This window comes from Mytilus galloprovincialis, chromosome 9 (assembly GCF_965363235.1).
Source record: "Mytilus galloprovincialis chromosome 9, xbMytGall1.hap1.1, whole genome shotgun sequence".
Taxonomy (NCBI): Eukaryota; Metazoa; Mollusca; class Bivalvia; order Mytilida; family Mytilidae; genus Mytilus; species Mytilus galloprovincialis.
The window spans coordinates 81,134,796-81,264,645 of NC_134846.1; the positions used below are offsets into that span (position 1 = coordinate 81,134,796).

General features: G+C 32.6%; 4 protein-coding genes and 1 long non-coding RNA gene across 8 annotated transcripts; 2 read left to right on the forward strand and 3 right to left on the reverse strand.

Moving 5' to 3' along the window:
* Nucleotides 1-6,809: 6,809 nt before the first annotated feature.
* Nucleotides 6,810-24,325, forward strand: LOC143046112 (uncharacterized). The gene is made up of 7 exons (XM_076219113.1): nucleotides 6,810-6,947; nucleotides 10,633-10,749; nucleotides 13,044-14,603; nucleotides 16,999-17,120; nucleotides 20,120-20,189; nucleotides 21,032-21,261; nucleotides 23,433-24,325. Exons 1-7 carry the CDS (start codon nucleotides 6,884-6,886, stop codon nucleotides 23,577-23,579), a joined length of 2,310 nt encoding a protein of 769 aa, XP_076075228.1. The 5' UTR covers nucleotides 6,810-6,883; the 3' UTR covers nucleotides 23,580-24,325.
* Nucleotides 24,326-30,318: 5,993 nt separating this feature from the next.
* On the reverse strand, nucleotides 30,319-54,176 carry LOC143046116 (protein Njmu-R1-like). The gene is made up of 11 exons (XM_076219114.1): nucleotides 54,068-54,176; nucleotides 51,903-51,947; nucleotides 51,183-51,308; nucleotides 44,392-44,522; nucleotides 40,894-40,946; nucleotides 37,934-38,053; nucleotides 34,292-34,356; nucleotides 33,800-33,948; nucleotides 32,908-33,008; nucleotides 31,018-31,088; nucleotides 30,319-30,502 (listed from the first exon to the last, which is right to left on the reverse strand). The coding sequence occupies exons 1-11, from the start codon at nucleotides 54,145-54,147 to the stop codon at nucleotides 30,376-30,378; spliced, it is 1,068 nt and encodes a 355-aa protein (XP_076075229.1). The 5' UTR covers nucleotides 54,148-54,176; the 3' UTR covers nucleotides 30,319-30,375.
* A 177-nt stretch (nucleotides 54,177-54,353) lies between these two features.
* On the forward strand, nucleotides 54,354-91,168 carry LOC143046117 (meiosis-specific with OB domain-containing protein-like). 2 transcript variants are annotated; one of them, XM_076219115.1, is made up of 13 exons: nucleotides 54,354-54,578; nucleotides 56,717-56,774; nucleotides 67,487-67,618; nucleotides 77,852-77,927; nucleotides 79,264-79,456; nucleotides 79,894-79,994; nucleotides 81,165-81,217; nucleotides 82,932-83,027; nucleotides 83,362-83,454; nucleotides 83,855-84,011; nucleotides 84,831-85,044; nucleotides 85,768-85,854; nucleotides 90,990-91,168. In XM_076219115.1, the coding sequence occupies exons 1-13, from the start codon at nucleotides 54,417-54,419 to the stop codon at nucleotides 91,098-91,100; spliced, it is 1,533 nt and encodes a 510-aa protein (XP_076075230.1). In that variant the 5' UTR covers nucleotides 54,354-54,416; the 3' UTR covers nucleotides 91,101-91,168. The 2 variants fall into 2 exon arrangements, with proteins under 2 accessions (XP_076075230.1, XP_076075231.1); XM_076219116.1 differs by lacking the exon at nucleotides 54,354-54,578 and adding an exon at nucleotides 55,596-55,691.
* Nucleotides 91,169-95,635: 4,467 nt separating this feature from the next.
* On the reverse strand, nucleotides 95,636-119,224 carry LOC143046118 (nucleolin-like). Of its 3 annotated transcripts, none has more exons than XM_076219119.1 (15): nucleotides 119,098-119,224; nucleotides 116,568-116,670; nucleotides 116,097-116,201; nucleotides 115,367-115,447; nucleotides 114,586-114,687; nucleotides 114,087-114,125; nucleotides 113,403-113,519; nucleotides 112,644-112,739; nucleotides 109,605-109,716; nucleotides 100,227-100,517; nucleotides 99,257-99,417; nucleotides 97,807-97,939; nucleotides 97,434-97,549; nucleotides 96,665-96,808; nucleotides 95,636-96,306 (listed from the first exon to the last, which is right to left on the reverse strand). In XM_076219119.1, exons 1-15 carry the CDS (start codon nucleotides 119,125-119,127, stop codon nucleotides 96,242-96,244), a joined length of 1,695 nt encoding a protein of 564 aa, XP_076075234.1. In that variant the 5' UTR covers nucleotides 119,128-119,224; the 3' UTR covers nucleotides 95,636-96,241. The 3 variants fall into 3 exon arrangements, with proteins under 3 accessions (XP_076075234.1, XP_076075233.1, XP_076075235.1); XM_076219118.1 differs by having other exon boundaries at nucleotides 115,367-115,444; nucleotides 116,088-116,201; XM_076219120.1 differs by lacking the exon at nucleotides 115,367-115,447 and having other exon boundaries at nucleotides 116,088-116,201.
* LOC143046119 (uncharacterized) lies at nucleotides 105,033-105,296 on the reverse strand. Its single transcript, XR_012969069.1, has 2 exons — nucleotides 105,206-105,296; nucleotides 105,033-105,173 (listed from the first exon to the last, which is right to left on the reverse strand). It is a non-coding gene; the product is annotated as an uncharacterized LOC143046119 (long non-coding RNA).
* Nucleotides 119,225-129,850: the final 10,626 nt, after the last annotated feature.

Genomic DNA, 129,850 nt, shown 5'->3' on the forward strand with positions numbered 1-129,850 from the left:
AGATGAATGTATTATCTTGTTAATATATACAGTCCGCCAAAAGTTAAGCACCACCTATTTTTATTGCATAGATTTTTTTTCAAATTTAAAAAATCAATTATTCCACGAAAAAAAGAAAACAATCATACAGCAATTTTGCTAATGTTTACCATAAACAAACCAGAAATGTAATTTTAGTCACTTATGAAGGTTCTGTGCATGTAGGTTTTCCGTTCATAAAAATAGTGTAAATTACACAATTCAGAAACAGAATTTAAGTTTCACTGTGATTTTATTTTTTTACAACAAATGATCATCCAATATTAATAAAATTTTCTACACATAAGCTTTGGTATGTTCGGCAAATTTAATGTCAATATTTGAGTCAATAGCATGTGTAACAACCTCACTTCCGGTACATTTTCATAACACGACGTATCATTCTCGGTGCAAGCATTCAAGCTTTAGTTTAGGAAAATCTGTTGCATTAAACAACAAATACCACTTTTAAATCGACAAAATATTGTGAAGGTGGATCTCAGTGATTGAGATTTCCGCCAATGGCATCTCATGTTTGATAGGGTTTATGTATGGGGACATGGAAGGCTAAAAAATAGTGTAAATAGCTTGTTGCTCTTTGGACTCGGTTAAAATCCTTGCTCTATGTGTTCTAGCGTTGTCTTCCATGTACAAGAGTCTTGGCAATGTAGACGCAAGTGGGAGATTATTAAAATGAGGGACTACAATGTTTTAAGGCACCAAATCTCTGTATGTCATCCGAAAACGGACTTTGATCGATCATTCACACAGTTTTTCAACTTATGAATTCGACGTTTTGTCAGAGACCTGATTGTTTTGACACATTCTGACAAAGTGTCTCGTTCAACTTCTTCTCGTTTAGCCCATGCTCTGGCGTAATCCTCAATGGAATCCATAATTATTTTGAAGTTGTAAGATTGTAAGAGTTGTAATTGATGTGTTGGGGTTCTCTGAACTTAGGACCATGAGCTATCACCTTTCGAAGATGTTCATGTTGAATTATGTTTAGATCCCCAGTAATAACATGGCCAGAGGGGCTGTAAATATAAGGCGAGTGGGAACAGTCACATGTCAGAGTTTTTTTTTTTTAGGTATTCTTGTAAATCAAGGTCCTGCAATGCTTGCTTATAGTTAAATACTTAAGGTGCAATAGTTTTAGTGTAACTGTAGGATACAATAGGGACAGACTGTTTTTGAAAATAAAGTGGAATTTTAGATGTTACCTTCTTGTGACGAAGAACGTTGCTGATGTTGATTGCATCAATTCCTTTAATTTAAAAACTAAACTGGAAGGAATTTCATCTTTTCATCATGTAAATGTTCCGATCTTACTGGTTTAAAAAGACGGACAGAGCTACATCACAAATTATACTGACTAGTCTGTATATTGGAGAAAATATATCTATGCATCCCTTATCAAGTGCATAATATCTCAAACATTTTAGAAAATTAACCGGCAGTGAAAAAAAGAATAGTTCTAATGTAATGTAACCCTAGCGGATGATGAAGGTGTGAAAGAAGGTCATCAAAGCTCTCAGAGGGCGATTTAAATTTTGTAGACGTTTTTTACATTGGCCCGATGGTAACATTTTTGCCCATGACTACGCTGGTGTCTTAAAGTAGTATTGAATAAGCTCATTACATTAATATCACCGCAGACTACTCCTTTGATGTTATCATTGCAACCATATGGCATTGCAGTACCTAGTTCCCTCATCCAGAATTTTTCACTATATTTTCGGAAAGGAGTTCTTAGTATAGAGCTATTGGTGTGGTGATAAATTTTCTCGATGATGCGTACTTTCATAAATAAAGAAGGATCATGGTCCGGTTGATTTAAATGGTTATAAAGAACCCTTAATAGCGGATCTTTATTATCAGAACGGTGTTGATTCATCCTTTTACGCAAAGCTTGTCGAGTTTCACCAACATAAAGTAGTCCACACAAAGTACATTCCATTCCGGAAACGACATTGTGCGTGGAACATTCCAGAGGCTGAAAAGATTAAGTACAATAAGTTTTTCCTTTTAAATTACTAGTGAAATCTGGAGTCGTGATCAACCTTTTACATATGCTCCTCTTTCCTTTTTTGTGTTCACAAGTAGAAATAATAGGAGTTGATTCACATGTAACAGATGCCTTTAGACAATCATAAATATGTGTAGCAGAAGAGGACCTTGGTAACCCGGGCGACGTCCTTGCCGGTTTGGTCTTTGTAATCTTTGTATTCATCATACATAAAGCTACCAAGTTAATGAAGCCCTCGTGGAATAATCCATCAGCAGTTAAATTTCCTCTAGGAAGAAGCTTGTCATTGACGTGATTGTAGTAAAAAGTAAAACAACAAAAATACCGAACATCAAGGAAAATTCAAAACGGAAAGTTTCTTAACAATTGACAAAATCAAAAGCTCAAACACATCAAACAAATGGAAAACAAATGTCATATTCCTGACTTGGTACAGACATTTCCTTATGTAGAAAATGGTGGATTAAACCTGGTTTTAGAGCTAGATAAACCTCTCACTTGTATGAGAGTCGTATAAAATTCAATTATATTGACAACAATGTGTGACCAAAACAAACAGATATGATAAGTAAAAATATCAAAAATAGGGGTACAGCAGTCAACATTGTATTATAATCTCAATCACTATAAAAACAAATATGTCAACAAAGAAAAACAAAATGGCATATAGACAAAACACATACGCAAAAATGGAAAACAAGAATACAAAAAATGACCACAACACAATAACACAATGGCGGGATATACAAGTACCGAGCCACGCTTAAAGGATATTACAAAAAATGGACCAAACAGTAAACGTAAATAATTTACAAAGACAAATAAAAGAACACTATAACACGTAATTAAGATGACAAACAACGTCAGTTCCTAGAATCTATACATCAAGACCATCATGTATTATTTGTGAAGTTGATACGGAATGTTTATCAACAAGATCTTGGTATCTTCCTATGGACTAAGGACGAGACGTTCTTTGACAATTGTTTCATTCAATATTTGGTATGCGGATTTGCAAGTAGTTTTTCACTCAGTGAAATCTCACTTGACAATAAATAGATTTGGATTATTTTGCTGGTGCAGAGATTCAAAGCAAGTCTGAAAAAGTTTTCATTGAATTGAAAAAATTACTAGATTCATGTGGTTCTGATGAATGAAGTCACAATCTCGCTTCCATGAGCACGAGAACAGAGCTCCTAGGTATAATATGTGGTATAGTAGCTTTAACTTTAGAAACATCACCAAACAAACTTGATGATATAAAATATTCAGAAAGAGTTGGTCTCTAAACATAAGTTAAAATGAGAGATATCCAGTTTCTTGTAGGGAAATAGAATATTGCAGTTTCTTGCGTGAGACCCGATAGATTGTTCATGTCAAGATTATTAAATTAGTAAACAATTAAGAGTGGATAGAAATACCCAAAAATTGTTTAAAAAAATAAATTTCTCGGTAACTTTTGTACCCTTGTATAATGAAGTACATGTATCTACTTTGGTTATTGAAGAATTGATTAAGTCAGATTTTGAAATTTTTTCTTATGCTTGTCTTTCTGGTTGTTGATCGTGGAATAAAAAACACAAGGAGTTTCAAAGATTTATTATTGATTTAAACTTGAATATTAATGTGCTAGAGCTTTTGCCTGTTGTAGTTAAGTCGAAACACTGGGTATGTAACGTTTAAAAATAAAATAATACAATTTTTCTACAACAAAATATCTAAAGTCGAGAAAAACTAGTGATTTAGATATGCAGCTGTGAATCAATTCAAATAAAGACAATACATGTAAGTGTTTGGGATAATAGCATATATCAGACTTTTTTATTTATTTATCTAGATGATATTTACATTTAAATTATATTATTAAGTGTTTTGTTTGTTCAAAGATCATCAAGCAACATTGAGTGAAATTACAGTTTTAAACAAAGCTTTATTGTATTGCAAATTTGCACATGAATGTATACCAGTATACGGGGAGGTGCCACGTTTAGTGTCAAGTCAAAAATGCCTACAAAACTTATCAAAACGACTTTGCACTCCTTGACTTAACTTATTGTTCTTTCTTGTAAAGAAGTATGTTATCCTTTAATGATGTTTTCTATGCAAGGGAGTAAATTATTTGTTGGAAACTACGGATTAGATCGTGCAAAGGAGTAGTACATCCCTTGGAGTTTTCTTGTCGAATCAAAGAAAGCAGTACCTCTTTAGTATAGTATAATCAAATGGAATTCAATTCAAAAATTAGAAAACCAAAGGCCTGATGTACAAAACAATAATCGTAAAACAAATATGACGATAACCACTGAATTTTTTAAAACAAATACATATTTACGTAATCTAGAATATCATATCTTTGGTGAGGTCAACACAACATGTATGTAAAGCTTAAAACAATTCAGAGCCTCAAAAAGAAAATTAGCCTTATTGGAAATACATAACTACCTTAGGGCAATTTTCCTGAGGGAGTTGTAGCATTAATCAGTCAAAGAATCATTACATAATTCATAAGCCATATTAGTATGTGCATGTCCCACGTTAGGAGCATATAATTCATTGGTTATCGTTAATTGCTGCCTGTCATTTCTGTTTTTTTCATTGTTTTGTCATAAATCAGGCCAGGCCGTTGGCTTTTTCATGTGATTTTTTTTCTCACTTTTTGTCATAAAGGGGCCTTTTAATACTGACTATACGATATTGGTTTTACTCATTGTTGAAGGCCGTAATTTTCAATTCTCAGTGTGCGTTTTTCATTTTTGTAATCTCAGTGCGTCTTTATGAAATCTCAGTGTGTAATTTTTAATTCTCAGTGTGTAATTTTCAATTCTCAGTGTGTAATTTTCAATTCTCAGTGTGCGTTTTGAAGTTTTTAAATCTCAGTGTGCTTTGTTGTAATTCTCAGTGTGTAAATTTCTCGAAAAATGGTTTAAACACAGTTTTGACGAGAACGGCTTGCCATAATTAATCCCTTTTTCAGTACAATGTATATCGTAATGATTCTTTGAAGGTATAAATAGCAGTCGATTGACGCTTTATACGTTTAATTTGCATTGTAAAGTCATTTTTAAAGTATAATGTATATTGTTAAGTCGCTTGTGTGTTTTTCTCTTCTAGTATGTTGTATAAAAAATTACATAACAAATATATCAATATTGTGGTTAAAGAACATTTGTTTCATAAAGTAAAGTTTGAAAATAATTCAAACAAGTTACAATACGTGAGGATGTCATTTCAATTTTTGTTTATTCCAGATACATATTTGGTATACTGTGAATTCAATGATCAAGGCAATACTTTACTGGTCTCAACATTCTTTTATTATAATGATGTTGACTTATTCTTTGTCTTTTATGGCTCTGATAAACTAGAAACTAAAATTAAAAAAGTATATAGTTTTCCTGGGGATATGATAAAGAGTGTAATGAAGAAGGACAACCACCAGTGTTCACAAAATGTCAAACTAAGATGCTATTACCACGACGCTATATCTGATAACTCTGAAAAGTATAATGAATCTGTTGTCATAGTTGTTGAGGCATGCAATAATAGGCAAGTAAACGAACTATACCTAATTTTGACGAACAAAGTACCATCATTCTCATAGTCATAGGAGTCGTTTCATTTATACAAAACCCACTTAGTCAAAGTGAATTTTTGACGATTGTATCTATTAATATCAGAAAGCCTTTGCACTGTTTATCGCTATCTACTGCTGGTGCTTGTTCTTCGAACTGTAAGCCCTGATGAAAGTTTATGTAGAAATGGTATCGACAGATGTCGAATCACTTTGATTGGTATAAATATCAGCTATTTGTGGTAAACGGTGTCAGATTTTTGTTTGTTTGAGCTCTTGAAGTTTGGTATATAAGTTGTTTCCGATTCTTATGATCACAGTGTATGCTTTACATTTATAACCTTTTTTTGATATAGGTTCCTTATCATAACACATAAAAAAATTAACATGGTAAATTCAACTTAATTTTACTATATATTTGAAAGTCAATAGAAATGCAAGTATTTGATAGTCAGACATAAAGCTAATTCAATATTGCACAATATAACACCTTACAATTCATACCGTATAGATGCCGTATGAAACTGTTTCAAACAAAGTGCATTCCATTATCATCATCACATTAGTTTCCTTGTTCTGTAGTTGCCATTGTATTGGAGGCATGGACTGGAGTCGATCAGATGTCAATAGAGTGTTTACTGATAATATAGTCATTTCAAATCCCGATAGACTTCCGTTTCATCGTTACGGTGTTCCAGATAAATCTTACAGTGACGAGGGATTTTATGATGTGACAGTTGGACCTGTTGTATGTAAATCAGGTAACATTTTAAGTACAGACAGCATTAATGTATTTATAAATGTTTTAGCTGAAAAAAATTTGAAGAAATGTTATAGACCTGTATTATCGTTTCTAATGTTTCCGAAAAAACACCATACTTTGGATATTCAATTAAAAAAAATTATATGTTAAAGTGTGTCACGAAATTTAATTGATAATCTCCTGTATATGAATTCTTGTAATGTTTCTTTTTGTGTCAGTAAGATACGTGATTCGTACATCATTAGTTAATGTGTGCTTCATTCTCTTAGATGAATGCGTTTGATTAGATTTTTCACTAAACGTATAGAATATATTTTCTTTGTTTACTTGGAGTCCCTCACTTTTTCTTGTTCCCTTCGTTTATCTTTTTTAATCGATTTATACGATTTGAACATCGGTAAACTACTCTTATATTTATTTCTCAGAAATTTCGAAAAATGTTTCCAGTAGCCAGTCCTTGTGTTATGATGGAAAGTTGTATAACTATACAGATCACTGTATAATGCGTGTGAATGAAAGAAATGATATAAATGGTTGTAGAGATATGACTCATCTTCAGCACTGCGGTAAGACAAAAAAAAAATTGTACTATAAAAAACATTACATGTGGAACAGAATCTGCCTACCCTTCGGAGCACCTGATATCCCCCTCGGAATTTGGTGGGGTTCCTGTTGCTCAGTCATTAGTTTTATTTATTGTACACACTGTTATTTGACTTTTCGTCGTTTTTCGTTTTTTGCCATGGCGTTGACTGGTTTTCTTCAACTAATGAGTTTGTATATCCCTAAAGCTAGGTTCACACTGCCGATCAGATCAACTCGATGATCCCGATTGTCTAAATTTCCACGACCAAGCTCAACCAAATTCTTAATCGGGCCTGTTAACGACTTCTACCCGACCACCATCCGACTGTACACGACCTTTACTCGACCATTGACGACTCCTTAATGACTCCATCACGATTCCATCCCGACAACAAAGCTAATACTCATTCGATAATTCCGATCAATTCACGATCTTTACACGATCTTTACTCGACTAGCTAGACAAAATCAACTATTCACGATCTCAGCCTGATCTCGACCAGACTTAATCGATCTGATCGTATATGGGTCGTAGGGATAATCGGGAATTGGTCGTGTATGCACTTTTTTAGTATAAAAACGTCCGAATTTGTCATTCCCCGCCGCTTCGGAATGGGCATTAAGTGTTACCCTTGTCCGTCCGTACGCACGTACGTCACAACATGACCCTTTATAATATTATATATAATAGCTGGGGCATTATCAGTGTCCCATGGACACATTCTCCGTTTATTTGGTTATATTCAGTAGAAGGTCCAAGTAAAATCATACATTTAAAATATCTACATAGAAATAAAGCAATTGAATTTGTGGGCAAGGTGCATCTTCGCTAGCCAAGAGTTACGATCCACTTCTCAGAGGCGGGAAGTGGATCGTAACCCTTGGCTAGCGAAGATGGGGCAAGGTGGTAAGAGCTCAGAGAGACAGGTTAATAGCTGTGACGGAGCTTGTAGAGTGCATAGAAAACGAACAAGAAGGTGTAGACAGCAACAGGCACCGAGAAATATAGGTGAGGCAGTGGCTGACACGACGACCACTGTGTGGTCAGTATGAGAGACTTGCACTAGCTCAACAAAGAGGAACCTAATGCTTATAAAACTTCCTCATAGTGGACGCTGATATATAATGGTAGTTTTGTTGCTCTTTTTTGGAAATGACACCACAAGATGAGATTTGTCACTGGATAAGTGCTTATGTTAGATAGCAATATACATAAACTTTACTATACTGATTTCCTTGCTTTCTTACAAATAAAGCGTACTGTTTGTCAAATATATGTGCATAAGTATGTAATCAGTATTATTCATAGATTTGTTATCCAGTAGTTGAATGGTTAAAGATATGTATTTTCTTTTTGCTGTATGGCAACAAACTGAATGCATTTGCCGAAAAAGAGGGTAAAAAAGAGGCCAAAGATGTCACGTATTTCCCCAAAATTTGACCCAAAGTAGAATTTCAATCCCCTGGAGTGATTCCTTTTCTGAAACAGTTTACAATTTTACATATATCTATCAAGAGATCAATAGTGCATTTCTTTCTAACCAAAGTTTGGTAAACGTTGTTTGCCGTTTGTTATAGTTTGTTAAACGTTACAGAAGTAGAAACAAATGCATCGTTTGGTTAGAGGGGATTGAAATTACGAGTAATTTTAGACAATGTTTTGAGTTATGACAAGCAAGAACACGTTTAGATAATTGATTTAATGTTAAAGTTAGAAAGAAATGCATCGTTTGAACTAACAAACGACGAACGACAAACTGTAGACGCATTTGTAGCGAGTGTATAGTTCGTCAACGTTTATGAAAACTTGCAAAAGTATGTTAGAAACAAATGATCAAATCGTGTGATCGCTAAACAGTTTGTATCGTTACTGTTAGAAAGAAATACGCACCAAATAAAAAATAAATTTCCTTCAAAAAGTTCGAATGAAAAAAAATTGACTGTATTTATAAAGGTGACATAAAGTTGTTATTGATAATTTCTGTGTCATTTGGTGTTCTGTGAAGAGCTGTCTCATTGGCAGTTGTACAACATCTTCAAACCAAACGGAAAATACGGACTGACAAAACAGAAAATAGCCCATAAAACCGGTAAAATATAATCTTGATGTTCTTATAAACCAACTTTGAAAGATCATAACTTAGTCATCAGCAGTCTAACAATGAATATTTGAAAAGTCCACCGGTTCCAAAATTGCAGGATTTTCTTCCCTTCCGGAACATCTGAGATCATCCCGGATTTTGTTGGGTTACGTGTTGCTCAGTTTTTAGTTTTCTATGTTATGTGTACTGTTGTTTGTCTTCTCGTCGGTTACCGTTTTTCGCTGTGGCTGTGTCGATTTTTTTTACCTTTGAGTTTGATTGTTTTTAAGTGTCTTTTGCCTCTCTTTTAAAATGTTACCTCTTCTTGCAAAAGTAAAGACACGTACTCTACATGGAGGAATTTTTTGTACAGTTAAAAATAATGTTGCCAATATATTTTTGCGGAAGCAGAATTATGAGAGTTAATCAGATCTGCACACACTTTTAGAGAATCGTGTAGCAGTCATGTGTTCTCGTGTATGGCCGAGTAGAGATCGAAGAGTAGTCGAATGTGGTCGCGAAGAGATCGGGTATTGGTGGAGTTGGTCTGGGACAAAATAAATATACAAGTCGCAGTGATCTGGAAGCGATCGAACATTGGTCGAGTTAATCTGCAAATGATCGGACATTAGTCGAGCAAAGGTCGAAATGATCGAGTACTGATCGGTAAAATTTGTGTATTCCGACCAAACTCGATCTCTACACGATCCTTTCCCGATCAATTCGACCGCTACTCGACGAATTCTCCATATCTTCTCGAGTGACTTGCTTCTCGATCCTTACTCGAATGTTTTTGACATGTCAAAAACTCTAGGGTAGTAAGTCAGATCGTTGACGAGCATGGTAGACTATCCCGAACATTCTTGTCGATTGAGTCAGACTAGTCTCCCGATCACGTAATTTGGCTTGATCGGGCTTGATCGAGTTGATCTGATCGGCAGTGTGAACCTAGCTTTAAGTATCTTTCACCTCTCTCGTTCAAATGATTAAGAATAGTCCCCCAGTCAACACGTAAACTGTTCGGTACTTACGACTAGAGTCGAGTTACAAAGCCACCATCTTTTTATTGTGATATTGTTCCGAGTTTGACCATATGTGAAGGTTATTTTATCTATGGTCTTATGATAGTAATTAAACTACTAGTATTGATAGCAAATGTTTTTTGAGACTTTTTCTCAGTTTGCATTCTTTTCATATCAATCCGTGGAATAAAAGTGTTAAATTTTTTTACTAAATTTGGCTTTTTGTTTAGGTCCTTTTTGGTTATAAGCTCTTCAACTATTTCGGTTCTTACACATCCTTGGCTTTCAAGTATTCGGCTTTGGGCGTTCCTGATGAAAGTAAATCTAGAAAAGCGCTTCGGACGCATGACATTTATAACGTGTTGTTTTCATGTTTTACTCAAACTTTGGACGATTTATAGTTCTACGTATTGAATGGACAACTGTCTATAATGGAACAATCTTGTGTTTAATTGTAGAAAACATTTCATTCTTGTTTCCAACTATAAATCTGCGAATCTTTGTTCAATCACCCCTAAAAATACACTTTTATAAAAAAAAAAAAAAAACAATATATTTTGTAGAAAAAGAGATTTGCCAGCCAGGCTTCTTCAAATGCAAAGAGGGTCACTGCATTTCATCAAGCTTACTTTGTGACGGCAGAAAACATTGCACCCATGGCGATGATGAATTATTTTGTGGTAACCAATTATAAGTCTTCTTGACATTATAATGTTGTTTTCATCCTAATGCACACGCTTTTTCTTAAATACGTATCATCAGACTGTAGCTATATTGTCTTAAACGATGCTAACATTGTTTTTTTTTTAATCTATTAAAACATAACTAAAAATATTTAACTGTTTGATTATGAACATAGCCATTTCAATTGATATTTCATATTGTGTCTTTTTATGTTGTAATGTTACACTACTGTCTCAGGTTAGGATGAAGTATGGCGCCTGTTAAAACGTTTAAACCCGCTTCATTTTTATACACCTGTCCTAAGTCAGAAGCCTGCTGTTCAGTTGTTGGTTGGTTCATAGATGTTTCTCGTTTCTCGTTTTTTATATGAATTAGACCGTTGGTTTTCCTGTTTGAATGTTGAAGGTCTTACTTTGACCTATAATTGTTAACTTTTTAGACATTGTGACTTGGATGGAGAGTTGTCTCATTGGCACTCATACCACATCTTCTTATTCATAAAGGTATGATATCTATTTCAGTAGGGAAGCATGAAAAATCGTCTAAAAGAAATAATCCACAATGCTTTTCAACATAAAAATGGTAGCATACGCTATAAATTTATTGCTTTGGGATACCATAAAGCATATTTTGTTAATAGTGAACAAAGGGGTAAAACATGCTACACAGAGGAACAAGTGATCAGTATGCTTGAGTTTCTTATTGACAACGTATTTGTTGAATTTGGAGGTAGACTTTTTCAACAAATTGTTGGCATTCCTATGAGAACGAACTGTGCGCCTCTTCTTGCCGACCTCTTTTTATTTTCATATGAATCGGAGTTCCTTCAGACACTTGTCAAAACAAGAAGATCAAAGAAGCCAGGTTATTTAATTTCACTTTCAGTTGTATTGATGATGTTCTTTCCATTAAAAATCCGAAATTTTCTGATTGGGTTCCATTAATATATCCCCCAGAACTAGAAATTAAAGAAACAACAGACACGGCTTCCTCTGCCTCATTTTTAGACTTATACATCGAATTTGACATACACAGTCATCTCAGTACCAGAATCTATGACAAACGAGACGATTTTAATTTTGAAATTATCAATTTCCTCCACCTTAGTAGCAATATACCAACTTCACCTGCAAATGGGATATACATTTCCCAACTTATTTGGTATTCAAGAGCTTGCAGCTCCTACTCAGACTTTGTAAAACGTCACCAGTGTCTGAGCAGAAAGTTGATGAACCAGGGGTATGTCAAAGAACGTCTCGTCCTTTTTCTAAAAGTTCATCGGAAGAAACCAAGACCTTTTTGATAAATATTCCGTATCATCTTCACAAATAATACACGATGGTCTTGAAGTATAGATTCTGCGTACTGACGTTGTTTATCATCTTAATAACGTGTTATAGTATTTTTTTTATTTGTCTTTATTAATATTACCTTTACTGTTAAGTCTGCTTTTTGTGATATCCATTTCGTCATACTTTGAACGACAAAATTATTTTTCTCATTAATATTGCTTTTACTGTTAAGTCTGTTTTTTGTGATATCCATTTGACGTGACTCTGTACTTATGTATCCCGTCATACTTTGAACGACAAAATTATTTGATATCTACCTGTGTGACGTAAAGCGCGATTCTACGCCAGTACTTAAAACATTTCAATCCTTTATGGGTGGATTTTACATAGATAAATAAAATCGTATTGTAAAAAAGCAAAATGAGGATGTTTAATTTGATGTATGCCTTTTTGTGCTTCTTTGTTACATTTGTTAGTTTTTATAGTGATTAAGATGATAACACAATGTTGTTCGCTGTACCCCTATTTTTGACATTTTTATCTATTGTGTCTGTTTGTTTTGTTCACGCATCGTTGTCAGTATAAAAGAATTTGATGCGACTGTCATACAAGTGAGAGGTTTAGCTAGCTATAAAACCAGGTTCAATCCACCATTTTCTACATAAGAAAATGCCTGTACCAAGTCAGGAATATGACAGTTGTTATCCATTCGTTTGATGTGTTTCAGTTTTTGATTTTGCCATTTGATTAGTGACTTTCCTTTTTGAATTTTCCTCAGAGATCAGTATTTTTGTAATTTTACTTTTCGCTACGAGGATATAAACAGAGCCAAAACCTTCAAATGTCAACTTTTCTTAAAGACAATGGAAACTTAAGATTTAGACATTTGTTTTGTTTTTTTTCAACTGAAAATTTTCAATCACAACTTATCATTATTATCTTTTAATTTGGGATAGTTTATACAAATTTAATGAGTTTTTATATATGGTTGCTTTCAGGAAATTTGACCTGTCCTGGATTATATAGATGTCAACAGTCAACCACTTGTTTGTTATTTGATGAGGTTTGTAACAACATAAGACAATGTCCTCATGGGGATGATGAAGTTGGATGTGATTTCACATGTCCTATTGGATGTTCATGTGAAGGTTTTGTATTTATATGTCATCAAAAAGAAGTAGAAAAAATTTTCAAGGATTTGTCTGTTGAAGCTAGAAAATTAGATTTGAGCAGCTCGTTGTTTCCGAATAATAATTTGATTGTTCCTGCATATACATACCTGGCTGATTTCAAACTATTCAACTGCAGCATTGACAAGATTATGCCATACTCATTTGAAAAATTAATGAACCTCCTTCATTTAGATTTGAGTAGCAACAAATTAAAGGTTCTGCAAAGTTACACGTTCTATGGTCGCACTAAACTAGTAACCTTAAACTTAAAAGGCAATCTGATGCTGGGATTTATCAAACCAAATGCGTTCATGGCATTACCTAATGTTAAAGATTTGGAACTTTCTGGAACTAGAATAAAAACACTTTTTAATGGGACATTTATTGGTTTAGAAAACCTTGAAACGTTTAACATAACAGGGAATGGACTAACAACTGTAGAGGAAAATGTATTTGATGGACTTGTATCTCTTCTGACAATTGATTTGACACAAAACGATGTGACAAAGGTTTCTCCTGATATATTTTCCCGTCTTTCTCATTTAACAAAAATGAAAACTGATTCCTATGTATTTTGTTGTTTAAAACCAGAATCTGTTTCTGCAGAGAACTGTTTCCCAAAAATGGACGAATTTTCCTCGTGTAGCAATTTGATGAGAAATGATGTATTACGTGTGTGCCTTTGGACTATTGCTATAAATGCTTTGATTGGAAATATTGGAGTTATAATTTATCGTATCATCAACGAACAAACGCTACTATTTAAGGCAAATTGGTTATTCATTATGAATCTTGGTGTTTCAGACATGCTGATGGGTGTGTACCTCGGGATTATTGCTGTAGCTGATATGTACTACTCTGGAAACTATATTTTACATGACCGTGAATGGCGAGATAGTTTTGTTTGTAAATTTGCAGGTATTATTGCAGCAATTTCATGTGAGGCATCTGTTTGTTTTGTCATGTTAACGACTTTTGATTGCTATCTAATGGTAAAGTTTCCATTTGGCGGATGGCGGATAACATACAAAATAGCAAAGGTCTCGACTTTGGTTTGCTGGTTATTTGTAGTCATCATAGCTGTGGTACCGATTTTAGAAACGACATATTTTTCTAATATGTTTTATTCAAGAACAGCAGTTTGTTTGGCTTTACCATTTTCCCGACAGAAAGTCAGCGGATGGGAATATTCAACAGCTATTTTCGTGTTCTTCAACAGCATTGCATTTATTGTTATAGCTGGGTGTCAATTGTCAATTTACAATGTAGCTAAAAGTAGTAATAGAATAACGACGAAGAGGACAAAACAAGACATAACACTGGCTAGAAGATTATTTTTGATTGTTTTAACAGACTTTCTTTGTTGGTTTCCTGTTGGAATTATGGGTAAGTCTTCCATAAATCAATGTAAAAAATGACATAAAAAATAGCGTGTGTGATTAATACGTTAAGAGGTTCAGAACACCTAAGGGACTTACCTTTTTACAAATCAGCTGAACCTTTTAATCACGAACTATGAGTAAATAAATTCAAGCTTCTTGACACGTAAAAAAGAAAGCCTTGTTAATACCTTGAGAGGGTTCAGAATAGCAAATCAGCTGAACTCTTAAATCACATACTATTTGTTAGCTTCTTAGAGATCAAAATAAGTGTTTGTCACACTGCTATATATCTAATTCCTAATTTAACTATTCCGGTTAAATTGTGTTGCTCAATTTTTTTATTTAATTTTGTCATCAGGTCAAAGTAAATATCATTTGAAAATTTTACGAAAATTAAAGTAGCCAAATATATTTAATCGAAGTGTTTGGTACCCCGAAAATGAATCTGCAAAGCTCAGTAGTCAGTGATTGGGAACTTGTATGATGTAAAAGCAATTTTTTTTACGAATTGAATTAAAAAACAATGAGCTTCCACTTCTCCAGGCAAAGCTGATTACATTTGTCCCTTTTGGTCATGAAGCTGTCCAATTGATTCGGCCCATAACCATTTGGTTTTCAAATAGTTGGTTTTAAGCGTTCCTGATGAAGTAAAATCCAGATGAGCCCTTTAAACGCATAACACTTATGAGGTGTTATATTCATTTTTTATGTAGCAAAAAGTATCAAAGAGTAAAAGAACAAAAGTACCGAACTCCGAGGAAAATTCGAAACGGAAAGTTCGTAATCGAAAGGCAAAATCAAAAGCTCAAACACATCAAACGAATGGATAACAATTGTCATATTTTTGTCTTGGTACAGGCATTTTCTTAATGTAGAAAATGGTGGCTTATACATGGTTTTAAAGCTAGCTAAACCTCTCATTTGTATGAAAGTTCACACCATTTGGGGGTGAAAAGAATCTCAGTTAGTAAAATATACTGAAATTGCAATTAGTATGGCATAATTTGGTATTAATATCAATTCACTCTTAGAGTCTTTTCATTGTAAATAAACACATTTATTGTAAAACCAGTTGTTGGGATGATAAGGGTTATGTTCTTCACATATACTTTATGATGTTATGATATTAAACCCCTAACTAAAGGGGTTGTGCTCGATTTCCCTAGAATGAAGACATAATCTTTCAATCAGTTTAATTCAGCTGGTTTGTCAGTAACTGCTTGTAGTCTTTTGTTGATTTATGTATCATTGTCAGTTTGCTTAGTTTCTTTTGTAACCTATTCTGACATCGGACTCGAACTTCTTTTAAAAATATTTTTATTGTACGTATCGGTGTGTGTTTCTTTATTCAACATTGTTTAGAGGTATAGGAGGAGGATTGATATATCTCAAAACATGTTTAGCCCCGCCGCATGTTTGCGCCTGTCCCAAGTCAGGAGCCTCTGTACTTTGTTAGTCTTGTATGTTTTTTTTTTTTTTTTTTTCATTTTAGTTCATTTATGTTTTAGAGTTAAGTATAGCGTCTATTTTCACTAAACTAGTACACATTTCTATTAAAGGGCGAGGTAAGGTCTGCCTGCTGGTGCTAGATTTTGTCGTTGCGTTGAAGACCCCTTGGTGGTCTAAGATCGTTTTCTGACCTATGGTCGGGTAGTTGTTTCTTTGGCATATTCCCAATTTGCATTCACAATTTTATCGATAATGTTATTATACATAATTAAATGCATTTGCATAAATTTCGGTGTAAATAAAGACTATCTAGCGGTATGCAAACGTATAGTTATATATTTATTAAAGTCATATGAGACCTCAAATTAAAAAAAAAATATGCATATATTTTTTTTTTATAACTAAATTGATAGTTTTCATTATACAACTTATGTACATATACTTTTTCTGAGGAAAATTCTTTAATTTGTCCACATTTAGAAGAAGTTTACTTATTTTTAATTGCTTGCTTCCAGGAAACATTTCGCCGACATATTTACCGTATGCAAAGTGACATTAGCGTGACCCTCCCCGTAAAAAGCAGGTGATCGCAATACGCATGGATCTGTCATTTAAATAAACAATAATCTGATTGTACATGTTAAACACGTGCTCAATACCCATGCTTTTTGTTGATTGTTTACTATAGGGTGTCATCGGTAAACTTCGGCTTTAAAACACGGCATTTAATGAGAAGCCATATTTGTTAAATCATGATAGACAGAGAGAGAAAAAAATGACGATTATACGATATATTTGCGTAAAAAATGATAAAATCGTGCACAGAAGACTAACTTTATGATATATACATGCATTGGTTCAAGAATTGGATAAATATTATTTTTCACAAGTCACTCGTTTCATATGACTTTAATAACGAAGATCATATTATTTTCATTTTCATTTCTTAGGTATACTAGCAATGGCTGGTCAAGTATTTCCGTCCGAAGTTTATTCTTGGGTAGCTGTATTTGTGATGCCACTAAATGCAGCATTGAACCCTTTTCTTTATACGTTTTCAACAATAAAGCAGGTATGTATGCTTAACAATAATCACATTTGCGTAAAGTAAATCGTTTTTAACCGTGATTGATTGAGTATATTTGGAAAAACGATTACTAGTATATTAACATTATCAAGTCACAAATCACACAAAACAGATAGTTTAAACTGAAAGAAGGTTTTATATAATGTTTTAATCATTTATTTTCATTATCTGTATTCTATCCGGAGTATTTGAGTTTCTTGTAGACTGCCCATGATTGTTGGTTGCGTGATATAATGTCCTGTTTGAAATTTCTTCCTATAGTTTTGTCTATTATTTTTTAAAAGACAAGTTGTTGCATATATTATAGTAAATCTTATTTTCAGTTATGATTAATATTTTTTTTAAATTATACTCCCTCTTGTCGTTAAGTCCATATCATTTGATAACTGGAACTGGAAACATTGTGTAGTGAACGAAAGTATTGAGGTTCGACTTCATAAAAAGTATTGAAAGTAAAGTACCGACAGTCAGAAAGTAGACGTGGGAAATCCGAACTGATTTCACACGTGACAACTCACCACTGTCCACCTGCAACCAAAGCATAACGGAGAAAAGCGGTATGACCAGTAATTAATAAGCTACATTGACTCACATATCTTTTTAAAACTGGAAATCCATTATGTAAAAGCCTCTTTCATCACTTAATGTTAAATGGGCAACATATTTTAAATCATACATGGTTTAGAGATTATTGTGTTATAGCTTCTAATTGTATATCAAAGAATTTAATTCAAAAACCTTATTTTTGCACGGAAGGTTTAGTGCTGAGATCGTTTTTTTTTTTTTTTTTTTTTTTTTTGATGAATCGGTCCACTTTTTAGCTCACCTGGCCCGAAGGGCCGAGTGAGCTTTTCTCATCACTAAGCGTCCGGCGTCCGTCGTCGTTAACTTTTACAAAAATCTTCTCCTCTGAAACTACTAGGCCAAATTTAACCAAACTTGGCCACAATCATCATTGGGGTATCTAATTTAAAAAATATGTGGCGTGACCCAGCCAACCAACCAAGGCTAAAAATAGAACATAGGGGTAAAATGTAGTTTTTGGCTTATAACTCTGAAACCAAAGCATTTAGAGCAAATCTCACAGGGTTAAATTGTTTATCAGTTCAAGATCTATCTGCCCTAAGATTTTCAGACGAATCGGACATCCGGTTGTTGGGTTGCTGTCCCTGAATTGGCAATTTTAAGGAAATTTTGCTATTTTTTTGCTATTATCTTGAATATTATTATAGATAGAGATAAACTGTAAACAGCAATAATGTTCAGCAAAGTAAGATCTACAAATAAATCAACATGACCAAAATGGTCAGTTGACCCCTTAAGGAGTTATTGCCCTTTATAGTCATTTTTTACCATTTTTTCGTAAATTTATCTTCTTCTCTAAAACTACTTTGCCAAATTTAACCATACTTGGCCACAATCATCATTGAGTTATCTAGTTTTGAAAATGTGTGCGGTGACCCAGCCAACCAACGAAGATGGCCGCCATGGCTAAATATAGGACATAAGGGTAAAATGTATATTTTGGCTTATAATTCTGAAGCCAAAGCATTAAGAGCATTCAGACATGGGGTTAAATTGTTTTGCAAGTCAAGATCTATCTGCCCTGAAGTTTTTAGATGAATCGGAAAACCGGTTGTTGGGTTGCTGCCCCTGAATTGGTAATTTTTAAGGAAATATTGCTGTTTTTGGTTATTATCTTGAAAATTATTATAGATAGAGATAAACTGTAATCAGCAAAGTAAGATCCACAAATAAGTCAACAGGACCAAAATGGTCAGTTAACCCCTTAAGGAGTCATTGCCCTTTATAGTCAATTTTTAATAATTTTCATAAATTTTGTTAATTTTTGTAAATTTTAACAAACTATTTTCCTCTGTAACTAATGGGTCAAGTTCATTATAAATAGAGATAATTGTAAGAAGCAAGAATGTTTAGTAAAGTAAGATCTACAAACATATCAACATCACCAAAACACAATTATGTCATTAATCCATCTGTGTCCTTTGTTAATATGCACATAGACCAAGGTGAGCGACACAGGCTCTTAAGAGCCTCTAGTTTCGATTGAAGATCAGGCTTTTTCGGATGAAGTCCAATGCGATCACATTGAGCTTGCTATTATTTTTTTCGACCGTTCATCTTATTCTGAATGCTTTTGAACACAGACGACAGAATTTCCCTGTAGTATAGTATAAATGACTTGTACCAAGTCAGATTCTATTGATGTTGCCGTAAATTTTGTAGAAGTTTGGTGCTTCTGTTGTTCCGGTTTGTTTCCACATATAGGTGATGTATTTCCTTCAGTTTTGGTTTGTAACCAAGATTTGTTTCAGTTCAAAATCGAGCAATTAATATTCGACAGCGGTATACTACTATTGCCTTTATTTATATTGTCCTGGTTTTTTTCGAGAACAACATTTAAAAACGTACGGATTTTTCAACACATTTTCTTATAAATAACTGACATTTTCTAGTTTTTGACTGTAATTTTGCGAAGGACAATAAAATATATTCTTCATAAGACACAAAACTTGATTACTTTGTTGATAAAGTTTAACCAATTTCAATAATTGATAACTTTCTGTTCTGAAAACATTTTACAATAACCTTGCTGTATTACGATATATAAATAAGTCAAAGGAACTTACAAAAAGGTCTTTACAGGGACTCATTATCCTTTTAATTGCATCGCATGCTACCTTTGTGTTTACAGTCAATAATATTCAATCATTGATACATATTTAAGTGACCAAAAAACATAGAAGCAATAAGATTAATGAAAAGGAATAAACAATCAAAACAAATCAATACAAACCCCTCGTCCCCCAATAAATAACATTGAATTGAAAGGAATATCTAATAAAAATGAAAACAGCACATTATAATTTTATTTTCAAATTACTCGAAAAACAACGACCCGAGCCGGACATTACACCTACCTTGGTTTTCTTAATTATTTAAGTTTGATTGTGTATTTGTAGAAACCCAATATTATGGAAAAGATGTCTAGCAAAATATTCAAGATGTCTAAAGTTAAAGACCGACGTAAAGGTAAGATACAAGCTTTATCAAAAAGGATTCTACAGTCGATTTCACAAAACAATTTACGACTTAGATTAATCGTAAGTCATGAACAATTCAGTATACTTAAGATCAATCTTAGTCGTAAGTTTTTTTTGTGAAATCGACTCCAGATACGCGTTTCGTCTAAACAAGAATCATCAGTGGCATTTGAATCAAAACAATGGGCAGCGAAATTAAAAACGAAGTTAAAGAACATTTTTAACCAGGTAGCAGAAATGTATTATTTTTTTCGGGACTTTATAATTATAATTGATATATCATATCGGCACTTATAAACTTATCATGGATACCAGGATGAAAACGTTTACTCCAGACACATGTTTTGTCTACATCGGTGATGCTCGAATGAAAAAGTTTTGAGAAGGTTCAATAAAGTGAACTAACGCACTGGACAGCGAATAAAAAGGTTGTAGATAACTTCAGATGGAAAACGTCATAATCATTAACGAAAATTAACTGATATTGGTATTGGTAAACATTTATTGGTGATTTGACTGTGCATTTCATTTTTCTGTTTTATTTCAAGCATGCTCCTACAATATGTGGTTTGTCCTTAAAGTTTGAAAAGGAGGCTTTACCGTCTTTTTCTAGTGAACTAGTACATACTTTTGTTTTGGGCCAGCTGAAGCAAGCCTGTGGGTGCAGGATTTTCTTGCTGTATTGAAGACCCATTGGTGGCCTTCTGCTGTTTTCTGCTCTTTGGTCGGGTTGTTTTCTCTTTGACACATTCCCAATTCCATTCTCAATTTTAATGCTTATTGATTGTGTCCGAATTGTTTCTATCTACTAAAAATGATATACTATTGCAGATTCAACGGATGAAATAAGCATGGCTTCTGTATTTATCAAAAATGCACAGATGCTTCAGACAAGGCACATAACGCTAAGAGAACTGTTTGCTACGCGGAAACTTACCATTAGAGAGAGTATTCGTCTGGTCTCACAACTTACCGCTGCATTAGCATACTTGCATCATCGTTTTTTTACACTTTGCCAACCACTTTCTTTGGATACTTTAATTGTCTTTATGGATAAAAAGGTAATTTTGAGTGTTATCAGTGATAATTTTGGATGTCACGCGTCTTTTGATTGGCTGACGTTATTTTGTTATCAGGCAATAGACATAATTTAGTCATGTGACCGTGACGTCATCAACGTTATTTCATGGTTTCCTACGGTTTAAAATTAAATTATAAGAAATGACTATAATACTTTTTCTGTCTATTCGAAATAACATTAAAAATGTGGTGCACACTGTTAAATAACCCGCTACGCGTGTTATTCAGTGTGCACTAAATTTTTTGTCGAAGAGTAAGATTAAGAAAAGGAATTCAAGGATAAATGACCGGGTTTTCTTTAGGAGTAAGGGGAAGGGAATAGGGGAAAGGAATAAGCAAAAACAAATAAGAACTTTATTTTACCATATTTCGGTGAACATAATTTATAAAAATACACAAGAATGACAAACATACTATATATTTTCATGTAAATTTAGGATATAACCTTATCAGAGTGCAATGCTTTCTGAGTGGAAAATTAGTATAACAAAAATACCGAACACCAAGGTAAATACCGAACACCAAGGGAAATACCGAACACCGAGGTAAATACCGAACACCAAGGTAAATACCGAACACCAAGGTAAATACCGAACACCAAGGTAAATACTGAACACCGAGGTAAATACCGAACACCAAGGTAAATACCAAACACCAAGGTAAATACTGAACACCGAGGTAAATACCGAACACCAAGGTAAATACCGAACACCAAGGTAAATACCGAACACCGAGGTAAATACCGAACACCAAGGTAAATTCAAAAAGTTTAAGTCCATAAAAACTGACAAAATCAAACTTTAACAACCAACGAAACAAGTTGAAAACATATTGCAGGCATTTTAAGACGAGAAAATGGTGAGATATACATGGTTTTGTAGCTAGCTAAGCATCCCACTTGTATAACAGTTGTGTATAGTTCCGTTATATTGACAACTTTACGTGAGCTACCCAAACAAACATTAAAGGTTAATGTTACAATAATTTGACGTTTCGTCCGTCCCCGAGATTATCACCAGCCCAGTAGTCAGCACTTCGGTGTTGACATGAAATATCAATTATTTGGTCATTTTTTTTTTTAATTAACTGTTTGCAAAAGTAAGAATTACATGAAATACTAAGATTTGTTGTTATCCCAGGCATAGATTACCTTAGCTGTATTTGGGACAACTTTTAGGAATTTTGGGTCCTCAATGCTCTTCAACTTTATACTTGTTTTGCTTTTAATTATTTTAATCTCAGCGTCACTGATATGAGTCTTATGTAGACGAAACGCGCGTTTGGCGTATCAAAATTATAAGCCTGGTTCCTTTGTTTAATAGTTGATCAAGCTGTTAAAACTGTGTAAACGAACATCACAAACATACAAAACAACTGACTTAAAAAGTTAAACAAATATACAAATAAATCTGTTATAGATTTCAATGTTTCCCTATGGTTTTACTAGGATTACAGTGAAATATATCTTACATCTATTATAGATTTCAATGTTTCCCTATGGTTTTACTAGGATTACAGTGAAATACAAATAAATCTATTATAGATTTCAATGTTTCCCTATGGTTTTACTTGGATTACAGTGAAATACAAATAAATCTGTTATAGATTTTAATGTTTCCCTATGGTTTTACTAGGATTACAGTGAAATACAAATAAATCTGTTATAGATTTCAATGTTTCCCTATGGTTTTACTAGTATTACAGTGAAATACAAATAAATCTGTTATAGATTTCAATGTTTCCTTGTGGTTTTACTAGTATTACAGTGAAATACAAATAAATCTGTTATAGATTTCAATGTTTCCCTATGGTTTTACTAGGATTACAGTGAAATACAAATAAATCTGTTATAGATTTCAATGTTTCCCTATGGTTTTACTAGGATTACAGTGAAATACAAATAAATCTGTTATAGATTTCAATGTTTTCTATGGTTTTACTAGGATTACAGTGAAATACAAATAAATCTGTTATAGATTTCAATGTTTCCCTATGGTTTTACTAGGATTACAGTGAAATACAAATAAATCTGTTATAGATTTCAATGTTTCCCTATGGTTTTACTAGGATTACAGTGAAATATATCTTACATCTTATGCAATTTAAATAATATGAATGATGTTATTTTCTAACACAAGTATTTATAATTCAGACCATCGAACGAATAAAGGTTATTTCTGAAATAAAAGATATACGAAATGAACTGGATACTGCTGAGGATGTAGACAACATCGGACAGATAACTAAACTGGTACTGAGGAATACCAGAAAACTGCCAGAAGATGGCCATATGTATTAGCAGAGACATCATATCTAGCAATGATTTGACAAGATTTTAAAATTTATACTTTAAGCTAATGTTCATATTTATGTGTGTAACACGCTTTACATTTTTGTAAATATACTAGTAGTATAAAACCCATTAAAATTATCATTGTTATCAGTGTTAAAATGTGTACTCGCCTCTGGGTTACGTATGATATTTTGTTTTCAGTCTCTTAGCTTCTTACATCACTTACGTCTGACAAATAACTCATTGTTGATCACTCATGCCTTCAAATTTGGTCAAAATATAAATACTATAATATCTAGAATGTGTTTTACTCAATATGAAAAGTATTGTCTGGTCACATTATGAAGTTACATAGATCTTTATACCAATTTTTGACATTTTTACTTATTATGTCTGTTAGTTTTGTGAGAGATTTGGCTAGCTATCAGACCATATTTTGGTCCACTATTTACTACATAAGGAAATGCATATACAAAGTCAAGAAAATGACATTTGTTTTCCATTCGCTTGACATGCTTGATGTGTTTAAGCTTTTGCTTTTATTGTAATAAACTAAGAACGTATCGCAAAATTCAAAACTAATTTTAAATTAGAAAAACATCTTCTATTAGACCTTAGACCTTAACAAAAGTTTCATTTCTGAAATTCTGAAATGGCAGATTAGAATAAGTAAAAGCAAATAACCAATAGAAGTTGACATATATACTAAGACGCCTTTACAACATACAAAATATAGTCCACTAGGGATTAAATTGAAGATCCATTAAATGTAAAGCTTTAATTAGAATTTGATACTAGCAGAAATATATAATCTTTTCTGCAATTTAAGTGATATAGTTCCATCTTTGTTAATTTGTCTGAAAAGGAAACATTTAGTTTCATTTGGAAAAAATGACATTTTTACTTTACTGTATGTGTAGCTGGAATAAACTATAAACATGATACAAACATTCACTTAAATCAAACATAAAGTTATCATGAATTGTTGTATTGTTAAAGATGAATGTATTATCTTGTTAATATAGTATGAATAACACCTTCCAGTAATACATATATGTATATAAAATGTGAGTCTCTTATCATTTAGAAAAATAAGTGAAAGTGTGAGTATTTATTGTTGTATTTGTATAGTTTTGTATGTTGTAAATGACAGCTAGTATCATTCCTGTATTTGAATTCACACCAATAAAATTACTTCATTTTATTTGTTTTATTATTCTGCGAATTAAAAAACAACAATTTGATAAACAACAACTAGAGGGATGTTAAACGACCTTGGCTATCCACAAGGCTCTAGAACGGTTAGTAAGATAAATTTAAGGTGTAGCACGAAACAACTACACTAACCTTGTGAATCCTAATAATTAAGAAAGGACACTATATTCAGGTGTAGTCTATACCATAAGTGATCATAAGTTCCTTCTTTGTTTCCTCGTTGTATTCAGGAAGATTACATCCCAAGGGGAAATATGGCACTGGCCAGTTGTTGATAACTTTAACTTAACTGAGCAATACTTGTTTTCTCGTTAATTTTTTTTAAATCCAGTGTCCTAACCGTATTCTACAGATGGTAGTCTCTAGGTAGTCTTGGTAGTTTTAAGTGAATATGGGTGTATTCTTTCGAAAGTTGTACGCAAAGTGTATATCTATTTCTTCATATTGATAGGTTGGATAGGTAGCATTAAGATGTATATTTTGTGCTTCCAATAAATGTTCCAGTACATAGAATTGCTTTATTGTAGCTATCTTGATCTCACCAAGATGAGCTAGTAATCTATTCAAAATGGTATGAGATATGCACGTCTAGATTGTGGATACAAAGAAATTTCAGTGTTGGTTTGTGACTGCTGTTCGTTTGCAGATAAATTTTCCAAAAGTAAATGTCTCTCTTACCCATTCTTCTTCTTTATTCTTTCCTCCACTATCTGGAGTACCACTATATTTGTTGTGTAGCACGGATAAGCAACTGATTATTGTAAGCAACTGTGTACATGTGCAGGAATAATTTACAGTGAATATGATCAGTGAACAAGCCAGTATTATTTCGCCTATAATAAATTGTTGAAGATACTGGTGTAAAGGATATCAACACAGCCTGGCGTACCCACCACCAATTTACAACGCAACGGCAGTTGGTCTTATAAAAAATTAGCTAAGGCTGCGATCCCAGCTGGGTGCTCAATTAAAACAAAAAACTTGAGGCACTAGTAACTTTAAAATAACTTAATGTCAATTCACTTTTGTACACGTGCAGGAAACTGTTCCATCACCATACCATATACATTTGTACTCCATTTCAGGCACACATGTTATTATGTCAATAATACACTAATCTATGTATAGTGCTTTAAAACGTTCATGCACTGTGGCATATACTAAAATCTAAAACACATCATGTACCACCAAGTTATCAATGTTACTGTGACAGTTTGAAACTTTTAAATTTTAAATTCGGGTAAACCTATCTAACTTAATAGAACAACTTAACCATTTATATCAACCCTTAAGTTTTATCCTTACAGACTGAAATATAAGTATTGCAAAGAATATAAGAACTCAAGGCTTATACTTAACATTAAATTGTCATGTTAAACCTTAAACTTTTAATTAATAGTAACTTAATAAATTGCTTTACTTCATTTTAATCTATTAAATGATTTTAAATGATATTGCCATCCTAGCTGCCAACTAAATCCAGGATATGGAACATCTTTTATGGTGTAAGGCAGCAACCATTTGATTTTCTGGGGGGGGGGGGGGGGGAGGGTATGGTTTTTTTTAGAAAAAAAAGTTTGTTTCCAGTTTTTGGAGAAAAAAATAATTTGTTTTTGATTCTGAGAAAAAAAATTGTTTGTTTCGCCCTCAGCTGCCACTATATGTTATGCTAAAATTGAAAGAAAAAAATTGCTTTCGACTTGTCGCGAAACCCCCCCCCCCCCCCCCCCCCCCCCGAATATCAAATGGTTGCTGCCTAAGGCATATACCATTTCTCTTGTTATGGCCTCAATTTTCTCCATAAACAAGAAAGTCTGTATTAATATAGGAACTTGTGGACTAGAGACATCCAAGATAACTCTCAATAGCATTGATTTTTTTTAGAAGACTAGCTTTCCTATTTCATGATTAAAGTCATAAAGCAGAGTTCTTAGCTTTGAAATAAACGGACTCCTCACAGTATCTGTACTAGTACATTGTAGCAAGAAATGTTCAGTATCTTCGATATCATCCATATACAACGGACATATCGCACTTACTTCATACTTGTTAAATCTACTACGATTTGATTGCAGTGTATACACTCCTGTAAGTAATCTAGCTTTTACATTAGCTTTCATAATAGAAATAGAATCAAGTCATGTGTTGGCCCAAACGTTATGAACAGTTCCACAATTTATTGACATGGGATGCAAAAAGCGAAGAGTATACTTTCCTTCTGCCGTATTCGTTATCTTCTGTCTCCAAAATGTTTCTATTCTCTTTTTCACATAATTTTTCCATCTCTATTTTGAATCGAATTTGAAATGTCAAAAATAGATTCAAATTCATACAATGAGAGTATATCGTTCACATATATAAACCAGCTATATGAGAGGTGTTATCCTTCAGCACAAGTTGTCTAATACAAATCTCCTTCTCTATATCATTGTTTCGCACAATGTTGCCAAAGTTTCCTAAAATTTGTCTATGTAAAAACGCTTCTATTGGCATCTGGCCAGACAGAATATATATTGCTGCACCAGCGGTTCGTTCAGGTAAGTTTTGCAGAATTTTAAGTTGTGATTTGTGAAAAAAGTTCAATTCATCCAATTCCTTTCTGCTAAGTGTTACACATCCTAATCCAACCAAATGCTCCGCGGGGCACAGCTTTATACGACTGCAGAGGTTGAACCCTGAACGGTTGGGGCAAGTATGGACAAAACATTCAAGCTGGATTCAGCTCTAAATTTGGATTGTTATTAAATAGTTGACACAGCATAGGTTTCTGACACAGAATGAATGTGGTCTCATGAACTTAAAATATTTTTTTTGCCTTTGAGCAATTCGCTATGCTGTCGAATATTAATCCTCTCAAAAAAATGTTTGAAGAAATTTTCTTTTTATTTATGAAATCTGAAATGAGAAAAATTTAACCCCCCCCCCTTTTTTTTCACATCCCCCTTTCCCTTTTTCCAAAACTGATCTCAATTCAAATTTCTAATGGGGTTTGCAACAATAACTACTCATTTAAATACATCATAAAATATTAAAATGTAAAATAAAGTGCTTGTTATCACTGAATGGTAAAGATTGTTTTAATTTATCAGTTGGTAGTAAAAGTGAATATACATTGTATATTGTATAAAACAATGATTTAAGTTGATTCAACTACTATTCTGGACAAAGAAAGATCACTCCAATTGAAAATTTCTTGCTATTGCACAATATTGTGCAATTAGATATTTCTTGCTATTGCACAATACTGTGCAATTGAAAATATTTGCTATTGCACAATACTGTGCAATTGAAGATTTCTTGCTATTGTGCAATACTGTGCAATTTCTTGCTATTGCACAATACTTATTATAATAATTTTGGATCCTGATTTGAACCAACTTGAAAACTGGGCCCATAATCAAAAATCTAAGTACATGTTAAGATTCAGCATATCAAAAAAGCCCAAGAATTCAATTTTTGTTAAAATCAAACTTAGTTTAATTGTGGACCCTTTGGACTTTAATGTAGACCAATTTGAAAACGGGACCAAAAATTAAGAATCTACATACAGTCAGATTTGGCATATCAAAGAACCCCAATTATTCAATTTTTGATGAAATCAAACAAGGTTTAATTTTGGACCCCAATTTGGACCAACTTGAAAACTGGGCCCATAATCAAAAATCTAAGTACATTTTTAGATTCAGCATATCAAAGAACCTCAAGGATTCATTTTTTGTTAAAATCAAACTAAGTTTAATTTTGGACCCTTTGGACCTTAATGTAGACCAATTTGAAAACGGGACCAAAAATTAAGAATCTACATACACAGTTAGATTCGGCATATCAAAGAACCTCAATTATTCAATTTTTGATGAAATCAAACAAAGTTTAATTTTGGACCCTTTGGGCTCCTTATTCCTAAACTGTTGGGACTAAAACTCCCAAAATCAAACCCAACCTTCCTTTTATGGTCATAAACCTTGTGTTTAAATTTCATAGATTTCTATTTACTTATACTAAAGTTATGGTGCGAAAACCAAGAATAATGCTTATTTGGGCCCCTTTTTGGCCACCAATTCCTAAACTGTTGGGACCTCAACTCCCAAAATCAATCCCAACCTTCCTTTTGTGGTCATAAACCTTGTGTTTAAATTTCATTGATTTCTATTTACTTATACTAAAGTTATTGTGCGAAAACCAAGAATAATGCTTATTTGGACCCTTTTTTGGCCCCTAATTCCTAAACTGTTGGAACCAAAACTCCCAAAATCAATCCCAACCTTCCTTTTGTGGTCATAAACCTTGTGTCAAAATTTCATAGATTTCTATTTACTTAAACTAGAATTATAGTGCGAAAACCAAGAAAATGCTTATTTGGGCCCTTTTTGGCCCCTTATTCCTAAAATGTTGGGACCAAAACTTCCAAAATCCATCCCAACCTTCCTTTTGTGGTCATAAACCTTGTGTTAAAATTTCATAGATTTCTATTCACTTTTACTTAAGTTAGAGTGCGAAAGCTAACAGTATTTGGACGACGAAGTGATACCAATATACGACCAAATAATTTTCAATTTTTGCGGTGTATAAAAATTAATTGTGGGCGACCATATGTATTCCTATTATTTTTATGATTATTTGTTGGTAATTATCTTTCAGATGTCTATGTTGGAAGATTATACATGTATAGTAGATTTGCTACTTGTTCAAGGAGATTTGGTTCAGTGGTTTTTAGAACATATTGCCTTTTAGAACCTTTTCAAGATTTTCAATTTTTTGGTAAGATGGAGTTAAAAAAACTTTTACAAGACTTCCTTTGAGAATTTCTGTTTCTATTGGAAGAGCACTCAATAGAAAATATGATGTTCATAAAAATAGTGGCAGTGCTTGCATTTGCTTTAAAAAATATACATAGAAGATTCCCAGTATTTGATGTAAACATCAGTTAACAACATAACGTCTTAATTGTATAAGAAACTGAGTAGAACATATAATCTGATATATTTATATCGTATGTGATGTTTTTATTTTATGGTTTAATCCATTTGTACCTCAAGTGGTTCTATACCTTGAGGGCTCTTTGAATTATTATATCTATTTATTGAAACTCGTTTAGTTGGGTGTATTTTATATCTATATTTGTCAGAATTACATTTTGATGTGTCATGCATGGCTTGTTGGATGGACAGAAATAGGGATGGTCAAGGGTAACACTAAATTTCTCTTATGCCTTTGGCGGGGGGCATAAAAAAGAACCTATTCTTTTCCCAAAAGGTATTATTGAATCATCATTCTTTAAAGTCACTTGCAAATGCTGTCTTTAGTGGTGAATTTTCCAGGTAAAAGTTTTTGTAAAGTATTTACACAACTTTGAGAACAAGTACTATTTGAAATTCAATAAATGTGTCAAGACAAAATCAAAGAGATATAGAAAAGATATGGGGTATTCATCCATGACACAAAATCAGTTAGAACACAGTACAAATACAAAAACAACTATGGCATTTACCATAGAAAAAAAGGTGGATTGCTAGGCAAGGTAAGTCACAACAAGTTTTATAATAATTTATTGCAATGTTTACTATAAATAAATAAAATTTAACAACAGTTATGAGATGTGTAAAAGATAGTTTTTCAAATCTGTAAACACATCTTTCACTTCTGCAATCTCATCCAAATGTGCATAGCTCAACAGTATCTCTGAATTTCCTGAGTTCATGATAAATTTGTATGCTCTGAAAAAGAAATGAATAAGTCTAGACTTATGTTTCATCATTATGTCTATTGATATACTATTAGAAAGACTTTCTATTTCTTCTTGAATGGTTAATTTCTTAATTTCTATTAAAATGAAGGACTTTCAAAGGCAAAATAAAAACATATGTTCTCTTTCATATGTTAAAATTCAAATTAAAAAAAAAAACACCAACACAAAACTTATATACAAGAAATTATTTCCTAAAGTAAAATCTGGAAAAGAAAAAAATCTTTGACAACACAATATTCTTAAAAAAAACATTTAGATATTTAAACAACTATCAAAGAATTGAAATTTCCTGAAGACAGTCAGTAACAGAAATTTTGACATGTTGTATGAAGTTTGAATAGGCAAACAGCAATTTCTGATAAAATATAATTTCAAAAGAAAATACTTTTTTGCAAATAAAAGTTGGATAGTGCCTTCTCACAGATAGTGAACGCAATTGCAACTTCAACCAGGAGAGTATAAAAGAGGAGAATTTTGACATACCTGTAATATGCATAGTAATCTGTTTGTGCTTCCATTAATAGTCTCTTCATTGTATTTATACTGTGGATATACTGAAAATTATAAGAATTTTTATGATTATGATGTACTTATAGATTATCAATGTTTTTTTCGAAGGACAACAAATGGAAGTTTTTAACGACCTTGACTGGCTATACAGCCCTTGCACGGTCGGCTTAAAAGGAGAGGGTGTTTCTCAGCTACAGTCTTATACATCCTTGAGTTTGATTTATTGATTGATTGAATAATTGATTGGTGTTAAATACCACTTTCAACACTATTGTGCTATTTGTGAAATCATTGCATGATATAGTCTGCGGACATACAGGAAATAGATAGGTGACAGATATTAAATGTATCACTTGATATAGTCTGCTGACATACAGGAAGTAGATAGTGACAGAAATGAAATGTATCACATGATATAGTCTGCTGACAAACAAGATGTAGATAGGTGACAGATATGAAATGTATCACATGATATAGTCTGCTGACAAACAAGTAGCAGATAGGCGACAGATATTAAATGCATCACATGATATAGTCTGCTGACATACAGGAAGTAGATAGGTGACAGATATTAAATGTATCACATGAAATAGTCTGCTGACAAACAGGAAGTAGATAGGTGACAGATATTAAATGTATCACATGATATAGTCTGCTGACATACAGGAAGTAGATAGTGACAGATATGAAATGTATCACATGATATAGTCTGCTGACATACAGGAAATAGATAGGTGACAGATATTAAATGTACCACATGATATAGTCTGCTGTCAAACAGGATGTAGATAGGTGACAGATATTAAATGTATCACATGATATAGTCTGCTGACAAATATGAAGCTTTGTATAAGATATCAAGAAGCTCTAATTTGTAGTTTTTAAGAAAAGAGGTATGCAAATTCCTTTCATATGCCTCCATGTCAAAAACAAACAAGTATTTAGTTAACAGGCAATAGATAAGTGATGGATCTAAAAATGAGTAACATGAAAAAGCTAACCAATAGAAGGCTTAGTACCAAATATCAAGAAGATCTCATTTGTAGTTGATAAAAAACAAGAATGTGTCCCCAGTACACGAATGCCCCACTCGCACTATCATTTTCTATGTTCAGTGGACCGTGAAATTGGGGTAAACCCTCTAATTTGGCATTAAAATTAGAAAGATCATATCATAGGGAACATGTATACTAAGTTTGAAGTCGATTGGACTTCAACTTCATCAAAAACTACCTTGACCAAAAACTTTAACCTGAAGCGGGACAGACGGACGAACGGACGAACGGACGAACGAACAGACGGACGGACGAACGGAGGCACAGACCAGAAAACATAATGCCCCTCTACTATCGTAGGTGGGGCATAAAAATAGAAATGTTTTACAGACCAAAGGATAGAATGTAAGACAGCAGGAAAGATTGATGGAGGTTAACCAGTATATCCCACTCTGAGTCTCTGGAACAGATATAAATAGGTCAACTGAAAAGATATCTATGGTACTAGACAAATGGAAGTTTTTAACCACCTTGACTGGCTATACAGCCCTTGCACGGTCGGTCATATGGTACTAGCTATATATAGTGATACCTTTATATTGGTCTGTTGTAGCATGTGACACAGCCTAAGGATTTCCATTGGTCATGCATAATTTCCTATGACCTACTGGTTATACTGGAAACCGTTTTTGATAGAACAAACTAATCTAAAAAGGTCAACTTTAATCTGCATTTTTTAAATCTTCTTCAAGTTATTTCTCATTTAAATTTTTTGAAAATGATACAATGGAATCCCTTATGTGTTTTTTAAACAAAATATTTAGTTCAACACAAACAAAAACAAGACTGAATATTGCATTGTAATTACCTTGACTTTAAAGGCTTCTACAGCTTGTCTTATTTCTCCAGGGCTGTTATTATCTACAGAGTTTATTGCTTTACTCCAGTGCTCACAAAATTTGGAACATTCTGAAGAATAAATGTAAACAAGTTGCTACTTAAGTCAAAAGTCCATGAACAAAATCGAGACTGAAAAACAAATTAAATACTCTGAAGAAGGCATTTTTATACCAGCTGACAAAACGACAATCAATTACACTCAGTTAATGTTCCAACAGCTATTTTCTCTGTGTTTCAAATAAGTGCACTTACTATTCACTTATTAATATGAGGATATCAGAAAGTGCATTCTATTTACATTTGAATTTGAATTTGATACTAATTCTGGAATGTTGAAGAAATGTTTTAAAGCTTCATTTTTTTTTAAAGGTAATTTGGTCTTTGTTCAGAGAAATTATTTCATAACTCTTGACAATAATGTCAACAAAGCTATACTTGAACATTTAAATGCTTGTTTTATGTTTACCCACCAAAAAATTGTATCCCACGAATAATAATGTATTTATCTCTAGTTAGCATTACTATATTTCAAATTAACCATTCCTAAACACAATAAACATATAGGAATAAAAAAGGAGTGTAAAGGACTTGAGATGCAATCAGACACGTTCCAAGGACTCACAGGTTTTAAAAAAAGTGCGTCCAGCTTGATTTTCATGCTTCCAGGACGTGTATACGCATCTTAAAGAGAACCCTGATACAGTATGTTTTTTTCTCATTGTTAAAAGCCATATGATTGCCTATAATTGCTAACACCCAATTCTTTGAACTTGGGTGGATAGGTGTCTCATTGGCAATCATCATAACCACATCTCCTTATTTTTATAAAGTATTTTTTTCATGATCAAAAACGTACTTACTAATGTTATCAAACATGGGTTGATCATTACTGAATGTAACATTTACAGACTTCTGTGGTATGGATGCTGATGAGATATCAATTAACATATCCATACTTCCTGTAGATTCGTCTCCAAACATATTGGACATATTGCACAATTTTATGAACCTAAAATAAAAATCAGCTTTATCAGTAAAACTTGATTATTAATATAACATAATGTCAACCTACAGAAGTCCAACAATTAAAACCCATGTTGAGAGACAGTTTGTAAGGAGGGTTTTTTGGAGGGTGGTTAATTGTAAAGCATAATGAAAGAGAACAGCTAAGGTCAAACAGGGTTCACTGATAGATATTCTAATTCATAGGATATTTATAGCATAAAAAATATCATGTAAAACATTTACCACACAAAGGTTCATACGTTAAATAAACCTCAACATTTTTACAGGAATATACCCATAACATTAAATAGAGTGTGATGAAACTAAACTAATTAAAAACGACTTGCCTTTTGAGATCAGAACAAACTGATTCTTTTCCTCCATCAGCTTTTAAACAACCATCAATTAATGCCTAAAATACAAAGTATAATTAAGTGTATGACAGAAGAATATTGATAAGTGATGAGAAAAGCTCACGTTGGCCTTAGGCAGAGTGAGCTAAAAATGAAAAGGGATACAAGTTTGGCTGACATCTTGCAGTGGATTATGAGCTAGAAATCTTAAATATCCTAAGGACAGACATTAATTGGAACATGTTAAATATAATTGTCGGTGATTTCGAGACAGTTTAACTTACGTGTCAAACGTTAACACTACTTTTAACGCCGTTTCCATTCACATTGTTAACGTCATCATATCTTCTGTTAACGTTGTGCTATTGTTATGTATCATGTTACTATATAGAGTTGAGATTATACGATCAAACGAACCAGACGTTGTTTTACTGCCTGTCCAGACTTTAAGTTAACCCATCCGTCACATTGGTGTCGTGACCAGAGGATAATGACGAAAAAGAAAGCTATTAGAGTGGGTCATGGAGGAGCCGCACGGAGATTAATTTCAAAGATTGAAGAGGAATTAGAGAAAGAAACAACACAACGCGACGAAATAGAAAGCCTATGTGAAACTTTGAAGAAGAAGAGGGATATTCTTTCGGAACTTGATAATGAAATATTAGAGGAGATTGCAGAGGAAAACATGGAAGCAGAGATAGAAGACTCAGATCTGTATGTTTTAGATATAGAACGAATTTTGACAAAAGTACGCAATTCATCAAGTTCAAAACAGAAAAACAAATCAAATGAAACTAGCTCTAATCAGAACTTAAATCCAAATGCAGCAGATTTTGTTTTTATCAACTCCACATCTACATGTAATACTCCACATCCCATGCAGAATAATGATATGCAATACAGATCGTCAATGAGCGCAACAAATTCTAGCATCTACCACAAGCTACCAAAACTGAATCTACCATATTTTAATGGCAATTTGTTAAACTGGCAACCTTTCTGGGATGCGTATCAATCAACAATACACGATAACCAAACATTGACAGACGTGCAGAAATTTACGTATTTGCAAAATCAAATTCAGGGAATAGCAGCGCAATGTATCGCCGGTTTACCACTCACAAGTGCAAATTACTATCAAGCCGTATCAATACTGAGAGAGAGGTTTGGTCAGAACCACAAAATCACGAACGCATATATTCAAAACTTAATTGATTTACCCGCACCGAAGTCAAACGCAGACAGTTTGAGAAACTTTTCCGACAGAATTGAGTGTAGCATACGCGGATTAGAATCGTTAGGAACAAACGAGAGAACATTTGGAGCCATTCTTACGCCTATAATATACAATAAGTTGCCGTCCGATGTACGGAAAAACATAACCCGAGACCGCGGAAACGACGACTGGGACATCGAATCATTGAGAACAGCCATAAAGAGGGAAGTATGCGTACAGGTCGCAGGACAATCTACAGGTACAAGTAATGAAGAGTTAGAAATTTTACCGACCGCTTCGTTTATTGCCGAAACATTTCCCGGAAAGAACAGAAAACAGTCACGTAAGAAATGTTTATTTTGTGAAGAATCCCACCATCCAAATACATGCAAAAACGTGAAAGATGTTGAAAAACGAATAGAAATTGTGAAGCGAAAAAAGGTATGTTTTAACTGTTTCGGAAGTCATAGAGTAGCTGAATGTAAGTCTGAATTTAAATGCCGCCAGTGCGGAAAGAGACATCACACGAGTATACATGTCCAAGTACATAACACAGAACCAAAGAGCTTGACCGAAAACCAGTATAGTACACAAAAGACCATAGCACATACCGCCGTAGAGGAAACGCCACTGGAGCTAACCACATCCTTACATTCTACTGTTACTGCACATACAGATGTTTTACTGAAAACTGCCGTAACTCCTGTTTGGTCCGAAAATAGATCGATAATGTCAAATATTTTACTTGACGAGGGAGCACAGAACTCATTCATAACTGAAGATTTAGCTAGAAAATTAGAAATTGAGTCCACCGAAAAGATTGCACTGAAAATATCTGGATTTGGAGGAAACGAAGGACAAGTTCGTCATCTTGACAAAGCAAACATAGCTATTGAAACAGTTGATAATCAAAGAATAGAAATAGAAGTAATAATTGTACCGAAAATTGCCGCTCCTATTCAGACAAAATCCCAAAGGGAAATCAGAGCACTGCCATACTTACATGGTTTACGACTCGCACATCCGATATGCGCAGAAGACAAGTTTAACATATCTTTATTGATTGGCGCAGACTATTACTGGTCAATAGTTGAAGATGAAATAATAAGAGGAAATGGACCGACCGCAGTTAAGTCGAAAATTGGTTATCTCTTGTCAGGACCCGTACTAACTAAGAACGGAAGTACTTCAAAACAATCGGCAATGATGAATATTTTGACTGATCACAGAGCCGTTGTTTGCGACTTGGAAAAGTTTTGGAACTTAGAATCGTTGGGGGTTTCAGCAAGCGATAATATTAAAAGTCAGTCTGAAGTTGTAAAAGAATACGGAGACAAGTCTATTATACTAGAAAATGGAAAGTACACAGCTAAGTTACCATGGAAACCAGATTTCCTTCCGCTGCCGCATAACATGGAATTGGTTAAACAGAGGACAGGTAGCGTTATTAGGCGTTTAGCAAACAAACCTGATTTACTTAAAATGTATGGAGATATCATAATGGAGCAGGAGAGAAGACATTTTATTGAAAAGGTTCAGGAAACAAATCTTCCTACCGATCGACCCGTACATTATATCCCACATCACCCTGTTGCCAAGGAATCATCTACTACGCCAATACGCATTGTTTATGATTGTAGCTGCAAAGATGGAAGAGGTAATCCAAGTCTAAATGAATGCTTAGAATCACACCCACCTGTTATGAATGACATTACGGGAATACTTATGAGATTTCGCGCTAAGAAATATGCTACAACTTCAGATTTAGAAAAGGCATTTCTACAAATACAGCTCGACGAGAAAGACCGAGATGCAACGAGATTCTTATGGCTTAGCGATCCTTCAAACACATCAAGTCCGCTAATAACATATCGCTTCAAGTCCGTACTTTTCGGAGCTACATGTTCGCCATTCATTTTGAGCGCCACACTTCTCAAGCACTTTAAAGAAAATCCGGGGAAACTTTCAGATACACTTGAAAATGGTTTATATGTGGATAACATTTTAACTAGCTTTGATAACGAAAATAGCGTAATAGATTATTACAGGAGATCGAGAGAATTACTTACGAAAGGCGGATTCAACCTACGCTATCTTTCGAGACAGTTTAACTTACGTGTCAAACGTTAACACTACTTTTAACGCCGTTTCCATTCACATTGTTAACGTCATCATATCTTCTGTTAACGTTGTGCTATTGTTATGTATCATGTTACTATATAGAGTTGAGATTATACGATCAAACGAACCAGACGTTGTTTTACTGCCTGTCCAGACTTTAAGTTAACCCATCCGTCACAATAATACACATATGAGTCGGATAATGACATATATCTGTATTGTCTGAGAGTGCATAATTAAAGTATAAAATTTATGTTATTTTAAACAACTCATCTGCGAACAAACATTTTAGTACTTACACAATATAAAAGAAATTTAAGATCTTGCTGTAAAAGCTGAACACATCGACACAGAAAATCCAATATTGTCTCATGCCATTTTTCCAGGAATTTTATGGCAGCAGTTGGTACATCTGTTTTCTGAAATATATCAGGATATGCATATAAATTGTATTTGTTTTAATGAATCAAACATATTTGGGCAGCTAAGGCTGTATAAAGAAAACTTTGTAATTATCTTCATGTCAATAGTCAATGTCTAAGTAGAAAACATATCTACTGATACAAACTGATGCCAAATGTCATGATAGAAATTATTATAAATTAAGGAATGTCATGAATGTATCTCCCTCATGCAAAGCTCTGATTCCTTTCACGGATTTGGCTATACTTTTAGGACCTTTTGGATTATAGCTCTTCATCTTTTATATAAGCTTTGGATTACAAATATTTTGGCCACGAGCATCACTGAAGAGACATTTATTGTCGAAATGCGCATCTGGTGCAAGAAAATTGGTACCGTTAATTTTATTATCATAAATGTAGGTGGCTTGAATAAGCTTACCTCAAAATAAATTGCTTCCCTCAGCGCAGCTAGATACGCCTGCAGAGGTCAATGGACACAATATTCACGCTTGATACAGGTCTGAATATGAATTGTAATTTTATATTTGACACATAATAGGTTTCTGAGACAGAATAACTGTAACTAGTCAAAAAACTTAGAATTGGTTATATGATTTGAATTTTATATATTTTTTGCTTTTGTGCAATTCACTAGCTGTTGAGAATTGACCACCACCCCCAACTCAAACCCTAAACAAATAAATGATTACCCCTTATTTTTTTCTTTTGGGCAATACACTATGCTGTTTTACTATTGATCCCCCCCCTTTTTTTTGGAAATAGTTCAAACCTGACATTTTTTTATACATAATTTACAAGTAGTGAAAGGGAGGTTAATCCAAACATACACAGCATTGTACTTTAAATGTATTATGATCACCTCCCTTACAATGCTATGAAATTGTCTAATTTGTCCATTAACAAGAAAAACCTTGTTTTCCACCTTTTTTGCCCCTCATTCCTAAATGATTTGAGCCATAACCCCTAAAGTCAATCGAAACCATCCATTTGTGGTATGGAAACTTGTGGTATAATTTTAGAGAGATTCATACACTTAACCACAAGTTATTGTCTGGAAAATACAAAAATGCTAATTTTGGCCCCCTTTTGGCCCCTAATTCCTAAACTGTTGGGACCATAACCCATAAACGCAATCCCAACCTTCCTGTAGGGGTATGGAACCCTCTGGTAAAAATTTATAGAGATCCATTTGCTTTAACTAAAGTTATTGTCCGCAAACTAAATGTGTCTTCGGACAACGATGCAAATGATGACAACTTGGTAGCATTATATGAGGCAAATTTTTGGCGGTCATATAAAAAATTAATAACTGAATCATGACCTTAAAGGTCTAATGTCATTCACATGTTACAATTGAATGTATTTCATCAGATGATTATACATGCATGTGCCAGGCCACATTTAAAAGAATGTCTGTTTCCCCTCCTCCGGGTCTACCCTTTGTAAACAGACCAGGAAGGCAGGTTTTTTTTTTTTTTTTTTTAAATGGATGTGATTGTCATAGCATGGTCACATGAATGGTTTGACTTGTCCAGTCCAGGCCACTTATCAGTTGTTTGTGCTCAATTTGAGTGTATTTATTTAGATAATCAATCCTTCTGCTTTCAAGCACTTTCCAAAAATGGAAACAAATTATTTTCAGGAAAAAAATATTTTCGATTTTTTTTGTGGAATATAATTTTTTGACCCGGGGGCTTATTTTTGACCCGGTTGGGGGGGAGGGGAAACAAACATATTTTTAATTTTGGCCCCAGATATTTTTATTATGAAGATAACAATTGCTACCATGCCTAACAATTAAATAATTTGACACAACTATTTAAAAAAAATTAATAACTTGAAGAATTTTATATGTACATGTACAGTGTACATTGTTTTCCTGTCTGTTTTTATACAATAATTTTATGAAAATAAGTTTTCAGGGAATAGGCCACTTTCGAGTTCATCCGTCAACCGAAAAAACTCGTCAATTATGCGCGCCTTTATGACATCATTTATCAGATAGAGGGGATCGCCTGTACCCCAGCACTATTAACATTCATCAAGCGTCTTTAGTGATCGTCATTGTGCAGGATAAACTAGAAATAGTGTTTGTTTTGTAAGTACTTAATCACAATTCCTTGATGACAGCAGAACTGATTGTCAATTATGAGAATTTAATTTACTGAATAATTTGTGCAATATAGTATTATAGTTTTCCAACCACTTACTCGACAATTGAACAGAAGTGATGATGCCCCTAAACGCATGATTGATGTTCACTAAAACCAGACTTTTTGACGGAAATGTATCGAACTGGAAAGTTGTCTATTGATCCACATTGATAGCTAAAATGAACCTTAGTCATAGAAGGATTCTTCCTTTAATGATATGCTAGATTATGTAAAACAAACTGTGGATTCAAATATTTTCGTGGGTACAAATATTCATTGATTGAGAAAAACTAGCATTTTCGTGAATATTTGATTATGTTGTTTTGCCAATGTCTATGAACAAGGAAATAGAACATACGTATTCCTTGAACAATTAAATTTGTGGTTCACCTGTTTCCACAAAACAGAGGAAAATCAGTATACAATAAATAATAATGAATCCGCACTACATGTGGATACTGTAATTCAGAAATTATTGCATGCTTTTATTATTGCGATTTGTCAGTTTAGACTTAAATGCGATTTTAATGTTGACCATATTGAGAAAAACCCTGTTAAATTCATAAGAAATATTTCAAAATGCAAGCTTAAATTATTGTGTTTACAACTTTGTCGAATTTTTCGCAATAATTTCTTAATTTACAGTATATCAACATGATTAAATAATATATTTTTACTTACATTTCTAATTTCCTCTGATAGTTTTTCACAGTAAACATCCAAATCTTGGGTGAATGTAATCTTTGTTAAGGAAATCATCTACACTTTAGTTTAAATCATAATCAGAAGAGAAGTTTGGGCCTTTATGTTATTTTAGGGGTCACCCCTATATTAAGCTTAAACAAACTATCCTTTGTTCTAAACCTTGCCCATAACCATACCTAACCATAGCCCTTGCCCAAAACCCTAATCCCAACCTAGAACAACCTTTAACTTAATCATTCCCATAAATGAACCCTAACCCTAAAATTTAGGAACCACTAAAGTAAAAGGCCAAATTTTGCCATTGTGTTAGCTGGTATCATCTTTGTGGCTTTAATTATTTCTGCATCATCCATTTTTTTTGGCATTAAAATTATTGATCAATGGGCAGGGGCGGATCCAGCCATTTTAAAAAGGGGGTTCCAAACTCAAGGTAAAGGGGGGGTTCCAACTACATGTCCCCGTTCAAATGCAATGATAGTGTAAATCAAAGAGCTGAAAGCTCTGAGGAAAAATGACGCCACTGTCTCTAATATTGGGATAGTTTTTATGCAAGTCTTGATTTTCACATACCTTAATTAGTTTAACAGTGCAACATGTCTCGTAAGCATATAATTGATATTTGTATATGTGTGTGTGTGAAGTGAAGGTGACAACTGGCTGTGTTTTTTTTAAGACAAATGAATAGGTCAAGACTACCTGAATTGTACAAATAAATACCGTAGAAAGGCTTGTATATTTCTCACTGGTACATAGTCTGAATCCGTGTCCGTTCGCGCCCATTCACGTTTGCGCCCACTCATGTTCGCCCCCACTCATGTTCGCCCCTTTCACTTTCACACCCTACATGTTCGCACCCAATCTTAATTGGTTTTGTGTTTAATAACTCTGTAAGCAAGTGTTTTCTTATAAGTATAATTGTTGTCATTGTCTCAAAAATAAAGTGTTGAATAAATCTTAATCATGTTTTGGATAGGGTATTGTTAAAAATAATAATAATCCTTTCTAAATAAAGTGGTATTTTGTCAACGTTTTATTTTGTGTTGAATAACTCTTAATCATGTTTTGGTTAGTGTATTGCTATAACTTTGTTTCATTGACTTCTTTCAAAATGAAGTGAGATTCTGACTATGTTTTTTTCTGTGTGTTGAATAAATTTTATCATGTTTTGGTTATAATAGTGGATTGCTATATTTTGGTTCCTATATTTTATTGCTTCGTTGTTTCAGATCAAAGGGACCAAGCTGTTAAAAACAATTATCTTTTGTGTTTTTCCTTTAAAATCTTCAATGTTTTACTCATACCAAGCTATAAATACATTCAGTATTTACACCAAAGCAATTTAAAACAACAATCATGATTTTCCAATTATTCAACTTGAATTTGAATTAAAATTGGGCGCGAATAAGTAGAGTGCGAACGGACCTTGGGTGCTAACGTGCGAGCTGCGAACATGTAGGGTGCGAAAGTGTATTGGGCGCGAACAGACCTGATACCACAGTCTGAACCCCCTTCTCCCACAAAATATTGAGTAAATAATCTTTTGGTTACTGTTATCAAAGGTCTAATGAAACTCAGGTAATTTCAAACATTTGTCAAAGAATTCTAGTCAAACCGGTACCTGGTTAAATTGGCACCTGGACAAATCAGCACCTGGTTAAATCGACACCTGATATAGTCAATTCGTCACCCATGTTAAATATATATTTTTAACAGTATTTTAAGCAAAAAGAGTAAAAATAAGAAAGGGGTTGCCAGAATTTTTTTCAGTATTTAAGCAAAAAGAGTTAAATACTAACTTTCACATTTTTGGGTGTTCATGTACATTTTGTATATATTTATTTTATTCAACTAAATGACTTTTTTGGTGTATTTTTAATGATATATATATATGAGTAGTCCAAATAATTATTACGTCTGGCAAGGCTTTTTTTATTTCATTCTGGGACACCTTCCTATGACCGCAAGGCTATGTTAATTTTTTTCTGGGACGCCCAGAAAAAAAAAATATCCTAGCCAGACGTCATAATTATTTGGACTAATACATGAGATATTGGATATTTTTATGCATTATTTTAACCAGATGAGCATTTTACAGGATTGTTGGTTTAATGCTGTTTAAATTTTACTGAAAAAACACCTTAAATTTGCTAATTATTTGGCATGAAAGTTTGATTTATTGAAAGGGACTCATAGTTTTCCATTTTATTTTAATAATTGTCTAATTGTTAAAACAACAGTTGGGTAAGGGATTCGTTGCTTACCTTTATACACAACAACATATTCACTTTGGTTTCTTTATTTACCTAAATACACAACAACATATTCACTATGTACTTGGTAACAGTTATTAATTAATTGAATAGACAATATTATAACAAATATTATTGGATGCCGAATTGACGTCAAATAGGTGCCGATTTGACTAGATGCCAATTTAACCAGGTGCCGACTTAACTTGTACGTTTCAATTCCTCTGCGATCGTTTGCGGTATTTTCTTGAGAAAACCTATTTTCCATCATCAAAGAGAAGAAGAAACTGCTTGAAAATGATTCTGGAACGCTTCATGATTGTTAGAATAAGTTTAATTCACTCAAATAACAATTTTGAAACTTGCGATGTTTAAACAGGAAGTTTCAAAAGCACGTGTAAAAGAAGAAATTAACCGGTGAGAGTGGAAATCCGTACATGACAGATATCACTATAGTACGACTTTGAAAGTAAAACAGTTCCATCCTTTTGTAAAACAGTCTTTAATATACCTATCACATTAATGTTTGAAGGGTCTTAAGCTTATTCAAACCATATAAGTCGGTATGAAACACCAAAACGGAATGAACAATAACCGATTACGTTTTGTAGTTTACAAATTCTAAACTGGTTCCCGTCAAACTACAACACTTTGTTCGAGTGTAGTGGAATACAAGCAGGAACCAGTTTGTATAGTAAATTATGAAACCGAGTGTAAACTGGTTCCTGGCTGATAACTACACAATGATAATGCATAATGATAACACAAGCAGATTCCAGTTTGTATGGAAAATAGTAAATACGAAACCAAGCGCGGTAGGCAGAGAAATGTTATGAAGTTCAGGTCGGCAGTAATGGAACAATGACTGCGTCATTTTCCAAAAACCGGAAACCACCCTGGATACGCCACTGATGGGATTGAACTTTTATATTCCAAGAAAGATGTGTAATAAGGCTCTACATAGACCTCTGCTAAACTGTTGCAATTGAGTTCCAAGAAATGATTACATTTCAAGAGAGTGGTGCTTGAATAATGGTTTTGTCAACAGAAAAAACTAAAGAAGGCTTTGCAATAAAGAGACTAAAAAATATATGAGAAAACTGTGTTTCCTGTTATGTTTAAAAAATGTGTTTATCTGACACTGCATGACTTTAGATGAATGCATACCCATCATAAAAAATATCTTTTCAAAGACACCATGAACCTATTCAGTTTATGTAAGGATATATCTCCAGCATTTCTGCTTCAGGTGCAAGAAAACAAACTATATATTTCACATTTCCTCCATCTTCTCTAATTTCTTTATCTTTCAGCATACAATAATAACAAGACCATGTCTCTGTTTTCTCCTCCTCACTGAAACAGGTCATATTGCTTTATAATATAAGCAAATCAATACTGTAAATTCACATATTTTTACAATTTATTTATTTTGTGCATTTTATAGGGTGCGAATGTCAGATACCAGTCCTTTAACGCATGTTTCTATATCTATTTGTTTTGTCAGATCATTAATATTAATATATCTTAACCGAAATTGGTCTTATTTTTGGGTAATCATTCTTCTTGTCTCTAATAGGTGAGACCTCACAGTAGGGGCATTAAAAACTTAAAATGACTCCACCAAACACAAAGAGACAAAATCTTTTAATACCTGGTATAGTTATTAAGAATACATAAGGCGTCCACATATTAATTCATGAATAAAAGTAATAACCAGCAATTTCACCTTTTAGTAAAATTTTACTCCACAGAAGGTGTCTTGAAGTGCATTTTATTACCAAGATCTCTTGAAGAGTTACTGTTGTTTGGGTGTAGTTTTGTTTGTTGATATTTCAGCATTGATTTTATCCTTGAAATTTTCTTTGAAGTTGTTACTTTTTATAATGTGCATCTTGAAATATCTTTTTATCGCAATATATTAAAAGTTAAATCTTGTGAAATAGAAAACAAATTGCTGTTGCTATGGGCAAAGATTTGCTGTTAGGGATAAAATAAATTGATTTTGCCAAGAAATGTGCAGGACATTGTGTTACATTTAAACTAGTGTTGTCTGAAGGACCGAATATCGAATACCAAAAACGCTGTCTGGTTAACCGGACTCTTTCAATTTTAATAGATTTGATATAGATATGTATTGAAATCATTGCATAATTTTGTTCTTTTTTTTTTAATTATCCTCGTTGTAATTAATTTGACGGAAAAATTGTCCAAAATATTAATTGCAATTATTATTCCAAAAACCATAAAGTTTATAAGAACTTAGACAACTTGTCTATCACCTCAGGGCGAGATCTTAATTAAACATAATTAGTATACATGTTCTTTTTTAAAACAGTATCTTTAAGAAATTCGATTTAATTTTACGACTCACTTCATTATGTTTTTGATCTAATATTGCGTAGACCTTCATCTGAATGTGCGACCTCCATCGTACAAGGCTTTGTCATACTTTAAACAATATAACAACTTTAAATTTATGAAATGCATATCAACGTGAACATAATTACTGTAGAGTAACACGCTTAATCTTTTCAAGTTAAAACACATTATTTTTGTAACATCAAGAGAAAATAAAACAATCATCGGTTTCAGACATTTTTAAGAAGTTTGGTTATCTTTTCAATCTGAAGTTATTACAAACGCCATGGCAGATACGGAAGTATTATATTATTAATAACAAAACTTAGCCAAGAAATCCTCACAAACATTGCCAAAGGATAAACTTCAATTTATCGTATTATTATAACGTACATGTGTAGGGTACTGAGACTTCTGATAAGGTCTTCAAATTTCAACTTAAACTATCAGTTAACCGGTTAATCAGTCGAACGATTATCCGAGTAACCGGTTAGTGAAAATTGTTCGATTTGACAACACTAATTTAAACAGTGTAAAATTTACTGCATCTGAAACCGTTTTGATTTCAATTATAGATTTAAGCTGTATATTTAGCATATTTAATGAGTTTTTATACTAAATGCTTGGCAACAAAATACAAGATAGACCTAAAAAGTCACCATTTTCAAAAAGGTCTACGTATAGAGTTACAACATACAAACAAAAGTTAAATTAAATTTGAGTGTGAGGCCAAATAGGGCCTTTATTGCCCCTTGTCATTTTAGTGACAATATTGATTCAATTTTATTTGTTATTTTGAAAATCTTTTTGTTAATGAGGAAAATTAAGAGCGCTGGCAAATTCAGAGCTAAATAATTCAAAGTCACTGGACCATGACCTAGGAGGATAGGGCCTCAAAGAGCTTAGAAACTGATATGTACCGACAGTTATGCAACTTTATAGAAAATATTATTGATCTATTACTTGTAGTTCTGAGTAAACTTAACAATTGTTGACTCTGATGGAAAAGCAACACCTTTATCTCACCTTCTTCCACTCGCTGATGGAAAAGCAACACTTTTATTTCACCTTCTTCTATTCGCTGATGGATAAGAAACACCTTTATCTCACATTCTTCCACTCGCTGATGGAAAAGCAACTCCTTTATCTTGTGACAAAGTCAGTGGATTAAATACATATTTTATTATGTAATTACAAAGTCAAGAAAGATTCTAAAGTTCAAATGTTCGAATGTTCACAACTGTCTTTAAAGTAGAATTGTTCGAATGTTCAGTATCTCACACGGGCACGTGATCGTATAGTGGTATAACTGTTCGTTCCTGTTAGAGTATTTCGGATATTAAGCGCATGAGTTCCAGCCTACCCATGAGGGGGGAGACCTTGGCGGAATCTCCGTTACCAATCTGTCCTCATCTAATTCTCGTCTAATCAAATTCTACCAATCTGTCCTAATCGAGTCCAAAGCTGGATCTTATATAGTTCAGAGGGGCCATCCATCAAGTTCAAAAATAGCCATAAATGTCAATAGTTGTATAGAGTAGCCTAGCTAGTAAGTAATACATGTACTAGGTTGGTCAGTTGACAATGTTATTAACATCTGCGCAATGCAATTATATAACGTCAGCAAAATACATTAACGATAAATGTCTGCAAGGGTCAAATACATGTACTTGAAATTGTATTAATTATGTAACTAGTAGATTGGAACACAAATTGTGTTACATAATGCCTTCCCTCGCAATGAGAACGAATGTTCGGTAAAATACAATAGTCCTTCTTCATTTATGCTATTATAAATCCAGTAGTTCCTTGTTAAGTTTTCGGTAACCATCACCACATATATATAGTTCATAAAATTCGGCAATTCCAACATCTGGATACAAAGAGTTCATAAAACCCGCCACCATCATAGTATAAAGTTCATCAACTGCTGGAAAGGGCGCAAATCTTGGTACAAGTGTCGGTCATCATCATCTCCATTACGAAGTACTTGACGCATCTAGCTGGTTAGTTCGTTCTTCTTAAAAGAGGCTGTTAACATCGGCATTCAGTTAAGTTTGGTCCATAACCAATGGCGCGGAGGAAGACATCTCTCTGTTATCAGTAACATCTATTCCAACCAATTGCGAAGACACCATTTGTTTTTACCCAATTGTTCGTGGCATTAGAACCAGAACTCCCAACATTCTTTTTGGCTAACCAAGATATATTCTTAATTAATTAACAGTACAAAAATATGGCTATTCCAATGAAGATCGCACCTAAACCCCACTGATAAATTTATCTCAATTTGGACAAACTAAAACTTTTTTACTTCCCCTTATTTCTTTTTTTTTCCTATTATTTATCATCTATCAGATTATTGATAGTTTGTTCACTCGCCTTGAGTTCGCATGATTGTCCAAGCCTAGCAATATTTTGTAAAACAATTTCTACATATAAATCAATACAATACGTTCTATTTTTATATCGAATTATCCATTAAAACAAAATTAAAATAAAAGGGGGAATCTGTTGTATACAACTTCTACAAGTTTTAAAAATCTACCTAATAAAAACAAGATATGTTTATTTATTCATTACTTAAGATATACATTTATATATAAATTTACAATCAAATAAGTTAATCAATCATTTAATGTAACCCCTACACCTACATGATACACATGAAATTTTTTTAATAAAAAAATATATTTTACCTTGTTAGCAATTGTAATACTTTTATTTCTTTAACCTTAGTGCCTCATTATTTAATCTGAACTCTAAATAAAGACCAAAGATTTATTCTCATCACTCTTTAAAAAAAAACCATTTAAGATTCCTTTGATAAAATTTCAACTACGTCTTGTTACTGACTATTTTTCATATTTGACAACAACAACACCAACAACACCTTGTTGCAAAAAAAAAATGTCGTTCTCCTTAATCTTTTACATTTTTTAAAAAATAGTATAAAGTGTCCTTATCATAATGATCCCTTCCTTTTTTATATATCTAATAAAAAAAAAATTCATTTGTTTTAAAATTTCAAACCTACTGCCTATCCTATTTAAACATTTCAATACGACTCAGCGTTAGGGTATAAATTGAAATCTGATTTTAAAACTTAACTAACATCTTAAAAACTAAAACAATTAAAAAAAATCTATGCCTACTTATGAACAAACTGACACATCGCTAAGATTCTTTCTTCAACTCCTTAATTAATTATTTCCTTATTCTTATCTTTATTTCTAATAATAATCCTCAAATTAAAGTGTTCATGAAAAATTTCAATTTTACTGTAAAGCTAGTTTTCCTTTAATATCAATTATCTATTTCACTTAAATTTTCTCGTTACGTTCATATGTATCACTTTTTTTTTTAAATTTAATATCAATCTACCACAACAATACTAGTATGTAAATCCCTTAGGGCAAAACATATTTATGTGCTATTTTCTGAAGATACGTCTCTTTTCCTATTTTAAAACAATATGTTAATATGGCGTAATCTAACACCATAAAAAAAAACTTGCACCATTTAATTACTAACATCACTTATGTTAATCAACCGAAGAAGGGGTTGGAATCTAAAATTATAGACTATTTGTTTTCTCTAAACAAATGTGCGTACACACTACCAACCTACGTAAACCCATAATTATCAATGGCTAGAATACGCAAACAATGTATCCTCAATGTACCCTTAACTTCATCTACCAAAGGTTCTAATTCAACCTTAATTTACACCGGTGCTCTACTAATTTTACGTAAAACATATGTTTTCTAGAATAATTGAGTGTATCTTCAAAAAAACAACCCATAATATGACCAAAAACCACCATTAAATACGGAACAAAAAATGCTAATGTATCAGACATTTTATCTTTTTACAAATTTACTTTAAACGAAAAACTAGCTTCTCTATAACTTTACAAAAAAAAAAACGGTTTATTTTTTCAAGAATCATATGTATAATCTATCCTATCTCTTAAACAACACGTACCTCATTAAAAATAACACACAAAAATAACCTTTCATTCTGATAAAAAAAAATGTGTATAATATTCATAATTTTTAAATTGACCTATAATACCTTAAAACACTCAATAAAAAGTTTTATTTGAACCACATCTCGTGAACAAACTTCAGATTTTCAGCCTTTTAAAAATACGGCCTCACTTCCTTTAAAATCAAAAACTTTACTTAATATGTGTGCCATCCCTTGAAAAGCCATTTCTACTTGTTGTACTGACATAGAAATATCTTGATTTTCCACTAAGAAAAATGAAGGTTACTGAGTTCTTACCTTTTATATTCCTTCGCGTTATTTTAGACAATCCAAGTCGATCGTGGTCAAACGGCATCAAATCGTGACTTATGTGACAAAGTCATTAATAGGATAAATATATTTTATTATGTAATTACAAAGTCAAGAAAGATTCTAAAATTCAAATGTTCGAATGTTCACAAACTGTCTTTAAAGTTGTATTGTTCGAATGTTCAATATCTCACACGGGCACGTGATCGTATAGTATAACTGTTCGTTCATGTTAGAGTACTTCGGATATTAAGCACATGAGTTCCAGCCTACCCAAGAGGGGGGAGAACTTGGCGGAATCTCCGTTACCAATCTGTCCTCATCTAATTCTCGTCTAATCAAATTCTACCAATCTGTCCTAATCGAGTCCAAAGCTGGATCTTATATAGTTCAGAGGGGCCATCCATCAAGTTCAAAAATAGCCATAAATGTCAATAGTTGTATAGAGTAGTCTAGCTAGTAAGTAATACATGTACTAGGTTGGTCAGTTGACAATGTTATTAACATCTGCGCAATGCAATTATATAACGTCAGCAAAATACATTAACGATAAATGTCTGCAAGGGTCAAATACATGTACTTGAAATTGTATTAATTATGTAACTAGTAGATTGGAACACAAATTGTGTTACAATCTCACCTTCTTCCACTCACTGATGGAAAAGTAACACCTTTATTTCACCTTCTTCCACTCGCTGATTGAAAAGCAACACCTTTATCTCACCTTCTTCCACTCACTGATAGAAAAGCAACACCTTTATTTCACCTTCTTCCACTTGCTGATGGATAAGAAACATTTTTATCTCACCTTCTTCCACTCACTGATGGAAAAGCAACACCTTTATCTCACCTTCTTCCACTCACTGATAGAAAAGCAACACCTTTATTTCACCTTCTTCCACTCCCTGATGGAAAAGCAACACCTTTATCTCACCTTCTTCCACTTGCTGATGGAAAAGCAACACCTTTATTTCACCTTCTTCCACTCGCTGATGGAAAAGCAACACCTCTATTTCACCTTCTTCCACTTGCTGATAGAAAAGCAATACCTTTATCTCACCTTCTTCCACTCACTGATGGAAAAGCAACACCTTTATCTCACCTTCTTCCACTCGCTGATGGAAAAGCAACACCTTTATTTCACCTTCTTCCACTCGCTGATGGAAAAGCAACACCTTTATCTCACCTTCTTCCACTCGCTGATGGAAAAGCAACACCTTAGTTTCACCTTCTTTCACTCACTAATGGAAAAGAAACACCTTTATCTCGCCTTCTTCAACCTTCGTCGCAGTCAAGACAAAACATATTATTTTGAATTACTAGTACTTACAAATCTTTTAATTGATTTCTTACCTTACTTCGAACTGTGTTACACTGCCAGCACCAAAATACACAGCACTTTTTGATAGCTTTTGGGATAATAATTTCCTCAGTTCGATTTCTAGAGAAGCTGGAACATCTGTGCATAGTACTGTTAAGCTAAAAATACAAAATACATGCTGTATATGTGAAATAATGTTTTAGAGTATACATCAGTTCCTGTCTATAACATTAAGTATATATATATTAGATTAATAACTCTGTATTGCTACTTTCACTTTTCATTGTTTCTCTCACCATGACGACGTCAAATTGCACCACTTTGAGTACTTCAGGGATTTATTTCTGTATTAAAATTGTCCTGATGAAGCCTGCCTTGCAGGCGAAACATGTAGACCATAGCAAATAAAATTGCAGACCATTCGAAGTGTTGTTGTCAATTTTGAGTATCATTTTAATGTTGCATTTATTTGCATAATTTGACAACCCTGCATACCAAGGTATCCACTTCAGGGACTCTAACGAAATGATTCACACAGGCGTTGGTTCACCACATGGAATTTAATTATATATTAGATTAGTATTAGGATCAAAAGGAAAATGTACAAATTGGTGATAAACTAAAGTACAGACACATCTAAGTTAGCTTTTAATATATATATGTTTGGTACCATATTTCTACACTATATTACCAATTAATAGTAGTACCATTAACTGGACAAGCGATAAAAATATACAAATAAGTATATAAACCTGTAACTTTCCTCTTCTTCAACATTATCCACTTCTTCAGTATTGCTAAAATACATTAAAACAAGCATTTATTATTAATCAGATGTCCAATTTATTGTTTCTGTCTCTACGAATAACTTTATAACAATTTAAATGTTATCAATATATAGTAGGTACTCTTGTTGATGCATATAAAATTGAGAATGGAAATATGCATTTGTTTTGTGCTTATGATTGCTGCAGAACTTTTTTCGATGATACTTGTATCTAATTATCCTGCATATGGTACTAACATGTGTGGTCCTCATATTTAGGGAATATTTGAAGATGCAATTTAAACACCAACTCATCCATCATTCCCATAAATGATGATTAGTTTTCAAGGGGTCATTTTTAAGTGGGACAACTATTTTAATCAGTTAGACAATTTGAAATAATGCAGATTTTAGTTGGTTGAGATTGATCTCTTCTAAATATTGGGGATTGGATGTTTGCTAGGAAGTTAAAGGGAGAAGATGGGGGCATTAAGCTTCTTCACATCACATTACCAGAAATAAATTAATGGAATCATAAAAAAATAAAATAATAAAAACTAATCCACACTTATAACAAACAAATATTAAATGCAACTTTCAAACAACCAATGACAAGTTGCCTCATTTCCATATCATCCAAGACCATCTCGTTCAAATTTTCTACCAACTTGCCTAACTCATGTTATAAACTCTATCCTCTTATCAATGAAGTTTAATCCCACTGTATTGAAACCTAACAACTCACCACTCTTATGAAAAGTTGTTTGTTCGTTATTACGGGAATTATGAATACTTTTCATTTTTTGTACAAGTTATCAGGTCTTGTGTTGTGTATATATATGCTCATATGTGTTTTGAAGTAAAGTCTTGAGAATTGTGTCCCTTTTTACAAGTGTTGTATAATGATGCATATTTGTCTTGTGATGTTATCTATCTCTCCTAAATAAAAATGTCATGGCAGTAATGTGTTTTTTTGTTGCTCTCGATGAAATATAAGTTTAGCAGCATGGGAAGGCAAGTATGGTCAGATCATACGTTTTTTGTACATCATATGAATTCGTACTATGCATACTTTTTCAATGGAAATTGTGACATCACTATGTATTTTTAATAGCACAAAAACTCATGAGAAGAGGATATGTGTCCCCTTTTCATGCAATATTCCTTTAGCAGGATAATCTGATATAATTCCTTTTCATAAGTGGGTAGGGTTGCCTTGGGTGGATCCAGAAATTTATAGCAAGAGGCTCTCAAGAGCCTGAATCACTCACCTGCATTTCAGGAGAAGATTTTTAAGTGTTAGCAAACTTAATGAACAAATAGTGTAAATTTCTTTAATGGGCAATTTTAAGGGGTCAATTGTCAATTTTTGTCATATAACTTTTTTATAGATCTTACTTTGCTGAACATTATTGCTGTTTCCAGTTTATACTTATCTATAATGATATTCAAAATAATAACAAAAAAAAACTGTGAAGTTTCGTTAAAACTACCATGAATTTGGTGGCAGCAACGTCATGAACGTTGCTGGATTCGTCTGAAAATTTCAGGGCTGATAAATTTTGACCAATTGAACAATTTTACCACTGTCAGATTTGCTCTCATAGCTTTAGTTTTTGAGATATAAGACAAAAACTGCATTTGACCCCTTTTTCTATTTTTAGACATGGCGGCCATGTTTGTCGCTGGATCAATTTAACCTTGGATACAATTTATAAACTAGATACCCTAAGGAACATTAAGTTAACTTTTGAAGGTATTTGGCCCAGTAGTTTAAAAGAAGATTTAAGAAATAGTTTACGATGCTGACAGATGACGACGGACGCCAAGTGATGGCATAAGCTCAGATGGGAACCTTGGGGCCCTGGTGAGCAAAAAATGCATTGATCAAACCCCCATACCCTGGATTCGTCACTGGTTTACAGGTTTTTATTCAGCAGGATTATTTGCCTGTTCAATAGTGGGTCAAGTTGGTAAAACTTAAAAAGGTCGAGTTGGTAAAACTTAAAGTGGGGCGAGTTGGTCTGGGGCGAGTTGGCAATAGGGCGATCTGTTTCGGTTCGTTCAATCTATTCCTATCAAAACTGATCAAGTCTACAATATGTTTCAGCAAACGTGTGTACTTTCTAAAATTGAATTAAATATTATTACATGCTATCATTGTAGTCAAAAAGTGTATAAAAGCGACGAATTACACTTTTATTCGAGCTATCACTTTTGCCTTCGTCCATCGGGAAAGTCTTAATGACTGACTTAAACGCTTTTGAAGTAATCTATTAAGAAGCCTTATGAAAAGCGTTGGCGACACCTTGATTGTTTACCTTTTGGCTACGGTTGTGTGTAAAATGATATTTTTGAAACGTTTCAATTGGTAATTTATTATGTTAAAACTCTTATTGATAATATTTCCAAATTTTGAATTCATTTGACTTTTTTACAAGTACTGCACGTGCACCTGTTCACTTGTATATTTCACAGCATAGCACTAGCAGACGACAAGATGGCATGGTCTGGACAGTTCTCAGATTTTGACAGTTTTACCCGTCAAAACGATAAACGAAATATTAATACATCAAATGCAAGAAGTATTAATGCAAATGATAACAAGGACAAAACAAACATGAAACTTGAGAATATAAATTTAGGATATTCAAGCATTGTTGTAAGATCACATTTTGTTTGTTTTCTAAGGGGACGACCATTTGATATACACCTTATCGCTATTTGTCCGCCATTGCTGGATATCACACAGGTTCCCGTAAAATTTTGATGTCATAAAACAAAATATCTGACGCCACAATGGAAAAGTGATTGTTGTATGCGTCAAAAGTTCAAGCGGTCGGGCGGAAGGGTTTTGATGCTGCTGAAGGCCCCAAGAAGCTATAGAACAAATGATGCTAAATCATGCTTTCTGGGTGTTAATCCCAGACCTTTTCTTAATCTGAAAATGGAAGTTCTGCTTTAATCATTTTTTGACAATATTTTGGTCTCAAAGCAAAATGTGTAGATTCAGTGTAAGAATTAAGTTTTTAGGGACAACATTAAAAGACCGAAATGTAGGATAAATCAAAAATGTAATTCTCATAGTTAAGTATGTGACTGCTGTTGGGTTATTTTAAACTCATGATTAAGTTAATAACAAAATTACTAAATTACAAAAGGAATGCAACACTAACAGAATACAGAATGAACAAAAGACAAATAAATAAGAAACATTGATCCTGAAAAAACAGGGGCCATGTCCAAGGAGAACAGAACAGAACTTGCTCTCAGTGAAAACAATTTGATATGAAGACATCAAACTACCACAGAACAAACCATTTATTTTTGTGATTATCAAGGCTGAGTTATTCATTTTTAAAATCCTCCTGCACTCCCTCCCCCCCCCCCCCCCCCCCCCAGAATATCAAATGGTCGTCCCCAAACTTTCTTCTTAATTTTCAATGTTGAAGCAAAGGTGTCACAGATAGAAACATAGGGACTCGGTTAAGCAAAGGTGTCAGAAACATAGGGAGGACTAGGTTAAAATATTTAAAATTTTGTTTATCAATGTTTTTCTATACTTTTTCATATTTCCTGTCTATTTGTGTTACAAATGTACATTATTAATGTTTTAACATTGTCATTGATATTTCTTTGTTTTCTATCAGTGTGCAGTTTACTATATTTGTATGCTGAAAAATCCTATTTTTCTATGAGGGGGGTCTCATTGAGAGGTTCCGATCCAGGATCCCGCTTACTGTTTTGTCAGATTCCTGTATCCCGCTTACACTATGTACGTAAGCAATTCTCATTTTTTTGTCATTTCCCAGGTCCCACAAGACCTCATTTCCCGTTTTAACGACACAAAAATTTGACTTTCACGTGTCACGCTTACTAAAAATTGTCAATCCCGCGTCACGCTTAGATCCCAATGAGACCCACTATGAGTGCAAAAAAATATGTTTGTATTGTTAATACTATGATGTTGTCAGCGTTGTCATCTGTATCTGCCTCTTAGTCTGAAGACACATTTGGTTTTCGGACAATAGCTTTAGTTAAAACTGAGACTACTGTAACATAGTAGTCTCAGGTTTAATATCACAAAAGGGGGGTTGGGTTTGATTTTGAGGGTTTTGGTATCAACAGTTTAGGAATAAGAGGCTAAAAACAAGCATTTTTGTAGTTTCCGGACAATAACTTGTGGGTAAGTGTTTGGATCTCTCTGAAATTGCTTATCACATTGGGAAGGCTGGGATTGAGTATGGGGATAATTGGCTTTAACATGCAGGAATTAGGGCCTAAAGCAAGCATTTATTTAGTTTCCAGACTATAACTTGTGTTTATGTAACAGTGGTTTATTGTGCAATACAGTTTTAATATCTTTGACCTCATTTATTTTGTGTCTGAAACATTTTATGTAAAAAAAAAATTATCACAATCAAAATTCAGACAGTATGAAGCTTGAATATTATGTCATGACATACCCAAACTGTTCAGAGTTAGACTGATCTAAGATTACTCAATTTACTGAAAAATAGAATAAAATAAATTATGTTTCCCCTGACCAAAATATCAATATGTATTCCATGTACTCTGTCACATCCAGGGGATTTAGTGTAAATTTTGAATAGTCTGAGAGAAAAAAAGGCATGTGCAATGTAAAAAGATATGTATTGACGGTGTCTAAGGACCGAAATGATTCATCACAGTATAGGAATACATGTTTAGTTAAGTTTAATTTATTGAAAACAATATCAATGTAAATACAAAAATAAACAATAATTCAAGATATTATTACAGTGCTATCTTTTTTTTCAGAATGTAGTTGGACTTATATTATCAAGAGAAGATGAAAGATCTGTTCAAAGTCGAAAAAGTATGATGTCAGATTTTAGTTGTTACATGTACTACATGTACATTTTTACATTACATAGTATTGTTTTATGCCATTTATCTAGTAGTTTTATCTTTCCTGAAAGAAATATATATCTGTTAACATGGTTAATTAAGTTTTTTAATGGAAAAAAACTTCATCATGATCTTTGTCAGAAAAAGGATTTTTATGCATTTATTGCTGCATTATGCGTGCACCTTAGTTTTTTGTTCTACCCAATAAATGCTGAAATACTTGCCATTGTTGTTATCTAGCTAGCTGACTATTATGTTATATACAACTAAATTGAACACTTTTTTCATATGACTTTTAATTCTTGATTTCAAAAAATATAACCAGAAAAACCTTAAATGATTGTTGAATCACCCAAAAGTTTTGAAGCTCATAGGAAGAAGTAGGAATCCTTATGTAGTTTATTATCGCCTGTGATATTGGCTAAGATGTCAAATATTTAATCGCTGAATATCTCTTAAGACAAGTAGTTTAGATTTCCCAAATGGCAAAAGTCGTAGTAATATTGTTTATTGTCGATACGTATTGAATAGTAGTCTATTAATAAGTTATTAGTTATTAATAAATGTTAGTTGGCCGGTGTCATATGGTATTTTGAACCCCCTAAAAAGTGAACCCGGGGTCAAAATACCATGCGGTAAAATGACCCCGGGGTCATTATACCGCATGGTATTTTGACCCCGGGGTCATTTTTCACATATGGTATTTTGAACCCCCCTGCGGTATATTGAACCCCCCTGTTTTTGATAAATAGTATTGCAGATAATCTAATTTACAATTTATTGGCTATCATTTTTTTTAATTTGTGGTTTTAAGTAGGGGGTTCAATATACCGCAGGGGGGTCAAAATACCATGGCTAAGCAAAATTTTCAAAATATCTTTTCCAGCATGTTTAACACATACAAACCACTTATTGGAGTATTATAACTATGTTAAGGAGTTAGAATAGCTTGAATTTTTGAAATTCAAGGTCTATAGTAGGGGGTTCAATATACCGCAGGGGGGTCAAAATACCATGGCTAAGTAAAATTTTCAAAATATCTTTTCCAGTTTATTAAATACATACAAACTACTTATAAGAGTATTATAACTATGTTAAAGAGTTAGAATAGCTTGAATTTTTGAAATTCAAAGTCTATAGTAGGGGGGTCAAAATACCATGGCTAAGTAAAATTTTCAAAATATCTTTTTCAGTATATTAAATACATACAAACTACTTATTGGAGTATTATAACTATGTTAAAGAGTTAGAATAGCTTGAATTTTTGAAATTCAAGGTCTATAGTAGGGGGTTCAATATACCGCAGGGGGGTCAAAATACCATGGCTAAGTAAAATTTTCAAAATATCTTTTCCAGTTTATTAAATACATACAAACTACTTATTGGAGTATTATAACTATGTTAAAGAGTTAGAATAGCTTGAATTTTTGAAATTCAAAGTCTATAGTAGGGGGTTCAATATACCGCAGGGGGGTCAAAATACCATGGCTAAGTAAAATTTTCAAAATATCTTTTTCAGTATATTAAATACATACAAACTACTTATTGGAGTATTATAACTATGTTAAAGAGTTAGAATAGCTTGAATTTTTGAAATTCAAGGTCTATAGTAGGGGGTTCAATATACCGCAGGGGGGTCAAAATACCATGGCTAAGTAAAATTTTCAAAATATCTTTTCCAGTTTATTAAATACATACAAACTACTTATTGGAGTATTATAACTATGTTAAAGAGTTAGAATAGCTTGAATTTTTGAAATTCAAAGTCTATAGTAGGGGGTTCAATATACCGCAGGGGGGTCAAAATACCATGGCTAAGTAAAATTTTCAAAATATGTTTTCCAGTTTATTAAATACATACAAACTACTTATTGAAGTATTATAACTATGTTAAGGAGTTAGAATAGCTTGAATTTTTGAAATTCAAGGTCTATAGTAGGGGGTTCAATATACCGCAGGGGGGTCAAAATACCATGGCTAAGTAAAATTTTCAAAATATCTTTTTCAGTATATTAAATACATACAAACTACTTATTGGAGTATTATAACTATGTTAAAGAGTTAGAATAGCTTGAATTTTTGAAATTCAAGGTCTATAGTAGGGGTTCAATATACCGCAGGGGGGTCAAAATACCATGGCTAAGTAAAATTTTCAAAATATCTTTTCCAGTATATTAAATACATACAAACTACTTATTAGAGTATTATAACTATGTTAAGGAGTTAGAATAGCTTGAATTTTTGAAATTCAAGGTCTATAGTAGGGGTTCAATATACCGCAGGGGGGGCAAAATACCATGGCTAAGTAAAATTTTCAAAATATCTTTTCCAGTTTATTAAATACATACAAACTACTTATTGGAGTATTATAACTATGTTAAAGAGTTAGAATAGCTTGAATTTTTGAAATTCAAAGTCTATAGTAGGGGGTTCAATATACCGCAGGGGGGTCAAAATACCATGGCTAAGTAAAATTTTCAAAATATCTTTTTCAGTATATTAAATACATACAAACTACTTATTGGAGTATTATAACTATGTTAAAGAGTTAAAATAGCTTGAATTTTTGAAATTCAAAGTCTATAGTAGGGGGTTCAATATACCGCAGGGGGGTCAAAATACCATGGCTAAGTAAAATTTTCAAAATATCTTTTTCAGTATATTAAATACATACAAACTACTTATTGGAGTATTATAACTATGTTAAAGAGTTAGAATAGCTTGAATTTTTGAAATTCAAAGTCTATAGTAGGGGGTTCAATATACCGCAGGGGGGTCAAAATACCATGGCTAAGTAAAATTTTCAAAATATCTTTTTCAGTATATTAAATACATACAAACTACTTATTGGAGTATTATAACTATGTTAAAGAGTTAGAATAGCTTGAATTTTTGAAATTCAAAGTCTATAGTAGGGGGTTCAATATACCGCAGGGGGGTCAAAATACCATGGCTAAGTAAAATTTTCAAAATATCTTTTTCAGTATATTAAATTCATACAAACTACTTACTGAAGTATTGTAACTTTGTTAAGGAGTTAGAATAGCTTGAATTTTTGAAATTCAAGGTCTATAGTAGGGGGTTCAATATACCGCAGGGGGGTCAAAATACCATGGCTAAGTAAAATTTTCAAAATATCTTTTCCAGTTTATTAAATACATACAAACTACTTATTGAAGTATTATAACTATGTTAAGGAGTTGGAATAGCTTGAATTTTTGAAATTCAAGGTCTATAGTAGGGGGTTCAATATACCGCAGGGGGGTCAAAATACCATGGCTAAGTAAAATTTTCAAAATATCTTTTCCAGTTTATTAAATACATACAAACTACTTATTGGAGTATTATAACTATGTTAAAGAGTTAGAATAGCTTGAATTTTTGAAATTCAAGGTCTATAGTAGGGGGTTCAATATACTGCAGGGGGGTCAAAATACCATGGCTAAGTAAAATTTTCAAAATATGTTTTCCAGTTTATTAAATACATACAAACTACTTATTGAAGTATTATAACTATGTTAAGGAGTTAGAATAGCTTGAATTTTTGAAATTCAAGGTCTATAGTAGGGGGTTCAATATAACGCAGGGGGGTCAAAATACCATGGCTAAGTAAAATTTTCAAAATATCTTTTTCAGTATATTAAATACATACAAACTACTTACTGAAGTATTATAACTATGTTAAGGAGTTAGAATAGCTTGAATTTTTGAAATTCAAGGTCTATAGTAGGGGGTTCAATATACCGCAGGGGGGTCAAAATACCATGGCTAAGTAAAATTTTCAAAATATCTTTTTCAGTATATTAAATACATACAAACTACTTACTGGAGTATTATAACTATGTTAAAGAGTTAGAATAGCTTGAATTTTTGAAATTCAAGGTCTATAGTAGGGGGTTCAATATACCGCAGGGGGGTCAAAATACCATGGCTAAGTAAAATTTTCAAAATATCTTTTCCAGTTTATTAAATACATACAAACTACTTATTGGAGTATTATAACTATGTTAAAGAGTTAGAATAGCTTGAATTTTTGAAATTCAAGGTCTATAGTAGGGGGTTCAATATACCGCAGGGGGGTCAAAATACCATGGCTAAGTAAAATTTTAAAAATATCTTTTCTAGTATATTAAATACATACAAACTACTTATTGAAGTATTATTACAATGTTAAAAGTTAGAATTGCTAGAATTTAAAAAAATTTAAGGTCTATTATATAGTAGGGGTTTCAATATACCATGGTAGGGGGGTCAAAATACCATGGCAAAGTAAAATGTTCAAAACATCTTTTCCATCATGTTCAATACATACAAACTACTTATTGGAGTATTATTACTATGTTAAGGAGTTAAAATAGCTTGAATTTTTTAAATTCAAGGTCTATAGTAGGGGGTTCAAGTTACCACAGGGGGGTCAAAATACCATGGCGAAGTATGTATTAAACTTGTTGGAAAAGATATTTGAAAATCTTACTTTGCCATGGTATTTTGACCCCCTGCAGTATATTAAACCCGTTACTCTAGACCTTTAATTTAAAAAATTCTGGCAATTCTAACTTTTTTTATGTAGTTAGAATACACCAATAAGCAGTTTGTATGTATTCAACTTGCTGGAAAAGTTATTTTGATAATTTTACTTTGCCATGGTATTTGGACCCCCCTCCGGTATATTGAACCCCCTACTCTAAGCCTTTAATTTCAGAAATTCTGGCAATTTGAACTTTTTTATGTAGTTAGAATACACCAATAAGTAGTTTGTATGTATTTAATAAACTGGAAAAGATATTTTGAAAATTTAACTTTGCCATGGTATTTTGACCCCCCTGCGGTATATTGAACCCCCTACTCTTGGCCTGTAATTTCAGAAATTCTGGTAATTTGAACTCTTTTATGTAGTTAGAATACACCAATAAGTAGTTTGTATGTATTACACTTGCTGGAAAAGATATTTTGAAAATTTTACTTTGCCATGGTATTTTGACCCCCTGCGGTATATTGAACCCCCTACTCTAGGCCTTTAATTTCAGAAATTCTGGCAATTTGAACTCTTTTATGTAGTTAGAATACACCAATAAGTAGTTTGTATGTATTAAACTTGCTGAAAAAGATATTTTGAAAATTTTACTTTGCCATGGTATTTTTTACCCCTTGCGGTATATTGAACCCCCTACTCCAGGCCTTTAATTTCAGAAATTCTGGCAATTTGAACTCTTTTATGTAGTTAGAATACACCAATAAGTAGATGTATTTATTAAACTTGCTGGAAAAGATATTTTGAAATTTTACTTAGCCATGGTATTTTGACCCCCTGCGATATATTGAACCCCTTACTATAGACAATTCAAAAAAATCTGGCAATTTTAACTCTTATATGTAGTTAATATACACACACTAGTAGTTTGTATGTATTAACTTTGATGGAAAAGATATTTTGAAAATTTTGACCCCCCTGCGGTATATTGAACCCCTTACTCTAGACCTTTAATTTAAAAAGTTCTGGCATTTCTAACTTTTTTATGTAGTTAGAATACACAAATAAGCAGTTTGTATGTATTAAACTTGCTGGAAAAGTTATTTTGAAAATTTTACTTTGCCATGGTATTTTAACCCCCCTGCGGTTTATTGAACCCCCTACTCTAGGCCTTAAATTTCAGAAATTCTGGCAATTCGAACTCTTTTATGTAGTTAGAATACACCAATAAGTAGTTTGTATGTATTTAACTTGCTGGAAAAGATATTTTGAAATTTTACTTTGCCATAGTATTTTGACCCCCTGCGATATATTGAACCCCTTACTCTACACAATTCAAAAAATTCTGGCAATTTTAACTCTTATATGTAGTTAATATACACCAACAAGTAGTTTGTATGTATTAAACTTGATGGAAAATATTTTGAAAATTTTACTTTGCCATGGTCCATGGTATTTTGACTCCCCTGCGGTATATTGAACCCCTTACTCTAGACCTTTAATTAAAAAAATTCTGGCAATTCTAACTTTTTTATATAGTAATAATACACAAATAAGCAGTTTGTATGTATTAAACTTGCTGGAAAAGTTATTTTGAAAATTTTACTTTGCCATGGTATTTTGACCCCCCTGCAGTATATTGAACCCCCTACTCTAGGCCTTAAATTTCAGAAATTCTGGCAATTCGAACTCTTTTATGTAGTTAGAATACACCAATAAGTAGTTTGTATGTATTTAACTTGCTGGAAAAGATATTTTGAAATTTTACTTTGCCATAGTATTTTGACCCCCTGCGATATATTGAACCCCTTACTCTACACAATTCAAAAAATTCTGGCAATTTTAACTCTTATATGTAGTTAATATACACCAACAAGTAGTTTGTATGTATTAAACTTGATGGAAGATATTTTGAAAATTTTACTTTGCCATGGTCCATGGTATTTTGACTCCCCTGCGGTATATTGAACCCCTTACTCTAGACCTTTAATTAAAAAAATTCTGGCAATTCTAACTTTTTTATATAGTAATAATACACAAATAAGCAGTTTGTATGTATTAAACTTGCTGGAAAAGTTATTTTGAAAATTTTACTTTGCCATGGTATTTTGACCCCCCTGCAGTATATTGAACCCCCTACTCTAGGCCTTTAATTTCAGAAATTCTGGCAATTCTAACTCTTTTATGTATTTAAAATACACCAATAAGTAGTTTGTATGTATTAAACTTGTTGGAAAAGATATTTTTAAAATTTTACTTTGCCATGGTATTTTGACCCCCCTGCAGTATATTGTACCCCCTACTCTAGACCTTTAATTTCCAAAAATCTGGCAATTCTTACTCTTTTAGGTAGTAAGAATACACCAATAAGTAGTTTGTATGTATTTAACTTGCTGGAAAAGATATTTTGAAAATTTAACTTTGCCATGGTATTTTGACCCCCTGCGATATATTGAACCCCTTACTCTAGACAATTCAAAAAATTCTGGCAATTTTAACTCTTATATGTAGTTAATATACACCAACAAGTAGTTTGTATGTAATAAACTTGATGGAAAAGATATTTTGAAAATTTTACTTTGCCATGGTATTTTGACCCCCCTGCGGTATATTGAACCCCTTACTCTAGACCTTTAATTAAAAAAATTCTGGCAATTCTAACTTTTTTATATAGTTAGAATACACAAATAAGCAGTTTGTATGTATTAAACTTGCTGGAAAAGTTATTTTGAAAATTTTACTTTGCCATGGTATTTTGACCCCCCTGCAGTATATTGAACCCCCTACTCCAGGCCTTTAATTTCAGAAATTCTGGCAATTCAAACTCTTTTATGTAGTTAGAATACACCAATAAGTAGTTTGTATGTATTTAACTTGCTGGAAAAGATATTTTGAAATTTTACTTTGCCATAGTATTTTGACCCCCTGCGATATATTGAACCCCTTACTCTACACAATTCAAAAAATTCTGGCAATTTTAACTCTTATATGTAGTTAATATACACCAACAAGTAGTTTGTATGTATTAAACTTGATGGAAAATATTTTGAAAATTTTACTTTGCCATGGTCCATGGTATTTTGACTCCCCTGCGGTATATTGAACCCCTTACTCTAGACCTTTAATTAAAAAAATTCTGGCAATTCTAACTTTTTTATATAGTAATAATACACAAATAAGCAGTTTGTATGTATTAAACTTGCTGGAAAAGTTATTTTGAAAATTTTACTTTGCCATGGTATTTTGACCCCCCTGCAGTATATTGAACCCCCTACTCTAGGCCTTAAATTTCAGAAATTCTGGCAATTCGAACTCTTTTATGTAGTTAGAATACACCAATAAGTAGTTTGTATGTATTTAACTTGCTGGAAAAGATATTTTGAAATTTTACTTTGCCATAGTATTTTGACCCCCTGCGATATATTGAACCCCTTACTCTACACAATTCAAAAAATTCTGGCAATTTTAACTCTTATATGTAGTTAATATACACCAACAAGTAGTTTGTATGTATTAAACTTGATGGAAGATATTTTGAAAATTTTACTTTGCCATGGTCCATGGTATTTTGACTCCCCTGCGGTATATTGAACCCCTTACTCTAGACCTTTAATTAAAAAAATTCTGGCAATTCTAACTTTTTTATATAGTAATAATACACAAATAAGCAGTTTGTATGTATTAAACTTGCTGGAAAAGTTATTTTGAAAATTTTACTTTGCCATGGTATTTTGACCCCCCTGCAGTATATTGAACCCCCTACTCTAGGCCTTTAATTTCAGAAATTCTGGCAATTCTAACTCTTTTATGTATTTAAAATACACCAATAAGTAGTTTGTATGTATTAAACTTGTTGGAAAAGATATTTTTAAAATTTTACTTTGCCATGGTATTTTGACCCCCCTGCAGTATATTGTACCCCCTACTCTAGACCTTTAATTTCCAAAAATCTGGCAATTCTTACTCTTTTAGGTAGTAAGAATACACCAATAAGTAGTTTGTATGTATTTAACTTGCTGGAAAAGATATTTTGAAAATTTAACTTTGCCATGGTATTTTGACCCCCTGCGATATATTGAACCCCTTACTCTAGACAATTCAAAAAATTCTGGCAATTTTAACTCTTATATGTAGTTAATATACACCAACAAGTAGTTTGTATGTAATAAACTTGATGGAAAAGATATTTTGAAAATTTTACTTTGCCATGGTATTTTGACCCCCCTGCGGTATATTGAACCCCTTACTATAGACCTTTAATTAAAAAAATTCTGGCAATTCTAACTTTTTTATATAGTTAGAATACACAAATAAGCAGTTTGTATGTATTAAACTTGCTGGAAAAGTTATTTTGAAAATTTTACTTTGCCATGGTATTTTGACCCCCCTGCAGTATATTGAACCCCCTACTCCAGGCCTTTAATTTCAGAAATTCTGGCAATTCAAACTCTTTTATGTAGTTAGAATACACAAATAAGTAGTTTGTATGTATTTAACTTGCTGGAAAAGATATTTTGAAAATTTTACTTTTGCCATGGTATTTTGACCCCCCTGCGGTATACTGAACCCCCTACTCTAGGCCTTTAATTTCCAAAAATCTGGCAATTCTAACTGTTTTATGTAGTTAGAATTCACCAATAAGTAGTTTGTATGTATTTAACTTGCTGGAAAAGATATTTTTAAAATTTTACTTTGCCATGGTATTTTGACCCCCTCCCCCTTTTTTTACCATGGAAAATCAAAACTGCCCTTATATATATATATATACATATGTTATAATTACAAATAATTAAAGCATTCAAGCTACATATGGTCTAGTTATAATGTGTCAATAAGTATTTTGAATGACATTTTGTTGGTAAAGACTTCAGAGCACTTATACCAAGCAAAGATATTTCTTTTAAATAAGCATGGAAAATGTACCTCCCCTTCTTGTATGAATGATTTTTTAATCTATGATAAGCTTTAGAATAATGTAAAATGTTCTAATATTCATCTAGGATGAAAAAAACAAGGGGGTTCAATTTACCATGGGGGTTCAATTTTCCATACAGGGGGGGTTCAATTTACCATGGGGGGGTTCAATTTACCATAGCGGTATTTTGACCCCGGGGTCAATTTACCATGGGGTTCAAAATACCATATGACACCGGCGACAATTTCAAATAAGAAGAGAAAAATTTACGTACCTTTGAAGTGAAATTTGGAGGGTTCTGATGATTGAAAGGTTATTATTGTTCATCATGATATTCCTTTTATTTGAGATGCGTGTTAACAAATTGTATACATGTATTTAGAATTGAATTTCATTCTTTTAAATTACTCCGTTTTCACATCTAAAATGACCTTTTCAAGTGAGTAATGCACCAACATACAACGTTTGAGGGGGGATAGGACCTTTATCAGGACTACGGGATCGGGTGTTTTTAAGCTCGGCATTTCAGGATTAACCCTTTCGGGATCCAGGAATTCTTTTTTCGAATTTCGGGATTTCGATTTATTTTAATTCAGGACCTCAGGATTTCGTGTTTTTAAGCTCGGGATTTCGGGATCAGGACCCCTCCTACCCCATCTCATGTTTACACTTGTTATTATTAAAAAATAAAAAATAAAATCGACATTGATGGGATGTTTTAAGAAATGGGGACAACTTGTTCCAGAGACAAGTCGGACCGTTTGAGAAGACAACACGGACCGTCTGTCAGATTTACGTAGGGTTACATAATACGTTAGACTAACATGTGTAGCGGAGCCATCAATCTTTCATTGGTGCATTGGGGTCTATTTGGGGATATTTTAAGGGGTCTAAAGAAGGGAGGGTTTACTGTAGAACCCAATGTGTTTTTTTTTGTTTTTTTTTTTATTAAATTTTCAAATGACTGTTATTTGAAAACAGTGAGTGATAGACACACGTGGTCTTCAGTAATGGGACAATATAACAAATCAAATGAAAAATAGGGGGAGTCCCTGAAGTCAACCCCCCTTCCCCATGTTTGAGAACTTGGACACAGTATTAGTATAAGCAATGTGCCTTATGTCTTTAATTCTGGAACAGCCCTTAGCTTCATCTACCTTCAGCCAACAATAATTTGTAACTCACCTGAAACAGAATGAAAATGAATATTTTTTCTAAAGTATGCATAAATTTTTAAAGCCTTTAGATCTATTCTATATTTATCTTTGTTAGTTTTTGCTTTATTGTGTTTCAGATTCATCCACAGAACGTTTTGTCTTCAACTTTACTTTGAGAGATTCTCCACTGTTTTATGTAAATGTAACATTTTGGGGAAAGGAGCAGAATATAAAGGATCTAACAGATAGATTTCACATTGGAGATGTTGGTAAGTTTTACAATCATGTTCTACATCAAGGGTCCGGAAACGGTCATATTTGCCAGTCATGTCCTAAACTGAAACTATAATGTCCTAAACTTTTAATTGGGATTTAGGTCAAATTTTATTTTTCAACCGTAATAATTTCGGTCATTTCGTTGAGATCGACTTTCAAAATCGCCATTTTGAACATATTTTTGTTTTGTTATCGACTTCCTGTAATTAAACTGCCACTTCATTAAAGTGTTATAATCCTGAGGGCCCTCCTAATAACTATATTAATGCCTCGGGGAGCTATTGGCTAATGATTGCTAATCTCTTTACCTGTGTTTTTAATTCACACCTGGCAATTAATCACAAGCTCCAAACTATTATTATAAAGAAATAAAAATTCCATACCAACTGGCTTCATTATTTAATTACTCAACAGGTCAGACAATTGTCAATTATGATTTAAAATTAAATTAAAACTTGGTTTAATTTCATAGAAAAAAATATTTTTTTACTTCTAACACACGTGCTTTGTTTACTATGTAATACGCATGTTTGAAATTCTCTTCCACAGATTTAGACAATTAATTGTAAATATAAAATAATTTCATCCTAAATAAAGCTAGTGCAACTATTTTAATTAATATTCTTACACTATTAAAGGTAAAATATTAAAAAGCCGATGATTTCCTGTGATTTGGATAAACAAAACTAATCCCGGAAATGAGTCCGGAATTGTTCGTTTTAGTATTGTCGCAGTACATCCGGTTTGAATTTTGACTTCAGAATCAAAGGAAACGTAAGCAATAACTGAGAATATTATCGTTTTGAGTCATTAAAATCATTTTATTTATAAACTGTTGCCTTCCCTTAATTGCTCTTGAACGATTTTTGGAAAATGGTAGGACAAATCATGAAGTAAATGCGATGCAACAGTGAAACAAGTTTGTTGATGCTACGAACATGACGATCGAGTATGAGCATACTCATAATGAGTCCCATGCAGTAATGTGATTTTGACAATCATTTTTTGAAAAGGGGCATCAACTTTTAAGTTGTATGAAAATGACCGAAATTAGGTGAAAAAATTTCCGGATCCTTGTTCTACATCCAAACCTTTCTAAATTTACCATTGTAAGCTTTGTCTTAACATTAATTTATAATGCACCCACATTCAGTTTGTAATTTGCTGATCATGAATGAAAGAAGAATACATTTTTCTTTATATGTCTGTTCATCCCAATTTGTATATTGTGGATTCATTATTACTCGTTGGATACCAATTTTCGTGGATTTCATGGGTACAGGTAATTCTCTATAGGCTTGTATGCAGATCTCAGCAAAACAGGAAATTAGATATCCAGGAACATACAAATTTATCCACGAAAATTGGTACCCACGAAAATAAATGAGTCTACAGAACATTCAATTATTGCTGGAATTTATTTTATATATATGATATATAATTAGGCACACCTCTGACTAAATTGTATAGAATTAATATGCATGACCCAATTTTTAATATATCAGTTGTATTATATATACATTAGATTTCAGGGTACAGTAGAAAAACATTAAGTGATGCATCTAGGATATACATTGTATATTGATGTTTATTAAGAGCCAGTCTGTGATAAAACCATGCAAAATGGTCCAAATCCAAAATATTCCAATCAGACTGATATTTTGTATTTTAGATACCTTATATGTAATAACTATTTGTGCAAAATATTTTGAAAAAATATTCAGCCATTATTTGTGTATGCCGAACATTCGATAATTGTCTATTTCTGTACTGAAAAATGGCCATTTCAAGCCTATTTTAGGGTATTTTGACCTGATTTTTTTTTGTTTTATAGAAAAAATACAGCTTAATGACAACAAATATCTTAACTAACAACTTAAAATGAAAGGAAATTATGATAATTCAAAAAGTTGTGAGATTTCTCAATACCCCTACTAACAGGTTGAAATTGCATGGTTTTGAAAAAGTGCCGATTCAGCAAAATTTGTATATTTTTAAAGGCTTGAATCTTGTAAGATCATGTTTTATTTTCAATAAAATGTAATATTTCATGAAGCTTATATATTTATCTACAAAATGCAAGAAAATGGTGCTCGGCAAATGATACTTTCTTACGAGAAAATAATAATTAAAGATAGGCATGATGGCCATTTTGCCTATTTTTTGATTTTTTGATCTGTTTCATTAGAAACTTTTTAAAAGTATGTAATAGTCAAAATATAAGAAAAATAATGACTGAACTAATGTTTACTGGTTATATTAATTGAATAAACAAAGTTTAACTTAGTTTAAATTATAAAATATACTAAAGGAGTAAACCTGGGAAAACCGCTTTTTTGCATTTTTTGCCCCTAAATTGAGCATTTTTACCATATGTTTAATATCTTAACTTATTCAAGAGTAAATTACTTTAGTAACTTAAAATGGGCTGTTTTATTTACAATACTATGCACACTCATCAGGTAATATCATCATGAGTTCTTCACAATTTTAGCATTATATAATAGTCTAGTTTTTAGACGCTTTTTTGTCTAAATTCAAAGTGGCCACAATTGAGTTCAGTCTTAAATTTTTAAAACATGTTGTATTTGATAATGATTCATAAAACTGTTTAACATATAAGAGATAGAGACTCAACATGAATGCAACCCCTTGCAATTTAGACAAAAATACTATCATAAAAGTACTAAAAATTCTAAGCACGTCTCCTTCAGATGAAATCGGGGTATTTTCTTTTCTAAAATAGTATGAAAATGCAGACAAAATTGTACAAACTGCGCAGCCTTGTACATCCATGTTATCTATTTCCAGAAAAGAGGAAGATTTAATAGTTTTGTGAATTTCACAGAATTGTGCCTCTTACCTAGAAAAGTGCTATATTTTGTATATTGTGATAAAGCTTTATGTCCAATATAAAGAGACTACTCCTAGTAGTTCCTGATAAAACTGGAACTGAAATTTTGTGACCCTGACATGAACCAGTTCGTTATCCCTATGTCAATTCTGGGAGAACAGTGGACATAACAGTAATGTTAAGTTTCCTCCTGGAATGTAATCTCTAGCAATTTGAGGCTTGGGAATAAGACATGTAAAATACAGATGGCCTATTACTACCAGCTGAGACAAACACAAATATTTCAAATTGCAATAAAATTTATTTCATAACCACATGAATAACCAGATACTCCGCAGGGTGCAGCTTTATACGACCGCAGAGGTCGAACCCTGAACAATTGGGGCAAAGTATGGACACAACATTTAAGCTTGATATAGCTCTGAATTTGGATTGTGATTAAATAGTTGACACAACAGAATGAGTGTGGTCTAAGAACTTAAACTTAAAACTTAAAAAAATTTAATTTGACATTTACCTATTGTGGTCCAATATCCAAAATCTAAATACATGGTTAGATTCAGCATATCATAGAACCCCAAGAATTCAATTTTTGATGCAATCAAATAATGTTCAATTTTAGACCCCATTAGACTTCAATGTGGACCAATTTGATAACCGGGCACAAATATTGAAAAAATCTAAATACATGGTTAGATTCAGCATATTGAAGAACCCCATTTATTCAATTTTGTTGAAATCAAACAAAGTTTAATTTTGGACCCCGATTTGGACCAACTTGAAAACTGGGCCCATAATAAAAAATCTTAGTACATTTTTAGATTCAGCATTATCAAAGAACCCCAAGAATTTTTGTTAAAATCAAAATAAGTCCTTTGGACCTTAATGTAAACCAATTTGAAAACAGGACCAAAAATTAAGAATCTAAATTCACTATTAGATTTGGCATATCAAAGAACCCCATGCAATAACTCATTTTTTGATGAAATGAAACAGTTTAATTTTGGACCCTTTTTGGCCCCTAATTCCTAAACTGTTGGGACCAAAACTCCCAAAATCAATCCCAACATTTCTTTTATGGTCATAAACCTTGTCTTTAAATTTCAGAGATTTCTACTTACTTATACTAAAGTTATAGTGCGAAAACCAAATATCTTTGGATGACGACGACGATGTCAACGGCAACGTCATACCAATATACGACCAAAATTTTTCATTTTTTGCGGTTGTTTAAAAACAAATATACACAGATAAATGGTTAAACTGTTGAGCAGACATACAATTACCCGACCACGTCCACTTGTATTTTTGTCTATCTGATGAGTTAAGCCTTTTTCAACTGATTTTTATAATTCGTTCTTATGTTTTACTGTTATACCACTGTCCTAGGTTAGGGGAGGGTTGGGATCCCCCGCTAACATGTTTAACCCCGCTACATTATTTATGTATGTGCCTGTCCCAAGTCAGGAGCCTGTAATTCAGTGGTAATCGTTTGTTTATGTGTAACATATTTGTTTTTCATTCATTTTTTATATACATAAGGCCTTTAGTTTTCTCATTTGAATTGTTTTACATTGTCTTATAGGGGCCTTTTATAGCTGACTATGCGGTATGGGCTTTGCTCATTGTTTAAGGCCGTACGGTGACCTTTAGTTGTTAATGTCTGTGTCATTTTGGTCTCTTGTGGACAGTTGTCAGTCTCATTGGCAATCATACCACATCTTCTTTTTTATATTGTCATTAAAATGGTAAAACTTTACTGTTTATATACATGTAATATTATGGTGGTCTACCGTAAAGAAAAACGTGCAAAATGGTATAAATACAAGTTTTTAGTCATGAATGAACATGATGAAGGTATTAGCAAAAAAAGTAAAAGTTTGATAGATCTGAAAAAATTTAACGTAATAAAGTCATCAATATCTATTTTAACTAAATATTAAACAATTTTGCAGCATCATAATTTTTTTGGATAAAAACAAGCATTCTGTGAGTAATACATGACAATACATAGTCCCCAACCCGTTACAAATTCATTGTAATGGAACAAAATTTTAACTTGATCTATAATTTGTCATGGTGTAAACTACATAAAAATATCGAGACAAAATCTTCAAGCAAAACAAAAACAAACTTGTTGAATTCTGACTATCTAAGTGAATTTCCTATGTCCAAAGACCACAACTCTGCACACAAATATCAGACTGGAACAAAACTGAATCACTAAATACCAAAGAAAAGGAAAAACATTCAAAATGTCATTTTGTCTTTAAAAAAATGAGTTATTTCCGTTTGAACAGAAATCTTCTAATGAATAAGTATTTCATCAAAAATTTAATTCTAGAGAAAGGGCTTCAACTGAACAAAGAGAAAAGCTTAAAGCGTGAATAATGAATTCGACCTGTAACTTGTCATGATAAATCAATAAACCAAATATCAAATCAAAATCTACAAGCACAAAAAGTCTTGATTTGCCGAAATGACAGATAGACAGTGTGACAGACAGACAAACGCAGTGCAAACCTAAGTCCACTTAGACGTTAGCCGTTAGGGGACTTAAAATCAAAATCTCAAAGTATCAACAAACAGGAAAGAGATGTTCTTAGGAGAGGGAACATTCAAGATAATTTTGGAAAAGCTTTCGATTTTTGAAGAAGTAGGGTCACCTCAAATGTCTTTCTTTTATCTTTATTTAATCTGAGAGGTAAATCAAAAACTTTTATATGGCACATTATATATGCACATATAAACTTTTTTCGTAGATGAAAAAAAATGGCTACATTTTTTACATACGCTCTATTTCGAATCTAGACACTCAATGAGTGATTGCCCCTATACTTGGTTGCATTCCAATCAAAAGTTTCAAAGAGGAAGATTTGTTGAAGTATAAGTATGTTCACAACACTGTTTCATATAACAAGCTTTTTAAAAGACTGTCATCAATTGAAAGTATGTGAAAATCAGGTGCTCCGCAGGGCGCATCTTTATACAACCGCAGTGGTTGGACCCTGAACAGTTGGGGCAAATTAAAGTTGGTCACAATATTCAAGCTTGATGCTGTCTGAATTTGGATTGTGATTGCATTTTTGACCAAATAAAGGTTTTTGTTACAAATTAAATGTGGTCAAAGATCAACAAATCTATTGCACAATACTGTGCAATTGAAGATTTCTTCTTGAAAATTTTGAAAATTTTGAAAAAAAAAAATCCCTTAAAAAATTGTTTACAAATCCCCCCCCCCCCCATTTATTGAAACCCCCTTTAAGGAATAACCCTTAAACAACACAATCCCATCCTTTCCTTTTAAGTATAGAACCTTGTAGTACAATTACAGAGAGATCTATATACTTAAACCCAAGTTATTCTTTGGAAACTAGAAACATGCTTCTTTTTGGCCCTTTTTTGGCCCCTTATTCCTACATATTTTGGACAATTATTCCAAAACTTAATCCCAGCCTCCTCTTTGTTATATGGAGCTTTGTGGTACAATTTGAGAGAGATCCATACAATTACACACAAGTTATTGTCTTGAAACTAGAAAAATGCTTGTTTTTTGGCCCCTTTTTGGCCCTTAATTCCTAACTTTGAACCCATGACCCTGTCGGGAATTTAGCGCGAATATATACATGTTAACGTTGCTACTTGACTTATGTAATTATGACGTTACTTATATAGCAATGGCTAGACGTTAGAATAAACACGCATTTTATCTACTTTACACAACATTTATGGTGCCGTGACTGTCGGAAACAATGGAATCGAAGTTAAAAGCAGTACGTAGAGGACACAGAGGGCAAGTTACAAAGTTATTCAAGAAATTCGATGAGATTGAAAAGAATTCGGACTTAGACAAAGACGATGTGAAACTTATTTCGGATGCAGTTGAACAGAAACAGAAGACTATCGTGGATTTGAATGAAAAGATATTGGATTTAACGTCGGAGGAGGATGTAGAAGAGGAAATTCAAGAGTCTGATGAGTATATGTTTAATTTAGAGTCCAAACTTCGGAAAATTAGAAAAATATATTCTGATTCTATTTCTCAAAATGTTGCATCAACGTCTCTAGATCCAAATGCAAACAGTTTTACGCCATCTTACCCCACAAATTCAATGCTTACCGATGCCAATGTTATACGCAGCAATGAAACTGAAATTAATGCACAGCCAACCCATTTCGATAACTTCCGCTCCATGCAAAATAACCATCGTGACTTGCAGTCAACAAATAATTTGTACAACCAAGGCTTTTCTTCAGTATCAAATAGCAGTCAAAATCACAGATTACCTAAACTTGATTTACCGCACTTTGATGGGGAAATTTTACAATGGCAAACATTTTGGGATTCCTATGAATCAACTATTCATTTTAACAGTACTTTGACCGAGATACAGAAATTTAGTTACTTGAAGGCCCAACTCAATGGCCATGCCGCCCAAACTATTGAAGGTTTCGCACTGACAAATGCCAATTACACCACTGCCGTTAATTTGCTCAAAGAGCGTTTTGGATCGCCTCAAAAGATTATTCATGCCTACATGAAAGCTTTAATGGATCTTCCTTCACCGTCAAATGATTTGAACAGCCTAAGAAGGTACGGAGACCACCTAGAAACGTACGTAAGAGGTCTTGTATGTTTGGGTCAAACACAAGAAATGTATGGCGCGCTATTAGTACCTATAATTATTAGTAAACTACCAGTAGAAACGAGAAAAAGTATTGCCCGTGAATATGATAGCGATCATATAACTCTAAACAACCTCAGAAAAGCCATCACAAAAGAAGCGAGAATTCTTGAAGCAGGACAATTTACCGACCGCGAAGGTTTACATACTACCGCAACATTTCTGACCGAAGCTCGCAATAAAACTCAGCGAAATTTCAATACCAACAATCCACGTTTCAATGACAAAAAACGTCCATGCATCTACTGCACTGGTATACATTTTCCGGGAGATTGCACGATAATTTCTGACGTGAATGAAAGACTGAACATCGTAAAGCAAAAGAAAAAATGTTTCAACTGTCTAGGAAACCACGGTGTTTCTGAGTGTAAATCACGTAACCGATGTAAGAAATGCAACAAGAAACATCACACCAGTATTTGCGGGGAACAAGCTACAGATGGAAAAGGACAGGACAGCAAGGAGAAATCAACCGTTGTAAGCTTGGTAAAAACAGAAGAACCAGAAACCGCAGTAATGTATACCTCACAACACACAAGCGTTTTATTAAAAACAGCTATCGCACCAATATCATACGGGAAACAGATCACTGAAGCTAGTATTTTATTTGACGAAGGTGCCCAACGTTCATTCATCACTCAGAAAATAGCCGAAAAATTACAGATAAGACCAAGCGGAAGGGACACAATTGAACTGTCAGCTTTTGGAGACAAGGAAAAGAATATACGCCATTTGGATACAGCAACCGTTCAACTACATACTGACAAAGGTGATATTTTAAGCATTAATGCATTGATTGTTCCTGATATTGCAGTCCCACTTCAAAACCAGACGAAATACTTTACACGCAATTTGCCATACTTGAAAGATTTAAAGCTCGCACATCCGGCAAATAACGCTGATAGCTTTGAAATTTCACTCTTGATAGGAGCCGATTATTATTGGGATATAGTTCAAGATCACGTGATTAGAGGGGATGGACCTACAGCCGTAGCATCAAAAATTGGTTACTTGTTATCTGGACCGGTAATAAGAAACGGAGAGAAATCCTTAACTTCATCAGTTCTTTTGAATATTACTTCACACCATGCAGAGGAAAGCGATATCGAGAAATTCTGGAATCTAGAATCGTTAGGAATACGTTTACCACAACAGAACGATGAGGAGAGTTTTGTAAAGATTTATCAACAAGACTGTATCAAATTTGAAAACGAACGTTATTCTGCCAAGTTGCCATGGAAACTGGAACTTCCGGATCGACCTATACTATACCCGCTCGAAATCCGAACAAACATTAACAATTTAGATGACAAAAATGATGATACTTCAAAAGAGAGATTGACACGAGTTCTACCAAAACGAGAGACATCTGTTCGAGCTCGAGAGAACATCAAGAAATAGACTACCCAAAAGTGATAGACGTTAAAAGTGAATTATTTGAATTTGTTTTAGAAAGACAATTAATTATTTGATTTTCAGTAATATCTATTCGATTGACATTATACGTAATTGATAATTTCATATTTTAACTTTTGCCGGCCCCGAGAATGTCGGGAATTTAGCGCGAATATATACATGTTAACGTTGCTACTTGACTTATGTAATTATGACGTTACTTATATAGCAATGGCTAGACGTTAGAATAAACACGATCTATACACAACGCATTTTATCTACTTTACACAACAGACCCATTTAAATGAATCCAAACCTTCTACGTGTGGTTTTAAACATTATGATACAATATCAGAGCAATTGAAATACTTATAAACAAATTATTATCCTTAAACTATAAAATGCTTGTTTTGGGCCCCTTCTTGGCCCTTAATTCCTAAACGGTTGGGACCATCATCCCCAAAATCGATCCAAACCTTCCTTTTGTGGTATTGAACCTTCTGAAAAAAAATCATAACGATCTATACACTTAAAGTAAAGTTATTGTCCGGAATATAAGTCTACTTTGATCAGTTTTAGTTAAAATATTAAGGGGCAAAAACTATTACAATTAGTGCATTTTATAGATATTTGGGAGCATTTTTTTACCAATTTCCCAAAATTTGCCAGGCTAAATTTTTTTACTTGTCTTAGAACTGATATGCACCTTTAAAAAAATCCTAAAAGTTGAAAAAAATAAATATGATCTTGAGAGAAAACACCTACTGAGTACATGTACTACATGCAAGTTATCTAATACATCTGTTGCACGAACCTCTCTGGCAACCTGCCAAAAGGTAAAAAAATGTCAAAATGCATTTTTTTTATAATGTTCTTTGCAAAATATAACAAGATAATGCTATATTTAAGAGATATATCAATTATCCAGACCTTTAAAAAGTACCTAAATATGGTGATTTTTCTTGCATTTTTTTTTTACTAATTCACAAATATGCAAATAAGGCTGTTAAATGAAAAATAGTGTGAATTTACAAAAAAATTTTTTTTATCTTAACTCCTAAATACCCAAAGATTTTGGAAATATATATAATGTTGCCCAGTTATAACTACCAATTTGGACGAAATTTGAGATTTTGCATGGTTTTATGGCAGACTGGCTCTTAAAAACCATATATTTAGAAGAGACATTTTAATTTCACAATAGCACTTATATAATGGCTAAATTGGTAATATTAATTGTATATTATAAAATAATTTAACAGTTGAATATATATTTGATTTTTTTTTTACAGTTTGTTTATCAAATGTTCAAGTGCAGGCCAAACCACAAGATGGTAGTGATGAGAAATATAAATCTGCTACACCAGTGTAAGAAATTGTCAATTTTGAACCTTTTTAAACAGTCTATACCATTAACCACTACTATGATGCTCCAAACTAGTAACATTTTATTCAGACTATTAGGTATTTGAAAAATGTCTAAATATAGCCTAATAGGAATAGTAATTGGAAAAGATTTTGGTGCAGACTGTTTAAACACTTGATGATTATCATTCATATTTAAGGATTAAGAACAATTTATTTTGTTTTACCAAAACGAAAATTATGGGATCAGATATCTACACTAGCAGGTGCTCAATCTCCTATTAAAGGGTATTTATAAAATATGCATGGGTTTTAAAAAGAAACTGATTCAGAGATGGCTTTGGTGATCTGATATTTTCTTCGATAGACGTTAATTTTCTATTTTTGATCAGAAAATAACTTAATTGTAGATAATTTTAAGATAAAATTGTCTGCAGCGGAAGGGATATTAAGTGTTATCCATGTCTGTCTGTATGTCCCAAAATAAGTTTCTCTTCATTAACTTTAGTTTGACTCAACCAAATGTTATGAAACTTATACACAATGCTTTTTACAACAAAACTGAGATTTAATTTGAATTTGGGTGGTGCCACTTTTACATTTCTCTACTTATGTCCCTTTATAATGTTATATGCAAGTGTGGGCATCATCTGTGTCCCATTCTCCATTTATTATTAAAAAAAAAACTCAGTTATTCCAAGCACATTTTTCACAACTTTAAACAAATGAGACATTTTTCACCCTTGTATATAATAGGTCTTCTGTTGGGTAATCTGTTGTAACTTGTAGGAAAATTTTGATTTTCATTGCATGTCATGTCATTTTGTCAGTTTTCTTAGTTTTTCATTTATTTGTTTTACATTTAATTTCTGAAAATCCTCATCAATGCAATTACATATGATAATAACATAAATTTATGTACGGTACCAATGAAACCAAATATATCTACAGCTCATTTACAGAATCACATGCAGATTTTTTTTTCAATAAAAAGTTTTAAGAGGCAAGAAAGACTAAGCAAATTAGTTTTTTTGCCCAATTTTCATTCTCCAAGATAATTTTGACATTGCTGACAAAATAGGTCTTACTTGCTAGCAGAAAATTGACAGCCAACAATGACGTATGGTGCTTTGATAAGTTTGATTGAATAATAGTGAATAGTATGCCTATAAACCAGGTGACAAATGCATGCTCATTGTAGCCTCAAAAATTTCTCTCTAACTTATTCAACTATTGTAATATTTAACAAAGAAAGTTTGAATTTTAAAGCTGCCTTTTCTGTTAAAAAAGTAGGTATTTTAAATGTTTTACAATAATCATTATCCTTTTATTTTTTCAGACCATTCTGTCTGAGTGGAAGTGAGAATCATTCCAATATAGAGTGGTATAATGGACCAGAAAGTGACACTCTGCTTCAGTTGCAGCATGTACCTATTAAAGCCACTAATGATTTTTACACATTAGAAGACATTCAAGCTAATGGACAAGGATTACATGGAGAACATGTTAACTTACTTTGTGTAGTCAGAAAGGTACCACATTTTTCAGTAACAACAAACTTTGGTATATTTTTATTTATTCACAGGTCACACATCAAGCATTTCTTACTAACAAGGTTCATTTTGAAATTGTCTTTTTCTCTGATGGAAAGTAGATTTTAGAAAACCAAGAATATCTTCTTTTAATATGTACCGGTATTTTATATATTTTTCTAAATAAAAATTTCATTAATGGAAAATATTTCATATTGGCTAAATAAAATAGAGCATTAAAGTAAAAAAGATAATATGACAGTTTACTGTGCAAGTTTCATATATGGTTTAAATGGACTTTACCTGTATTCATACTTGAACTCTTTTGAATCTATTGATAACAACTTTCATTAAAAAATATGTGAAATGTCAGATAAAACCTATTTATTTTCCCTTCCCTAGAATCCTACAGTAACAGTATTGTTTACGTTTTACAGGTTGGTCAAGTTAAGGAGATAACTACCAAAGCAGGAAGACATACACAGAGATGTGAACTGAGGATACTTGATGAGACCTGTCCTTCTTTTGCTTTGGTGCTGTAAGTAAACATTTAAGAAAGATGTAAGAGGTTATTATCCTTTTGAAAATTTCATGAAAATTACATCCATGAAATATCTTATGTAAAGAAAAAATATTTATTATTAATAATCTTTCCACTGGTACAAAAATGTACTTTCTCACACAACTTTCTAGTTGAAAAATAGGCATTTATGCTTATTACAAATTTCTTAAATTGACAATTTCAAATACATACACATTCAAGTTTTAACAAATCTAAAGAAATGACAATAAAAGTCATAAAAATTCTTGTTTAAATTACAGAAATGATTTCCCCTGGAAATATATATAAAGTGGAGGAGAGAATTATACTTGAAATGACAATAAAAGTCATAAAAAATCTTGCTTAAATTACAGAAATTATCTCCCCTTGAAATATACATAAAGTGGAAGAGAGAAATATACTTGAGAAATTACAATCAAAGTCATAACAATTCTTTTTAAATTACAGAAATTATTTCCCCTGGAAATATACATATAGTTGAATCGACTGAGTTGAATAGAGAAATATACTTGAGAAATAACAATAAAAATCTTAAAAGTTATTGTTTCAATTACAGAAATTATCTCCCCTGGAAATATACATAAAGTGGAAGAGAGAAATACACTTGAGAAATTACAATAAGTCATAAAAATTCTTGTTTAAATACAGACATTATCTCCCGTGGAAATATACATGAAGTAAAAGAGAGAAATACACTTGAGAAATTACAATAAAAGCATAAAAATTCTGGTTGAAATACAGAAATTATCTCGCCTGGAAAATGAATATTAATGATTGATTGATTGTTGGTTGCTTAATGTCCAGTGGCAAGTTATTCATGCATGTTCAGGATGAGAACAAATTAACATAAAATATAATATATGGGTACTGTAAGAGAGGCCATCAAGGATGAAAAAAATAATAGTGTGTTATGCTGCTATAAGGAAGAATTTACAATGCTGATAATTCTTCGTCTTTTTGGCTATAAGTAATTATGTCATATAATGAGGCAATATGTTGCCCATTTATACTGTGTTTGACATTATTTGATGTTTATGGTGGTGTGTAAATATTTCTGACAATTATGACATCTGTCAACTGATAATAAATCACAGCTCAGCTGCTATTTTGCGTCAAATAATATGTGTGCTTAATTTCATTTTGTAGATGGGATAAAGAATTGATAGACTTAGCTCTAACATGGGTGCCATTGGAGACTGGTAACACTTTAAATGATATAATTACTGAACTTTAAGTTAATAAGAAATAAAAAAAATCTTTATTTTTATGCCCCTGCCATTTATGCCGCCGCCATTTATGCCCCCGCCATAGCAGAGGAGGCATTAAGTTTTACCCTTGTCTGTACGTAAGTCCCAAAAATGGTTTCCTTTCTCTAACTTAAGTTTGCCGCAACCAAATGTTATGAAACTTATCCACAATGCTTATCACCTCTAAACACAGATCAAGTTTGAATTTTGGTGGTGTCACTTTCACTGTTCTAGAGTAATGCCCTTCACAAATGGAAAAATTGCTGAATTTTGTTTCTGTTCTCTAACTTTAGTTTGCCTCTACCAAATGTTGTGAAACTTATCCACAATGCTTATTACCACAAAACACAGATCAAGTTTGAATTTTGGTGCGTCACTTTTACCTTTCTAGAGTTATGCTTCTTTACAAATTGAAGAATTGGTGATTTTTTTGTTTCTGTTATCTAACTTCAGTTAGCCTTAACCAAATGTTATGAAATTTATGCTCGTACTAATTAACACAAAACACAGTTCAAATTTGAATTTGGTGGCATCACTTTTAACATTCTAGAGTTATGCCCCTTTACTAATGGAAAAATTTGTGATTTTTATTTGTTTTCGTTCTCTAAGTTAGGTTTGCCTCAGCTAAATATTATGGAACTTTTAAACAATGCCTATTACCACAAACTCAGATCAAGTACAAATTTGGGTAGTGTCACTTCATAGTTCTTGAGTTAAGTCCCTTTATAACGTTATATGTAAGTGGGGGTATTTTCTGTACCCCATGAACACATCCCCATTTATTTTTAATTGTTTTATATATCACATATTTTTTTTTAACATGTAATGCCAAAAATCATACATACATGATTTATTTACAATATCAACAAACAGTCAATTCCCACTAATTTAAATGTTCAATCGAGACAAAATTTCCCTTGAATGTACACTTTTTCAAACCTCAAAATCAAGTGTCCATAAAAAAACAAATATATTTTCGTCAATCCACAAAAATTGGTACTCACAAACATTAATGGATCCATGTGTATACAATATCTCGGTAAAGATATATAAAGAGAAATATACGTAATTTGATATTCACTGCACTTTAAACACACTATATTTGACTCATTAGTAGTACCGGGTAGTTTCAATTGCCATACAAGTAGTAATTAGTCCATCTAGCCAAAGGAATAGCCTTTTTGTCAATTTAAAAAATATATAATTATACATGTATCAATAACTTCTTTACATTTGGATACATGTCTATTTCAAATCTTGGTGAAAATAGACAAAATATATATATATAAAGAAAAAAGATAAAATTACTAATAAGTTTTCTCTTGGAATTAACATTTCCCACAATCTGCAGATTTTCATAAAATGTCATTCATTGTAAAAAATAAAAATCAGTTTTTTATTGATATGTAAGTTGTATGACATCATAATAAATATCATCAAGTAACAAAATGTCATTCTGTATTAAGACCCAAAATACCATCGTCCCTTATACTGCTTCACATTTGAAGTTTTTGTTCTGAAGTCTTTTGAATCAATTTTACATAAAAACAATTTGTTGATCCTATTTGAATTCTGTATTATTTCTTTGTATATGCCTTCTGGTTCAATTTCATTGATTTGATCCCATACAGGACATTTATTGTGTAATTATTTTTATTTTCTACAGTTATATTTGCTGCTGATGTAAAAGTAACTTACGATGACTTCAGATCAACAATGATAGCAACTGCTGACTCCAAGACAATTGTGACAGTCAATCCAGGTCTGTTAGAAGAGTGAAACGTATCAACCTTTTAATATTTACATAAGTTTCATTTGATTCTGGTATTCTAATTAGTCGATAAGTTTATTAAGTTTTACGACCCAACTACAAACCCATATTTACTGGTTTTATCAAGCGGCCATATCTTAGCACTGGAGTAGTCATAATTGGTTAAAAAAAATATTTATTAAAGATTATTTATTGCACCATGACAAGTTATAGGTCAAGTCAGAATTTTGTTCCATTACAATGAATTATTAACCAGTAGGTGACTATGTATTGCCATGCAATACTCACAGAATGCTTTTTAAACCAAAAATATTTTTATTATCAGATACATTAGAAGCTCAAAGTTTATATCAGTTTGCACATTCCCAAGATTTTCAAGATGGTGATCAGAGTTCAGGCAGTAAAACAGACCCAAGCTGTATGTTTGTTAAACAAAGAATTGTTTGTTAATATACAATAATTATTATTAAAAACAACTTATAGATAAACTGGTTAAACTGGTGGCTAAATATGCTAAAAATATGCAAAAAAAAACATTTACACTCTAAATTGTTTAAATAATATAAAGACAGTTTGAAGGAATTTTAAGTTCATAAGATATTTTTCCATTTCAACATAACTTAGTTTTGATATGTCAAATATTATGTCATCCTTTGTTATTCTATGCTCAATAGTTAAGTTTACATAAAAATAAGAAGACATACATGAATTTGTCACATTTAACTTTACAGGTATAACTAGCTGCTTCTTAGACAAATATTTATGTCATTTCTTTTGAAATCAAATTGACTTATATAGTGATGTGAATTTCACTTCAGTGGACAGCATTACAGATGTGTACAATATCAGCCAAATAAAACAGATAATGGAAGATTTATCTAAGGAATGGAAACCCACACAGTATGGTATTGTCTATGTTTTCCTAACTATGTTTAATATTGACACAGAAGGAGGTGGTGTATTAAGGTTTAGATGGTAAGTTCCATTGAATTTTCTGTCATTTTTTTTTTTTTTAAAGAAATGTATGCCCACTTACATGAATAAGATACTTTAGTTAAGGCTTAAATTGTTAATTTATTAATCTTTGAATATTATTAATATAAAAAAGAGTTTTGAGGTATTCATCAAAGAGACAGCAACCCAGTATTAAAAACAAAATTTGTCGTTTCGACTATTCCTCCTAGAATTGGACAGTGATCTAAATATATTTAATTCTTAGTTGGATTTAAATTTATGATACTATTTGTTTGTCAGAAATGATCAATGTGCCATATTGATACTTTGAGTGAAATCTTTTTTATGCCCCACCTACAATAGTAGAGGGGCATTATGTTTTTTATGCCCCACCTACGATAGTAGAGGGGCATTATGTTTTCTGGTCTGTGGCTCCGTTCGTCCGTTCCTTTGTTCGTCCCGCTTCAGGTTAAAGTTTTTGGTCAAGGTAGTTTTTGATGAAGCTGAAGTCAAATCAATTTGAAACTTAGTACACTTGTTGCTTATGATATGATCTTTCTAATTTTAAAGCCAAATTAGACTTTTGACCCCAATTTCACGGTCCACTGAACATAGAAAATGAAGGTTAAAGTTTTTGGTCAAGGTTGTTTTTGATGAAATTGAAGTCAAATCAACTTGAAACTTATAACACATGTTCCCTATAATAGAATCTTTCTAATTTTAATGCCAAATTAGATTTTTTTTTACCCTATTTCACAGTCCATGGAACATGGAAAATGATTGAGTGGGGCATCTGTGTACTTTGGACACATTCTTGTTTAAACATAATTTATTTTACAGTGAGAAATGTAGAGAAACAGTATATGAGGACAGAGGATATTTGTGTTCCAATGTAGAATGTACGCAGGGTGCTTTAGCTATGTTTGATACTTCAGTCATTGATAAACAACCAGTAGTAGAGTATTCAGTTCCTGTATCTATATCTGACCATACAGGCACAATTGAACATTGTTTTATTGATGGTACAGTGATGGAAAATCTCTTAGGAATAAAGGTATGATCTCATTGCAAAACCAAGGGTCAAAATTTGGGTCAGCCCAATATTTTAACTAGACTAGACACAATAGTTTAATGATGAATTTTGACAGCTGAAACTGAAAAGGATTATTGCCTTAATTTCATTTTAATCTGCCTTTGTATCTTAATGATGTAACATTAAGTGAATTGAAAATCATATATGAGAAGAAATTTTAAGGTCCAAGTGAATTAACCACACAGTCAGTCAGATCAAAGAAAAACTTTGTAAAATGAGCGATAACACTATTTATATATCTACATGTATATAGCATTTTCATTTCTTTATGTGTTGAATTATTATTTTTACCTCCACTTTGGGGTTATACATTAATGATTGAACATTTTTCTGATGATCCTTCTATATTATACAGCGTCTTGATTAAGGAATGATTGATGTTGTGTGTGGAATTTTTTTTTAGATCTTGACCTTTTCTGTGATTGTAAGATCTACAGGGCAGTCATTCTTGTTTGCCAATACTTTGAGTTTTTATTATACCCACAGACACAGAGCATTTAATTATTAATTGATTGAAAGCATTTTACAAAGATGAGCTATTTTCTCATATTTTGATACAATATTGATCTTACAAAAAAAGTCATTAGTCACAATATTAATATATATTGTATATCAACAAAACAAAACCAAGAAAATGAATATGAATGTGTACAAAATAAAGTAATGTATATATATATTTTTCAGGCTGAAGTTTTCAGAGATTTGAATATTGATAAAAGAACACAAATGAAGTGGAACTTTCTTCTAGAAAGATGTAAACTGTATTTCAAGGTAACACTATTTTTTACAATGTAGGTATGGCAGTATAATGCTCACTGCCAGTATGAGTAGTCAATGGTGAAATATTTTTTATTTCTAGAACTTTAAAAATTGGTGCTCTCTACAAGTATGCAGAATAAAAGTGAGAGCAAAGACAGGTCATTTTTTAGTGGGATTGATGTGTCTAAGTAGAATAATATTCCTCTTAGCCTTGGTAAAAAGCATATTTAAAATCTTACTCAGTACATATAGTTAGTTAAGTGCATGCCATGGTATCTTTATATCACATACTATATCTACAATATGGATGTAGTATTTGGCACTGGAAAATTAGCAGTCCAGATGTTAATCAATTATTTAATTTTAAAATAAAGACATTTATAAATAAATGACAAGAATGGCAGTGCCTTATATTAAGAATACATGAATATTTTTCTTAGAATGTCAACTTGACAAATTGTGAATTTGATTTAGTTTATAAAAGTACTTAATTTTCTTCTAGATGTCCAACAATTAAGAATTGAATGCTTCTTTTTGTAACTTCATTGGGGTGTAAAAGTGCTGACCGAAGTACATTTTGTATGAAGCGCGGAAGTGCTTCATTACAAAAATGTGCACACGGTCAACACTTTTGCAACCCTATAAAGTTACAAAAAGAAGCATTCAATACTTATAATTACATTTTTTAGCTAGGGTCATGAAAACACGATTTTTATCAATTTTTTATTTAATTCACCTGTGCACTTTATTGTCGGACCTCGTGTTATCATGAATGATAAGTTTTATTGTGTAATGCAATTGCTTAAGGAATAACATGTGATGTGCAGTTAGCCAATCAGAGTAGTGTATTGTATTGAAATGGGGGTCCCTTGGAATGGAACTTGTTTTCCCTAAAATTGTGTGATGATGTTGTTAAAACCTTACCGTTAATTGACTGTTCCTATTATACATTTCTTGTGTAACTATTGTTTGTTAATTTTTTATTATTCTTGTCTATGTTTTTACAATCGGAACAGCTGTGAATTGTTTACTTTAAATGACGTACAACACAATGACGTCATAACCTATTTTTGTTATGACGTCGGCTCTGGATTTGGTTATTTGAGGTGAATGGTAAACCAAATCGGTAGATTGGTTTAATTTAGTATAAATACGGCAGAGAAAACGGATAAAACTTCAGTATGACTTTAACCTGGGTAAGTATAAACACACGCTAATTCCAAGCGATTTATATATACATGTACTGAAACCATTTACCAGACTTAGTAGTAACCAGACTATTTCCGTATAATGGGGGTTTGTTAATTCCTTAACCAGTTGCATTTAGAGAATAACTTCCTCAAGAGAAACGTTATCTTTTGACATTGAATTTGATTTACCATTTGCCGATAACCAAACTAAACTTTCGAGGTATTTATATTTCCGCTATCCATTTTCTTTATGATATTCTAATAAAGTACGGTATTTATATGTTAGACTGAAATACTGTTAAGTTATATACTATTTGTATGAATTGTAAATATTTAACGCATCTTGAAGTTAATACAAGTTGATTTTTATTTAACAAGTCTGTTATTCTTACAAAAACCTAAACGGAACCAAACTAAGATCTACCGGAATACCACAAAGTACCACAAAAACCTATACAGAACCATCCTTAGATATACCGGAATACATCAAAGTACAACGATACCAGAGTACCACGCTACCAAAGAAGGGTCGCCAGTTATAACTTTAGTTCATATATACTTATACATTGATATAAAACACATTCTTATAGCAACACACTAAGGGTTACACATTTATAGTTTAACATCAAAGCCTGACCGCTCAGTTTTCGTTACAGTATTATAATGAAACATACATCTAATGTAATCATTATACAGACAGTTCTTGAAATATTTGCATGAGCTACAAACAAGATAAAAATCTGAATTTAGTCATGTGCATGATTTTTATGCAGTTAAGCTGCATTATGCGAGCACCCTAGATTTGTGTTCTACCCAATAAATGCTGAAATACTTGCCATTGTTATTATCTAGCTCGCTACTATGTTATATATAACTAATTGAACACTTTTTTAATACTTTTTATTCTGGATTACAAAAAATATGACCAGAAAAACTTTTAAACGATCGTCGATTTATCCAAAAGTTTTGAAGTTACACATAGGAAGTAGTGCTTATTAAGAATCCTTGTGTAGTTCATTATGACTTGTGCTTTTGGCCAAGATGTCAAAGAACAATCGTATGAAATATTTAATCGCCGAAAATCTCTAAAGACAAGTAGTTTAAATTTCCCAAATGGCAAAAGTCGTAGGAATATTGTTTGTCATCAATACGTAGTACAACTACGTCAGTAGTCTATTATATAATAAGTTCAACTGTTCATGCTGTTGGCGGCAATTTCAAATTAGAAAAAGAAATTTTCGTATCTTTTCAATTTGGAGGCAGGTGTGCAAATTAGCGTTGTTCCGAGGTCCGCGACATTCCACTTTTGCAAGCGGAATTTCGACTAGGATAGTTGGTTTCTAGCTACGCCCGACGTAGTCACCTTCCACTTGAAAGAAAATAAGAATTAACTTTGCAAACCTGTTCACCAAAGTCTCCAATTAAACGAGCTAAAAACTTATTTTTATCATTATTATTCATGACAGCGATGTTCATTTTGTTCAACCGCTAGCTTTATACAGAAAATCGCCGATAAATATTGTATAAATTCGAGTAAAATCGTATCTGATTGACAAAAACAACATTGTAAACACATAACAATGGCGGCTGTAAAGACACAACTTTACAATATCGGATCCGATTCCGGAAGCGAATAAGGGTAATTCCGGGTTTGGCGGTCAATTACAAAATAAATCCAAGCAGGTGAAAAAATACATCCATGCATGGTAAATGAATATAAACACTAGAATTGTAAACCAAAAGATATATGTAAAAGAAAGAAAAAGCAGAAAAAATATTCAATACAGAAACTCAAAATTCTTTATGACAAATTTCAATTTAAAAATCCAATACAACGTGACAGCTGGGAACAGTATATCTAACAATATACATGTTCATGGTCACAGTCTAAATTTTCTTTATCAGTGATAAATGATGATAATGCATGTGAGATGCTTTTTAAGTGTAAACATATTACTGCAATTTCGAAGGGTTATTTTTTTATCTCAATTTTGAAGGGTCAATTAAAGTAGCTGAAAGTTTCTTTCTTTATTTTCACAAATAATGCAACTATATTATATATACCTGAATGTAAGTAAATCATATGATATATAGGTAGCATCCTTTGGGCCACCCACCCCTAATCCATATGAGGGGCAGATCCAGGATTTTAGGTTAGGAGGGGCGCAAACTTAAATTTTCTCCGAGCCGAGCGAGGCTAAAAAAAAATTGAGGTAAAATTATCGGAATATTCTTTATTAAGCTGAGAACAACCCATGCTTTGCATACATGTATATATTCATGTTTGTGACAATATAACAAATCAGATGAAATATAGGGGAGTCCCTTGGGTCACCCCACCCCTCCTGTTTTATAATTTAAAAATGGTGGAGATCCCCACCCCTAAACCATATATTCATGTATGGGACAATATAACAAATCAGATGAAATATAGGGGGAGTCCCTTGGGTCACCCCACCCCCTCCTGTTTGAGAATTTGAAACCCGTTGAGATCCCCACCTCTTAACCATATATATTGATGTACGGGAAAATATAACAATTCAAATGAAAGATGGGGGAGTCCCTGGGGTCACTGTACACCCTCCTGTTTGAGAACTTGGAAATGGTCAAGATCCTCATCCTAAACCATATATACTCATGTATGGGACAATATAACTAATCACATGAAATAGGGGAAGTCCCTGTGGTCACCCTAACCCTCCTATTTGAGAACTTGGAAACGGTCGAGATCCCCACACCAAAACAATATATATTCATATATGGGCCAATATAACTAATTAAATGAAATATAGGGGGAGTCCCTGGGGTCACCCTACCCCTCCTGTTTGAGAACTTGGAAACCAATGAGATCCCCACCCCTAAACCATATATATTTATGTATGGGACAATATAACAAATAAAATGAAATGTAGGGAAGTCCCAAGGGTCACCCTAACCCCAGTGGCGGATCCAGAAATTTTCATAAGTGGGGGCCCACTGACTGACCTAAGAGGGGGCTCGCTCCCAGTCACGCTTCAGTGATTCCCTATATAAGCAACCAATTTTTTTCCCAAAAAATCCTCTCCCCTCCTACCTGTTTGAGAACTTGAAAACCGTTGAGATCCCCACCCCTAAATTATATATATTCATATGTATTGGACAAAATAAAAAATCATTTACATTTACTATGGGTAATTCGGTCAGACCTCACCTTTGATCCCTGTTGTAGTGAACATTTGTCTGATTCGTGTCTCATAACTTTTGTACTATAGAACACAAATTCAGTTTTCTTTTCAGGGAAACCAGTCCATTCATACTATTACATGTTCATACTAAGTCAACTTGAACTTCTAGCAGTCAAATAAAACCAAGGTTAACTACCAAGTAGAACAACTGCAATCATTGGGAACTTGTACCACTGCAGACTCACCATAAAAAATATACATTGCTATATGCATTGCTTTTGAAACCTTGATAACGTATAAATTATTTGCCTTAATAAATAAATCATTAGATAAACATAAATGTACTATATATGAATGTTTAATGTTGAGGCAACTTTGCCACAGTTTTCATAATTACGGTTGCCTTGGTTTTTGGTTAACTGCCTTCAGCGCTTACAGCGCTTTGATTCATTTTCAACATGTGTTTTTTTTTTTGGGGTGAAAATAAAGTCAACTTAAAGATTATGTCAACAAACAAATTGGAATTCCATAATTTGGAGGTTTTTCCATCTTTTGAAGAATATGCAGTTTTACCTGAGTGTACTTACATCATAAATGTTAATTTTTTATAACAACTGTTTTTGTTTACATGCAACAAACTTGAAATACACTGACTGTTTTTTATTAAAGTATTAAAACTTATTGATGTCCTTCTGAGTGAATTAACAGAAATCAAAATAGATCAATGCAAACAAGAAAAAGTTTGTAAACATTTTGAAATAGGAGATAATTAATCCATTTTTTTTAATTGCAGATTTTCAAGTCAAGTAGTGGAGGGACTGAGAATAAAAGTGTATTCAGGATAATGTCATTAAAACCTGCTAAAGTACAGGACTGTGTTCAAAATTTTATCAGAGAAATGTGAATATACACTGAACTCAAGTTTGTTATTAATATATCTGTGATACTTGTAAAATAAATATTGAAATCCAATGCATTATGTTTGTTTCATTTTATTGTGGCAATAAAGCTGTTTTTTAGATGAATTCCAGAGGGATATGCATATTTCAGTAATTTATGATGGATTGTATATTATGCTGTTCATACGGTAACACTTCATCTACTGTCAAATGATATAACATCTTTTCATATACCAGTACGAGACATAGACCTAACCACGAAAACTTAACCTTGTTCACTGATTTATGAAATGAGGTTGAGGACAAGTGAGAACTGTCTAATGGGCATGAGGACCTTGCAAGGTACGCACGTACCAAATATAGCTATCCTTTTACTCTTAATAAGAGAGAAATTAAGAATACTAAAAATCTGAACTTTTTTAAATAGTCACTGAACCATGAAAATGAGGTCAAGGATAATGGACAGACGGAAACTTCATAAGATAAGGCATCTATACAGTCTGCACGGTTAGCCACTAGTCCGATGCCCCAGACTAGTCAAATTTGGTTCGGACTAGTAAAGTTTTTGCAAAACTTTGTTTGGCCCAATAAGAAAAATGTCAGAATATTGGTCTTCGGACTAGTAGTTGAAAAAGTTTTTGGTGCAGACTGTCTATATACAAAGTATGAAGGATCATTGTCTTCTACCTTCTGAAATATAAAAGCTTTAAGAGGTTAGTTAACGTTGCCAGTACATTATTCCTATGTTGAGCTTTCTGTGACAAATTGTGGTAAAATTCAGGTGAGCCCACTGATGGATATGTCAATTACTCGGGAGAAAAAACAAACTTGCAAGTCTTGGCTGAAGCCTGAATTAAAGGTCAAGTACAAAGGACCTAAGGCAGACTTCTAAAATATCTTCTAATTAACACAACTACCATATAAACTTTCACACTCTTCGCAGAACAATAAAAAATCATCATTAAAGCATAGGTGGGTATTACTTCTATGACTAAGGTAAAGGACAATATCAAAATAATTTTTTGGGGTACAAAGTGAGAATTAAGGTCACTGAAAATCATTAAGTGAGGCAGCTGCTGGCAGTAAAAAATCTCCTTTTTCACACAACTAGTTTAGAACAAAAGTGCTCACGTTGAAATGTCTCAAATTGACATTATGTTGATAGCTTTACTACAAGTATCACATAAACTTACATTAACACAATGCAAGTAAATGAGGTCAAGGTTAGACAAACCAAATAAGAAATACATGTACAACATTTAATACACCAGATTTTTGATTATTTTGAGTTTTTAACAACTTTATAGCACCGTTTTTGGGCCATTATGTAACAGCTAGTTTTTCTTGGTGGAGGAAGCCAAAAACCCAACCTTTGTTAGGAAAACTGACAATCCTAGTCAATTAATATGTCAAGTGCACCTGCAAGACCAGGTTTCATACTCGCCCCAAGTGTCGAGTGGCTTGTTATTACAGTAATAACTTCTTTGACACTTGGGCCAGGCCTCTATAATACACCAAATATAATTGACCTATTGTTTATAGTTCTCAACAGACATAACCAAGACAAGAGTGCACACACTGAAATGTCTCACCTTCTATACTAATCATTGATATTATGTTAATATCATAGTCCTAAGTATAAAGCTAAGCTTTATTACAACTGTCACATAAACTTAACATTAACCAAGATAACTAAACAAAGACCAATGAACCTTGAAAATGAGGTCAAGGTCAGATGAACCATTCCAGGCAGACATGTACAGCTAACAATGCTTCTATACAACATATATAGTTAACCCATTACTTATAGTATAAGAAAAATAGACCAAACCACAAAAACTTAACACAGTGCAATGAACCGTGAAAATGAGGTCACAGTCAAATAAAACCTGCGCAACTGACATAAAGATCATAAAATATTTCCATACACCAAATATAGTTGACCTATGGCATATAGTATTAGATAAAAAAAGACCAAAACTCAAAAACCCAACTTTGACCACTGAACCATGAAATTGAGGTTAAGGTCACATGACATCTGCCCTCTAGACATGTACACCTTACAATCATTTCATACAACAAATATAGTAGACCTATTGCATATAGTATGAGAAAAACAGACCAAAACACAAAAATTTAACTGTAACCACTGAACCATGAAAATGAGGTCAAGGTCAGATGACACCTGCCAGTTGGACATGTACACCTTACAGTCCTTCCATACACCGAATATACTAGCCCTATTGCTTATAGTATCTCAGATATGGACTTGACCACCAAAACTTAACCTTGTTCACCGATCCATGAAATGAGGTCGAGGTCAAGTGAAAACTGTCCGACAGACATGAGGACCTTGCAAGGTACGCACATATCAAATATAGTTATCCTATTACTTATAATATGAGAGAATTCAACATTACAAAAAAATTGAACTTTTTTTTTCAAGTGGTCACTGAACCATGAAAATGAGGTCAAGGACATTGGACATGTAACTGACGGAAACTTCGTCACATGAAGCATCTATATACGAAGTATGAAGCATTCAGGTCTTCCACCCTCTAAAATATAAAGCTTTTAAGAAGTGAGCTAACACCGCCACTGCCGCCGCCGGATCACTATCCCTATGTCGAGCTTTCTGCAACAAAAGTTGCAGGCTCGACAAAAACTAAACATTGACCAATGAACCATGAAAATGATGTCAAGGTTAGATGAACCATGCAATACAGACAATAACACATTACAATCTATCAATGCATTAAATAGTTGATCTATTACTTATAGCATACATGAAAACTAACATTGAACAATGAAGCATGAAAATGAGGTCAGTCAGATATCTGCTAGACAGGCATACACACCTTACCATCCTTCCATACAACATTGACCCATTGTTTATAGTATCCAATTTAGGGAGTTTACCATAAAAACAAATTCCTTCACAGATGCAGGAAATGCCGCCAGATCACTATCGCAAAGTAAGAGATGGCAAAAGTCGCAGGCTTGACAAAAATTAGCTCTTTTGATACATTTAATTATTCCTTAGTTACATTACCTTTTTTCTTTAGTCCATTGTTCTAATCTGCACAAATGGTTAAGTTAAAGTTTCTTCTGAAACGTCCATTGTCAGTTTCTCAATTTAATGCATTTTGGATATTAGCCCAGATATGTATCGGACCACATCAAGGATTCTTGCTAAGAGGAAGAGGTCAAGCAAGTTGAATTGCCTTTTGAAATAAGTCAATTTCTTAGAACAGCCCTACTAATCTAAAACAATGTCCGATATTGAAGAAATTTTTTTTGTTTGGTTTCAACGCAAGAATTTTATATCACCATGTGGCAACCTATTCTGCACCAATTGGCTTCCATTTTACAGTTACAGTTGTGGTGACTTATCATTACAATTAAATTGACTAGCATCTCTACTTCATTGCTCATCTAACCATCAGTCTGCTTCAAATCCCAAAACCTCTTGGCATTGATTTGGGTCCGTTTCTAAATTCTAGATATATTCTACCACAAAAAACCTTTTCAACAGATCAAATTCATCAAGGTTACAAGCTAAGACTTCAAAATTAAGAGGCCTACATTTCAGTATGAATTGTTTGCTGAAGACCTGTGGCAAATATTTTGAGTATATTCAGAACAAGCCAACATAAAAACCTTATAGGTTGATATTCAGTAAGAGGGTAGATCATACAACAATTAAGAGCAAGAAAATAAAGGTTTGGCATGTTTATAGGGAAGAGACAAAGAATGTGTCTGAACCTGCTGGTTGTATAGGTTCTATAATATGAAGAAAGTGTCACATTCCATCTATAAACATATCAAGTGTCACATCACCATTCACCATTACATGGATGTTTCCTTGTTCTTAATTGATTTTAAAGTAATGTTTGCTGAATAAACCAAGAGTATGACACACCTTTCCATTAGATGAGGTTCATCAATACTTTATCTCATTTTCTGTATTCATAGGGCAAAAGTAGTTTTAATGACCAAGTTCATTCTTTCAAACAACTATCCTTCACAACAAAAACTTTTTTTCCCCCCAAAGTATATATTGTAGACTCAAAAACTTTTTATAAGAACGAAAACATTCAATTTAATTATTTATTATTCAGTGTGTTGACATGATCATGAGCATAAAATAACATCATAAACATAACAATGGCGACAATGATAAAATACAGCAACTTTTCCACAAAAATCTTACCATGAAATTCTCTCTGATCATTGATTATTTCATTTATAATTGTACAAGTTTTTGTGAAAATAGCTGCAGATAGCATAAAATGACTTCATATAACAATTCATGTAAATACAATAACAAATCTTAAAGTGTAGAAATAAAAATTATGGTTTCAAAATGTAACAGAACACAATAGAAAACGATGGATGCTGTATAAATGCAAAATGGACAACTATAGTATCTACCAATGATAGAAACATTAAAAATTCAAATAGTTATTTATAAACTTTGTGAATTTATGGGATGAAGTTTTTTTAATATCAGAATATTAAATTAGAAACAAGTTTCTGGATTATTTTAGATCAGTATCTTTAGTCATCAAATATTAAAAAGAAATTTAACAGCTAGGAAAATATCTACTCCAAATTTTTTCTATGAAATTTGGAATATAATTTTCGACAGATCCAATTCAATAATGAAGCTCATTTAAATTTTGTACCTTTTTTATTTGAAGGACTGATGTTCACAAGTTTAAAAACAAAATCGGATTTTCAAAACTTTTTTCATGCTTTCCCACATCCAATCAATAAACACTCCATATAGGTTTAATACACTTCTGTACCAAAAAAGTCATATAAAAAATTGTTTAGATTGAAAACAAAAAAAAAATCAAGTATACAATCTAAGTCCAAGTTTATCAGTCCAAACGTGACAATATACACAAGATTTATATAGACTGAACATTGTTTTATCAGCTGGTTAGTCGAAGCATCATTAATTGGTATCGCTTCCACAAACAGTACTTGTACATTTCAACATTGTTCCTTCTGCAAGTCTAATACTGTGCTTCAGAACTTCTTGTAAAATTGAAATCCTCAAAGTGGCAAGCGAACAGAACCCTTCAAATATCATTCTTTCATTCATTCAATTTCAAGTTACATGTGCACAATTATTTATTTAGTCATCAAAGGTCTTCTTTTTTCCTGCATAACTCCCAACGCCACCCCTGTTACCTCTGAATCCTACAAAATCAAATAGTTCACAATTATTTTACAAAACACAAAATATTTGTTCTCAACCTTAATACTTCCAGAAAAAGAAAACAATCTTGAACTATTTTGCAAAAAAATAGAGAAGATAGGTCTCAAACAGTTCCAAAAGTGAACATTCCTTTCAAATATTCACCATTTAGCTGCGGACCAAATTTGAAGTCGCTCTGCTTCTTAGTTCTGTTTTAAGTGATGAAAAATATTTGTTGACATATATATATATTGGCCAATTTAAAATATGAAGTATTCTGGGAAATTTGTAGATGAACAAAGTTTTAAAACTATTAATGTCATGAATTTCCCATACTTAATTATTAGAAGAAATACAAACCTCCTCCACCTCCACGTCCACGTCCTCTGTCTCCAAATCCACCTCTGCCTCCTCTTCCACCACCACCTCTACCTCCTCTAAATCCACCACCACGTCCACCTCTAAATCCGCCTCCACGTCCACCACCTCGTCTATCTCCTCCGGCTGAAAAATGATTGAATAATAATTGTTACATCAAAAAAATTATGAATTGATAATATTGTTGCAGGAGAAAAATGAAGCATTGATATGTGCATGTGAAAATTCAAGCTTTTTTTTTCCAGAATCAAACCAATCTCTCTCCCAGCTTCTTCCATACCATTAAAATGAAATCGGACAAATCTCTATAAAGTCTAAAAATATGCACAACTGCACAAAAATTGAAAATAATCAACTTCCTTTAAACTTGATTTAAGCCTAATGGGACACAAAATTTCAATTCTACCCTATCAACTACTACAGTTGATAAAATAAGTTAAATCTGCTTAAAAAGATATTGCATTGACCAACTTTGTGCTGAGTGACATGTGATGAACTAGAGATGCAATTTGCATTTAAAAATTCTCTTGAATTTGTTTCATAAACTAAAGCCAATATCTAGTTTAGCAACCAGTCAATTCAATTTTTTAATGTGATTACTGGTTTATTAAAACAAAAACATAATTCCTAAGATTTAACAATTTTCTTTTACCGGTCTTTCAAAATTTTAACAGCTTAACTGATCTGGGATCACAATACCTTGTGAAGTAAAGACATTAAAAAGGCAGCTTTAATTGCTAGTTATATTTACCTCCTCTCTCGCCAGCAAAGTCTACAAATATCTGTCTACCATCGATTTCCTTTCCTTTCATGGCATTGAATGCTGATTGGGCAGCCTCAGCAGAATCAAAATCTACAAATCCAAACCTACAAGACAAAGCAATTTTTTTTTAATCTTGCAATATTACACTTTTTACACTTTGCTGTTACTGTATATATGAAACCTGGGTTAATACACTAATTTGCATTGATTAGGCAGTACATTTCAAAAAGAAAATGTGAATTAAGTTTATAGCTGATTTGAACAAATACCAAACTTGTTCGACAAAATTCTTTTTTTTTTTTAAACAGAAAAAATAATGCCTTCTACAATTGTCGGCAGGCCGTAAAAATAGACAACTTACCCTTTTGGTTTCTGAGTGTCTGGAAATTTTGCTATTCTTGCAGCCGTGGAGCCTGAGAAAGCATTTTTCAATCCATGTTCATCAGTATCGAAGGATAGATTCTTGACAAAGAGAACTTTGGACTTTCCAGCTTCTGCAAAACAAATAAAAGGAAGTCAGTTCTACACTTGTCTGTTTATATTCAAATCACGAATTATAATACTGCAAAGTTTTTATTTTATAATGTTGAGTTGCGCCAAGTTTTCAATCTGTATTCCAGATAATTAAACAAACAAGATTGCCAAAATCGATCCTGTTCATCATTTCTTTCAAGTTCAACAACAGAAGCTTAACAGCAACATATTTTTCGTATAACAATCTGTTTTGTCCATGGTGATGTTTGCAACAGCTATACAAAGTGTTTCTTATAAAATCTCAAAATTGATGACAAAACTTACACAGATGGTGCCCCTGATGTATGAATGAAACTAGTTCCAAGAATGGGTTTAGTAAATTATGATGTATATCAAGTAGATCTTGAAATGCAGTATTAAACTTGAAATGCAGTATCAAACTTGAAGTGGAGTGTTATTTTAGCACCTTTTTTTTTTTTCAGACAAATGCCTCGATGTTACATCAATGCCAATACCATAGAAGTACAAAGAAAGTAAAAACTACTTCTTGATGTATATCCTGGTATAAATCAGCCTCGTCATCTTGTGTCATCATTAAAAACAAGGTACTACTTTCTCCAAATCGGTTTAGAAAACAGCAAGGCCAAAAAAAAAAAATAGGTGTGTTTCCTGTTGCATGCCCCAAAAAATTAGGGTCGGTAGGTATTTTTTTTTTTTTTTTTTTTTTTTACTGGCCTGCTTCGGTTGTGGGAGATATTTCATGGTTTTTTCCAGTCACAGTAAATTCATTGTTCTTTAATCCAAAGTCATGATACTGATTGAATATATCAATAAGGTGGTAGAATTAGAAAATGGGGCTATTATACTTTTTTTCTCGTTCCTGTGTGGACACTCATCGATTGTTATTGATAACACACTTTGACTGATGGCCATAGCAGAAGCCATGCCGTTGTTTGACTTCAATCTGTATCACACAAATGCTTACTGTATTAAAATTTTATTTGAAATCAAACGTTTAAAAGATGCCATTCAAAGGCTATACTAAACAAAAACCGTTTCCGGAAAAAAACGAAAAAAATCCGGATTTTTTTTTTTTTTTTTTTTTTTCCGGGAAAAAAAAGTTAGGGTCGGTGCCAAAAAATTAGGGTCGGTCGGGCGACCGGAAACACACCTATTTTTTTTTTTGGCCCAATGTTAAAAGTATATCCTAAAATGGTTTGCAGGACACAATTCCCCTCTTCAAATTAAAGTAGATCTTAAAATGGTTTGCAGGACAATTGATCCACTCTTCATAGTTCTAATTTATTCCATAATTCCACAAGAAAACAAGTAATTACCTCCTGAACTGCCACCAAACTTTCCTCCAGCCGGACTTTGGAAGGTCTTCTTGCTTCCAGAATGATCCAAGTACAGGGCATTACCATCTAACTCTGATCCCTGCTTATCCTTGAGTGCAGCCTCTACTTCAGATGGATCCTTGAAAACTATATAGGCAAACCTGTCAAGATCAAAACCAAAAATAATTTAAGCCCAAAAAAGTAAATTTCAGTTTAACCAGTTTTACAATTTAGAAACTTTTTTAATTAGCGGAAAAAAAATGTTGACACTTGTGAAAGCAAAATATCTGTTAGATGATGCAAGCAATAGTATATCAGTTTCTCCCAAAAAAAGATCTGGTGGAAAACTTGACAATGAAAACAATTTATAAATTAACTGTCTAGAAATAGTAGCCAGGAAACAATAAATTATTAAATTATCCTTAGCTGTCCACCTATATTCGCCTCGAGTTTTTGAAATAAGCAATCAAAGTGGTACCACAATTATATATTATATAAGCCAATTTATTTTGTATTTAGTGAATTTTAACAAATTTATTTGAAATGCAAAATCCAGTTACATCAACTGTCATTAAAATATCTATAAAGGTACAAAAATCCAGTTACATCAACTGTCATTAAAATATCTATAAAGGTACAAAAATTGAAGGCATGAATAATTGTAGATCCAAAAATTTTAATTTAAGAAAGTAACAGTCTTCACGTCGAGTGACAGCCCAGGCAGCCCAGGCTGGTAAAATTGCTATTGGGCCTGTAAAAATCAGACCTACAGGCCAACAGAATCTTACTAAAAGTTTTCAAAAGTTGAGCTGCGGGCCTGTAGATTTAGCAGTTCAACGTGAAGACTGAAGTAACATCTAAATGATATTCACAGATTCTACCTATTTTGTGCAAACACAAATACAAAAACAAGTATTAAGATCTGAAACTTGCACATGCTTTCAGATTTAAGATGACCAGTTATATTTACCCTCTATGACCCTCATCTGGTTTTCTTGGCATCCTAATTTCAACAGATTCAGGGAAAAATTCTTTCAAACTATCTTCAGTTGTGTCATCAGCTAGATTTTTCACAAACAATGTTGAGTCATCTTTTCCTCTACCAGTACTTTGTCTGGCTGGTGTGCTTGCATTATCCTTCTCCTTTTCAATTTTGGATTTAGCTTTTTCTACAACAAGTTCACTATCTCCGATTTTCTTTCCATGAAGTTTCAAAGCCTTTTCTAGGTCATCGTTGTTTTCTAAATCTATATACGCAAACCTTTAAGTAGAAAATAATTCATTGATTAACGAATTGCATAATGAAAATTATCATTTCAGACTCTCATCTACAAAATGGCTCACAAACTGATTTGATTTTCCAAAATGTTTACATTTCATGGGAAGGGCACATGTACTTTTCCATTCCTCCCCTTAGCATGGGTATAACAAGCCTCAGTCAAGAGGGTAGTCGTAATCTACATCTCTAATTCAGAGTGGTGCACGACATAAACTTCATCATTGGCATGTTACACTTGCTTCAATTATTCTGGCAGAAAACTAACACTTGCTTCAATTATTCTTGCAGAAAACTAAAGGTTAGAGATCAGGCCATCATGTCCCTGCTTTATAATCATGTCAATTGCGATTCAAATTGCAATATTAAAATTCTATATACAAGGAAAGCAAGAGTTTTTATTTCAGCACACTCCATCACCAAAAAATTGTTGTGCTGAAATTTTCATACTTGCAAATAGTAATCACTAAGTATTTAACTTGAAATGAAGCACTATTCAAGAATATTTTTTTCAGACAAATGCCTCGATGTTACATCAATGCTAATACCATAGAAGTACAAAGAAAGTAAAAACTACTTTCATATGTACATCCTGGTATAAATCAGCCTCGTCATCTTGTGTCATCATTAAAAAGGGTGCACACAAGGTACTTTTTCTAATCTAGCACTTATTGAATAACTCCTGAAGCAGTTTTGTAAATTCTGTAACCAGTTGTGCTGATTAATAAATTGCTACCATGTCACAACTTTAAATGAAATGGGAAAGGTTGAGTGAATCAGTCAAATAATAGTAAATACTGTGAACACATTACTTCGTGGATATGAAGAATAAAAATTTCAAAGGGATACTTTAAAATTGAACAAGAGTGCACACACTGAAATGTCTCGCCTTCTTTACTAATCATTGAAATTATGTTGATAGTCCTAAGTATAAAGCTTTATTACAACTGTCACATAAACTTAACATTAACCAAGATAGCTAAACAAAGACCAATGAACCATGAAAATAAGGTCAAGGTCAGATGAACCATGCCAGGCAGACATGTACAGCTAACAAAGCTTCCATACAACAAATATAGTTGAACTATTACTTATAGTTTTAGTAAGAAAAATAGACCAAAACACAAAAACTTAACACTGTGCAATGAACCGTGCAATTGAGGTCATGGTCAAATAAACCTGCAGGACTGACATATAGATCATAATATATTTCCATACACCAAATATAGTTGATCTTTGGCATATAATATTAGATAAAAAGACCAAAACATAAAAACTTAACTTTGACCACTGAACCATGAAAATGAGGTCAAGTTCAGATGACATCTGCCCGCTAGACATGTACACCTTACAATCATTCCATACAACAAATATAGTAGACCTATTGCATAAAGTATGAGAAAAACCGACCAAACCACAAAAACTTAACTATAACCACTGAACCATGAAAATGAGGTCAAGGTCAGATGACACCTGCCAGTTGGACATGTACACCTTCCAGTCCTTCCATACACCAAATATACTAGCCTTATTGCTTATAGTATCTGAGATATGGACTTGACCACCAAAACTTAACCTTGTTCACTGATCCATGAAATGAGGTCAAGGTCAAGTGAAAACTGTCTGACGGGCATGAGGACCTTGCAAGGTACGCACATACCAAATATAGTTACCCTATTACTTATAATAAGAGAGAATTCAACATTACAAAAATTCTGAACTTTTTTTTCAAGTGGTCACTGAACCATGAAAATGAGGTCAAGGACATTGGACATGTGACTGACGGAAACTTCGTAACATGAGGCATCTATATACAAAGTATGAAGCATCCAGGTCTTTCACCTTCTAAAATATAAACCTTTTAAGAAGTTAGCTAACGCCGCCGCCGTAGCCGCCGCCGTTGCCGCCGCCGCCGGATCACTATCCCTATGTCGAGCTTTCTGCAACAAAAGTTGCAGGCTCGACAATAAAATTACCAAAATAAAAAAAAAAACTTGCAATTCTAGATTAAAATGCTCATTTGAAATATCAATTACATGCATATATAAACATAGGTTAATTTTTATTTATTTCTTTCAACTTGTAATTTGATAAATTTAAACTTTGCAGATTTAACAACTCATTAGACAGATGATTACACCCCATGAATACACGATTCAATTATGATGTCATATATCATATTAATCAGCAATCTTTAAAGCTTTCTCAGTCTTGCATATTAGACTTCACTGAATTTCAGAAATCAGGGTTCAAAGTTTTAGTCATCATAGAAAGCATGTTTTGTCCTACAGTTTTTATTCAAAAACCTTAATTTCAGTTCTCTGGTTTAAAAACACAGCAATATTTATAAAACACCTTTTCACACAAACACATATCTTATACAAATAGCCTATCTGTAGGATAGATTAAATCAATGTTTAACGTATACAAATATATTGCTGTATCCCATGAAATACATGGAATTACAATTCAGATATTTTATTAATATAAAAAACAAAACCTTCAAACTATCTATAGGACAAGTTTTAATGAATCTTAAAGCAAGTCATATTTCCCTTACTTTTTTTGTCTTTTTCTAGAACCTACAAATCTATAATGCTACTCAGAATCCGGTAAAGTGAAATCATAAGAATCATTTTTAAAATTTCCTCATTGTAGCAAACAAACTGTAAATTATCTAGATCACCTAGTGAAGCAACAATCATTTTAAGTGTGGTGCAGTGGCAACAGCTTAGCAAGCCTTTTATAGCTCGTCAAAAACCAAATAAATGTTTTGGTTCAGAAATGAAAATCAACTTATTCTGGAAGAAATTTACTCATAAATTTGCAATATGGTTCAAAATTTACGGACTTGCTATACTATTTAACTTTCTGCACCACTACAATTTTCTTTTTGAAATGATGTACTACTGTCTTGACCCAGACTGATATATTAAAAAAATTGACAGAATCTTAAATGATAAACTTTAATCCTTTCAGACAAATGCCTCGATGTTACATCAGCGTTTGTACCATTCATATACAAAGAAAGTAAAAACTACTCCCATATGTACATCCTGATATAAATCAGCCTCGTCATCTTGTGTCATCACTAAGGTAAATCAAATAATTAACATTTCAATGATTTGGTTGCTCAATGAATATTTTCTTAATTTCAAGGGGGTAGAATAAATACAATATTAACTGGTGAAGTGGACTGCCCTCGATTAAATTTCTTTGTTCTTCAGATGAAAATGAGTATCACAGACCTGCATCCAATTTTCTTTCATGATCAAGAAAGATAATGAAACAATTTTTGTTCAATCTGCCAAGCACATGCAAGTGATATCCAACTTTATTTACTTATCCATAACAATCCAAGTTCTAACATCTTTGCAACTTAAATTTATTGTGAGAACTTGTATGATCATATTGAAGTTTTTAAAGTGCTCCTCAGAATCCGGTAAAAATGAGATCATCCAATTTCTTGTCCTAGACTCTAGTCCAAAAAAGAATTTCATCACAGAAGCATTTGTATTATAAAATCGAACAACTGTTTGGAATATTTACGTTCTAAATCCTTGAAATGAAAGAAACAAGAATGTGTCCTTGGTACACTGATGCTCCACTTGCACCATATTTTCTATGTTCAGTGGACTGTGAAATTGGGGTCAAAACTCATTTGGCATTAAAATTAGAAAGATCATATCATAGGGGAACATGTGTACCAAGTCTGAAGTTGAAGTCAAAAACTTGAACCTACAGATAATGCCCATAAATGTGGCATTAAAAAGAATGATTTAAAACATTGTTCCTTCTACAATTTTTAACCGACATAATAAAAGGCCTTTGTTTCCATAAAAAATGCTAGATAAAATTTTGGTGATCATCTTAATATAGTAATTCACAAGTTGCCTGCTGTTTTTATTGATTTAAAGATGCAAATGTTCAATTTAATGTATAACCTCCTTATATTACAGAACCAAGCTTCAGACAAAAGGGTGATAGTCGTGATCAGTCATGAATGTAATCAGCGTGGTGCACGACATACTGTCATCATCAGCTTTTAATCAGTTACCAACATTCTCCCAAATAACCACTACAATAGTCTGTCCATTCATATTTATACTTTTATAACAGAAGCAAATTAAATTGATAGTTTAAAAAAACATCATGAAATTTTTTATAAAACAACCCTTGAAAGACATTCTTTTTCATTTTAAAACTATGGACTTGAAACATTAAACTCGGATTCTGAGAAAGTAGAAAGATGTTTGAATGTGTTTTATTTCTTTTTTGAAAGTTATTTTCCACAAAGCTCACTTGATACATTATTATTATTTTAGCAGTTTAGATGGATTTTTAGAGGAAGAAATCCATGTAATCTCAATCATATCTAGTCTATGTTACGCTTGCATCATTTCTTCAAAAATAATTGACAATTTTTTTAATCAGAGCCCAAAAAACACAAAATAAACATTTTCCATTTTTGGTTAACCTATGAATGTATATATGCATCAGTTATATTTCCCGATCTCAGCAATGGTTTTTAAATCGTCACCGACTCTCAGTAGCAGAACTGGTTAAAATTTTCATCATTGATCAAGAAAATTTGTGTCCGTTACTATTTCTGTAATTTTCAACTTTTATTGCTACCTTCTTCTCCATCCAAGGAATCTCAATATCAAATTAACCTCCATCCAAGGAATCTCAATATCAAATTAACAAGTTTCTTTTACACAATTGATGGAATTTTATTTTTTGAATGTTGGGACTATAAAAAAACAAGAGGCTCTCAAGAGCCTGAATCGCTCACCTGAATTTTTTTGGTTTAATCTCTCATCAATGATTATTTTGGCTTTTCAATTTATTTAAATGTTCTTTGAATCTTCCTATTTTCTTCAAAAGCAAAAAAAAATCATTTTCTCCTATGTTCTATTTTAGCCATAGGAGCTATGTTTCTTGACATACAAGGAAATGAAATATAAAATTTATACTAGATACTCTGAAACTCTGAGACTCATTTAGCCTAAGTTTGGCTGAAATTGATACAGCAGTTTCATAAGAGAAGATTTTTTAAAGTAAGTCAACATGATGAACAAATTGTGAAAAAAGTCTTTAAAGGGCAATAACTCCTAAAGAGGTCAATTGACAATTTTGGTCAAATTGACTTATTTGTAGATCTTACTTTGCTGATCATATTTGCTGTTTACAGTTTATCTTTATCTATAATAATATTCAAGATAATGACCAAAAACTGCAAAATTTCCTTAAAATTACCAATTAATTGGCAGCAACCCAACAATTGGATGTTTGATTCATCTGAAAATTTCAGGGCTGATAGATATTGACCTAATGAACATTTTTACTCCATGTCAGATTTGCTCTTAATGCTTTCGTTTTGGAGATATAAGCCAAAAACTGCATTTGACCCCTATGTTCTATTTTAAGTAACGGCGGCCATGTTTTTTGACGGATCAAAAATTAAAGCACACACTTTGTGCAGGATAATCTAAGGAACAACCATGCTAAGTTTTAACCAAATCCATTCAGTAGTTTCAGAGGAGAAGATTTTTTAAAGTTAGCAAATATGATGAACAAATTGTGAAAAATTGTCATTAAAGGACAATAACCCCTTAAGGGGTCAATTGACAATTTTGGTCATATTAACTTATTTATAGATCTTACTTTGCTGATCTTTTTTGCTGTTTACAGTTTATCTTTATCTATAATAATATTCAAGATAATGACCAAAAACTGCAAAATTTCCTTAAAATTACCAATTAAGTGGCAGCAACCCAACAATGGTTTTTTGATTCATCTGAAAATTTCAGGGCTGATAGATCTTGACCTAATGAACATTTTTACTCCATGTCAGATTTGCTCTAAATGCTTTCGTTTTTGAGATATAAGCCAAAAACTGCATTTGACCCCTATGTTCTATTTTAAGTAACGGCGGCCATGTTTTTTGACGGATCAAAAATCAAAGCACACACTTTGTGCAGGATAATCTAAGGAACAATCATGCTAAGTTTTAACCAAATCCATTCAGTAGTTTCAGAGGAGAAGATTTTTTAAAGTTAGCAAATATGATGAACAAATTGTGAAAAATTGTCATTAAAGGACAATAACCCCTTAAGGGGTCAATTGACAATTTTGGTCATATTAACTTATTTGTAGATTTTACTTTGCTGATCTTTTTTGCTGTTTACAGTTTATCTTTATCTATAATAATATTCAAGATAATGACCAACCAGGTGCTCCGCAGGGCGCAGCTTTATACGACCGCAGAGGTCGAACCCTGAACAGTTGGGGCAAGTATGGACAAAACATTCATGCATGATACAGCTCTGAATTTGGATTGTGATCAAATTTTTGACATTACATGGTTTTTTTTTACACAAAACAAATGCCAAGTTTTACAAATCAATTAAAGATTTCTTCTTCAAACTTTTTAAATCTAAAATTAAATAGTTGACACAGCATAGGTTTCTGACACAGAATGAATGTGGTCTAATGAACTTAAAAGGTTTTTTTTGCCTTTGAGCAATTCACTATGCTGTTGAATATTAATCCTCTCAAAAAAATGTTTGAAGAAATTTTCTTTTTATTTATGAAATCTGAAATGAGAAAAATTTAACCCCCCCCCCCTTTTTTTCACATCCCTGTTTCCCTTTTTCAAAACTGATATCAATTCAAATTTCTAATGGAGTTTGCAACAATAACTACTCATTTAAATACATCATAAAATATTAAGATGTAAAAAAACTGCTTGTTATCACTGAATGGTAAAGATTATTTAAATTTATCAGTTGGTAGTAAAAAGTGTATATACATTGTATATTGTATATAACAAAGATTTAAGTTGATTCTGGACAAAGAAAGATGACTCCAATTAAAAAAAATTCTTGCTATTGCACTGTGCAATAGGATATTTCTTGCTTACTATTCTGGACAAAGAAAGATAACTCTGATTAAAAAAAAATTTGCTATTTCACAATATTGTGCAATTAGATATTTCTTGCCATTGCACAATACTGTGCAATTGAAAAGACTTGCTATTGCACAATACTTAATATAATAATTTTAGATCCTGATTTGGACCAACTTGAAAACTGGGCCCATAATCAAAAATCTAAGTACATGTTTAGATTCAGCATATCAAAGAGGCCCAAGAATTCAATTTTTGTTAAAATCAAACTTAAGTTTAATTTTGGACCCTTTGGACCTTAATGTAGACCAATTTGAAAACGGGACCAAAAGTTGAGAATCGACATATACAGTTAGATTCGGCATATCAAAGAACCCCAATTGTTCAATTTTGATGAAATCAAACAAAGTTTAATTTTGGACCCTTTGGGCCCCTTTTTCCTAAACTGTTGGGACCAAAACTCCCAAAATCAATACCAACCTTCCTTTTATGGTCATAAGCCTTGTGTTTAAATTTCATAGATTTGTATTTACTTATACTAACGTTATGGTGCGAAAACCAAGAAAAATGCTTATTTGGGTCCCTTTTTGGCCCCTAATTCCTAAACTGTTGGGTCCTAAACTCCCAAAATCGATACCAACCTTCCTTTTGTGGTCATAAACATTGTGTTTAAATTTCATAGATTTCTATTTACTTAACCTAAGGTTATTGTGCAAAAACCAAGAAAAATGCTTATTTGGGCCCTTTATTGGCCCCTTATTCCTAAACTATTGAAACCAAAACTCCCAAAATCGATCCCAATCTTTCTTTTGTGGTCATAAACCTTGTGTCAAAATTTCATAGATTTCTATTAACTTAAACTAAAGTTATGGTGCGAAAACCAAGAAAATGCTTATTTGGGCCCTTTTTGGCCCCTAATTCCTAAAATGTTGTGACCAAAACTCCCAAAATCAATACCAACCTTCCTTTTATGGTCATAAACCTTGTGTTAAAATTTCATAGATTTCTATTCACTTTTACTACAGTTAGAGTGCGAAAACTATAAGTATTCGGACGCCGGACGACGACGACGACGACGACGACGACGCTGACGCCAACGTGATAGCAGTATACGACGAAAATTTTTTCAAAATTTGCGGTCGTATAAAAACTGCAAAATTTCCTTAAAATTACCAATTTAGTGGCAGCAACCCAACAATGGTTTGTTTGATTCATCTGAAAATTTCAGGGCTGATAGATCTTGACCTAATGAACATTTTTACCCCATGTCAGATTTGCTCTAAATGCTTTCGTTTTTGAGATATAAGCCAAAAACTGCATTTGACCCCTATGTTCTATTTTAAGTAACGGCGGCCATGTTTTTTGACGGATCAAAAATCGAAGCGCACATTTTGTGCAGGATATACTAAGGAACAATCATGTTAAGTTTCATTCAAATCCATTCAGTAGTTTCAGAGGAGAAGATGTTTGAAAAATTGTTAACGACAACGACGACGTCGACGACGACACGGATGCCAAGTGATGAGAAAAGCTCACATGGCCTTTTAGGCCAGGTGAGCTAAAAAGTTTGACAACCAGCATGAACATGCCATAAACCTTTCTTGTGTGTTCTACAAGATAGTAATTAGTGGATTAATAGGATTCTTAGTAAAGGAATTGGTAAAAAAATTCACAAAAACCCTTTATTGATAATGGTATACCATCAGATATAAAGTAGGTTGGTTTTAAATTCAATAGTAACTGGTAGACAGATGTACACGTCAGGTTCAGTGATACAAATGCAACAAATGACTTTGCAGACATCTACCAGTAGAGTTATTATCAAAAAGCCATTCCTAATGAGCAAAATATCTGACCGACTAAATTATACTTATTCTGTACATGTTTGAATCTGTTTTGAAATATAAGAATATTAACTTGATATAAAATAATGTTCTCCAATCTCAGTAGTAGCAAATGAAATCGTCATAAACTATCAGTAGCAGAACTGGTTAAAATTTATCATCATTGACTGGAGACATTATAGATGCCTAACAATTATTCTTCAAAGGAAACATCTAAAATGTGCAAACCCAATTTAATCAATTCTAAAAAAAACATTACTATTGCTTGTAAAAGTCAACTAGACATTAAACACTCCCACACCATATGTCTCTACTTACTTCTTTTTCTCTGGTCTACGAACTGCTTTTACTTCTATCCCTTTTTTGGTGAAGATCTTTTCAACTTTATCAGCATCCATTTCTTTTGGAAGGTTTCCAACAAACATGGTAACTGAAATATAAAGTAATTTTGAATAACTTCAAATTCTACCATCTTGTATATTGAATTCTTATTTAGACTAAAAATTCCTTCATTTTCATTAACAATTTTTGGGTTGGTACAATCAGATATCACATCAGTTGCAATATCTAAATATCTTCCAAGGTAAGAACAGACAAGTCCTTAAACCCTAGTAAATATTGAGGTTAGTTAATACTAAACCCTCATACCAGATACCTTTGCCCTTGATGTTGTGCATAGAATTTATACCAGACTTAATCTCAAGGCATTGCCTGAAACTAGAGGATGGAAATAAAGAAAAAGACCTATGAAATACATGTATACAACAATGGTATATACCTGAAACATCAATTTAACAAATCCTTCAATATAAAGCAAAACGGAACTTATTTAGACAGATTTTAATCTTTTTAGTAAGGTAAAAAATATTAACAACTAGATACAAAATAATGTTCTCCCAATCTCAGTAGTAGCAAATGAAATCGTCATAAACTATCAGTAGCAGAACTGGTTAAAATTATCATCATTGACTGGGAGAAACAATATTTTTTCTGAAATAAATTTTTCTTTTGTATTTTATTCATTGCTTTTTATGGTAATCAGACGGTTCATTTTCTTGTTTTCTTGTTTTACATTAAACACAAGACTTACTATTGTTTTAAACAATTACTGTAAACATTGTATATAAATTTAATTTACAGTGACTTGACTGTTAGTGTTGCTCTCCACCAATTGCAACTCATTCAAAATTTTGACATTAAACCAAATTGTTCAACTGGTCAGAATATTGAACAAATTGTTCAGTCAAAAAGTGAAAGTGCAAGGTGATAAAATAAAATATACTTACAATCCTATAAGACTTTAACTCAACTTTAATGATGATGTGAGTATGTTTCAAGTTTGTATAGGTCCAAACTAAGCTTTCATATAGTATTCTATATTCATAAGAACCAGATATTATTTAAAATAAATGATCACATATTCAGTAAAATATGCGTGAAATAACAATATGCTATTGATAAGTTTCCATGGGGAGATAACCTAAAATATTATTCTTTGGAATGAAGATTTTTTGAAAGAAAAAATGATTATCTCCCCATGGAAACTTCGTACAAACATATTGCAATTTTACATATATTTACTGAATACAAAATTTTTTAATTCACATAGTCGGAATCTTATAATAGAAGACTTTTCGAAAGAAAAACTATATGAAAGCTTAGTTTGGACATTTTACAGCAATTCAAAATAACAAGTTCACCTTAAGCATGGTAATGACTATAATACAAGAGTGCACACGCTGAAATGTCTCGCCTTCTATACTAACCATTGATATTATGTTGATAGTCCTAAGTATAAAGCTAAGCTTTATTACAACTAAGATAACTAAACAAAGACCAATGAACCTTGAAAAAGAGGTCCAGGTCAGATGAACCATGCCAGGCAGACAGGTACAGCTAACAATGCTTCTATACAACATATGTAGTTGACACATTACTTATAGTTTAAGAAAAATAGACCAAAACACAAAAACTTAACACTGTGCAATGAACCGTGAAAATGAGGTCACGGTTAAATAAAACCTGCTCAACTGACATAAAGATCATAAAATATTTCCATACACCAAATATAGTTGACCTATGGCATATAGCATTAGATAAAAAGACCAAAACTCAAAAACTTAACTTTGACCACTGAACCATGAAAATGAGGTCAAGGTCACATGACATCTGCCCGCTAGACATGTACACTTAACAATCATTCCATACAACAAATATAGTAGACCTATTGCATATGGTATGAGAAAAACAGACCAAAACACAAAAATTTAACTGTAACCACTGAACCATGAAAATGAGGTCAAGGTCAGATGACACCTGCCAGTTGGACATGTACACCTTACAGTGCTTTCATACACCGAATATACTAGCCCTATTGCTTATAGTATCTGAGATATGGACTTGACCACCAAAACTTAACCTTGTTCACTGATCCATGAAATGAGGTCGAGGTCAAGTGAAAACTGTCTGACAGACACGAGGACCTTGCAAGGTACACACATATCAAATATAGTTATCCTATTACTTATAATAAGAGAGAATTCAACATTACAAAAAATTTGAACTTTTTTTTCAAGTGGTTACTGAACCATGAAAATGAGGTCAAGGACATTGGACATGTGACTGACGGAAACTTCGTAACATGAAGCATCTATATACAAAGTATGGAGCATCCAGGTCTTCCACCTTCTAAAATATAAAGCTTTTAAGAAGTGAGCTAACGCCGCCGCCGGATCACTATCCCTATGTCGAGCTTTCTGCAACAAAAGTTGCAGGCTCGACAATACCTATACATACTGATAGACTAATGTTGTCACAACAACATTAAAGTGAAGTTAAAAGTCTTATAGGATTGCAAGTATGTTTTATTATATCACCTTGCACTTTCATGACTTGGCTGTGGTTTTCTACAGCAGTTTGTTCGTATTTCTGACCAGTTGAACAATTTGATTTTATGAAACAAATTGCAATTTGGTCAAAATTTTGAATGAGTTGCAATTGGTGGAGTGTAACACTAACAGTCAAGTCACTGTAATCATTCAGCTCAGCTTTGGGTGCTGTGATTATCAACAAAACATTGTTTTAATTTGACCTGGGTTTTGCTCCTTTTGGAAGACTGTTCAGTGACCTATAGGTGTTTATACATACATCTTTAGTTACTATAAACCACTGAAGCACAAAAATGTATTAAAAGAAACTTTAAAAAAGTCTTTTTTCAATTTAAGTGATAATTGGATTGTGAAAATGGGAGTTGCCACAATTAATGGTAAAAAATCTCATTTCTTTTTAAGTAAACAGGTAAAAATGCGGACATAACAAAAGTCTGGTAAACTCAATGTTTTGACTTAAAATTATTACTTGTTTCGCTATCATCAGTCTTCTGTTTCTTTGACTCCTTTTTGTTTTGTTTTTCCTTCTTTCTCTTTCCATTTGTCACAGGCGTTTCTTCTGCATCTATAAATTGAAAAATGAACCAATATTATTATTTTTCAAATGTTCAAATCAAAGAAAGATTTAGAAGTTCAAACGTTTCAAATACAGCACAATACAGAAGAGTAATTCCATTCCAAAGGTTTGGTTGGCTTGCTGGCTTTGTCATTATAAATGTTTGCTACAGCATTGTAATAAAGTGAAACATCAAAGTTAACTACCACTCAGAATTGTGTATATTAAGCATTGTAATAAAGTCAAACATCAAAGTTAACTACCACTCAGAATTGTGTATATTAAGATCATACAGCAGTCCTAGACTCTAGTCCAAAAAAGTTTCATCATTGTAGTAGTTACCTCAACATTCAACAGAAAGTTCTATTCATATTCAAAATAAATATGGTATAATATAGAACTGATTTCTGCAACCTTTACCTTCTACTCCAGTCTATCAGTGTAAAAGCAGTGATGTATATTACAAGCCAATTTAATACAGTAGTGTTTTATATCAAAGATTTAACATGGAAAACCAGTTCAATTAAAATAATTACAGTGCAAATTTTTCATGGTACAGGAGAAGGAAAGCTTCAACAAAATTTAAAGAAATACTACTACAGCATGTAGATTTAAATTCAATACAACAGATATTAAAATCGTTTTCTAGAAAATTTTAAAGCAGTTGCTCACCAGAATCATCCTCACTTTCATCTTCATCATCATCAGATTCATCATCATCTTCATCTTCATCTACTTCCATTTTAGTTTGCTTTCCTTTCTTTGCTTTTTGGGGAGCTTCTTTCTCATCTACAAAATATATAAATAGATTACAGCTAATTTCCTACATCATGTAGAGCTAAACTTTGGTTGGCTTGCTTGCTTTGTTTGTATATTGTACAGTCATATTAGGATAACACCTAATTGAATTCAAATGATATGTATATATAGGTTAAACTACATGTATGCCTATATATATTGTTTAAAGACGTCAATTATAAACAATTATACAAACAAAACAAGCAAGCCAACCAAAGTTTTACTTTGCAAGCATTAGAAAATCAGCTGTAACAAAAATTTTACAATCAATCTAAATCATGTATTATGTGGTTTATTTTGTCTACTTGCAAAGTTGTGGTTTACTTAATAAAGTCATAAAAAAAAGTTCTCACGGAATATTAAATTTAATTAAATTTGAGTTTTGTTTGGATTTTAATTGATTTTTAATTTACTGTCAGATCCCTGCCAAGATTCAAACTGAATTCTTTTAAGTTTGACAAGTTCCTAATCTAAACATACTGATAACCAATTTGTTCAAAAAACAGGCATAAAAATGGCAAATTTTAGCTTTAAAGTTTGATAGATCAATATACAAACCAGAATCACTTTCATCTTCATCATCATCTTCCTCATCATCTATAAGAAAACAAATACTATTTAAAACTATGAAACCAAATCCATCTCAATACCCAATTTCTCATCTTCAGCTTCATATTTCAATTTAACAATTTTTAATTTCAGTTACAAGATTTTGAATCTTTGTAGTCTCTTGTTAATTAGATCACTTGTAATTCATCAACCAAAGCCTGGGACCTTCAATTGCAACTTTTTACAGATTTTTCTGAATAGAAAATTTACAAATGAAAAAGGAACCTTCTTGAAAGATTACTTGATAGGTAGGTAAAGCACAGTTTTTCCTTTGGCTCACTAAGAACAAGAAGCCATTCAAGGTCTGTATATCAGTTCAGTTTGTAGTTCGTTTGTTGGAGTTTTTTTATACAGTAATCAGCTATCCCAAATTCAAGGGGACTACGGCCTTAAAGTGTTTAACACCAGCATAGCTGTTTACAAACATTTTTAAGAATGGTATACAAACCGGAATCATCGTCGTCATCACTATCCTCTGCTGGGGCAGCTTTTCCTTTCTTTGCTTGTTTGGCTTGAGCCTTAGGAGCAACCTTAATTGGTTCTTCTTCATCTAATAAAAAGTTTGATATTTAAGAACCAATTATATCTATAAAATCCACAAGATTAATTATGTACTTGCCAAAAGTTTTACTTATCAAATTTATATTGTGGTTAAAGTGTTCTTATTAAAATATTTATGCAAAAATTCATTAATGTAAAATTCCAAGTCATAGCATTCCAGTTGGCAAAAATACTTTCAACACATACACACAAAATCAAGCGTTTACCTTACAGAAGATGGTTTCTGAAGTCAATATTGAAGCGTTGTCCAAGAACACATCTTAATACAACATGGTGCTGACGTATTGTTTAATGTCATACAAGAATATTATTCCTCCTCGATTATTGCTTCATTAAGACAATTAATCCAACTAGGTACTAAGCTTTAATATGAGCAATGCCCCGTTATAAGCCTGCACCTCGAATGGGTTTTTACCACACTATAAATTCATGTTTGACAACAGAACAAATTTGGATAAATATTATTCTGAATTATCGAAATTGAACAGCTTTCCCATTAGTCAAGTTTATCACAAAATGTGACAGAGCAATGCATAAATTTATATTAATATCATTTACCGTTTCCCCTATTCTTTCTTATCACTGCTCTATAAACATCTTATTTTCAACACAAGGGAATCACTAATAAAGCATATTTTTTTTAATGAAATGTTTGGACAAATACAAACCAGTTTTCATTTCATCATGGTCTCCATCAGCTTTAGTTGGGTTGGCTACAGTATTGGAAGCAGCCTTTTTACATACTTCTAGTTAAATAAAATTTTATAACAATTTTAGGTTGACTTTCCTGATCACGATTGTTTCAAGAAATTAAAAAACCATGAACTTCCAAAGTTCAAGGGGAAAAAACCTTGACAAAATAAGTCAAATTTAAAAAGGAATAAACTGGTTTTTATATTTTTCTTGCTCCACAACATTTTGTTGGTGAAAACATTGATATTATATGGGTTTGATTTTCACCACAGCCACCCCACACAGATTTTATTTAATTAAAATGATTAAGTAACACTTTTTTGCATAATGCCAGGTCAAATTTATTCAGCTTATTGGGACAGGACATCTCTTTAAATCATTGATCTTTTTAAGGCTACATTTTAATGTTGGATTGTGTCTCAATAACTACAAGGCCAAAAGCATCAATATATGAAACAAGACAATGGTTTAAGTACAGTATGAAATGCAAAAGTCAAAAGCCTTTTTACAGGAGGAAAGCTTTTCCTCAATGCCAACTACCTTATATTATCAAACCATTCATATTGTCTGGGTTTTTTTAAACTTCATATACCAGGGGAGAACAATCAACTATAGATTTTCCAACCAACAGCTTTGTTCTTGTACTTATTCAAGTTTCATAAGTTTCCTAGATCAACAGAAAATTTTCGTAACTACCTGAATCAGAATCATCATCATCATCATCATCATCATCATCACTTTCTTCAGCAGGTGGAGCAGCCTTGGCCTTCTTATTTTTCTGTGGTGCCACTTTCGTTACTGGTTCATCATCTAAATACAAAATTACGATATTTATGAACAAGGCAAAATTTTCATCTGTAAACTTGGCAACCCCAGAAAAAGCCTCATCTGGTTCACTCAACTTTATTTCCAGTTACATGTAGCAGCCATTTGTCAAATTGTTTTTGTTAGACAAGTTTGCACTCCGTCTCTGCTTTACATTATACTTTGACAATTATCAGTTTAAAGCCAAAAGTTTACACACGAACATCCCTACCTAGTACAATACCATAAAAATTCTAATTTTACTAATTCATTATAGTGAAGTTCCTCTGCTTTTACTGGAGTCCCACTTTTAGTTTTTTCAACAAAAAAACAAAGTTTGATTTTCTCTTAAAAATTGAAGACGAGTCTTACCACTATCGTCATCGCTGTCATCATCATCATCGTCGTCTTCTTCAACTTCTACAGCTTTCCTTTTCTGAGGTGATGCTGCAGCTTTTTGTCCTCCCTTCTTTCCCTACAAAATTGTAACACAACATAAAATAACAATTCTGATTCTGCATACAATTATTGAAGTATTACATGTACATTCTGCATACAATTATTGAAGCATTTTATGTACAATGTACTTAGGGGATTTACCTACTTCCAAGTTTGTAAACTAGTCTATGTACAATTTTGTCACCATGATTTTTGTTTTAATATATTAGTCATTTCATGCATTTCATTACCAATGTACATGTAACCAATATCTATGACAGACTTATTTAATTTGAAACACTATTTCTTTAGTTTTTCAAAGGTTCACATAAATTTTTCAGAAATGTGTTCCCTTTATGAATGACTAATATTATATTGTGTTGCAGCCACACTGATGAATCCCAACATAACCTTTTAATTTCATCGCATTTCTAACAATCTAACCTTGTGTTATACATGTTCAACCCAAATTTCCATATATATATAAACTGGATACAATGCAAAAGTTAAATACAAAATGTTGACCACACGATATACAAAAAAAACATCCAACAAAAATCCACTGCAAAAGCTTTCGACTGGAAACAACAAAATGTTGAGATTAAAAAATAAGTCTGTTTACATACATTTCTTATACTTATTACTACCAGTAATTTGTTTAACAGCCTTTGTAAAACTTGCTTCATCTCATACCACAGACAGTGTATCGTGTGAAATCAAGTCAACAGTTGTCATCTTTTAAGATCATCTAATTTAAGTTTTACAGGATTTCAATCAATATAAACTATATTCGAAAACACTACTTATAATTTTGATCTAGTGTTGTACAGGATTGACAAGTTTTACAGAGATTGTGCAAGACTAAAATCAAAACACTAAATACTTACATGGTTTAACCATTAGTAAGTATACTGGAAACAAGGTTTCCTTTTCATTATTCAATGCAAATGTCGCCACTTGCTTTTTATTCAACAAGGTGTCTTGCAAGCGCTTATTTTAGCAAAATGTCGCCATTTGCTTGTACATATTTATAGCATCAACCTCATTCTGACGATGTCAGATAGGTTTGTATCATGTGCTATCACTTGCAACAATGCAACTTTTTCAGACGATGTCAGAAAATTTATCACAGCCTGTGATAAGCGTGGTACACTTTCCGTTTTTTTTCATTTTGCAACCTTTTCCAGAACCTGTCGCCAGGAATTCTGGAATTAAAATGCTTTTTACCAACTTTGCCTTTCATGCATATTCCACCTCTTAACCTGTCGCCAGGAATACCTTTCTGTTCTAATGTATGTATTCTGTCGCCAGAATGCTTACATCTACCTCGTCGCCAAGGTTACCAACCATTAATGTTGTAAATTTAATTGTTGCCAAAGTTCATTGAATTATATTTAGCTACAAGGTTTTTTTTATATACTTTCACAAAAATTCAAAATGATAATTTACACAAAATTAATCTATCATTGAGATTCTAGGTTTTAAACCCCTTCACCATAAAAGTATTGCCTATATTATTTTTTTCAAGAAAAAAAAAGCTATTTGAATTTTAAAGGTTGGATAACTCCATTTGCCATTTAGGGATTTTAATTTTTTTTCTCAAAATTATTTACCAGCAACTACAATGGAGTAAAATACATTCCCAGTATCCATTATCAATCATTAATTATGCTTTTTTTATAATCAATTCAATATTTCAAACTAAATGTAGTTTCTCCATACATTTCCTAATTATATAATTTACTTTAAAAAATGTTTTGTGTTAATTCAGAGTGAAAAGTTACTCATTAAAGACTACCATTAAGACCAAAATGGCCAAACAAACTTCCTTTCCAGCTGCTACTTTTCACAATACATTTACTTCGTAGCTAAATATTCGTATTGATAAAATAAAAATTGCAGATTACACCACAAACTCGTCTCTAAATTAGTTTTCTTCAGAAAATTAGATTAAATTTAAATATTTCAGTTCATTCTACAAAAAAAAAAAAAAAAAAAAAAAAAGAAAAAGAAGAGATGTCCATAAATGGCATGCATTATATTTCCCAAATAAGAATTTAATTTTTATTTTAAAATGTTCCATCCTAGCTGCGAAACCATTGCTGTTATTCCTACTAAAATACCAGCAAAGATTTAGATAATTTGTAATTGTAATAATTTTTACATTGTACTTTCAGCAGTTCAGATTTCAGGATCCAATTAAAATTAATTTACAGAAAAAAATTAAAATGACGAGCAAAATAATTTTAACCCCAATTATATATTATCTAGGATATCTAAAATGATTCAGCTACTAAAATTCAATTTGTAAATTAAGTTGACCCGACATGAATTATACTGCACCACGTGCTCAGCTCGCACATCTCATTATTTCACCATAATTTCATTTAGATCCATTAAATGTAAAAAAATCTATGAAGCTCTTCGTAGTTCTAAACATATTTAAACAACTGTAACTCTTTACTTTCTTTCCCTTGGTTGCTTTTGGAGGCATGATGTCAAGTTTGAAATGCTCTGAAAAATTCACGTCCACCACACACAAGCTTGATCAGTAAAAAGAAAGACCATGTGGTCGTCGTTATTTTCGAAGAATACAATTCAAATGTTATAACGAATTGTTTAGAACAGTTTAACAGAAAATTGTTATCTATAATTTTATATTTAAATAAAAAATATATTGAAATTGACAAAGAAACAAAAATAAATTTGGTTAAAACCCGATTATACGAAACTACAATAGACCTATTCGCTAAAGGTGGTTTCGGACTAGGACAATTCGCCCCAAATAGTTAGGCTTTTGTAAATATAAAATATGAGCTATTATCAATTTCTTTTAAACCGGGCAGATTTTAATTTTCGAAACAGAAAGCTTTCTTTTTTTTTTAATTTTACTTAATAAAAAGTTATCATAAAGATTAAACTAACATAACAATCCAGTTAAGAAGTTAACAGAGAGGTTATATTAAACCTTGAAAATCAGTCACAACTTGAGCAGAAAATGTAAACAGTTGAAGACGTACATGTCTAATAAATATGTGGTGTATAGCAAATAATAGGAAAAGATTCACAAGGGACAAATATGCCTTTGAATTTCAACTTGCATTATAAAATTAAAAATGATCATATAGACATAATTTAGTTCTAATATCATATGGGCATGATTTTTCAAAAGCCTTACTATACTAGCAAACATTAATACAAACAGAACAAGCAAGCTAACCAAACATGTAACTTGCTAACATAAGGAAAACAGCTTTAAACAAAAGAACAAACTTTTTGTATCAGAAATGGCGACCAAAATATATCACGTGAAAAATATCTGCCAATGAATGAAATAAACTTTCTGCCAATGAATGGAATAACCTTTCTGCTAATAAATGGAATAAACATTCTTCCAATGAATGGAATAAACTTTCTGCTTATGAATGGAATAAACATTCTTCCAATGAATGGAAAAAACTTTCTGTCACTGATGAAATGAACTAAGCATCCCATGTTTTTTTTATTAGAATGTACCTTAAAATTATGGAAATGCATTTTCTTTATATAGATATCTCTTTTTAACTCTTTATTTACTTCATAGATGACACCTGCGTTGACAATATTTTCTACTCACGGGACACCAGTTATTGTCACAGTTTGGATATTGTCTTAATTACAGGAACTCTGTTTGGGAACGGTCTCTAATATAAGGCCCTAAAATGAATCTCATACTTTTACTTTAATGTACCAAGAAAAGAAAATGCTACCAAAGAAAATGACACCTCGTCATTCCCAGTCTTCCCATATACCATGTTTCACCCAGCATTTTTTTTTCCGGGGGGAGCACTAGCAGGTCATAGTTTTCCATTATATTAACGTCAGTTGAATTTGATAATCCATGATAACATCCATTCTCAATCCGTACGCGTGAACCTTGAGTACTAAGTATATGTTTTATATGTGACTCTCTGCATAAAAATGAGGATAGGTGGTATGATTGACAATAAGACAACTATCCACAAGATAGTTAAAAATTAGTCAACAACGAGAAAAACCTCATACCGTATAGTCGGCCTTGAACAATGAACAGCAAAGCCCATACCGCATAGTCAGCGATAAAAGGCCCCGAAATGACAATGTAAAACAATTCAAACGAGAAAACGAACAGCCTTATTTTTTAATCAAAATGAACGAAAAACAAATAAGTAACACATAAACAAACGACAACCACTGAATTACAGGCTCCTGACTTGGGACAGGCACATACATACATAATGTGGCGGGGTTAAACATGTTAGCGGCCGGGATCCCAACCCTCCCCTAACCTCGGACAGTGGTATTACAGTACAACATAAGAACGAACTATAAAAATCAGTTTAAAAAGGCTTAACTCATCAGATGGACAAAATACAAGTGGACGTGGCCGGGTACTTGTACATCCCAAAAACAAACAGACATTAGGAACATATCTGAGAGTACTCGCAGTTATCTGACAGCTAGTTGTGTTTGCTTTTAAATAAATCACGAAACACATTGTCCATGTTGTACCTTAGATAATCTCCGTATTTGCTGTAATAGTTATCTGTCTACATTCGAGCTCCACATTCCTAAATGGTATGCTGAAAAATTGTCAGCATCCAAGTCAGCAGACAAACTAGTATATATATTTGTTTAGGGGCCAGCTGAAGGAGGCCTCCGGGTGCGGGAATTTCTCGCTGCATTGAAGACCTATTGGTGACCTTCTGCTGTTGTCTTCTCTATGGTCGGGTTGTTGTCTCTTTGACACATTCCCAATTTCCATTCCAGGGGCGGATCCAGCCATTTTAAAAAGGGGGTCCCAACCCAGAGTAAAGGGGGGTTCCAGCTATATGCTTCCATTCAAATGCATTGATCGGCCAAAAAAGGGGGGTTCCAACCCCCGGACCCCCCCCTTTGGATCCGCCAATGCATTCTCAATTTTAGTAATACTTGTATACAACCTGTGAGACAAAAACTACAGGCTCTCAAGAGCCTATGTCGCTCACCTTGGACTATGTGCATATTAAACAATGGACACAGATAAAGTCATGACAAAATTGTTTTTGTAGATCTTACTTTACTGGACATTCTTCTTGCTACAATTATCTCTATCTACAATGAACTTGGCCCAGTAATTACAGTGGAAAATATATTCTAAAAATTTACAAAAATTTACAAAAATTTATGAAATTGTTAAAAAATGACTATAAAAGAGGGACGAAAGATACCAAAGGGACAGTCAAACTCATAAATCTAAAAACAAACTGACAACGCCATGGCTAAAATTGAAAAAGACAAACAAACAACAGCACACATGACACAACATAGAAAACTAAAGAATAAAAAAATCGATGGGATAGATGCGTTCTACATAGTCACCAAATTTTGAATTATTGAGTGAAAGAACATCATCTATATAGCGGAAAGTAGAGTTAAAGGATATTGATAACTTCTTATCATTCTTCCTAAGAAGTTCCTGCATGAAGTCAGCATCATAATAATAAAGAAAAAAGTCGGCAAGTAGAGGGGCACAGTTTGTTCCCATTGGAATGCCGACAGTCTGTTGAAAAACACGTCCTCCGAACGTAACAAATATGTTGTCAATCAAGAAATCAAGCATCTTGATAATATCAGTTTCAGAGAATTTTTTGTTTGAATTAGAATGATCCTTTACAAAGTAGGATTTATCCCTCCCTACGACAAGATACTAGGATTTTTTTGCAGATGATACATGTACCTTCTAGTCTATCTAAAAGAAAATGTAGTTGAGACCTCAAAGGACAACTGTCATTTACTTTAGTTTTCACCAGTTCTTATACTTTTGATTTATACTTTAAAGTAATATCATTATGAAGTTATTTATAGTTAAATGTGTTGAACAGAATTAAAAAGTAAAAACACAAAAATACTGAACTCCGAGGAAAAACAAAAAAGGAAAATCAAAAATGAAAAGGCAATATCAAAAGTCCAAACACATCAAACGAATGGATAACAACTGTCATATTCCTGACTTGGTACAGGCATTTTCTAATGTAGAAAATGGTGGATTGAACCTGGTTTTATAGCTAGCTAAACCTCTCACTTGTATGACAGTCGCATCAAATTCCATTACATTGTCAACGATGCATGAACAAAACAAACATACTCAAAGAGTAAAAATGTCAAAAATAGGGGTATAACAGTCAATATTGTGTTATCATCTTAATATCACTACATAAACAACAAATGTAACAAAGTAGCACAAAAAGGCATACATCAAATTTAACATTCTCATTTTGCTTTTCTTATACGGCTGAATTTATCTATGTAAAGTCTACCCATAAATGAAAGAAGGTTTTCATTACTGGTGTAAAATTGCGCGTTTGAAATTCGCACAGGTAGACATAAAAATAATTTTGTCGTATGACGGCATACATAAATGCAGACTCACGTAAAGTAGATATAACAAAAAACAGACTTACAGTAAAAATAATAAATAAAATAATGGTACTTGACAATGTTACAACTTTTGATTTTGTAGATGTCATCATGAAGACCTAGATGGAATCACGGAACAGCAAATCAAGTGTCTGACAAAACAATAAACTTTCTAAAACTGGCTCTAAAAAGACAAGGTGTGAGAAAAAAGAAGTTGAAGTTTCACTATTAATATATAAATAAATTTATTTTAATTTTATCGTATTGAATATTTCTCTATAATCAGTGCTTGGACATTATAATACATGGGGTAGGAAGTGTCAGAACAGCAAACTTTGTTTTATATTTTGATCAATCAGATATTTCAAATAGACATTGAGCAACATTTGTGTATTAAGGGTTGTTCGCTTTCGAAATCAATATTTCTCTTGGATGATAATTTGTGTTGTTATAAGCATATCGTAAAATGTTAATAAAAATCTTGGTGGTTAAATTATTATTTGTAGGAAGTCCCTCAACACACATCTTTGGGTCACCATACAGTCTTCAACAATGAGCTAAAGCCCACACCATGTCAAATATAAATACAATGACTTTAAAGTTAATCCATTTTGTTTTGAGATTATTTTTAAACTTGGGTCTAATGGAGCAGTTATTGGATCAGGTTTCCTGAGGCAGAATATTGATATGGCATTTTGCATGTTGAGCACCTTAAGAAGACAATAGCTTGAATATTGCTACAGTATAAAATTAAGGACTGCAAGACACAGAAAATACAGGATGAATGAAACATATTAGTTTAGGTGGAAATACAGTTGAACACAACCACTAACCAATTTTGATTCTGTGTTGAATACTAGTATTGTATTCACCCTGAATTCGAATTAAGCTATTGGTTGAAACAATGTTGAAGCAACCATTATTCTATATAGATTCAATGTTGAACATCAACGTTGATTCAACATAGGATTTTAACCTTGATACAAATTTGCAAAATCTAATAATAATTCAACATTGATTCAACCTAAAAAATAAACATTGATTCAATGTTAAATCAACGTTGTGTGCCTGCTGGGTTGTATCTACGTTGGCCATTCTTTTTTATGAAGCAAAGCAATACCAACTCTTTCAATTTGTCTCTTAGTTTGGAATGTGGAATACTTGTGTAAAGAGTAGAAAAGTCAAATGTTTTAATACTGTTACAAGATGAAAGAGGCAATAACTCCTTAAGGGGTAAACTGACAATTTTGGTCATGTTGACTTATCTGTAGATCTTACTTTGCTGAACATTATTACTGTTTACAGTTTATCTCTATCTATAATAATATTCAAGATAATAAGCAAAAACTGCAAAATTTCCTTAAAATAACTAATTCAGGGGCAGCAACCCAACAACAGGTTGTTGAAAATTTGAGGGCAGATATAGATCTTGACCTAATAGATTATTTTACCCCATGTCAGATTTGCTCTAAATGCTTTGGTTTTAGAGTTATAAGCCAAAATCTACATTTTACCCTATGTTCTATTTTTAGCCATGGCGGCCATCTTAGTTGGATGGCAGGGTCACGCCACACATTTTTAAACTAGATACCCCAATGATGATTGTGGGCAAGTTTGGTTTAATTTGGCCCAGTAGTTTCAGAGGAGAAGATTTTTGTAAAAGTTAACGACGACGGACGACGACGGACGACGGACGACGACGACGGAGCTAAAAATGAAGAACAAAAACTGTTTGTGCTTTTATTGATTTTTCTAGAGCATTAGATACAGTTTGGATATCCGGTATTTAGTCAAAGGTAAAATAACAAAACACCGAACTCCGAAGAAAATTCAAAACAGAAAGTCCGTAATCAAATGGCAACATCAAAAGCCCGAACTCATCAAACGAATGGATAACAACTGTCTATTCCTGACTTGGTGCATGCATTGACGCTAATTGCGCACGATATTGGTGTCACTTTGGAAACATGGGTTAGATGACGGATTATTCAAATTCAAGCTCTTATCCTATACGATAAATATCCATGTTATGCATATCATTAGATGGGAAATAAGCCATATATATAGAAATCAATAACATAGATGATTTTGTGCTGTGTCCATTTTTTAATGACACACTTTGCTCATTTTGATGCCTATAACGTCATTTCAAGGGTGTCCCGCTGTTACAATTTTGTTTTATGTGCGTCTTTGAAATCCCAGTGCGGATTCATTAGTAAGTAGAATGGTTTAAAATTTTACAAATGTATTGTTTTGAAAATTTTAAACCATTCAAATGAAGTAATAGACGTTTTTAACTGTAAGAGAAGGAAGATCGTCAAAAGAGTTTAAATAAAAAAGAGAAAAAATGTCCCAATTAGCTGCTCAACCCGTAAAAAAACTTTCTGTCTTCACTTTCATAAGATATAACGGACGAAAATGGATTTTAATAATATCAGAAAAATTATACATGTCCCGAAGAAGCTATCTGAAGTCATCATTATGTAACTGTGGTCTTATTTCAAAAACATCGTCATTTTTCCCGTGTCCAATAAAATGTCCCGATGGACAAAATAACACAAAGAATAATTCAGAGGCTTTAAATCAAACGAAATTCTACTATATCTCAAATTTAAAACATCTGTTAACTGATGTGAATGAAAAATACATTTAATTTCCTTTAAAATGATATGATATGTACATTAGTTTGAGTTGCAGGTAGAAAATCCGAAACGATCTAAGATATCCAATGACATGTCCCCGTAACCGTAAGTTGACGTTCGCGTTATAATAACGTTAAACCACATTCCTACTTTATAAAAGCAAGATACATTGAAAAATGCGATCAAAAGTGAGATCTTAATACATCCTCCTAAGCCAGATAGTATCTTTATTTCCTAGCATTGATATTAAAAGATTCGAAGCTATACACATGAATGAAAATTCTCACAAAAATCTTATGAGAAAAAGTACTGCTTAGTCGTGAACATTTCAGTAAAACGTGCAATCATATTTTTTTTGTCGTATCGACTCATTTAACAAAAAGTTTTATCAAAGAAATACTAAAAGTATGTCATAAACATTTCAGTATAGCTATAACGATCATTTGTTTTATCTACTGTGAGTAGAACAATCCCTAGTCATCTACCTAGCAATATGTGTATGAAAATAAGGTTATTAAATTCAGAAGTAGTGTGGCAGAATGAAGTTTATTTTCTCGAATCTCCAACAGAATTGCCTGGTACATAGGCATGTGATGAAACTAGTATATTGAAATTGAAACTTTTCTCTTACCATAATTTGAGAAAGAACGAAAGAGAGCGAGAGAGAGAGAGAGAGAGAGAGAGAGTAGTTGTCAGACATATATGATGGATGGCACACACACACATGTAGCAACTAGATCCAAAGTAATTTAGACACTCCCAACTCTTTCGAGAAAAAAATCCAACCAATCAGTCTGCTGTATGCAGATTATTTTTTGTGTGTAAAGTAGACCTTTTTATCGTCGCAACAAAACATAGCTTGAATATTGACTTTTACATCGCGATGACTGTGAGTCATTCAGATGTATTGTTGCCATAGAGATTTGACTTTAGTTTTTGACTGGTAACCGATCGTATAAATACGCGGATATCATCAAGTGCAAAATAACATTTCTAATCTCTTCATTTCTTCAATGAATACATAAGAACAGAAATTAAATACGAAAACATTTTGTCGTTAGAAATACTTTGATTATACTTGTAAAACAATGTAAAAACGAAACCAAACAGATTAAATCCGAAAACATAAAAATAATCGGTTTGGAAACGGTTTTTAAAAAAATTGTCAAAGAAGATTTAGTGTAAACCGATACTCAGTTATATGTTGAAAATGGAAGCACTGAACCAAAAATAATGTATAGTATAAAAAGTGCATGAAATGCATTCCTGGTCCATAGTTGTTCGCTTGAATGTGAAAACACTGATTCATGTGAACATGCACATATAGCAGTTACTTAGCAATACACATCTAGTCAAATAAAAATAATTGTATTATTCAAAATCGCATTTCGACCTGCTGGTAATCTGTGAGGAAGGTGTTGGTCTGTGTAAGAATTTTCCATACTTTGCCAAATTCTATAATTTCAAACATTATAAAAAAGTATTGATCGCCGACCCTTTTATGTTTGAGTTTGTGAATAAATATCAGATGAAAGGATAGCTCGTAAAATATGTTTCCGAAAGCAAAAACAATACAATACATAATCACCGTTATCATTTTCATAATAAAGTAGAAGATGCGGCCGTATAAGACCAATTAATAATTTCCATATGCAATCAACGATGAGCAAACCATTACCTTATAGTCAGCTATAAAAGACCCCGAAATGACAAATGTAAAACAATTCAAACGAGAAAATTAACGGCCTGATTTATGTACAAAATGTGAAAATTCCTACATAACATGAATTTTCTCAATTATTTGCCTGGTACATTTGTAAAACAATCCTGATTTAAAAATTGTAATCCATGCAAACATTTTCTTTTTAAAAAGATAATTTAGACCCCGACCAACTTTAATCAATGAAAGTTGGCAACGGCAGCATAAGAGCACGTATTTCTTTTTCAAACTTGATGCACATTTTATTTAAAGGTTTTTTTTAGAGATTTTTGAAAATATGCTATTTTTAACATTTTCCATAAAATCGGGATTGATGTTAAGATTGTGGACTTACTTTTTATGTACATTAAAATAAATAATATGAATTATAATGTAAGTATAAGTCACTGTTGAAGAAATTAAATAAAACCAAATTCTGGGACTATATTATATCAACGTTAGTATAATAGTCCCAGGATTAAAGTGTTGATAAAATAAGATTATGAAAAGAAAAATAGTTGGCGATATACTATAAAATTGAGAATGGAAATGGGGAATGTGTCAAAGGGACAACTACCTACATCTTTCGCATAATCAAAGACAAATCAAGAAGCATTTGAACATTAATGCAAATTGAGGGAGCGAAATTACCAAATTACAACAAACATATATAAACGTGTAATTATAGAAAAGAGACTGAAACAAGAAACGAAATATTTATTATTTTAATAGCAAAGATAGGAGACGTCTTCTGGCAGAGAGAACATCTTAATTTTAAGAAATAGAAGAAACTGGTGATACACAAATAGAAAAAAAAGAGAAGAAATAAGACATCGAAGGTTAAAAACAAAGACAGCCAATGTGATATGTTGTAAGCACGCTCGTCCTAAGAGTAAAGAGATTAGCCTCAGATTTATCTGCATTTGTTTCACTCATAGTATCAAGCTAAGTTTTAAAGTTTTAACACATTTTGAAGATAACAAACTCCAAAAATTGTACAAGACAGACTTTTTCGTTCATTTTGTAACATAAATTAGGCAGTTAGTTTTCTCGTCGGAATTGTTTTACATTGTCATTTCGGGGCCTTTTATAGCAGACTATGCGGTATGGGTTTTGCTCATTGTTCAAGGCCTAATAGTGACCTATAGTTGTTAATTTCTGTGTCAATATGGTCTCTTGTGGAGAGTTGACTCATTGGCAATCATACCACATCTTTTTATACATTTAAATCATTTTACAAGACATCAAATTGTTATTTTGTGTTATTTTTGCAGACAATTCTTCGCAAAAATTAAAAATTGTTCATGTTTTTAAAATTTTGTTTTCTTTCAATGGAATTTTGCATTTGCATCCGCTTGAAAAAATAAAACCATATAAAGAAGCAACTTCGAAAATCTCTGTACTTTAAGCGGCATTTTCACATGAGTAGAATAAAAGGTCAACGTTTAAAACTTTCCGTGGAACAACGTCAAAATCGTCGTTTTATTAGGAACGTCGTGTAACGGTAAGTGGTACAAATACCGTGCGTAACGTCATAATTATTTATGCATAATTTAATTTTGGATGTAACGCGTCTTCTGATTGGCTGACGTTATTTTGTTATGAGCCCATAGACATAATTTAGTCATGTGACCGTGACGTCATCAAGGGTTTTCAGGGTTTTCTACGGTTTAAAATGGAATTTAGAATTAAATTATAAGAAATGTCTGTAATATTTTTTCTGTCTATTCGAAATAACAGAAAAATGTGGTGCACACTGTTAAATAACCCGCTACGCGCGTTATTCAGTGTGCACCAAATTTTTTATGTTATTTCTTCATAGACAGAAAAATTATTACAGTCATTCCTTAAATAAAATGGTGGATTAAACCTGACCGGTTTTAGATATAGCTATAACCCTCTCACTTGCATGAGAGTAGATATTATTACATATAATATACAGTATAAATTGGAAGATTGCATAACACTAATTGTAATATTCATACAAATGTATAATCACGAATTTTCAATGAAAGTGATCGAATATTTAGATTACTTTTCTAATGTATACTAGTTGTACGACAGGAAGAACAAGTATATATATGTCTCCTATAATATAATCTTTTCTCTGTACGTATATCTAAATGATTAGAAAACATATCAGAACAAAAAATATAAATGGTTTCCAATCTTTATCAGATAAAATAGATATATAGCGGGATGGATATTTAGCAAAATAGTAATTCTTTCTAAAGGTTGACCCTATATACAGACTGTTATTTTTAAATATTCTAATATTGTGTTAGATGTTGTTGAAGAATTTACATAGGCTGTAAGTTTTCTCGTTTGACTGACGGATAAATCAAATAGTTAAGAAGGAAAAAAATGCACTTAATTCTAACATGCAGAGACATATAATACTGTATTATTTCTGATTCTAATAGTCATTATATAAATAACACATAGCTGAGAGGGTGATA

What these genes read in the sequence shown, in the direction of transcription:
- LOC143046112 (XM_076219113.1), top strand. Translation starts at nt 6,884, where the DNA reads ATGCGTGTGAATGAAAGAAATGATATAAATGGTTGTAGAGATATGACT. An exon ending in GACTCATCTTCAGCACTGCG is followed by an intron (nt 6,948 to 10,632) that starts GTAAGACAAAAA and finishes TATATTTTGTAG; the next exon opens with AAAAAGAGATTTGCCAGCCA. An exon ending in TTGTCTTTATGGATAAAAAG is followed by an intron (nt 21,262 to 23,432) that starts GTAATTTTGAGT and finishes TTTATAATTCAG; the next exon opens with ACCATCGAACGAATAAAGGT.
- LOC143046116 (XM_076219114.1), bottom strand. Translation starts at nt 54,147, where the DNA reads ATGGACGAAGGCAAAAGTGATAGCTCGAATAAAAGTGTAATTCGTCGC. An exon ending in AGCAGAAATGCTGGAGATAT is followed by an intron (nt 40,947 to 44,391) that starts ATCCTTACATAA and finishes CAAAGATTACAT; the next exon opens with TCACCCAAGATTTGGATGTT. An exon ending in GTTTGTTCTGATCTCAAAAG is followed by an intron (nt 33,949 to 34,291) that starts GCAAGTCGTTTT and finishes TTTTTATTTTAG; the next exon opens with GTTCATAAAATTGTGCAATA.
- LOC143046117 (XM_076219115.1), top strand. Translation starts at nt 54,417, where the DNA reads ATGGCATGGTCTGGACAGTTCTCAGATTTTGACAGTTTTACCCGTCAA. An exon ending in TACTTTGTGTAGTCAGAAAG is followed by an intron (nt 79,457 to 79,893) that starts GTACCACATTTT and finishes TACGTTTTACAG; the next exon opens with GTTGGTCAAGTTAAGGAGAT. An exon ending in CAGTAAAACAGACCCAAGCT is followed by an intron (nt 83,455 to 83,854) that starts GTATGTTTGTTA and finishes ATTTCACTTCAG; the next exon opens with TGGACAGCATTACAGATGTG.
- LOC143046118 (XM_076219118.1), bottom strand. Translation starts at nt 119,127, where the DNA reads ATGCCTCCAAAAGCAACCAAGGGAAAGAAA. An exon ending in CCAGATGAGGGTCATAGAGG is followed by an intron (nt 99,418 to 100,226) that starts GTAAATATAACT and finishes TGATCTTGACAG; the next exon opens with GTTTGCCTATATAGTTTTCA. An exon ending in GACACTCAGAAACCAAAAGG is followed by an intron (nt 97,550 to 97,806) that starts GTAAGTTGTCTA and finishes TTTGTCTTGTAG; the next exon opens with GTTTGGATTTGTAGATTTTG.